At 45.1% G+C, this 120,000-nt stretch overlaps 2 protein-coding genes across 2 annotated transcripts; both read right to left on the minus strand.

The window, feature by feature from the left end:
- Positions 1 to 8,727: 8,727 nt before the first annotated feature.
- LOC127003101 (sialidase-like) lies at positions 8,728 to 17,131 on the minus strand. Its single transcript, XM_050869514.1, has 2 exons — positions 16,492 to 17,131; positions 8,728 to 8,744 (listed from the first exon to the last, which is right to left on the minus strand). Exons 1-2 carry the CDS (start codon positions 17,129 to 17,131, stop codon positions 8,728 to 8,730), a joined length of 657 nt encoding a protein of 218 aa, XP_050725471.1.
- Positions 17,132 to 50,505: 33,374 nt separating this feature from the next.
- On the minus strand, positions 50,506 to 113,024 carry LOC127003103 (uncharacterized). The gene is made up of 4 exons (XM_050869515.1): positions 112,970 to 113,024; positions 61,878 to 62,002; positions 52,699 to 52,792; positions 50,506 to 52,237 (listed from the first exon to the last, which is right to left on the minus strand). Exons 1-4 carry the CDS (start codon positions 113,022 to 113,024, stop codon positions 51,432 to 51,434), a joined length of 1,080 nt encoding a protein of 359 aa, XP_050725472.1. The 3' UTR covers positions 50,506 to 51,431.
- Positions 113,025 to 120,000: the final 6,976 nt, after the last annotated feature.

The following is a 120,000-nucleotide window of genomic DNA, read 5'->3' on the forward strand; positions in this document are numbered from 1 at the left end:
GTTTATGTATAGGTGTTTTCGACATACATAGCTAAGCTAGGGCACTTGGTTTTAATGTTGTGTATCATAGTCTTTCTATTTATTGTGTTGAAGGCATTTTTGGCGTCAACAAGAACCACTGCTTCGCACTCCACGTGGTCAAATATCTCCCGCATGGCATGGACTGCTGCTTCTTCTCCTGCTTGCTGCCCCGCACAAACTTGGAGGTTCCCTGCTGCCATTCTCACATCTTCTTTGACGACAGCCATGATGCATTTGCCTACGATGCGAAGCAAGACTTCTCCGACTCCTATAGGCCTGCATCCCGGCCTCTTGTCCAGGGGAATGAGGCGGCATGCAGTCAGGCCGTCCACATAGTGGCAGCTGGAGGAGGCGAGTTTTCTTGCCAGTGCTGCAATGGTGTTGCGCAAGTCACCAGCTGCATTGCCAAAGTTGGCGCTGCTCAGCAAGCTTCGCCATCCCCGTGCATCAAGTCCTGAGGGCCCCGCGCTGCCACGAGTCTGGAGGGCCTTCTTCCACACCATCTCTCCTGTTATCCTTTCCTATATAACCGGATTCGGTGGTTGGTGACATCCTGCCAGTCTCAGTCCCTTCAGGTCACTCGGTGGAGGATGTTTTTCCTTGAGTTCATTGATCGTGTCCCTGGTGAGTGGAAGCACACCCGTGTGGAATTTTCTGACAAGGTTCGTGTTGCAGACGCAACGTTACCTTGTCGCATTTTATCTGCAAACTTCCAGGCCCTGTCTTCTGTGGAGGTGTTGTCTTGTTGGGGTCCGGGGAGCCTCTCCTGTATGGCCCTGGCTTCTCCAAGGAGGGCATCTAACTCGTTAGTTTGCCACAAGGCAACTCGCCTTCTTAATGCCTCGATATTTTAGGCTTGTTTGGTTTTTGGGTGTCCTTTTTGGAGGAAGAGATGGGGGAGAGTGAATACAATTTTCAGGGATAGGGGCGCCAGTTGTGTGTTCTGGATGTGGTTATTTAACAGGGTGACAATTTCTTTGATGATAAATGTCGTGGCTCCACATCTGGGTGGTTCAAAAAGATTGCTAGCAGACCACCCAACAACTTCAAGGTATGTGTCATCCACCCACCTCGTTGTTTCCCCCTCCGCTAGCCCCTTCCAAGCAAAGCTTCCCCCAACCTCCGTCGCGCCCTGTCCAGTCGAAGAGGAAGAGTGATGAGGGGGTGGTGGTAGTGGTGGTGGTAGTGGCAGCATTGGAGATGCCAATGGAAGGGGTGGTACCGATTGAGGGGGATATGGAGGTGGCGGTTGTGCAGCAGCTCCCTCCGACACCCCCTCTCCCCGCTCACTCCTCCCATGGCGGCCCTCATTGTCCCCGCGGTGTCGCGCTTCATCGTTATCCTCCCTGCTCTGATCCCTGCCCAGGGGATTTTGGCACCTGTCGGTCTTCTTACAGTTCGTACAGCGTCTTTTCTCCTTAACACATGCACAATTTATACATCTGTGATCTTCTTTTGTACAAACGCAGCATCTTTTTTGGTTTGGAGGGTCAGGCATTTATAAAATTATAGATATTGATATTAATGACAGCATGAATAATGGTAGTACATGTAGTAATAATGACTGATTATTGATTATGATTGAAAGTATTAATGATATATACTATGGAATGACATTATTATTAATATTCCTATTAATTTAGCGATATTGACAGATATATAGATAGGTTTATAGTCAATACAATAGGCTGACACATTGTTTTTAAAGGGAGAGAGAGAGAGTGATAATAATAACATTAATAATAATTGTAATAACAAAATTAATTGTAATGATAATAATAATTGTAATAAAAAAAATTAAAACAACAATAATAATATCAGAAAGATCTTTCTTATTAATTTAGTATCAACATTCTTGTTGTTCTTTCTGATAATATAATCAACATATTTACATATCTGAATACATTAATATCGTGGATATTTTTATCATTAACACTAATATACAATTGTTATTATTTTTTACTATTATTGCTATTTTTACTCTTAGTATTATTAACATTATTAATATTATAATTATATCATTATTATTATTATTATTATTATGATTATTATTATTATTATTATTATTATTATTATTATTATTATTATTAGTAGTAGTAGTAGTATTGTTAATATTATTGTTATTATTATTATTGTTATTAACATTATTAATGTGATTAATATTATTACCTCCGTCAACGAAGTTGGAGGAGGTTATATTTTCGGTGCGGTCAGTATGTTTATTTGTTTGTTTGTTTGTTTGTTTATTCGTTAACAGAGTCATGTGCACAATTTTGCGGATATCTCAACCAATTTTCCAGGGAAGCTTCGAATCCATCCAGAATAGGACCCATTAACTGTTTTATGTCAAAGGTCAAAGGTCAAGGTCAAGGTCGCACAAAACGTCAGATTGGCCATAACTTCGGTTTTCGCCATCGTAGAGACTTCAGACTTTGTTCATATATTAGCTCGTGGAAATACACGCCTTGCATGGCCTTGACCTTAACCTTTGACCTTGACCTCGAAAAGTTCGCCCGAGGTCAAAGTTTACCAAAAAATAGAATTTCATCAAATTTCGAAACAAATGCTTCCATATGATGCACCTTGCATGGCCTTGACCTTGACATTTGACCTTGACCTCGAAAAGTTCGCCCAAGGTCAAAGTTTCCCCCAAAATTGAATTCTATCAAATTTCGAAACATAAGAACACAAGAACCTAAGAACGTAGGAGTCTGCAAGAGGCCGGTAGGCCTATACAAGGCAGTTCCTTTGAACCTAAGCTCCCGTGTATCTAACCCCACCTAATATCGCTGTCCATGAATTTATCTAAACTATTTTTGAATGCGACAATTGTATTGGCACTCACCACATGACTGCTAAGCCTATTCCACTCATCCATCGCTCTGTTAGTAAACCTATTTTTGCCTATGTCCCCGTTGAATCTGAATTTATCCAGTTTAAACCCATTACTTCATGTCCTACCCGGTTCTCTTATCAACAAAACCTTATGAGTATCCTCCCTTAATAAAGCCCTTCATCCATTTATAAACCTCGATCATGTCTCCACGCACCCTTCGCCTTTCTAGAGAATGCAATTTTAACTGTTTAAGTCTTTCCTCGTATGGCAAGTTTCTCAACCCCTGAATCATCTTAGTCATCCTCCTCTGCACCGATTCTAACATTTTGATATCCATTCTTTAGTAAGGTGACCAGAACTGAACCGTATAGTCAAGATGAGGTCTAACTAATGTTAAATATAGTTTGAGGAAGACTTCGGAGCTTCTGTTGCTTACGCTCCTTGAAATAAATCCCAGTACCCTATTTGCTCGATTTCTAGCTTGAATGCATTGTGCCCTTGGACGGAGATCAGAGCTCACTAAGACCCCTAAATCCCTCTCGCACCCAGACCTGCTTATGAGAGTGTCATTTAAGTAATAGTTATGTGAGGGGTTGTTCCTACCTACACTCAGAATATTGCACTTCCCTACATTGAACTCCATCTGCCATTTATCCGCCCAGTCATACACTCTGTTTAGTTAATCCTGGAGAATACTAGCGTCCTGATCCGACTCAATTACTCTACCGATCTTGGTATCATCTGCAAACTTACTGACATCACTACGAATTCCTGTATCTAATTCATTGATATAAATAATAAACAAAAGTGGACCTAATACCGAACCTTGTGGGACCCCACTCGTAACACATCCCCAGTCAGATCTTTTACCATTGATTTGCACTATTTGCTTCCTATTGCTAAGCCACGCCTTGACTCAGTTCAAAACTGTACCCGCTACTCCATGAGCCTGTAATTTAAGCAAAAATCGTTGGTGAGGAACTTTGTCAAACGCTTTACTAAAATCAAGCTAGATTACATCATAATTTTCATCTTTGTCTACCGCATCAAATACTTTATTGTCGAAGAACAAGAGATTGGTGAGGCATGACCTACCTTTCGTGAATCCATGCTGCGAGTCGTGAATTAAGCTATGTTTCTCTAGATGCTTCCGAATGTTTCTGGCTATTATGAACTCCAGCATCTTGCCGATAACCGCTAATTGGGCGATAGTTTGAAGCTGGTGACCTGTCCTCCTTTTTGAAAATAATAAAACAAATGCTTCCATATGATGCACCTTGCATGGCCTTGACCTGGACCTTTGACCTTAACCTCGAAAAGTTCGCCCAAGGTCAAAGTTTCCAAACAAAAAAAAAATCATCAGATTTCGAAATAAATGCTTCCATAGGATGCATAGGATCACAGTTGGTGCCCATACCAATTTTCAGGACGATCTTTGGCGGAGGTGTGCACTCTCTGAGTTCAATACGTCTACTTACTATTATTATTATTATTATTATTATTATTATTATTATTATTATTATTATTATTATTATTATTATTATTATTATTATTATTGTTATTATTAATAATAATAATATCATCATTGTATTAAAATCAATATAATTATCTTTTTTTTATTATTATTACTGCTGTTTCGTCTATTACTTATCTGCAATGTTACCATTATCATTTTTTATTGTTATTTTTAATTATACTATCAATTTTTATTATTTCTTTACAACTCTCTCTCTCTCTCTCTCTCTCTCTCTCTCTCTCTCTCTCTCTCTCTCTCTCTCTCTCTCTCTCTCTCTCTCTCTCTCTCTCTCTCTCTCTCTCTCTCAACAGCAAAAGCAACATTAACACCTCCATAATCAGAGCTATCACCACCACAACCACAACCACAATTACCACCACCGCTACTACCATCACCACCGCTACCATCATCAGCACCACCACAATCACCACCACCACCACTACCATCATCACCACCACCACCACCACCACCACAGACACCACCTCCGTTCCATGCTCTTCTGACTAGCATAAATCATATTAAATATGTATACCAACTAGGCATGCCAATAATGCAAAAGAGTTGTATCCATAACTACGTTGAAAACAATGCAGGAAAGAGAGAGAGAGAGAGAGAGAGAGAGAGAGAGAGAGAGAGAGAGAGAGAGAGAGAGAATGTTGTCTATCTGTTCCAACTTGTCTGTCTGTCTGTTCGTACATGTGTCAACCTGTCTGTCTGTCTTTGCCTGTTCGTACCTGTGTCAACCTGCCTGTCTGTCTTCCTTTTCTGTCTGTTCATACCAGTGTCACCCTGCCAGTCTGCCTTCTTGTCTGTCTGTCTGTCTGTTCGTACCTGTGCCAACCTGTCTGTCTCTCTTCTTGTATGTCTGCCTGCTGTTCCCACCTCTTACAACCGGTTTGTCTGTTTGTGCATCTGTCTGCCATTCTGTTAGTATCTCTTTCAACCTGATTGTCCGTCTGTCTGTTCCAATATCTGCATCAACCTCCTTTTTGTCTGTCTGTCTATCTATCTGTCTGCCTTTTTGTATCTGTTTCAACTATGTTTCTTTCTATTTGTTTTTCTATCTACCTGTGTTCGCATCTGTGTAAACCTACCTGCATGTCTGTCTGTCAGTCTGTTTGTATACCTGTTTTAACGTCTTCGTCTGTCAGTCTGTTTCTATATCTGTGTCAGACTGTCTGTTTGTTCGTCTGCCTGCCACTCTGCCGCCTGTTCGTACCAGTGTCGACCTCTCTTTCTATCGCTCCTCCAAAGGTAACTCCCCAGCCATAATCTTACCTTTCTTGCAACTGAAAATTACCTCTCTTCCGACTGTTCTCTGCCACACGCCTTGCCATCCAACCTATTAATACCCCCCCCCCCCCTTTTGAGAGTCCGCTGTTACCCATCTTGCCATTAACCACCCTTCGTGGAAACTGAAAATAAAGGAAGGGTGCGCTAAAGTCTCAAAATTTTGTTGAATAATGTACAAGTTTCGGTACAATCTCACATTTCATTTTTTTACAGTAAAGGAAACAGCTCAAGGGAAAAAAATTAAACAGAAAAAAATCCGCAAATCACTGCTCCTATAGAAAGGAGATAAGAGGTGACCAAATGAGAGGTCAATTTCGAGAGGCATTCTGATACTCTTCTCTTGAAAGAGTTCATATCGGAAGCAGGAATAAATACAGATGAAGGAAAATTGTTCCAGAGTTTACCAGAGGGTTTTTCATCACTGTTTTATTTTTTTCCTTGAGCTGTTTCCTTTACTGTAAAAAAATGAAATATGAGATTGTACTGAATCTTGTACATTATGCAACAAAGAGTATAGGGTGAGCCTGAGTAGAAAGTCGTGTACAGCGGGCCCGCGTTAGTCGGTAGGCATGCGGTTAGCAAGTTCAGAAAGAGTCAGCATGAAAATATCGAGTGAAGATAGAAAGAGATGCAACATGGAGGCGGAATTTAAGAGGTGAAGACTGTCAGTATGAGGAGTTGAGGTGATGACGCGAAAGCCTTACACTCTGTCCCCACACGTGAATTGCATACTCCATCCAAGAGCGGACAAGGCCTCTGTACATGGATATCAACTGAGGGAAAAGAAGACGATACAGAACGCCTAACCTCGAGGAAACTGATTTAGTAAGAGGAGAGAGGTGAAGTTTTCAATATTTTGAGTTAAGGATAGACCGAGGATGTTTAGTGTAGTGTAGTGTTCGTACCAGTGTCGACCTCTCTTTCTATCGCTCCTCCAAAGGTAACTCCCCAGCCATAATCTTACCTTTCTTGCAACTGAAAATTACCTCTCTTCCGACTGTTCCCTGCCACACGCCTTGCCATCCAACCTATTAATACCCCCCCCCCCCCCCTTTTGAGAGTCCGCTGTTACCCATCTTGCCATTAACCACCCTTCGTGGAAACTGAAAATAAAGGAAGGGTGCGCTAAAGTCTCAAAATTTTGTTGAATAATGTACAAGTTTCGGTACAATCTCACATTTCATTTTTTTACAGTAAAGGAAACAGCTCAAGGGAAAAAAATTAAACAGTAATGAAAAAAGTCCGCAAATCACTGCTCCTATAGAAAGGAGATAAGAGGAGTGACCAAATGAGAGGTCAATTTCGGGAGAGGCATTCTGATACTCTTCTCTTGAAAGAGTTCATATCGGAAGCAGGAATAAATACAGATGAAGGAAAATTGTTCCAGAGTTTACCAGAGTGGGTTTTTTTTCATCACTGTTTTATTTTTTTCCCTTGAGCTGTTTCCTTTACTGTAAAAAAAATGAAATATGAGATTGTACCGAATCTTGTACATTATGCAACAAAGAGTATAGGGGTGAGCCTGAGTAGAAAGTCGTGTACAGCGGGCCCGCGTTAGTCGGGTAGGCATGCGGTTAGCAAGTTCAGAAGAGCAGTCAGCATGAAAATATCGAGTGAAGATAGAAAGAGATGCAACATGGAGGCGGAATTTAAGAGGTAGAAGACTGTCAGTATGAGGAGTTGAGGTGATGACGCGAAAAGCCTTACACTCTGTCCCCCACACGTGAATTGCATACTCCATCCGAGAGCGGACAAGGCCTCTGTACATGGATATCAACTGAGGGAAAAGAAGACGATACAGAACGCCTAACCTCGAGGAAACTGATTTAGTAAGAGGAGAGAGGTGAAGTTTTCAATATTTTGAGTTAAGGATAGACCGAGGATGTTTAGTGTAGTGTAGTGTAGTAAGTGGATAGACCGATGATGTATAGTGTAGAAGGTGACGTCTGAGAGTTGTCAAAGAATAGGGGATAGGTGTCTGAAAGATTGTGTCGAGTTGATAGGTGGTGAAATGGAATTTTCGAAGCGTTAAAGAACAGGTTCCTTCTGTCCCAATCGAAAAAGGATAGCAAGGTCAGAGGTTAAGCGTTCTGCAGCCTCGAGTCTGGAGTCTTGTAATTTGTTTTGGGCGGGTCTTCTGTTGAAAGAAGTTGAATAATACAAAGTAGAGTTGTCGGCGTACGAGTGGATACGTCATTTTTTTTGTGGAAACAAAATCATTAATGATTATCAGAAAGAGAGCGTGAGACAGGGCACAGCTCTTCGGGACACCGCTGTTGATAGGTTCAGGGGAAGAATAGTGACTGTCTACCACAGCAGAGATAGAACGGCCGGGAAGGAAACTGGAGATAAAGGAACAGAGGGAAGGATAAAATCCATAGGAGGGTAATTTGGAAAGCAAAGAGTTGTGCCAGATTTTATCGATGGCTACGTCTAGCTCATCTGAGAAAGTTTCAGCGAAACGGTTAAGGGATGATGTCGAAGAGTAGGTTATGAAAACAAGATCACCAGTAGAACGCATCCTTGTGGAACCCATACTGGCGATCAGATAGAAGGTCAGAAAGAGATAGATGCTTATGAATCTTTCGGTTAAGGATTGATTCCAAAGCTTTAGAAAGACAGGAAAGTAAAGCTATAGGACGGTAGTTTGAGGGATTAGAATGGTTACCTTTCTTAGGCACAGGCTGCATGTTGGCGTACTTCTAGCAGACAGGAAAGGTAGATGTTGAAAAGAGTAGACGATTTTTTTTGACCAGGCAGGGTGTCAGCACGGAATCACGGTTTTTAAGAAAAATAGTGGGGCACTCCATCAGGTCCATAAGCCTTCTGAAGATTGAGGCCAAAGAGAGCATAGATAACATTCTTAACAATCTTAATAATAGGCATAGTGGAGTCAGAGGGGGGATGAGTAGGAGGAATATGCCCAGACTCGTCCAGAGTGGAGATTTAGAGAAAGTCTAAGCGAATAGTTCTGCCTTAGAGATAAATGTGACGGCGGTGCTGCCATCAGGATTAAGGAGAGGAGGGAAAGATGACATGAAACTGGAGAAGATATTTTCGGCTAGGTGCCATAGGTCTCTGGAGGAATTAAAAAAAAGTAATGTTTTGGCATTTTCTGCTGATAAAAGTGTTTTTGGTGAGTCGAAGATTATTTTTGGCACGATCCGGGCGGAAATGTAAATATCATGATTAGCTGGAATGCGAAGGCTCTGGTACCCTTTGTGGGCTATCTCTCTATTTTTGATAGCACGAGAACAAACGTGATTGAACCAAGGCTTTTTAGCATGAAGAGTAGAGAAAGTACGTGGTATGTGTGCCTCAATTCCAGAGACAGACTCCTCGGTGATGCGCTAGGCGCATCACCATCATGATAATTTCACAGGAAAATTGAAAAGTACATCCTCAGGTCGTCCCACCGAGCTGAAGAAATGCCAGAAACACAGCCTCTTCGGTGGGTCCAGAGGCATCCATAGGCCATCATTCCTGAACATGATTGCAATATTACAGATAAAAGTTGACAGGTGCATTTATTTCTTTGGTAAATTTGATTTTGTGTCTGATATTTTTTTTCTTTAATGGATATTTTGAAGTTTGATTCAGTACATAAATAATTTTCATTATTATTCAGTTAAAAAATGTTTACCAATGTTACAGAAAATTAAATATTTATATTTGTGGATAGTTTACACCAGACCAGAAACAATAGCGTGGATCTAATTTATCCACAATTCAGAACATCTTTTTTTTTTAAATAGTATATTACGCACTGGCCCTAAACTCTTACAGCTTGCCACTAAATATAATAAAATAATTAAAGACAAGCAGTCTCCCAAAATTTTATATTAATCAATCAATCAATGGGGGCATACGCCGAGGGGGGGTGGGGGGGGGGCGTTGCCTCGCCAACCCTACGACGCCAAGCCCGGGGGTCTCTCCGGGCGAGTCTCCATGCCGCCCCCTTCCCAACCCGAGTACCTCCCGGCAGGATCTATCGACTTGCTCAAGCCACGAACTCCGTGGGCATCCCCTTGGCCTCCTCCACTCAGTATTGTCTCTTACAGAGACAACCCGATGAGCAGGATCAGCTTCCGGAAAACGTGCCACTTGCCCGTATAGCCGGAGTTGGCGTTGATGGACTATGCAGGTAATATATGTCGAATCAGTCTCACGGAGTAGTCGCCGGTTGGACACAGTGTCATTCCAGCGATATCACATGATTCTGCGTAGACACTTATTACCAAAGGCATCAATCCGCCTCTCCAAGTCACCATTTAGTGTCCATGTCTCACAACCATAGAGTAAGACAGGGAGCACAAGGGACCTGAAGATCCGGATCTTTGTCCTTCTGCACAGGTATCGGCAATGCCATATACTCGTGTTGAGCGAGTCCATAACACCGTGGGCCAGACCAATCCGCCGTAAGACTTCCTGGCCAGACTCACCGTTGTTATGAATTACGCTTCCAAGATACGTGAAACTTTCTGAGATCTCAACATCCTCGCCACACGCATGAACAGACTGTACTGTTTCATCCAGCAAGCCTCCAAACACCTGTACCTTGGTCTTGGCCCAGGAAACCTGAGTCCCAAGGGCTTCGCCTCCTCGTGCAGTGCCTCTAGAGCTATCACCAAGACATCCAGCGACTACGCCAGGATTACTGCATCATCAGCAAAAACAAGGTCAGTGACCCTTGTATTGTCAATGGATGCTCCGCAATGACTCTGGTCTACAACTCTGCCCAGTACCCAGTCCATACAAGTGTTGAAAAGCGATGGGGCAAGGACACAGCCCTGCCTCACTCCCGCATTCACGGGAAAGATGCTGGACAAGCCCCCCCCCCCCCCCCACACACACACACACACACACACTTCACAGCACTCTCTGTCCCAGAATACAGGCCAGCAGCAGACCAATAGTCCTCGCAGGAATCCCAAGGAGTTGCAGAAGATCCCGGAGTGCCTCACGATGCACTGTATCAAACGCCTTCTTGAGATCGAAATAGGCTGCAGGCATCCCCTGTCGAAACTCACGTCGGCGCTCCACCAGTACGCAAAGCGCTAGGATACGGTCAGTTGTTGACTTGCCAGGCGTGAACCCAGACTGTTCAGGTCTCTGCAGCTTTAGCAGCTGGCTGCGAATTCGCATCAGCAATAGGTGGGCAAGCACCTTGCCTGGCACACTGAGCAGTGTAATACCACGGTAGGTGTTACAATCCTGGCGGTCCCCTTTCCCTTTCCAGATAGGGATGACCAACCCCTTCTTTCAGTCAGGAGGAATGGTACCGGACTGCCATACGACAGTCAAGACCACATGCAACCCGCGGATCATGGCTTCACCTCCAGCTTTGAGCAGCTCCACACTGATGTTACAGGTGCCAGGTGCCTTTCCACCCCTCAACTTGGCCACAGCTTCTCTGACATCGCCCAGAGAGGGTGGGCTTTCGTCAATGGGTGGGTCAGCATCCGCCACCTGCAACCCAGCAACTGGAAGCTGCCCACGTGGAGGGTCCGCCATGTACATCTGTTCAAAGTACTTAGTCCAACGAGCCCTCTGCCCATCCATGTCCGACACGAGGCAGCCGTCAGCTGTTTGGATAGCGTTCACCTGAGAGGGAGACTTAGAGCGGAGCTTTTTTTAGGCCCCGGTAAGCAGGTCGAAGGTCATTCGCATTTAAATGGCCCTCGACTCCCTCAGCGAGACCCCTGACATACCTCTCCTTGTCTCTCCTCAGGAGAGCCTTAGTCAGGATGTAATTTATGATATATCTTCTAAATTTTCCCTGAGGAGAGAAAATTCAACAGATATCATAAATTATCTACTGCAGAATGCATAGATTTAAAAGCTTTATTTTTTTATACTTTGAACTATTTATTATGGAATGTATATATTGTTATGTTATCTGTTATACTATGTCATAAATTCACTGCTTTGTGTTAAAGAAGGAGTAAAGCGTTTTTCTTTAAATTGACATCGGCCTTTCAGGGCATATTGGTTCGATAGTCAGTCGCTGAACTTTTATTAAACTTTGTAATTTTGTACATATGTATTTATTGTTTGAAATATATATTCACCTACAAATGTACCTACTTACCTACTTACCACCACCACCCCCATCACTACCAGCACCACCACAACCACCATCACTATCAACACCACTACCACAATCATCACCACCACCACCACCAGAATCACCACCACCACCACCAGCACTACCACCACCACCACCAGCACTACCACCACCGGCAACCACCCCATCACTACCATCACCACCACCTTCATCACCTTCACCACCACTACCATCATAAGCACCACCACCGCTACAACCACCACCACCACCACCAGCACTACCACCACCGAACCATCATCACCACCACATTCACTACCACCACCACTCATATCATAACCACCACCACCATCACCACAACCACCACCACCATAACCATCACCACCAACAACATCATCATTACCACCATCAACACAACCACCGCCACCGCCACCACCACCATCACCACCACCGTAACTTGCTCCATTGACCAGCGGAAAAGCAGATAAGATATGTATCCAAATTAGATATAAAACAACTGAAAGTGTTGTATCCATAACTACGTTAAAACAATGAAGGAAATGAAGGAAGAGAACGATGTCTGTCTGGTCTTACTTGTTTCAACCACTCTGTCTGTCTGTCTATATGTTCCTACCTATGTCATCCTGTCTGTCTGTCTGTTCATACCTGTATACACCTGTCTGTCTGCCTGTCTCTCTGTCTATTCATACCTGTGTCAACCTGTCTGTCTGTCATTCAGTTTGTATATCAATATCAGACTGTCTGTTTGTCTGTCAGCCTATCTTCCTATACCTGTGTCATCCTGTCTGTCTGTCAGTCTGTTTGTATACCAGTATCAGACTGTCTGTTTGTCTGTCTGTCTGTATGTTCCTTCCTGTGAGAACCTGTCTGTCTGTCGTTCTGTTTGCATGACTGTCAGACGGTCTCTTTGTCTGTCTGCCTGTCTATATGTTCGTACCTGTGTCAACTTTCTGTCTATCTGCCTGTCCGTTTGTATACTTGTGTTAACCTGTCTGTCTGCTAGTCTGTTTTTCTGTCTCTCTGTCTGTCTGTTCGTACCTGTTTCAACCTGTCTGTCTATCGGCTCTCTAAAGGGAACTTCCCAGCCATAATCTTCCCTTCTATCCAACTGAAAATTACCTCTTTTCTGACCGTTCCCTGCCACACTCCCTGACACCCTTCCCTGCCATCACCAACCCTTCCAAGCGCCACCTTCTATCCTCCTCTACAATCGCCTCCCACGCTGATCATCCCCTGCAACTTACTCTACCACCCTCCCCTGCAATAACCTCTCCGTCTGAGCGTTCTCTGCCACCCTTCCCTAACATCACCTCCCCTTCTGAGCGTTTTATACCACCCCCCTACCATTATCCCCCATTCTGAGAGCCCCCTAGCATCCCTTTCTATCATCCCCCCTTCTGAGCGCCCAATGCCACTCTCACCTGCCACCCGCCCCCCTTCCGAGCGCCCCCTGCCGCCACCCTTGCCACCCTCCTCACAGTGGCTTTTGGCGCCCTCAGTGTCAGTCGTTTGTGCCGGGATGTTGTCTCCGTCCTCTCGCCCCTCTCACTGCTCGCCTCGTTACATCCCCTTACCTGGGCAGGTGTGCAAACACTCGTGGCATCATCAGGGTCACCTCCGTGGTGAAGTAATGCAGACCTGACATAATCGAGTCTCTCACTTACCCATTATTTTATTGTTTTCCTTGTTATTCTTTTTTTTTTGTTATTCTTCTGCATATGAGCATTATTATTATTATTATTATTATTATTATTATTATTATTATTATTATTATTTTTTTTTTTTTTTTTTACAGCAAAGGAGCCAGTTCAAGGGCCCACCAAAACAAACATTCTTAAAAACTAAAGCCCGCTCCGCACTGCGCCTACAAAGAATACACAGAGGTGGCCGAAAGATAGGTCAGTTTCGGGAGGAGAGGTGTCCTGATACCCTCCTCTTGAAAGAGTTTAAGTCGTAGGCAGGAGGAAATACAGATGAAGGAAGAGTGTTCCAGAGTTTACCAGCGTGAGGGATGAAAGAGTGAAGATGCTGGTTAACTCTTGCATAAGGGGTTTGGACAGTATAGGGATGAGCATGAGTAGAAAGTCGAGTGCAGCGGGGCCGCGGGAGGGGGGGAGGCATGCAGTTAGCAAGTTCAGAAGAGCAGTCAGCGTGGAAATATCGATAGAAGATAGAAGGAGAGGCAACATTGCGGCGGAATTTAAGAGGTAGAAGACTATCAGTATGAGGAGGAGAGCTGATGAGACGAAGAGCCTTAGCCTCCACTCTGTCCAGAAGAGCTGTGTGAGTGGAGCCCCCCCACACATGAGATGCATACTCCATACGAGGGCGGACAAGGCCCCTGTATATGGACAGCAACTGTGCAGGGGAGAAGAACTGGCGGAGACGGTACAGAACGCCCAGCCTCGAGGAAGCTGATTTAGTAAGAGATGAGATATGAAGTTTCCAGTTGAGATTTTGAGTTAAGGATAGACCGAGAATGTTTAGTGTTGAGGAAGGTGATAGCTGGGTGTTGTCAAAGAATAGGGGATAGTTGTTTGGAAGATTGTGTCGAGTGGATAGGTGGAGAAACTGTGTTTTTGAGGCGTTGAAGGACACCAGGTTCTTCTTGCCCCAATCGGAAATAATAGTAAGGTCTGAGGCTAAGCGTTCTGCAGTCTCCAGCCTTGAGCCGTTAAGTTCCTGAAGGGTGGATCTTCTATTAAAAGAAGTTGAATAATGCAGAGTGGAATCATCGGCGTAGGAATGGATAGGACAGTTCGTTTTGGAAAGAAGATCATCAATGAACAACATAAAAAGAGTGGGAGATAGGACAGAACCCTGTGGGACACCACTGTTAATAGATTTAGGGGAAGAACAGTGACCGTCTACCACGGCAGAAATAGAACGGTCAGAGAGGAAACTGGAGATAAAGGTACAGAGAGAAGGATAGAAACCGTAGGAGGGTAGTTTAGAAAGCAAAGATTTGTGCCAGACCCTATCAAAAGCTTTTGATATGTCCAGCGCAATAGCAAAAGTTTCACCGAAACGGCTAAGAGAGGATGACCAAGAGTCAGTTAAGAAGGCTAGGAGATCACCAGTAGAACGCCCCTTGCGGAACCCATACTGGCGATCAGATAGAAGGTCAGAAGTGGAAAGGTGCTTTTGAATCTTCCGGTTAAGGATTGATTCAAAAGCTTTAGATAGACAAGAAAGTAAAGCAATAGGACGGTAGTTTGAGGGATTGGAGCGGTCACCCTTCTTAGGTACAGGCTAAATGAAGGCATACTTCCAGCAAGAAGGAAAGGTAGATGTTGACAGGCAGAGGCGAAAGAGTTTGACCAGGCAGGGTTATTATTATTATTATCATTATTATTATTATTATTATTATTCCTTATTTCTTCCTTCGCACACTCTCATGGTGTCTCAGGCAACAAGTAAACAAAAGAATGACCCCCAAAGGTGTTTTGCGTTCATAGAATACAAAGATATAATGATCATAACTTTCACTACTTAGGTTTTTATACCTTGCAATTTTTCAAATCACGAGGAAGTGCAAGTTGCCCGACGCTCACATGCGGAACACACTCACGAATCGACGCACCATGCAGCCATCTACTGAATATTTACCACACGCTAATTAATGCCGCGAAAAAAAAAAAAAAATCTTCTAAAAAGACAATCTATTTCGGGGTGCAGAAACCAGATTTTTTTTAGGTGCTGCCTCTAGTTACGGCAGCCCGTTAGTTGAGCTAGTAAATTTCATTTATAAGTGATTGCCGATATATATGATTCTTGCTTCTCATATGCTCCCCAAGTGACACACTTAATTAAAAGTGACAATGTAGACAGACAAAAAGATTGACAGAGGTACGAGCAGATAGACAGAGACAGATAGGTTGGCACAAGTACGAACAGAAGGATACAATTCACAGTCCCTTCCTTCCCTTCATTGTTTTAGCGTAGTTATGGATACAACACTTTTTCATCTCAAGTATACCTAATTTGTTTACATATTTCAAAAGTTTTTTTGGCTGGTTAAAGGAGCACGCGACGTGCGTGCGTGTGTGTGTGAATATATATGTGTGTGTGTGTGTGTTTGTGTGTGTGTGTGGGTTGGTGGGTGGGTAGATATATATATATATATATATATATATATATATATATATATATATATATATATATATATATATATATATATATATATATATATATATATATATATATATATATATATATATATATATATATATATATATATATATATATATATATATATATATATATATATATATATATATATATATATATATATATATATATATATATATATATATATATATATATATATATATATAGACATGCTGTCCAGTCAACCCGGACAGTAGAAGAAACTATGCAAGTGAATCAAGAATGAGTTCCGAGGGTTAGCGTAGCCAAGCATAACTGACGCCACTATAAAATAATTGCCTGCGCCATGACGAGCTTGAGCCGACAACCAGGCCCTGAAGAAACAGCCTACCGGCGCTACACGCCGATGTAAAAAAAAAAAATAAATAAATAAATAAATCTGCGTCCCTCTTGCCCCCCACGTGTGTGCTGCTCTCTGCGTCCCTCTTGCCCACCACGTGTGTGCTGCTCTCTGCGTCCCTCTTGCCCACCACGTGTGTGCTGCTCTCTGCGTTCCTCTTGCCCACCACGTGTGTGCTGCTATCTGCGTCTCTCTTGCCCACAACGTGTGTGCTGCGTCCCTTGCCCCACCACGTGTGCTGCTCTCTGCGTTCCTCTTGCCCACCACGTGTGTGCTGCTATCTGCGTCCCTCTTGCCCACCACGTGTGTGCTGCTCTCTGCGTCCCTCTTGCCCACCACGTGTGTGCTGCTATCTGCGTTCCTCTTGCCCACCACGTGTGTGCTGCTATCTGCGTTCCTCTTGCCCACCACGTGTGTGCTGCTATCTGCGTTCCTCTTGCCCACCACGTGTGTGCTGCTCTCTGCGTTCCTCTTGCCCACCACGTGTGTGCTGCTATCTGCGTTCCTCTTGCCCACCACGTGTGTGCTGCTCTCTGCGTTCCTCTTGCCCACCACGTGTGTGCTGCTATCTGCGTTCCTCTTGCCCACCACGTGTGTGCTGCTATTCTTGCACACCACGTGTGTGCTGCTATCTGCGTTCCTCTTGCCCACCACGTGTGTGCTGCTATCTGCGTTCCTCTTGCCCACCACGTGTGTGCTGCTATCTGCGTCCCTCTTGCCCACCACGTGTGTGCTGCTATCTGCGTCCCTCTTGCCCACCACGTGTGTGCTGCTCTCTGCGTCCCTCTTGCCCACCACGTGTGTGCTGCTCTCTGCGTTCCTCTTGCCCACCACGTGTGTTCTGCCCTCTGCGTCTCTCTTGCCCCCCATTACACTCCCTCCTGCCTCCCAAAAGGTGGGCTGCCCCCTACCTCCCTCCTGCCTCCCACGTGTGTGCTGCCCGCTGCGTCCCTCATACCCTCCACGTGTGTGCTGCCTCCTGCCTCCTTCCTGCCTCCCCCGTGTGTGCTGGCCAATACGTCCCTCCTGCCTCCCACGTGCGTGCTCCACTCTGCTTATATCTTGCCCCCCACGTGTGTGCTGCCCCTTGCATCCCTCCTGCCTCCCAAGTGTGTGCTGCCCCATGCCTCCCACCTGCCTCCCACTAGTGTGCTGCCCCCTGCCCCCCCACATGTGTGCTGCCCTCTGCTTCTCTCTTGCTCCCCACGTGTGTGCTGCCTTCTGCGTTCCTCTTGCCCCCCACGTGTGTGCTGCCCTCTGCGCCTCACTTTCCCCCAAGTGTGTGCTGCCCTCTGCACCGCTCTTGCCCCCCCCACGTGTGTACTGCCCTCTGCGTTCCTCTTGCCCCCTACATGTGAGCTGCCCTTTGTGCCCCTCTTTCCCCCCACGTGTGTGCTCCCCTCTGCATCCCTCTTGCCCCCTAGGTGTGTTCTGCCCTGTGTACCAATCTTGCCCCTCAGTGTGTGCTACCCTCTTCGCCCCTCTTGCTCCCCACGTGTGTACAGCTTTCTGCGCCCCTCTCTCCACCCACGTGTTTGCTGCCCTCTCCTCCCCTCTTGCCCCCCACGTGTGTGCTGCCCTCTGCTCCCCTTTCCCTCCTACGTGTGTGCTGCCCTCTTCGTTCATCTTGCCCCCAAAAGTGTGTCCTGACCTCTGCTCCCCTCTTGCCCCCCCCCGTGTGTGCTGCCCTCTGTGCCACTCTTGCCCCCCATGCATGTGCTGTCCTCTGCGCCCCTCCTGCCCCCCACGTGTGTGCTGCCCTCTGCTCCCCTTTTGCCCCCCAAGTGTGTGTTGCCCTCTGCGCCACTCTTGCCCCCCATGTATGTGCTGTCCTCTGCGTCCCTCTTGCCCCCACGTGTGTGCTGCCTGCTGCGCCCCTCCTCCCCCCCACGTGTGTGCTGCCTGCTGCGCCCCTCCTGCCCCCCACGTGTGTGCTGTCCTCTGCTTCCCTCTTGCCCCCACATGTCTTCTGCCCAGTGGGTGTGTTGCCATCTGCGTCCCTCTTGCCTCCAACGTGTGTGCTTCTTTCTCCGCCCCTCTTGCCGCCCACGGTTGTGCTGCCTTCTCCGCCCCTCTTGCCCCCCACGTGTGTGCTGCGCTCTGCGACCCTCTTGCTCCCACGTGTCTGCTGTCCTCTGCAGCCCTCTTGCTTCCAACGTGTGTGCAGCCCTCTGCGTCCCTCTTGTCCCTACGTGTGTGCTGCCCTCTGCGTCCCTCTTGTCCCTACGTGTGTGCTGCCCTCTGTGTCCCTCTTGTCCCTACGTGTGTGCTGCCCTCTGTGTCCCTCTTGTCCCTACGTGTGTGCTGCCCTCTGTGTCCCTCTTGTCCCTACGTGTGTGCTGCCCTCTGCGTCCCTCTTGTCCCTACGTGTGTGCTGCCCTCTGCGTCCCTCTTGTCCCTACGTGTGTGCTGCCCTCTGCGTCCCTCTTGTCCTTACGTGTGTGCTGCCCTCTGTGTCCCTCTTGTCCCTACGTGTGTGCTGCCCTCTGTGTCCCTCTTGTCCCTACGTGTGTGCTGCCCTCTGTGTCCCTCTTGTCCCTACGTGTGTGCTGCCCTCTGCGTCCCTCTTGTCCCTACGTGTGCTGCCCTCTGCGTCCCTCTTGTCCCTACGTGTGTGCTGCCCTCTGTGTCCCTCTTGTCCCTACGTGTGGTGCCCTCTGTGTCCCTCTTGTCCCTACGTGTGTGCTGCCCTCTGCGTCCCTCTTGTCCCTACGTGTGTGCTGCCCTCTGCGTCCCTCTTGTCCCTACGTGTGTGCTGCCCTCTGCGTCCCTCTTGTCCCTACGTGTGTGCTGCCCTTTACGCAGATTTTGCCCCCCACGTGTGTGCTGCCCTATGTATGTGTCCTTCTTGCCCCCTTCGTGTGTGCAGCCCTCTGCGCCCCTCATGCCCCCTACGTGTGTGCTGCGGTTTGTGCCTCTCCTGCCCCCACGTGTGTTCTGCCCTCTGCGCCCCTCTTGCCTCCACCGTGTGTGCTGCCTTCTACGCCCCTCTTTCCCCCCCATGTGTGTGCTGCCCTTTGCGCCCCTCTTGCCCCAACGTGTGTGCTGCCCTCTGCGTCCCTCTTGCACCCCCGTGTGTGCTGCCCTCTGTGTCCCTCTTGCCCCCCACGTGTGTGTTGCCCTCTGCGTCCCTCCTGCCTCCCATGGGTGTGCTGTCCTCTGCGTCCCTCTTGCCTCCCACGGGTGTGCTGCCCGCTGCGTCCATCTTACCCTCCACGTGTGTGCTGCCCCCTGCCTCCCTCCTGCCTCCCACGGGTGTGCTGTCCCCTGCCTCCCTCCTGCCTCCCACGGGTGTGCTGCCCACTGCGTCCATCTTACCCTCCACGTGTGTGCTGCCCCCTGCCTCCCTCCTGCCTCCCACGGGTATGCTGCCCGCTGCGTCCATCTTACCCTCCACGTGCGTGCTGCCCTCTGCTTCTCTCTTTCCCCCCACGTGTGTGCTACCCCCTGCATCCCTCCTGCCTCCCTCGTGTGTCCTGCCCCATGCCTCCCTCCTACCTTCCACGTGTGTGCTGCACCCTGCTTCTCTCCCCTCACGTTCGTGCTGTCCTCTGTTTCTCTCTTGTCCCTCACGTGTGAGCTGCCTTCTGCTTCTCTCTTGCTTCCCACATGTGTGCTGCCCTCTGCGTGCCTCTTCCCCCCACGTGTGTGCTGCCCTCTGCCCTTTGCACCCCTATTGCCCCCCCCCCCCGTGTGTGTTGCCCTCTGCGCCCCTCTTTCCCCCCACGTGTGTGCTTCCCTTTGCATCCCTCTTACCCCCTAGGTGTATTCTGCCCTGTGTACCAAGCTTGCCCCCCATTGTGTGCTGCCCTCTTCGCCCATCTTGCTCCCTACGTGTGTGCAGCTTTCTGTGCCCCTCTCTCCCCCCACGTTTGTGCTGCCCTCTGTTCCCCACTTGCCCACTACGTGTGTGCTATCCTCTTCGTTCATCTTGCCCCTAAAGTGTGTGCTGACCTCTCCTCCCCGCCTGCCCCCCACGTGTGTGCTGCCCTCTGCGTCCCTCATGCTCCCACGTGCGTGCTGCCCGCTGCGCCCCGCCTGCCCCCCACGTGTGTGCTGCCCTCTGCGTCCCTCATGCCCCCACGTGCGTGCTGCCCGCTGCGCCCCGCCTGCCCCCCACGTTTCTGCTGCCCTCTGCGCCCCTCTTGCCCCCCAGGTGTGTGCTGCCCTCTGCGCCCCTTTTGCCCCAACGTGTGTGGGGCCCTCTACGCCCCTTTTACCCCCACGTGTGTATTGCTTTCTGCGCCTCTCTTGGCCCCTACGTGTGTGTTGCCCTCTGCGCCCCTTTTGCCCTCCACGGTTGTGCTGAACTCTGCGTTCCTCTTGCACCCCATGTGTGTGCTGCGCTCTGCTGCCCCCACGTGTGTCCTGCGCTTTGCGCCCCTCTTGCCCCCACGTGTGTGCTGCCCTCTGCGCCCCTCTTGCACCCCACGTGTGTGCTGCCCTCTGCGCCCCTTTTGCCCTCCACGGTTGTGCTGAACTCTGCGTTCCTCTTGCACCCCATGTGTGTGCTGCGCTCTGCGCCCCTTTTGCCACAACGTGGTTCTGCCTTCTCCAGCCCTCTTGCCCCCAGGGTTGTTCTGCTTTCTGAGCCACTCTTGCCTCCCCCGTGTGTGCTGCCCTCTGCGCCCCTCTTGCCCCCATGTGTGTGATGCCCCTTGCGCCCCTCTTGCCCTCAACGTGTAAGCTGCCCCGTGCACACCTCCTTCCCCCAACGTGTGTGCTGCCCTTTTTGTCCCTCCTGCTCCCAATTTGTGTGCTGCGCTCTGCGCCCTTCTTGCCCCCCAACGTGTGTACTGCCATCTGCGCCCTTCTTTCCCCCAACGTGTGTGCTGCCTCCTGCCTCTTTCCTGTCCCTAAAGTGTGTACTGCCCTCTGCGCCCCTCTTGCTCCCATGTATGTGCTGGTTCCTGCGTTCCTCATGCCTTCCACGTGTGTGCGGCTCTCTCCGCCCCTCTTTCTCCCCACGTGTGTGGTGCTCTCTGCGCCTCTCCTGTCCCCTACTGGTCTGCTGCCCTCCATGCCCCTCTTGACCCCCACGTGTATGCTGGCCTTCTCGCCCCTTCTGCTTTCCACGTGTGTGCTGCCCCCCACGTGTGCTCTGCCCTCTGCGCCCCTTTTGCCCCCACGTGTGTGCTGCCCTTTGCGCCCCTCTTGCCCCCAACGTGTGTGCTTCCCTCTGCGCCACTCTTGACCCCCCCCCCCCCCCCGTGTGTGTTGCCCCCTGCGTCCATCTTGTCCATCTTCCCTCCAACTTGTGTCTCTCTCTGCGCCCCTCTTGCTCCCAACGTGTGTTCTGCCCTCTGCGCCCCTTTTGCCCTCCACGGTTGTGCTGAACTATGCTTCCCTCTTGGCCCCCACGTGTGTGCTGCGCTCTGCGCCCCTCTTGCCCCCGCGTGGCTCTGTCTTCTGCAGCCCTCTTGCATCCCACGTGTGTGCAGCCCTCTGCGCCCCTCCTGCCCCCCACGTGTGTGCAGCCCTCTGCGCCCCTCCTTCCCCCCACGTGTATGCTGCGCTCTGCGCCCCTCCTGCCCCCACGTATGTGCTGCTCTCTGCGCGCCTCCTGCCCCACACGTGTGTGCTGCCCTATGTGGTCCTCTTACCCGCCCCGTGTGTGCTGCCCTCTGCGCCCTTCTTGCCCCCCACGTGTGTGCTGCCCTCAGTGTCCCTCTGCCCGCTACGTGTGAGCTGCCCTCTGCGCCCCTCCTGCCCCCAACGTGTGTGTTGCCCTCTGCTCCCCTCTTGCCCCCACGTGTGTGCTGCCCTCTGCGCCCCTCTTGCTCCCCCATGTGAGTGCTGCCCTCTGCGTCCCTCTTCCCTTCAACATGTGTGTTTCTCTCTGCGCCCCTCTTGCTTCCAACGTGTGTTCTGCCCTTTGCGCCCCTTTTGCCCTCCACGGTTATGCTGAACTATGCGTCCCTCTTGCCCCCCACGTGTGTGCTGCGCTCTGCGCCCCTATTGCCCCCCCATGTGAGTGCTGCCCTCTGCGTCCCTCTTCCCTTCAACATGTGTGTTTCTCTCTGCGCCCCTCTTGCTCCCAACGTGTGTTCTGCCCTTTGCGCCCCTTTTGCTCTCCACGGTTGTGCTGAACTATGCGCCCCTCTTGCCCCCCACGTGTGTGCAGCCCTCCGCGCCCCTTCTGCCCCCCACGTGTGTGCAGCCCTTTGCGCCCCTCCCTCCCCCACGTGTGTGTTGCCCTCTGCGCCCCTCCTGCCCCCCACGTATGTGCAGCCCTCTGCGCCACTCCTGCCCCCCACGTGTGTGCAGCCCTCTGCGCCCCTCCTGCCCCTCACGTGTGTGCAGCCCTCTGCGCCCCTCCTGCCCCCACGTGTGTGCAGCCCTCTGCGCCCCTCCTGCCCCCCACGTGTGTGCTGCTCTCTGCGCCCCTCCTGCCACCCACGTGTGTGCTGCGCTCTGCGCGCCTCGTGCCCCCCATTTGTGTGCTGCGCTCTGCACGTCTCCTGCCCTCCACGTGTGTGCAGCCCTTTGCGCCACTCCTGCCCCCCACGTGTGTGCAGCCCTCTGCGTCCCTCTTGCACCTACGTGTGTGCTTCTCTCTGCGCCCCTCTTGCCCCCACGTGTGTGCTGTTCTCTGCGCCCCTCTTGCCCCCCAAGTGTTTGCTGCCCTCAGTGCCCCTTCTACCCCCCCCCCCCTCGGTGTGTACTGTGCTTTGCGCCCCTCTTGCCCCACACGTGTGTTCTACCCCCTTCGTCCCTCCTGCCTTCCACGTGTTTGCTGCCCTCTGCGCCCCTCTATTCCACAATGTGTTTGCTGCCCGCTGCGCCCCTCTTGCTCCCCACGTGTGTGTTGCCCTCTGCAGCCCTCTTGACCTCTACGTGTGTGCTGACCTCTGCGCCCCTATTTTCTTTTTTGTTTTGTTTTTACGTCTACGCCTAGAGCGACGGTAGACTTGCTTGAGGGGCTTGGATGGTGTTCGGCCTCAGCCCGTCATGGCACAGGCGAGCCCCTTTTGCCTCCCACGTGTGTGCTGCTTTCTACGCCCATCTTGCCCCCTACGTGTGTGCTGCCCTCTGCGCCCCTCTTGCCTCCCCCATGTGTGTTGCCCTCTGCGTCCCTCTTGCCCCCACGTGTGTGCTGCCTTTGTGCCCCTCCTGTCCCCCACGTGTGTGCTACGCTTTGCACCTGTCTTGCCCCCCCCCCCCCAGTGTGTTCTGCTCTCTGCGCCCCTCTTGACCCCACGTGTGTGCTACCCCCTGCCCCCCTCCTGCCCCACTCGTGTGTGCTGTCTTCTCGTCTCCCTTGCTCCACACGTGTGTGCTGCCCCCTGCGCCCCTCTTGCTCTCCACGTGTATGCCACCCCATGCGCTCCTCATGCCCCCTCACGTGTGTGCTGCCATTTTCGTCCATTATGCCCCCAACGTGTGTGCTTCTTTCTGCTCCCCTCTTGCCCCCACGTGTGTGCTGCCCTCTGCGCCCCTTTTTGCCCCCCACGTGAGTGCTGCCTTTTGCGTCCCTCTTACCTCCAACGTGTGTGCTTGCCTCTGCACCACTCTTGCTCCCCACCTGTGTGCTGCCCTCTGCGCCTCTTTTGCCCTCCACGGTTGTGCTGAACTCTGCGTCCTTCTTGCCCCCCACGTATGTGCTGCGCTCTGCGCCCCTTTTGCCCTCCACGGTTGTGCTGAACTCTGCGTCCCTCTTGCACCCCACGTGTGTGCTGCCCTCTGCGCCCCTTTTGCCCTCCACGGTTGTGCTGAACTCTGCGTCCCTTTTGCTCCCCACGTGTGTGCTGCGCTCTGCGCCCCTCTTGCCCCCACGTAGTTCTGCCTTCTCCAGCTCTCTTGCCTACAACGTGTGTGCTGCCCTCTTCGCACCTCCTGTTCCACACGTGTGTGCTACCCATTGCGTCCCTCTTGCACCTACGTGTGTGCTCCCCTCTGCGCCACTCATGCCCCCACGTGTGTTCTGTTCTCTGCGCCCCTCTTGCCCCTTTCTTGTGTGCTGCCCTCAGCGCCCCTCCTGTCTCCCCGCCCTCCTGTGTGTACTGCGCTTTGCGCCCCTCTTGCCTCACCTATGTGCTGTCCTTTGCACCTCTCTTGTCCCTCCCCGTGTGTTCTGCCCTCTGCGCCCTTCTTCCTCCCACGTATGTGCTGCCCCCTGCGCCCCTCCTGCCCCCTCGTGTGTGCTGCCTTCACCGTCACCCTTGCTCCACACGTGTGTGCTGCCCCCTGCGCACCTTTTGCGCACCACGTGTATGCTGCCCCTTACACCTCTCTTGTCCCCGCACGTGTGTCCTGCCTTTACGTCCCTCCTGCCCCCCACTTGTGTGTTGCCCTCAGCGCCCTTCTTGTCTCCTACGTGTGTGTTGTCCTCTGCGCCCCTCTTTCTCTCCACGTGTGTGCTGCCCCCTGCCTCACTCCTGCCCTTCACCTGAGTGCTGTCCTCTGCGCACCTTTTGCCCCACACGTGTGTTCTACCCCCTTCGTCGCTCCTGCCTTCCATGTGTTTGCTGCCCTCTGCGCCCATCATTCCCACCACCTGTGTGCTGCCCTCTACGTGCCTCCTGCCCCCCACGTGTGTTACGACCAATGCGACCCTCCTTACTCCCACGTGTGTGCTGCCATCTGCGCCCCGCTTGTCCCCCACGTTTGTGCTGCCCTCCGCGCCCCTCTCGCTCCCCACGTGTGTGGTGCCCTCTGCGTCCCTCTTACCTCCAACGTGTGTGTTTCCCTCTGCGCCCCTCTTGCCCAGCACGTGTGTGCTGCCTTCTGCGCCCCTTTTGCCCTCCACGGTTGTGCTGAACTCTTCGTTCTTCTTGCCCCCCACGTGTGTGCTGCGCTCTGCGCCCCTCTTGTCCCCACGTGTGTGCTGCCTTCTGCGGCCCTCTTGTCCCCACGTGTGTGCTGCCCTCTACGTCCCTCTTGCACCTAAGTGTGTTCTCCCCTCTGCGCCCCTCTTGCCCCGTACTTGTGTGCTGCCCTCTGCGCCCCTCCTGCCCTTCACCTGTGTGCTGCGCTTTGTGCCCCTCTTGCCTTACTTGCGTGCTGCCCTTTGCGCCTCTCTTGCCCCCCACCCGTGTGTTCTGCCCTGTGCGCCCCTCTTGCCCCCCACGTGTGTGCTGCTCCCTGCGCCCCTCCTGCCCCACACGTGTGTGCTGCCTTCTCCGCCCCCCTTGCTCTACACGTGTGTGCTACCTCCTGCGATCCTCTTGCTCTCCATGTGTATGGACAGTACAGCATATTTTCGTCAATCCCGCCCCCCACTTGTTTGTTGCCCTCTGCGCCCCTCTTGCCCCCCACTTGTGTGTTGGCCTCTACGTCGCTCTTACACTCACGTGTGTGCTGCCCTCTGCGTCCCTCTTGCCTTCCAAGTGTGTGCTGCCCTTTGCGCCTCTCTTGCCCCCTAAGTGTGTGGTGCGTTGTCCTCCCCTCTTGCCCTCTACGTGTGTGCTGCGCTCTGCGTCCCTCTTGCCTCCCACGTGTGTGCTTTGCTCTTAGTACGGTTATTACGAGCATCCTTCTCCTGTCATTGATGCGCTATTCGACAACACTTTTAAATTTCACGATAAAAAAAACATAAAATGTTAAGCATTTAGCTATTTTATATACAATCTATTGCTTAACATTCATGATTTAAGCCTCATGTATACATTTTGTCTCAATTCTACCAAAATTGTTTACCAATAAACCAATTTAAAGAAAACGTAGATAACGCAGAAAACGCATTTCAAGGCAAGACTCGTATCAAAAATCCTGCGATGTTGATAATTTTATAAACTCTGCTACTATTTACATGATACATATCTGCCGACGACACAAAGTCTGTCAGTGAGTAATAGCGGTATTTGCCATTATATGTGTGTGGTTAGCTAAGTCTTAAGTTTTTAATTTCATGCTTATTTTTTTTTTTACAGCAGTTTAAGAGGACATCATGTAGGCCTATCTGGCAACATACAGTACAGTAGGACCTTTCAATCCAAATCAATCAATCAAATAATCAATATATATATATATATATATATATATATATATATATATATATATATATATATATATATATGGAGTAGGAAGGAAGACACCTACCGAACGGGCGCAAGCCACTCCCGGTGAGGTATATATGGGAGGTGAGAAGGGAGCTGAAGCCCTCCAAAGACCCTTCCCATGTCCTCACTAACCGTTTCCCTATTGTCTCACCAACACAGGAGAGTAGTTCAGCATGCTCTCTAAAGACAGATCCTCTCTTTATCCACACCACACTCCATTCACACAACATATACACCTTTTCCCAAAAATTAAAATTTCAAAATGGCGCACATACACCAAGCCTCGGAGTCCCCGCCTGGGGGGGGGGGCACAAATTCCCCCAGGGAGGACTCCCCTTCTGGCTGCCGACCCGAGAGGTGTCTTGATAACTCCTCGAACCTCTTTTTTTCTCAATTTCTGCAACATTCGCGGTCTTCGCTCTAATTTTCATTCTGTGGAACATCATCTCTCCTCCTCTAAACTTCACCTTCTCTTCTTTACCGAAACACAGGTTTCTGAGGCTACTGACAGCAATCTCTACTCTGTTCCCTCTTACTATCTCTATCCTAAATTTCAATCCAAAGCTGGATGTTGCGCCTACGTGCGCAACGACATTACTTGCTCTCGTGCCCACGACCTTGACTCTTCTGAATTTTCCACCATCTAGTTAAGACTTCACTGTCATTATATTACTAAATACATCTGTGCTGTTTATCTCTCACCTAACTCTACCAACTATGTAAAATTCTTTGACTATTTGAATTCTAAAGTGGAGCACATCTTGACCCACTCTCCCTTCGCGGAAATCTCCATCCTAGGAGATTTCAATGTTCACCACCAGCTTTGGCTTTCATCCTCTTTCACTGACCATCCTGGTGAACAAGCCTACAACTTTGCTATCCTCAACGACCTAGAGCAGTTGGTCCAGCACCCTACACGTATTCCCGACCGTCTTGGAGATCGGCCCAACATTCTAGACCTCTTCCTTACCTCAAACCCTTCTGCTTATTCTGTCAAACTGTTCTCTCCGTTGGGCTCCTCCGATCACAATCTTATTTCTGCATCCTGTCCTATCTCTCCTGTACACACTCTGGACCCACCGAAGAGGCGATGCTTCTGGCATTTTGCTTCAGCTCGGTGGGACGACCTGAGGATGTACTTTTCCGATTTCCCGTGGAATGATTATTACTTCCAGGATAGAGACCCCTCTGTGTGTGCTCAGCGCATCACAGAGGTGATTGTCTCTGGACTGGAGGCATACATTCCTCGTTCTTTCTCTACTCCTCATGCTAAAAAGCCTTGGTTTAATCACGCTTGTTCTCGTGCTGTCAATGATAGAGAGATAGCTCACAAAAGGTACCAGAGCCTTCAAACTAATGCTAATTATGAACTTTACATTTCTGCCCGAAATCGTGCCAAATCTATTCTCCGACTAACCAAAAATTCTTTCATTAATAGAAAATGTCAAAACCTTGCTTTCTCTAACTCTTCCCGTGACTTCTGGCATCTAGCCAAAAACATCTCCTCAAACTTCACTTCTTCATATTTCCCTCCACTCCTCAGTCCTGACGGCAACACTGCCGTCTCATCTATCTCTAAGGCTGAACTCTTCTCTCAATTTTTTTCTAAAACTCCACTCTGGACGATTCTGGGCATATTCCTCCTACTCATCCCCCCTCTGACTCCTTTATGCCTGTTATAAAGATTCTTCAAAATGATGTTTTCTATGCCCTCTCTGGCCTCAATCCTCAGAAGGCTTATGGACCTGATGGAGTGCCTCCTATTGTCCTTAAAAACTGTCCCTCCGTGCTGTCACCCTGCCTGGTCAAACTCTTTCGCCTCTGCCTGTCAACATCTACCTTTCCTTCTTGCTGGAAGTATGCCTTCATACAGCCTGTACTTAAGAAGGGTGACCGCTCCAATCCCTCAAACTACCGTCCTATTGCTTTACTTTCTTGTCTAAAGCTTTTGAATCAATCCTTAACCGGAAGATTCAAAAGCACCTTTCCACTTCTGACCTTCTATCTGATCGCCAGTATGGGTTCCGCAAGGGGCGTTCTACTGGTGATCTCCTAGCCTTCTTAACTGACTCTTGGTCATCCTCTCTTAGCCGTTTCGGTGAAACTTTTGCTATTGCGCTGGACATATCAAAAGCTTTTGATAGGGTCTGGCACAAATCTTTGCTTTCTAAACTACCCTCCTACGGTTTCTATCCTTCTCTCTGTACCTTTATCTCCAGTTTCCTTTCTGACCGTTCTATTTCTGCCGTGGTAGACGGTCACTGTTCTTCCCTAAATCTATTAACAGTGGTGTCCCACAGGGTTCTGTCCTATCTCACTCTTTTCTGTTGTTCATTGATGATCTTCTTTCCAAAACGAACTGTCCTATCCATTCCTACGCCGATGATTCCACTCTGCATTATTCAACTTCTTCAGGAACTTAACGACTCAAGGCTGGAGGCTGCAGAACGCTTAGCCTCAGACCTTACTATTATTTCCGATTGGGGCAAGAAGAACCTGGTGTCCTTCAACGCCTCAAAACCACAGTTTCTCCACCTATCCACTCGACACAATCTTCCAAACAACTATCCCCTATTCTTTGACAACACCCAGCTTTCACCTTCCTCAACACTAAACATCCTCGGTCTATCCTTAACTCAAAATCTCAACTAGAAACTTCATATCTCATCTCTTACCAAATCAGCTTCCTCGAGGCTGGGCGTTCTGTACCGTCTCCGCCAGTTCTTCTCCCCTTCACAGTTGCTATCCATTTACAGGGGCCTTGTCCGCCCTCGTATGGAGTATGCATCTCATGTGGGGGGAGGGGCTCCACTCACACAGCTCTCCTTGACAGAGTGGAGTCAAAGGCTCTTCGTCTCACCAGCTCTCCTCCTCATACTGACAGTCTTCTACCTCTTAAATTCCGCCGCCATGTTGCCTCTCTTTCTATTTTATATCGATATTTTCGTACTGACTGCTATTCTGAGCTGGCTAACTGCATGCACCCCCCCCCCCTCCCTCCAACGGTCCCGCATGCACACGACTTTCTACTCATGCTCATCCCTATAGTGTCCAAACCCCTTATGCAAGAGTTAACCAGCATCTTCACTCTTTCATCCCTCACGCTGGTAAACTCTGGAACAATCTTCCTTCATCTGTATTTCCTCCTGCCTACGACTTGAACTCTTTCAAGAGGAGGGTATCAGGACACCTCTCCTCCCGAAACTGACCTATCTTTCGGCCACCTCTTTGGATTCTTTTTAGGAGCAGCGAGTAGCGGGCTTTTTTTATTAATGATTGCTTTGTGTGTGCCCTTAAACTGTCTCCTTAGCTGTAAAAAAAAAATATATATATATATATATTATATATATATATATATATATATATATATATATATATATATATATATATATATATATATATATATATATTAACATATGTTACGCTCAATGTGGATAATTGCTTAATGTACACATTAGGCAGAAAATTTCCTAATGTTGACATTAGGCAAGCTATTTGCTTAAGTCTACAAATTGTCAATATTAGGCAAAAAACTGCCCTATGTTCACATTAAGCAGCTCAATTGTACCCAATGTGAATTGCTTTAACAAAATTTGCGTAATGTTAACATTGTGCATATTGTTAGAGACTTACGTTAGCATATATTACGGTCAATAAAGAGACAGTTTCAAGAATTCCAATTTAATACAATAAACAAATAATTTCAATGAATGATCAATAAAAGAGATAAAAGTCAATGAAGGATATCTCAAGGTTGAGTGAAGGCGACTTAGTAATTTTTGCTTGATCTCCCCGGGTGACATCGCGAGTTACATTTAAGATTTTTTCTTAGACAACTGCATCGTCCTGATGTGCAATGAGTTGTACACTGACACTTTGTATATCCTTGTCCGCCAGTGGCTCTTGCTGTTGCTGTTCTAATTGATAGGCAGACATCAGGAACCTCTTCCGCTTTTATCAGAGGGTGTTCGATTGCACTCAGGTCTGCAGCTGTAAATTTTGGTCCTAGAATTCCCTCCCGGCAACCAACAGTGTATAGCCCATCTTGTTCCTTGATGACGACTACTAACAGATTTCTGGGATCTGTTGGACCACGATCCACACCCGGTACCCTCAGCGTAGCACACTGACCGATGGACAATGGTCTAAGCAGGTGTTTGCCGCGTCTTGTCATCCGTGCTGCTGCCTTAGATTGTCCTTGATCAGCCAAAGCACGGATCTTTTGGAAAGTTGAAACTACTGTTTCTGTCTTTGCCTGTGCCTCTGCCCCTACTTCTGCCTGTGCCTCCGCCTCTGTTTCTGCCTCTGCCCCTGTTTCTGCCTCTGCCCCTGTTTCTGCCTCTGCCCCTGTTTCTGCCTCCGCCCCTGTTTCTGCCTCTGCCCCTGTTTCTGCCTCTGCCCCTGTTTCTGCCTCTGCCCCTGTTTCTGCCTCTGCCCCTGTTTCTGCCTCTGCCCCTGTTTCTGCCTCTGCCCCTGTTTCTGCCCCTGCCTCTGTTTCTGCCTCTGCTTCTGCCTCTGTTTCTGCCTCTGCTTCTGCCTCTGTTTCTGCCTCTGCTTCTGCCTCTGCCCCTGCCTCTGCTTCTGCCTCTGCCCCTGCCTCTGCTTCTGCCTCTGCCCCTGCCTCTGCTTCTGCCTCTGTAGGAAGTTCAGTGTCAGCATTTTCAGGTTCTTTTGACTCCAGAAATGCCTCAAGGTCTTCCTCGGTAAATATCTCACGAAGAGCTGTACTTGGCAGGATAGATGATTCTAATCCAACCTGCGGATCTTGTCCAAACGTAACTTTGAATGGGCTGTGGCCAGTTGTTTCATGACGGCTGATATTAACTTGCCACTGAACAAACTTGAGGCCTACTGACCACTTCCTGCTGTTATTTTCCTTCATCCAAATGGTCAGTTTGTCCTGGATGACACCGTTTAGACGTTCAACAGCGCCCTGGCTTTGAGGATGACGTGGACGTCCAGTCACCAGCTTTAGCTGTGGCCACAGCACTGCAAGCTCAGCGATGATGGCATTAACAAACTCCCGTCCGTTGTCTGACTGCAAAATAGCAGGTGCTCCAAATGTCAAAAATATGTCTAGAAGATTCGCTGCAACCTCTTCTGCTCTTTTTGTTGTAAGTGGACGCAACACGCAGAATTTGGTAAAGTGATTTACAAATGTCATGATGTACTTGAAGTCTCCATCTGGCAATGTTTGAAAATTTATAAGATCGATCTGGCATCTTGAATAGATATGATGACTGCGTATTGGTTTCACTACCAGACCCTTCGGAACTTTTCTGTTTCTTTCTTGATGGCCATGCTCACAAAATGAAATGTGCTCCTCGCTTACCCTGTACACAGCGACTCTTAATGATAGATTCAAGGCTTCGAACAACATTCTTTGACTCTCCAATTCAGCGATCGTAGTTCTTCATTCTATTCACATCAGGCAAAATACCATTGCCTAATCTGAAAGTCTTGCTGAAAGTCAACATTATGCAGGTAATTTGCCTATTGTAAACATTGTGCAAATAGCTTGCCTAATGTCAACAATAGGCAATTTTCTGCCTAATGTTCACATTAGGTAATTATCCACATTGAGCGTAACATATATATATATATATATATATATATATATATATATATATATATATATATATATATATATATATGTGTATATATATATATATATATATATATATATATATATATATATATATATATATATATATATATATATATATATATATATATATATATATATATATACATATATATATATATATATATATATATATATATATATATATATATATATATATATATATCTATATATTTTTTATTATTGCTTCCAGGAGAGAGACCCCTCTGTGTGTTCTCAGCGCATCACAGAGGTGATTGTCTCTGGAATGGAGGCATACATTCCTCGTTCTTTCTCTACTCCTCACGCTAAAAAGCCTTGGTTTAATCACGCTTGTTCTCGTGCTGTCAATGATAGAGAGGCAGCTCACAAAAGGTATCAGAGCCTTCAAATTAATGCTAATTATGAACTTTACATTTCTGCCCGGAATCGTGCCAAATCTATTCTCCGACTAACCAAAAACTCTTTCATTAATAGAAAATGCCAAAACCTTGCTTTCTCTAACTCTTCCCTTGACTTCTGGCATCTAGCCAAAACATCTCCTCCAACTTCACTTCTTTCCCTCCACTCCTCAGTCCTGACGGCAACACTGCCGTCTCATCTATCTCTAAGGCTGAACTTTTCTCTCAAACCTTTTCTAAAAACTCCACTTTGGACGATTCTAGGCATACTCCTCTTACTCATCCCCACTCTGACTCCTTTATGCCTGTTATAAAGATTCTTCAAAATTATGTTTTCTATGCCCTCTCAGGCCTCAATAGCCAGTATGGGTTCCGCAAGGGACGTTCTACTGATGATCTCCTAGCCTTATTAACTGATTCCTGGTCATCCTCTCTTAACCGTTTCGGAGAAAATTTTGCTATTGCGCTGGACATATCAAAAGCTTTTGATAGGGTCTGGCACAAATCTTTGCTTTCCAAACTACCCTCCTACGGTTTATATCATTCTCTCTGTACCTTGATCTCCAGTTTCCTTTCTGACCGTTCTATTTTTGCTGTGGTAGACGGTCACTGTTCTTCCCCTAAACCTATTAACAGTGGTGTCCCACAGAGTTCTGTCCTATCTCCCACTCTTTTTCTGTTGTTCATTGATGATCTTTCCAAAACGAACTGTTCTATCCATTCCTACGCCGATGATTCCACTCTGCATTACTCAACTTCTTTAAATAGAAGACACACCTTACAGGAACTTAACGACTCAAGGCTGGAGGCTGCAGAACGCTTAGCCTCAGACCTTACTATTATTTCCGATTGGGGCAAGAGGAACCTGGTGTCCTTCAACGCCTCAAAAACACAGTTTTTTCACCTATCCACTCGACACAATCTTCCAAAGAACTATCCCCTATTCTTTGACAACACCCAGGTATCACCTTCCTCAACACTAAACATCCTCGGTCTATCATTAACTCAAAATCTCAACTGGAAACTTCATATCTCATCTCTTACTAAATCAGCTTCCTCTCGGCTGGGCGTTCTGTACCGTCTCAGCCAGTTCATCTCCCCCGCACAGTTGCTGTCCATTTACAGGGGCCTTGTCCGACCTCGTATGGAGCATGCATCTCATGTATAAGGGGGGGGGGGTCCACTCACACAGCTCTCCTTGACAGAGTGGAATCAAAGGCTCTTCGTCTCATCAGCTCTCCTCCTCATACTGATAGTCTTCTACCTCTCAAATTCCGCCGCCATGTTGCCTCTCTTTCTATCTTCTATCGATATTTTCATGCTGACTGCTCTTTTGAACTTGCTAAATGCATGCCTCCCCTCCTCCCGCGGCCCCGCTGCAAAAGACTTTCTACTCATGCTCATCCCTATACTGTCCAAACCCCTTATGCAAGAGTTAACCAGCATCTTCACTCTGTCATCTCTCACGCTGGTAAAGTCTGGAACAATCTTCCTTCATCTGTATTTCCTCCTGCCTATGACTTGAACTCTTTCAAGAGGAGGGTATCAGGACACCTCTCCTCCCGAAATTGACCTTTGATTTTGAACACTCCTTTAACCTCTGTTCTGGAGCAGTAAGTAGCGGGCCTTTTTTTTTTTTTTTCATTAAGCCCTTGCACTGTCTCCGTAGCTGTAAAAAAAAAAGCAATGGACGATTAATGAAACTAATGAAACAATTGAACAAATTAATATGATTGATGATAAAATGAAAATAGAAATGACAATAATAACACTAATAATAGCAAAGATAATAATAACAATAATAGTAATAATAATAATATTAATAATTTTAATAACAATAACAATAATAATAATAAGTGCTAATGATTTTTTTTAATAAAATATACAAATAGTGTTGTTTTCAGTTTGTATTATTTTGTATTACGTTTGTATTACGGGCACTGCGCTGTTCTTATAGCGGTCAGTCCGTGCCCGAATCGGAGCAAGAATGTTGTGGTGTCTCACTGAGTGCTGAGGGCGGTTCACTGCGGGTGGGAGGATGTGTCTGTGTCTGGGCTGGATGAGAAGTTTGGTTGCGAACTGGTATAGTAGGGTCTCGTGACGGTGTTGTAGGCTGGTGAGATGGAGGGAGTCGAGGGCGTCCTGGTAGCTGGTGTAGTGAGGGCCCAGGATGATTTTGCAGGCTCGCTTCTGGACTCGTTCAAGTTGGCGGCGCTGCGTGATGTTGATGGAGGCAGACCACGCTGGGGACGCGTATGTAAGTTTGGGGAGGATGAACGAGGAGTACACGCTCGCCAGCGCACTCTCATGGGTCCCCAGCGTTTTAAGTCTCCTCAGCAGGTACAACTTGTAGGTGGCAGATCTGGTGAGCTGGAAGACGTGCTCCTTCCATGTGAGCTTGTACTGGGTGACTCCAAGTAGTTTTGCAGATGTCACTACCTGGAGGGGAGTGTCGTTGATGGGCACCACAGGGGGAGCAACATGGGAAGAGGAGGTGTTGATGTGTAGGAGTGTAGTTTTGGTGTCGTTGATGGTGACCATGTTTTGTGTTGTCCATGTGTGTAGGTTGTGTAGTGTTACCTGGAGGTGGGAATAATCTGGGTTGCTGTTGTCGACTGTTACTCCAACTGTGGTGTCGTCCACGTTCTTCCAGCGGTGGGGTGTGTGGGTCAGTGTATCATTAATTAAAATAAGAAAGCACAAAAGGCCCATCTTGGACCCCTGAGGTACCCCGCAAGCAAGGTGTAGAGGAGGGGAGGCCACTCCCTGAAATCTCACCACTTGTCTGCGCTGGTGCAGGAAATCCGCCAGCCATGTTAAGGTGAAGCCCTAGGTTTATCGCTTTGTTAATGACTGTGGTATGATAAACGAGGACGAAAGCCTTTCTGAAATCAATAAAAGCAAGAGCAACTGATGTTTTGAGTTTTTTTCAGGTTTTTGAAAGCAAAGTCTAAGAGATTAATTAAGCAGTGTGTGGTGGAGGTTGACTTGATATTGTCGTACTGTTGTGGGTCTATGAGGGGAGCAAGGTGAGTGTAAGTCCACTTGAAGATGAAGGCCTCACACAGGAGACTGGGAATGGGAGTGATGGAAATAGGCCTTAGGTCACTTAGTGATTGAGGGGTGGTGGTCTTGGGAATCTGAGTGACATATGCTGTTTTCCAATCAGCAGGACATTGGCTTTGAAGGAAGGAAGCGTTAAATATAGAAGCGAGGGGGGTGGCCGGCTCGGGGGCAAACTCCTGGTACAGTTTGATGGGGAGATCAGTGGGCGCGGTGGACCGCTTATTCTTGAGTCGGCTTAGTGACCTGGCGACCTCATAGGCCTCAACCGTGGGGAGTGGTGATGGGGCGGGCAGGTAAGCTGGGAGTGAGGTTAGGTCCAGGCCGGGGAACGACTGACAGATGGCCGAGAAGTGGAGATTAATGGCCTCGGCTGCTTCAGGTGGCGGGAGGTGAGATACGCCCAGGATGGAGGGGACGTTGTTGTTGAGGCCACACAAGGCCTTAATCTGTGTGTGTGTGTGTGTGTGTGTGTGTGTGTGTGTGTGTGTGTGTGTGTGTGTGTGTGTGTGTGTGTGTGTGTGTTTGGCCGTTGACCTGCATCTCTTGCTGTAAAAAAAAGTTTAATTTAGATCTTTGAGTTTTGACTATACTTACCGTTTCACCATATCCACCAAAATCTTCATTTATTGTTAACTCACTCCATCAACCATCTCTTTCTAGGAAATTCATATGATTAGCCTTCCTCATTCCTTTCCTCGGATGAGTGTTCCAGTCTTCAGGTGAATCCGGATGTAGGTAAAAATGGCACAGGTAAAAATGGCACGGTAAAAATGGCACAGGTAAAAATGGCACAAGTGTTAAAGTAGGAAAAAATGGCACATTTAAAGCCTGTACTCATGGTCTTGGCTGTCATCACTCTCTTTATTCACTACTCACCTACATTTGTTGGTAACTATATAGGTGTTGAAAATACCCTCTCGTTCGAGCCTTCAAACCCAAACTGGTTTAGTGAATGGAAGAAAGTCTATTTATATTTGTTGGTATCGACAATAAATCTGAACACAATCCTAGCATTCATTTGAACCTTATGAACCACAAAAAGATTCATTGTGAACATTTGTTTATTGAAGACAGCTCAGTCAAGCCACTGTAGCAGTCAAGAACACACCATCATTATCAGCTAGTGGCATTACCAGAACACCACCATGGAAATCAAAATAAGTAATAAAGGAAAAGAGAAGATTTGTTTTCAAGGCTATATGTATACAAGGCAGATAACAAGATCTACTACTATTAGATGGAGATGTGTTAAGAGAACCTCGTATTGCAAAGGTACCATGACCACCAGCCTCGAGATGACTGATCCTGTACCAGCAACTGCTCATAACCACACCCCTGATAATGCTGCTGTAGCAGCCGCTAAATGCATCGTCAACATGAAGACAAAGGCGGCAGAAACTGAAGATAAACCTGGACAAATTTACAGCACCAGCCTGGAAAGCTTGCCATTTGAAGCAAAGGCATTACTTCAAAGAGAGGACGCCATAAAGAGAACTCTGCGTAACCAAAGATCAAAACTCTATCCACCAGTACCAGAAAGACTTGAGGATTTGAAACTTGCTGGAGAATGGACTACTACAGCAGGGCCCGAACCAAAGCCATTCCTGTTCTTCGATAACGGACCAGAAACTAACAAGTAACAACCGAATAATTGTTTTTGGATCTGACGAATCACTACAGTTGCTTGCTTCTGCTGAAACATGGCGCATGGATGGTAACTATGCAATGGCTCCACCTGGATTTCTACAGCTTTATGTAATACGCAACCCAATCGGCAATACTGCAGTTTCTACTGTTTATGCTTGTCTGCAGACTAAAACACAAGAAACATATGAAACCCTACTACAATCTCGCTGCCACGAGATTGAGCTCTAGCCAGACCCATCAACCATAATTGTTGACTTTGAGTAGACGGTTATCCAAGCCATCAACAATGTTTTTTGACCAGAGACTCCCACACAAGGTTGCTTCTACCACCTGACTCAAAGGACCTGGAGAAAAATACAAGAACTAGGCCTGACCAACCATTACAAAGAGAGAGAAGACTTTCGTCAAATCTGTGGAGAAATTGACTCACTTGCATTTCTACCCGTTGAAGATGTCCCAGCAGGAATGCAATTACTCAAGGCTTGATGTCCTGACGAGGCAGTCCCACTGCTAGAATACTTCGACCAAACCTATGTTACTGGTACATATGTTCAGAAAAGAAAACGCAACCCCCAGCCAGGCATTCCAGAACTAAACCTTCGGCGTATTCCAGCAAGATTTCCTCCAGAGCTTTGGAACGTACATCAAGCCACAATGAATGGCGGCCCAAGGACCAACAACTTGTGTGAAGCCTGGAACAACAATTTTTACCATCTTGTTGGATACCAGCACCCATCTATCTGGAAGCTGATCAGAACTTTGAAGCAAGAAGAGGCTGTCGTGAGTGCAGTGATTGCTTGAGACTCAGTTGGAGAAACACCTAGGAAGAGAACAAAGAGAGTTCACATCGATCTACAAATAAGACTAAAGAATTTATGCACTGACTATACGGAAGGAAGGAAGAACCTTGAACAGTTATTAAGTTATTAGGATAATTATATTTGGTATGCTGTTTCAATAATTACCATCTTATCTGTGCCATTTTTTCCTACTTTTCCACTTGTGCCATTTTCACCTTTTTTCTTTACAACAAAGGAGACAGTTCAAGGGCACACAAAAAAGGAAACAATAATATAAAAAAAGCCCGCTACTCGCTGCTTCCAAAAATAGAATCAAAAGAGGTGGCCGAAAGAAACGTCAATTTCGGGAGGAGAGGTGTCCTGATACCCTCCTCTTGAAAGAGTTCAAGTCGTAGGCAAGAGGAAATACGGATGGAGGAAGATTGTTCCAGAGTTTACCAGCGTGAGGGATGAAAGAGTGAAGATGCTGGTTAACTCTTGCATAAGGGGTTTGGACAGTATAGGGATGAGCATGAGTAGAACGTCGTGTGCAGCGGGGCCGCGGGAGGGGGGGGAGGCATGCAGTTAGCAAGTTCAGAAGAGCAGTCAGCGTGGAAATATCGATAGAAGATAGAAAGAGAGGCAACATCGCGACGGGATTTAAGAGATAGAAGACTATCAGTAGGAGCACAAAGAAGCACAAAGGAAGAACAAACAACAGCAGACCTGCTGGTCCTTACGAGGTTGTTTGTGACAAGCTACACTAACTATCTAATCAAAGGTGGAAGATGAAGGACAGCAAAGGCGAAGGCTCCTCCCCACCCCCCCATCCCTCCAGCCAAAGCTGGCAGGAAAGGAAAAAGATCCATGCAGCATGGAAAAACTGCATGGAAATTATGTAGGAAAGAGGAAAGAACTACCATTACTGCTACCACTAAGCGGGCGATAAAAGCGGACAAGGACACCAGTATTCGAAAGAACTTAACGTTATGAGTAATATCTTAGTTGCTGGTTGGATTCAAAACACTTGTCTAATCTATTCTTGAAGGCCGTAACTGTTGTACTATCAACGCCATCACAAGGTAGAGAGTTCCAAACATTAACAAATCGATTGAAGAAGAAGTGTTTAGCTTCGTGCGACGAGAATCTTTTACCACCTACCTTCAAATTGTGATTTTGTTATAGTAGGATATCAATGTATTATTATTATTATTTAATATCACCACGAATTAGGCATACAATTGTCAATGGAAAAAACCTACGACAGATAGATCACGCCACCTTATAGGAATGTCGTCCGTCAGTGTTTACCGTCTCAGTTTTGTATACTTCGCACTCCGATGGTGCGCAGAGGTCACCTTGACATACGTGACCAATTGAAACAATTATTTTCCAACCTGTAACTCGTGACTCCTTCACGAGAGTCCGACTGACACACAACGACAGTCGTTCTCGCTCCGACGCTTCTTGTACATAAAGGCTACGAATATAATTCGCCTTAAGGAAGCTGAAGTCTTAATCAACACCCTTTAAACGCCCCCCGACAAGCCCGTTACAATTTCTTCTTGTTCTATTTGATCGATCAATTGTAAAATAATCTTCCGCATTAATATCACTGAATCCTTTAAACATTTTAAACACTTCTATTAGATCGCCTCGCATTATTCGTTTTGATAGGCTGAATAAATTTACTTCTTTAAGCCTTTGTTCATATGACAAATTTCTCAACCTAGGAATTATCTTTGTTACTCTTCGTTGGACCCGTTCCAACTTTTCTATGTCTTTTCTGTAGTATGGAGACCAAAAATGTACACAGTACTCTAAACGGGGTCGAACCAACGAATTATACAGTTTTAATATTACTTTTTCCGATTTATTATTAAAGACTCGTCCGATGAAGCCAACCAATTTGTTTGCAGTTTTAGCTACCTCTGAACAATGCTGACCGGGCTTTAAATCGCTTGATAGAGTGATTCCAAGATCCTTTTCTTTACTTACTGCAGAAAGTTGTTGGCCATTTATTACGTACCGAACGCGATTGTTATTTTTTCCGATGTGCAACACTTTACATTTGTCAACGTTAAATTTCATTTGCCATTGATTGGCCCAACGTGCAAGTCGATCTAGATCTGATTGTAAAGCTTCTTCGTCGAGTGTCGCAGTTACTTTACTAGCAATTTTTGTGTCATCAGCAAATTTTGATACTTTGCAAGTGAGCCCATCATCGATATCATTAACATAAATTAAGAAGAGCATGGGGCCAAGCACTGATCCTTGAGGTACGCCGCTTTTGACATCGAGCCAGTTAGATGTAACACCGTTTAGAATTACTCTCTGTTTCCGCTCAGAGAGCCAGTCCGCAAGCCAATTGTGAATGTTACCCGAGATACCGTGCGCCAGTAGTTTGCTGAGCAATCGTTGGTGGGGGACCTTATCAAATGCCTTTTGAAAATCCAGATATATGATATCTACTGATCTGCTTTCATCGAACACCTCAAAAATATAGTGAAAAAAATCAAGTAAGTTAGTCAAACACGAACGTTTACTACGGAAGCCATGTTGCGAATTATTTATTATACTATTTTCTTCGAAGAATTTCACCATATTGTCGCGAATGATAGTCTCCATTAACTTACAAACAATAGATGTCAGGCTAATTGGTCGATAGTTTCCTGGATGAGACTTGTCCCCCTTTTTTGAAAATTGGTGTGACATTTGCAAGTTTCCAATCCGACGGAACTTTTCCAGCTGTTAAAGATTTATTGAATATGATGGAGAGCGGTTTACAAATTTGATGTTTGATTTCTTTTAAGACCCTAGGGGTAATTTTGTATGGACCAGGAGCTTTACTTACTTTAATCTTTTCAATTGTGCGTAAAATGTCACTTTCTACGATGAGCACGCCACTTAACATCTTTTCGGCCCTTCTAACCTCCGGCGGTTGAGGTGATAAACAATCTTTGTCGGTAAATACGGATGCGAAAAAAATTATTTAGGATTGTAGCCATTTCATTTTCATCGTTCGTGTGGTTACCATTTTCATTAGCAAGCGGTCCGATACCACAAGTGAGTGACTTTTTATTATTTACATAGCTAAAAAATTCTTTAGGATTAGATTTACTTGTTTCCGCTATATATTCTTCAAGATTTTTCTGGCTTCGTTTTATTAATTTCTTGGTTTCGCGGCGAATTCTGTCCAATTCTAGTTTGTCAGCCTCGCTCTGAGTTGATATGTATCTACTGTATACGCATTTTTTAAGAGATAGGCTATTTTGAATTTCGTTATTCCACCATTTGGGTTTCTTCTTAGAAGCTGAACGTCTGTTACGATAGGGTACGCATATGCTTATGGCATTGTTCAATATTGTGGTGAAGGCCCCTCAAGATTTATCAATATCTGTTTCCGCCGAGATTTCAGTCCAATCAGCAAGGCAAGAAGATCGCCAGCAGAACGCCCCTTGCGGATCAGATAGAAGGTTAGAGGTGGAAAGGTGCTTTTGAATCTTCCGGTTAAGGATTGATTCATAAGCTTTAAGCAGGAAAGTAAAGCTATAGGGCGGTAGTTTGAGGGATTGGAACGGCAGGAAGGAAAGGTAGATGTTGATAGGCAGAGACGAGTTTGACCAGGCAGGGTGTCAGCCATTTTTACCGTGCCATTTTTACCTGTGCCATTTTTACCGTGCACCGGTGAATCCATGTGATGGAGTTGCATATATAAGATATTTTATTTTCTATAAGAGACATTTTTCTCAACTCCATGGCACAATCATCATGAATTGTTTAGGCGGGCGCACTTGTGTGTCTGTGTTTAGGCGGAGGTGCTTGTGTGTGTGTGTGTGTGTGTGTGTTGTGTCTCACACAAAATTTTGCACTGTGGTCAGAGTTTAAGTGTGAACAATGACCTTGATCTTCCCTCGGACCACGTCCCCATAGCAGTTACTTTGTACTCCCCTGTGGTGGATAGCGTGTCACTTGGTGTGCGGGCGGATTCCCTGGATGATCACGCGGTTCTGTACTCAATGTGCAAGCAGAAATCTCACTTAAAATGTCCTATCAAGTTTTGCAATATCAATGTTGAAAAATTTACCTTGGAAAATTCTTGAGTTATTCCCCAGGTTGCTGATGTTGGTACGAACGTGAGCCAACTAACATATATTTTGTACACGTGTGCCAGTGCCAGTGTGTGTGCCCCAGTGACCCCGCCAGTAGATGTCACAGTGAGCAGGTGGGAAAGGCTTTTGGATGATGCGGATGGCAGGCGTATGTGGCAGGTAATAGACTGGCGGGGGAAGTATAAGGATGATGGTGTAGATTACAGCAGTAATGGCCCCACTGATGACTTTAAAATATTCTTTGAAGAGGTGTATAACCCGAATGGTGTAGAACATTTGCAACCCAGTGACTTTAACAAAGATGTAACTATACCAGTACTTGATGATGATACTGAGCTTAATGTAATTGTGTAGGAATTAAATAAACTGCAGCAAGACATATCTTGTGGTCCAGATGGGAATAGCCCAGGAATTATAAGATTCTGCCAGCCCAGTGGATATACACTTTGTTAGCATTGTTTAACACAGTCTTTTCCTCTGGCTTTTACCCTGCTTCTTGGCAGTTGGCGCATATGATTTAGGTATTTTAGAAAGGCAATATACTATTATCCAAGAATTACCGTGGTATTGATATAAAAAATAGTCTAGCAAAGTTGTATAATATAGTGCTGTCGACGTGGTTAAGTATATGGTTCAGTCTGTACCGGAAGGAAGCAGGAAGTCAACAGGGGCGGGGCTGCGTTGAACACAGTGTAACACTTCGTTGTTAATTGATCTTTCCCAGAGAAAGAAGCATAAATTGTTTGTTTGTCTCGTCGACTTTTCGATGGCGTACGATCGGGTCCCACGCGTCAAGTTGTTCCATACAAGATCAACAGACGCACGAAAACTGAAATGTTTCAATATCCCATGAAATATCTCTCGTTTTCCTTATTATTCTCCGCCTTCTCTCTATCATTCTACTGATGACGTCAAAACCTGCGCGTGGAAAGACCTGGTCTCTTCTCTTGATCTTGGTTCCATATGTTGCGTGAGCTGGGGTGCGGCGCACGTATGTTAGCAGCGCTGGTGGCGATGTACTCGGTGACAATGATTATTATTGGTACAACTGTATTACCGGTCACGATTGGTGTCAGGCAGGGCTCACCAACATCCTGCCTACTGTTTATATTTTTTTGTGAATTTCATGATAAGGTTGATTAAGTCCAACTGCAGTCCAGACGGTTCCTTACAGTGGCTTCATCTTCTCGTCCTTATGGATGATACCGCCCTCCTCTCGACAACACGCCACGGTATGGAGCGAAAGCTTGCATTACTAAATCAGTTTTGCGTCAATAATGGCATGCTTTTGAATAACATCAAGACCAAGTTCTTTGCAATTCATGTTTCTGTGGGGGATCGTGAACCGTTCCGTGTTGGCGAGATGGAGGGGCGGTGGTGTGATATTTATGTGTATCTGGGTAGTGTGTTTACGAGTAAGGGAACCCTGTCGTCTGCTATTGCCGCCCACGCCCAAGCAAATATGTGCCACATCTTGAAATTTGTGTCATTTTTAAGGAAAAATGTTGACATACCATTTTACGTTAGAAAAACAAAATGTTTGAGGCAGCTTTGATGTCATCCATCCTGTATGGCTGTGAGTCGTGGTTCAATGGAGACTAGAGACCCGTAGAAAAACTGTATAACTGGGGTATTAAGCAGTTGCTTGGGGTCCGCATGACGACGTGTAAGGACATCTGTTACTTGGAGCTCGGGTATCCGCCACTAAAATCCTTAGTAATAGCAAGACAGAGGAAATTCTTCCGCCGAGTGTGGGCGGAGAGACGAGGTATGCTCGATGACCCGTGGGCGCACGCCGTCAGGCTCACTTTGGCGACTAATACGTGCACAAGTAAACATATACAGAATTTGATTAATGTAGCTGTTGATGATATTGGAACAGGCATTCAAACTTTGAGACGATCAGTTGCTAATTCAACATCGTCTAGAAGACAAACGTACAATATAGTAAATCCCGCCCTAGCAGTTCATGACATTTATAAAAGCCGCGGTGAAACCAATGAGAAGCACAGACCATCATTTAGTCGTTTGCGGGTCGTCCGTCATAACCTTGCGATCGAGACGAGTCGCTGGAACCGGCGTTGGCGGGGACGTTTGGAAGTGGCGGAGCGGCTCTGTCCGTGCGGGGCCGTGCAAAAAGAGTTGCACGTATACTTGAGTCGTGTCCCCTGACACAGGACATACGCACCAGATATAATTTTACCTCCTGACTCACCTGATTGATGATAATGGCCAATTCCCTATTGCGGAAATAGTCTATAAGGTTCTTTCTTGTTTTCCTTAGGATGCAGCTCTTCCCCAGGTATTATACTTTTTTTTTTTTGGTTCTTATTGTTTTCGTATTAGTAAAGTTGTGTAAATATTTTGTATGAACTTCAAAGAAATGGAATTTGTGTTGTTGCCAGGTATTGTGTTGATTGGAACTATACGTAGTTAACGTATTATGGAGTGCACCCAATATGCCTTTAGTGATGGTTATTAAATATGGACCAGATTAATGTTTAATAATTAGTGATTTCCGAATGTATTATGTTAAAGATTTAACTGCTTGAAATCTTGTATATACATAATTGTAAATTGTGGTCAATAAATTTTTACTTACTTACTTACCTACTGTGTGTGTGAGAGTGTGTGTGTGTGTGTGTGTGTGTGTGTGTGTGTGTGTGCGCGCGCATGTATATATGTATGTATGCATTTTTTTTTTTTTTACAGCTAAGGAGACAGTTCAAGGGCGTAAAGAAAAAAAAAAAAGCCCGCTACTCACTGTGTCCAAAAAGAGAGGTCAATTTCGGGAGGAGAAGTGTCCTGATACCCTCCTCTTGAAAGAGTTCAAGTCGTAGGCAGGAGGAAATACAGATGAAGGAAGATTGTTCCAGAGTTTACCAGCGTGAGGGATGAAAGAGTGAAGATGCTGGTTGACTCTTGCATAAGTGGTTTGGACAGTATTGGGATGAGTATGAGTAGAAAGTCGTGTGCAGCGGGGCCGCGGGAGGAGGGGAGGCATGCAGTTAGCAAGTTCAGAAGAGCAGTTAGCATGAAAATATCGATAGAAGATAGAAAGAGAGGCAACATGGCGGCGGAATTTGAGAGGTAGAAGACTATCAGTATGAGGAGGAGAGTTGATGAGACGAAGAGCCTTTGACTCCACTCTGTCAAGGAGAGCTGTGTGAGTGTACCCCCCCCCCCCCCCACACACACACATGAGATGCATACTCCATACGAGGGCGGACAAGGCCCCTGTAAATGGATAGCAACTGGGGGCGGATTCTGAAACGAAGTTACGGCGTCGTAGCTGCTTAAGGCGCCGCAAGTCCGGCCGTAGCGCTTCCGCTGGTATACTCAAAACACCGGCGCGGTCATTTTGAGGAGAGTTACGGCGCTGCAGGTTAAGGCGGGTGTGGGCCGCCCTAAGTGAGTTACGGCCTCCTCTCCCTACACTCCTTCGCTGCTACGAGTGGAACATACAGCCTTCATACAGGTATGAAATGCATATAAACGATGTTTACGTAGTTATACTACTTATACAACTGTAAGAAGTGAATGAACTACCAGTAAGATGTTTAGTAATACAGTAACTAGGAAGTTTGGTGAAAACTTGTGTGGAGTAGATAGTTATGTTGCCATGTTCCTATGCACTCATACTTTATGGACAGCATCATAATTGAAGACGGAGTAAATATATATGCATGCAGTTTACGCGCACGACACCATTTTCCTCATATTTGCCTTCCTAAATCCTACAGACTTGGGGATACACCCCCCATCCTTCCCAACGTAGTATCTTGCACGCGTGGGTGAGCAGGGACATCACTGTGTTGCAAGTGTTGTATATATACCATAGTGCTGATAAATGTTAAAGGTAACTTTTCACAAAAATAGTGTTATAGCTTGCATATAGAATATAGCATAGTCTGAATGTCTGAGGTTATGAACAAAGGTAGGTTAGGTTTGTGTCAGTGCTATTAGCATTAGTAGCTCCTCTTCCGAAAAGTTCGGCCTCCTTTTCTTCGTAGGGGGCAAGGTAGGGGGTGAGGAGAGAGGCTCCATTGTCGTGAGAGGGTGGGCACCGCGGGAACGTTCGCACAACATCTAATTAGTGTTTACATCCCGCGATTGGTCGACGCTCCATATTTGCCGACTAGAACTTGCCTCTGATTGGCCACCGAGACGCGGCCGCCTTGCAGCGGCGCGCGCCCTAAGGTCCCCTTACGGCGGCCTTAAAAAGTTTTGAGTATGTGAAAGGAATGCAAAGATACGGCGCCGTAGCGCGGCCGTAGCCAACGGCGCCTTAGTGAAGTTAAGGCAGCGCGCGGGCCTTAACTTACGGCCCGTCTCAGAGTCCGCCCCCTGTGCGGGGGAGAAGAACTGGCGGAGACGGTACAGAACGCCCAGCCTCGAGGAAGCTGATTTAGTAAGAGATGAGATATGACGTTTCCAGTTGAGATTTTGAGTTAAGGATAGACCGAGGATGTTTAGTGTTGAAGAAGGTGATAGCTGAGTGTTGTCAAAGAATAGGGGATAGTTGTTTGGAAGATTGTGTCGAGTGGATAGGTGGAGGAACTGTGTTTTGAGGCGTTGAAGGACACCAGGTTCCTCTTGCCCCAATCGGAAATAATAGTAAGGTATGAGGCTAGGCGTTCTGTTGCCTCCAGCCTTGAATCGTTAAGTTCCTGTAGGGTGGGTCTTCTATTAAAAGAAGTTGAGTAATGCAGAGTGGAATCATCGGCGTAAGAATGGATAGGACAGTTCGTTTTGGAAAGAAGATCATCAATGAACAACAGAAAGAGAGTGGGAGATAGGACAGAACCCTGTGGGACACCACTGTTAATATAGGTTTAGGGGAAGAACAGTGACCGTCTACCACAGCAGAAGTAGATCGGTCAGAAAGGAAACTGGAGATAAAGGTACAGAGAGAAGGATAGAAACCGTAGGAGGGTAGTTTGGAAAGCAAAGATTTGTGCCAGACCCTATCAAAAGCTTTTGATATGTCCAGCGCAATAGCAAAGGTTTCACTGAAACGGCTAAGAGATGTATGTATGTATGTAAGTGTGTATGTGTAATAATAATAATAATAATAATAATAATAATAATAATAATAATAATAATAATAATAATAATAATAATAATAATAATAATAATAATAATAATAATAATAATAATAATAATCGGTTTACTTAGCTACGGCAGCCGTCAGGCTGAAAATTTACATATAGTAGGTACATTTTAACTTCGCTAATGGGGATTTGGTGTCTGATATGTGTGGGAAGGTTAGGGCGATTGAGCTTGGGGTCGGGGAGGTAGGGGGGTGGGGGAAGTGCAGTGTGGTGATGCCGAGAGGGCGGGCAAGGTGCGGTCTCTTCAGATGACGCTGAGGTCAGGTTACGTGTAAATCCTCAGGTCAGAGGCTGGGTTCAGGTGACAGTTGACGGTGGTGGTGCAGGTGGGCAGTTTATGGGAGGTCACTCACTTACCCAGGCTTAGTAAGGAGGTGCTAATCTCCTGGAGCGGCGAGAAACAGGTAGTGGTTTCTGCCCTGCTGGTTAATGTAGCCATTGGAACAAGCGCACAGCGTTGATGAAGTTGCCGTACATCGTGTTCCAGACCAGAATGACGAGGCTGCCACACTGCATGTTACCTGAACTGACCTTCCCTTGCTGCTGGGTGACCAAGATGGTATCCTTCGGAGCTCCAGGGTGTCGGCAGGGACGCAGTGGATGACGAGGCGTTGGCGACACAGCTCTCACTATCCTTCCACCACCACTAACACAATGCACTCACTGTATGTCTATATGTCACAACATTACACAAAAGTTCTTTGGAGTAATGAGTTCCTCGAATAAATTGGACTGGCCGGGGAATGGGGAGCGAAGGAAAAGGAAAAGAGTCAACAGGCTGACCCTGTGACTGCAATGGGGAGCGCCATGTGACACGTCTTGACCCCGTAAGGGTCAGGACCGGTGTGTGTGTGTGTGTGTGTGTGTGTGTGTGTGTGTGTGTGTGTGTGTGTGTGTGTAATAATAATAATAATAATAATAATAATAATCGGTTTATTAAGAGATAGCAGCTGTTAAGCTGAAAATTTACACGTTACAAATACAATATTGAAGTACAATAAAAAGGGGAAAAGAACAATATGAAAGAGGTATCGGGGGTCTGTGGTAGACATTGGGAAAGTTGTGATGAAAATGTTTAGGGCGGGGGGGGGAAGGGGGGAGGAGGTGCGGTGGTGGAATGCAGTGCGTTTGTGCGGTAGCCTTCCGGGTGGCGAGTCAGGTGTTAAGCCCCAGGTCAACCCCGGGTCAGAAAGGATCAGGTCGCAGCTGATGGGGGGCGGGGTGCAGGTAGAGGCGGTTTCGACCGTCACTCAGTTTATGGGCATAGCGTAGATCTTCTAATCTGCATCCAACCGGCGAGACAAGAAGGGAAGAGGATGACAAGCGAGAGAGTAGGTGTGGGAACGTCTGTCGTCATGCACCTGGTCTGCACTGCCTTTTATGTTGACGGGAGTGCTGATTGCCTCACCCATGCCTCCACCTGAGTGACGAGCCTCAACACTGCACTGCACCTGAACCGACTTAACCCAGCCGGATGATGGTCGGGCTGGTGTACCTGGGAGGATCTGGGGAGTCGGCCGGATGGTATGGCCGCGGCGGCGTCACACTCGCCATTACCTCTTCAGTGTCTTAACGGCACCACAAACGCACTGCATTCACTGTCTGTTACCGCGATGAAGCTTGATGGCACAAAAATTTCTTACGGAGTTGGGATTTTGATGAAATGGGAGAGGGAGACGTAGGGGATGGGGGAGGGGAGGGGCCAACAGGCTGGCCCCTGGCTGCTCCTTTTGGAGTGCCGTGGCCCACGTCTGACCTCGGTCAGATCTGGGCCAAGTGTGTGTGGGTGTGGGTGCGTGTGTGTGTGTGTGTGTGTGTGTGTGTGTGTGTGTGTGTGTGTGTGTGTGTGTGTGTGTGTGTGTGTGTGTGTGTGTGTGTGTGTGTGTGTGTGTGTGTGTGTGTGTGTGTGTGTGTGTGTGTGTGTGTGTGTTGGTGAGATCCTTTCTGTCCCCTCCACTACTACCTCCTAAATCCCCCTTTTCCAAACCTGTGGTCGCGACCCCAAGTGGGGTCGCCAAGCGTTTTTCCTGGGGTCTCCAAGAATTCAAAATATCAAATATGGTGTTATTATATTATAATAACACATATACAACTTAACTATTAGAGTCGCGGTGATGTCTAGAGGTGCATGATTGGGGTCGCCTGGAAAAAAGGTTGGGAACCACGGACCTAAACCATGACCTGGACCAGCATTGAGGGTCTGTATCCATTCTAGCACTAAATATTTTCAATCCAACTTATCTCCTTTCATTAACATCATAAAGCTTACATTATAACTAATGAGGAATAAACTGAAAGTTCAATGTATATTTTCATCTGTTCTTCTTGTACGTCACTCACAGTATTTTTTTATCCATGATAAATATGTTTGGTTCATATTGTTTGATAACATAGGGATGACCTAACATGATCGTTTTCTCGAAAAAAAAACTAGTCATGCATATTGTGGTATCCCGTCGTTGCTCTTTTTATAACCACTTGGATGAAAATTAAAAGTCAATGACATCGAAGCTGTTACGTTTATTATTGAAAAAAAAAGTCATCTTTTGGGGCCCACGTATTGGACACTACGCTCACATGCATCATCCACTGATAAACCACGCAAGTCGCCAATAAGTAAGCAAATGTCTATATAGAGCGTCATTTGAGCAAAATAAAGGACAAAGTTTACAACTGTTTTACACTTCGTATTTATGTTTTATGCACCCGCTCATCAGCTCCAAGTCTCTAAAGCCCCTTTTCAAATCCCTGGGGTCGCGACCCCAAGTGGGGTCGCCAAGCGCTTTTCCTGGGGTCACCAAAACCTCAAAATATCAAAAATGGTATTATTATATTATAATAACACATATACAATTAAACTAGTGGGGTCGCGGTCATGTCTAGAGGTGCATGATTGGGGTCGCCTGAAAAAAGGTTGGAAACCACTGCGAGTCTAAAGCTTTCAAAGATTTTCCTGCCTCGACCACTTTCTTGTTTTCACTCTTTATGGTTCCGGTGTCACAGGGGATTTGGCACCCCAGTGGATATGACCTCCCCGAGTGGAATTCTCCAGTGATTTTGGAACCCCCCTAGGGATTTCGGCACCCCTAGTTTTACTAGGGAATATGCCCCCTCCTATTTTATCACTTTAGATTATGAAAGTTATGATAAGGGCCATTTTTTTTTCAACTAAATTTGCTGGCCACAATAAAATTAGAATTTTTGTTAATTATATTGGTTCTCGTCTACAAGACGCTGAAGCCTGGTTTTAAGAGTTTGATTAAAACGCTCATCCAAACCATTTGGTTGAGGGTGATATGCGCTGGTCACTCGATGCTTGAAACCCGTGCAAGCTTCAAGCCGATCGATCACTTGGTTGCAAAATTCTCTTGATCAGACACAACAACAAGTATTGAGCCATTTAATTCGGGTTTATAATGTTTGATGTATATATATATATATATATATATATATATATATATATATATATATATATATATATATATATATATATATATATTTTTTTTTTTTTTTTACGTTGTTGCCTATTGCGCCGGTAGGCATCTTCCCGGTGGGGCCTGATGGTCGGCCCAAGGCTTCTTCCAGGTGGGGCCTGATGGTCGGCCCAGCCCGTTCTGGCGCAGGCGTGTGTTTATAGTGGCGCCATCTTGCATTGGCTCATGCTGCCCCCCGGAACTCGTTCTTGATTCCCTTGGACGGCTTCCTCTAGAGTCCGGGTTGATGGGTGGTCTTCAGGACAGCATGTGGGTAGTTTTAAGCCACTCGGCGGTGACTGAAAAATCCGAGTGGTAGCGTGAGGATTCGAACCCGCGTCGTCCATCACGCGGCGAATGTGGGTCCAGTACGCTATCACTTCGGCCACCGCCTACCCACCAATTTGATTTGAATATTTTTAAATCAATTTTTTTAAATCAATTTTAATAATAATAAGAATAATAATGAAATTATATGTTTCAGTAGGAAATAAAAGGGGTTCTAAATTCCCATAGAGATTTCGGTACAGGGATGAAAGATTCCCTAGAGTATATGGCTCGGGGGTGCCAAAAAATGGAGGGGGATACCAAGGGGGGGTCCAAGTAACCTCAGGGATTTTGGCTCGAGGAAGCTAAATTCACTAGGGTGAATGGTTCGGGGATGCCGCGATAGGGGGAAGTCAAATTCCCTATGACACCGGCATTGCTTAGTTTTGCGGACTTCTCCAAATACTACTGGGGACTCAATGAAGTCACGCCAAAGAAATTGTAACTGCTATATTTATTAACGATAAAAAATAAAAATAAATGCCCTAGCTCACTTGCACACACTGTTACCACACGCACGTCGCCCAGAAGTGAGGAAATGTCTATTAAGAGTATCAGTTGAGCAAAAGATGAGATGAGGTTAGCCACTCTCCTAGATTTTGCATTTCTGCACATTGCCGTCCTTCATCAGCACCATGTCTCCGCACCTTTCTGGTCATCACGCTTTTTATTTCCCGCAGAACTTAGGTTCGCTGATTTCTCTGAAAAGTTATGGGGGGTTTGGTTTCTATGATTTAAATGTCCATTCACGACGGGTTCATTTGTCGCTTTCACCTTGTTGTCCGTGGTGGTATCTGGTTCTCTAGTGGTCGTGGCGGAGCGGTGAGCTGGGTTTGTGTATAGATTTTTGATCGTGGTGACGGCGGCATCATCAGGATTCCACTTACTTTCAGGGAGCGTCTGTCCAGTTTGCTGCGCCTTGTAGAAAAGAGACGTAGAAGATGCGTTGGGTGTTTGTTTAATGGATACTGACGTTGCACCGGCCTTCTCACGAATAGACGTATGCAAGGAGTGGGAGAATGACGATTTTTTATGGTCTTCTGCAGGGTAGGAAGGCTTACGGACACTAATATTAGACTTGTTTTGCAGGACAGAAGCAATAGTCTTGCTAACGCTACTCCGGGTGATGGGCACGTGCGGCTGTTCGGGATGAGTCATACTAATATAGGAGGAGTTTCTCCCTGATCCTAATGAAGACGAAGGAGAGGAGGGTGCTGGGGAAGGAGGGGAACGGTGATCATCACTCTCATTTGTGTTACGGCTTGACTCATGTGGAAAGAATGATGGGATCTGGGATGACTTGTTTGGGTTGATCGGGGAGTCGTTCTCTAAATCGTCTTCATCTACCTCTCCGCGGTAGAGTCGAGCAAGCTTTTCAAACTTCTGACCACAATCCATTCGGATGTCGAAGATCATGTCGCCCCGTGATGACCCTGAGGTAATGAGAGATTATAAAACGACAAAACTTTGACGTTGATGGAAAAATAGCCCAAAATAGTAGTTAAATTTTATTTTTATTCTAAACCGTAATGCTTTAAACTTCGTGTAGTTTTGAGAATGAAAATGAATACCGATAGTGATATTGCGTTGGGCTACAATCAACTACTTAATAAAAAAACGTATAGCTGACAATGAAAAAATGAACAGCTGCCACATGTAGACGGAAGGATACACACACACACACACACACACACACACACACACAATCACACACGCACGCACGCACGCACGTAAGCACGCAAGCACACACACACACACACACACACACACACACACACACACACACACACACACACACACACGTACACACACACACACAAACACAAACTCTCTCTCTCTCTCTCTCTCTCTCTCTCTCTCTCTCTCTCTCTCTCTCTCTCTCAGCAGCACTTACCTGAGGTCAGGGAGGAAAGTGACGCGGCAGACATCTCGTCCCCTTCCACGCTGTAGTGCCGCACGTCCTCCAGGTCCTGATGCTGCTGGTCCATCTGTTGGAAAAAAAGTAAGAGAATTATGGTTTTGTAAAAAAGGTTCCTATGCTATAACGAGCTCGAAGGAAGGAATCTCCGAGAGCCTGTAAAATGTAAATTACGATTGAAAGTAAATGGTGATGAGCTATATTGTTTAGATTGTTTATGTGTTATAAAGCACACCTATATAAATGGATAATTAAAATGATATAAAAAGAACTATCGTTTAAAACATTATGAGACATGTATTGCACCGCTATGAAAAGGACAATAAACTAGGAACACAACTGCAAGTGACACATTATATCAATATGCAACTTTAATATTTTTTTTTAATTGGAAGAGGGCACAAAAATCCATAAATTAAAGCTTAAATATCTTCGCAAAGAAATGTATATACAATTTCCAAAATAGTTAAAGTATAAAAGGGGCGTTTGACGTGGCATATTGTGATTACGTTTGAATTTTATCGAAACTGAGTATGAAAAATATTAGCAGCACTATATGTTATAGAGGTTGTGAATGACATTTTTTCTCTGACATATTTAAATGCCCATGAGCGGTAGCATTAAATGCCTTGCTTATGGACGTGTCCTGCTGCCTATATTTCGAAGCATGTGAGTCGGTTTATTCGATTATATTCCCAGTCAATTCGATATAATTATTACATACAAATGTATCTGGTATGGTTCCTGACATCTTCGCCACACACTGAGTCAGATCGCTTTGCCGCTCAACTGCAGAATATACGGCTCAGTCACGGTCAGTAACGCCATGTGCATTGTAAGGAAAGGATTTGGTGACGCGCTCCTTTCATTCTCTCAGTTTCTTTCACTTTCCATAACTCGTGCTTCTAATTACCTTAAGGGACCCAGATACCATGCCTCGAGCGATTAGTTGTTATTTTTTTATTAGCAACGGTATTTTATACTCATTTTCCACTTAATTATTTATTCTTTTTTAGTTTACCTTTTACCTTTACGCCGTTAAGCTTCTCATGCTGTTGGTTGATCACAGCCTGAGGAAGCATATAATACGTAACTGTTGTATGGCATTATACATCCATTTTTTTATACAGCAAAGGAGACAGTTCAAGGGCATACAAAAAAGAAAACAACAATGAAAAAAAAAGCCCGCTACTTACTGCTCCTAAAAAGAGTGCAGAGGAGTGGCCGAAAGAGAGGTTAATTTCAGGAGGAGAGGTATCCTGCTACCCTCCTCTTGATAGAGTTCAAGTCGTAGGCAGGAGGAAATATAGATGAAGGAAGATTGTTCCAGAGTTTACCAGCACAAGGGATGAAAGAGTGAAGATGCTGGTTAACTCTTGCATAAGGAGTTTGGACAGTATGGGGTTGAGCATGAGTAGAAAGTCGTGTGTGGCGAGGCCGCGGGAGGGGGGGAGGCATGCAATTAGCAAGTTCAGAAGAACAGTCAGCGTGAAAATATCGACAGAAGATAGAAAGAGAGGCAACATGGCGGCGGAGTTAAGTGGTAGAAGACTATCAGTAAGAGGAGGAGAGCTGATGAAACGAAGTGCCTTGAGTGGATAGGCCAGTTTGTTATGGAAAGAAGATCATTGATGAATAACAGGAAGAGAGTGGGTGATAAGACAGAGCCCTGTGGAACACCACTGTTGATAGGTTTAGGGGAAGAACAGTGACCATCTACCAATGCAGAGATAGAACGGCCAAAATGGAAACTGGAGATAAATGAACAGAGAGAGGGACAGAATCCGAAAGAGGGCAGTTTAGAAAGCAACGACTTGTGCCAGACTCTATCGAAACCTTTCGATATGTCTAGCGCAACTGAGAAAGTTTCACCGAAACGGCTAAGAGAGGATGACCAAGAATCAGTTAAGAGAGTAAGAAGATCCCCAGTAGAACGCCTCTTGCGGAACCCATACAGGCGATCGAATAGAAGGTCATAAGTGGAAAAATGCTTTTGAATCTTCCGGTTAAAGATTGCTTCAAAAGCTTTAGATAGACAGGAAAGTAAAGCTATAAGGCGGTAGTTTGAGGGATTGGAACGGTCAACCTTCTTAGGCATAGGCTGTATGAAAGCATACTTCCAGCAGGAAGGAAAGGTAGATGTTGATAGGCAGAGGCGAAAGAGTTTGACCAGGCAGGGTGTCAGCATGGAGGCACAGTTTTTAAGGACAAGAGGAGGCACTCCATCAGGTCCATAAGTCTTCTGAGAGATGAGGCCAGAGAGGGCATGGAAAACATCATTCCGAAGAATCTTAATAACAGGCATAAATTAGTCAGAGGGGGGGATTTGTAGGAGGAATATGTCCATAATCGCCCAGAGTGGAGTTGTTACAGAAAGTTTGAGCGAAGAGTTCAGCCTTAGAGATAGATGAGACAGCAGAGCTGCCGTCAGGGTTAAGGAGAGGAGGGGAAGATGAAAAAGTGAAATTGGAGGAGATATTTTTGGCTAGGTGCCAGAAGTCCCGAGAAGAGTTAGAAAAAGCAAGGTTTTAACATTTGCTATGGATGAAAGAGGTTTTGGTATGTCGAAGAATAGATTTGGCACGATTCCGGGCGGAAATGTAAAGATCATGGTTAGCAGGAGTTCGAGGGCTCTGGTACCTTTTGTGAGCTGCCTCTCTATCTTTGACAGCACGAGAACAAGCATGATTAAACCGAGGCTTTTTAGCATGAGAAGTAGAGAAAGTACGTGGAATGTATGCCTCCATTCCAGAGACAATCACCTCTGTAATGCGCTCGGCACACATATAGGCGTCTCTCTCCTGAAAGCAGTAATCATTCCACGGGAAATCGGAAAAGTACATCCTCATGTCGTCGCACCATGCTGAAGCAAAAGCCACCCACCTCTGCGATGGGTCCAGAGGATGTACAGGAGCGATAGGACAAGATATATAAATAAGGTTGTGATCGAAGGAGCCCAACGGAGAGTACAGTTTGGCAGATTAAGCAGAAGGGTTAGAGGTAAGGAAGAGGTCTAGTATGTTGGGCCTGTCTCCAAGACGGTCGGGAATACGTGTTGGGTGCTGAACCAACTGTTCTAGGTCGTTGAGGATAATAAAGTTGTGGGCTTGTTTACCAGGCTGGTCAGTGGAAGAGGATGAAAGCCGAAGCTGGTGGTGAACATTGAAATCTCCCAAGATGGAGATTTCAGCGAAGGGAGAGTGGGTCGATGTGCTCCACTTTAGAGTTCAATTAGTCAAAGAATTTTACATAGTTAGTAAAGTAAGGTGAGAGATAAACAGCCCAGCTGTATTTAGTAATAGAATGACAATGAAGTCTTAGCCAAATGGTGGAAAATTCTGAAGAGTCAAGATCGTGGGCACGAGAGCAAGTGATGTCGTTGCGAACGTAGGCGCAACATCCATCTTTGGATTGACATTTAGGATAAAAGTAGAAGGAGGGAACAGAGTAGAGATTGCTGTTAGTAGCCTCAGAAACCTGTGTTTCGGTGAGGGGGAGAAGAGATGGTGTTCCACAAAATGTAAATTAGAAAGAAGACCGTGAATGCTGCAGAAATTGATAAGAAAGAGGTTCGAGAAGTTATCAAGACACCTCTCAAGTCGGCAGCCAGAAGGGGAGGCCTCCCTGGGGGAGTTTATTATCCCCCCCGAGGCGGGGACTCCGAGCCTCTCTGTTATTGTACGCCATTTTGAATTTTGAATTTTGGGAAAAGGTGTGTGCTGTGTGAATGAAGTGTGGTGTGGATAGAGAGAGAGGAACTGTCTTTAGAGGGCATGCTGAACTACTCTATGGTGTTGATGAAGCAATAGGGAAACGGAAAGTGAGGACATGGGAAGGGTCTTTGACGGGCTTCAACACCCTCCTCACTTCCCACATATACATCACTGGGAGTGGCTTGCGCCCGTTTCGGTAGGTGCCCTCCTACTTACTCCAGTTGTACTGAAACGAAAATCTAAAATAAAGAAAATCCAATCGCGTATTCTTTTTAGATAAATAAATAAATAAATAAATAAATAAATAAATAAATAAATAAATATATATATATATATATATATATATATATATAGAGAGAGAGAGAGAGAGAGAGAGAGAGAGAGAGAGAGAGAGAGAGAGATAGTGTATTGACCACAGTTTCTATTAAATTACATAAAAAAATACGTGAAGCCTATAAATTCTCGCAAAGTGCTGTACAAATATAGAACTGTAATCTTGTAAAAAATCACATAATACACATATAAAAGAAAACACATAAAAAACAAGATAAAATCAATTAATAGTAATAACACATTAAATTATCATTGACCAACTGTAGTCCAGCTATACACTTAATCACTACGCGCCTCCAAAATACGATATTACGCCTCCATATAATACTTAAACCGGTAGCAGCGGGGACCATGTTTCTTATTGGTCTCTCCAAGCGAGAAAATGAGAAAAAATCACCCCTCACCTAAACCATTGCATAATATAGATCAAAGCATTTGTGATTAGATTATGTTTCATCTATTTTGGGAGGTATATATCATGGCACAAATTTGGCCCGTCGCTGGTACACGGGAAAGCCACAGATTTGGCCCGTCGCTGAAGCCGGAAAACTTAAAAGTAAAGAAAAATTGGTAAAGGTAGTGAAAAGGCATATTATTCATACGTACATTTGTTTTGGTGTCGGCGGCTCTTGCTCTTGCAGTATTGGGAGGTGAGCAGTGCTGCCAGCGATCCGGTTAGCGATGGTACGCTAGGTTAGCGATGGTACGTTTAATTAGCGATTAGCCCATGCATGTGAGATCAGGTCCACCACGCGTTTTTTTTTGTTTTTTGTTTTAGAACACGCAACTTTACCTAATACTTTACCCAGCCCAAACCTTCACAAAACCCTTTGGGTAAAGGTGCGTGTTCTAAAAAAAAAAAAAAAAAAAAAAAAAAAAACACGCGTGGGGGACCTGGTCTCACATACGTTGGCTAATCGCTAACCAGGCGTTGGATCGTTGACAACACTGCTCAACTCCCAATGGCCGCAGCCGACACCAAAACAAATGTATGTATATGCCTTTTCACTACCTTTACCACTTTTTCTTTACTTTTAAGTTTTTCCGCCTTCATATTATGGTTAAGGGACATGTATTTCGTCCCTTAAGTATAATATGGAGGCGTAATATCGTACTTTGGTGGCGCGTAGTGATTCTCAATAATTAAAAAAAAAAAAAAAAAAATAAGCTCAAACCGACACCACTAAACAAGCAAACAACAAGAACAGGAAAAAAAAATTCAAACACTAGTAACGTTTCACGTAACGTAAAATACAAACACATCGACGTAATACTCGTACACTGACCTAAAACTTCAATACAAAACAAATTATATCGAGACCTCATAAGACACAAATCATATAATAGATCCATTCACACAAGCTAAAATTCACGTACACAAACATAAAAATTCGTATAATAACCAATAAAACCCGATACAAAACCTCGAAATACAAACCATTCACGTAGATTAAAATACAAACTAAGATATAAGTACACAGGCATAAAAATACAACATACAACCTCAGTGTACAAACCAATACCTCCCAAAACAATTAAAAGACTATATATAAAGCAAACCAAACACTAACCTTTGCCAATTAATGTAGGCTGGTGATATAAATAATTGATATCTTCATAAAGTGCGCTTTACACTATCGCTAGTTCACTCATATGTTCTCAAAATATTGTGGATTATTAATTAAAGATTTGTGGCGTGATTGTCTGAGAATAAGTCTTGAATAGTGTTGTAGCCATACAATTGCCTAAGGTGTTGTGTGTAGGGGCAGTGCTCCAACACGTGCACCTCCGTCTGCACAAGGCCACACCAAAACAGCCGCTCCTCAAGTCGCCAAGCTGTGGCCACTTACCCGGAAGCGAGTGAATGCTATTCTTTGGGTTTCGTTGATCGAGTGTTTAGTATCGCACACTGCATGGAGGGCAAAAGTTGGGTTAATTTCAACGTATGTTTTGCGCCTTGACGAGTCACTGTTCACGATATAATATATGAATTCTTGCCTATCGGCCTCAGCGTCTCTCACGTCGCTCGTTATATATTGACTGATGAGTCTGGAGATCGATGTATTGCTGTCAAGGGCTAGTTTTATTGCAAAAGTGAGAGGGTCATCGTTCATGCTAGATCTTTCTGCCCACATTTTTTTGAAAAATTTATGTTGTTGTTCATCTGGGAAAGAGATGGGTCGCCTGTCTCTAAGTAACAAGCATGTGGACCTTCTGACCCCCAGCAGCTCCTTGAGACACCAGTTGTACAGCTTAACCATACACTTAATAGCATTGGACATTCATGATTCACCGCCGAATAGTAAAGCGGACACCAGTGCTGCATCAAATACGCGTTTCATTACCATGAATGTGATGTCGATATTTTTCCTTATAAATTATACATATTTTAGCACGTGAGGAATCTTTGATGTCGCGTGTGCCTTGACAGCAGATGTTGTGGAGCCGTCTGCCGTGAACGGTGAGCCCAAATACGTATACTTGTCGCACCATTCAACTACTAAAGCCTCTGGGCCACGACAACCCAGCGACTTTTCCATTTGACAAGTTAGTTCCCACGCTCCAAGAAGGGGGGGAAGGTTTTATTGGCGTCTTGGTGTCTTGCCGACTGACTGGGACATTCGGCCAACTAGTTGCCAGCTTGTTGTGCTAACTCTCACGACTCCAGACTCCCGTCATGACGTCGGCGCCGCATTCGGCAACAGTCTCAGGACCTCTTTCAAGACATGTCCGACCCTTTCACATCAACACCCAAGACCTCGTGTACCCTAGAGTCGTGGGTAGTCGGGCTTAGAGTCGGCACAGTGTGAACGGGGCTTAAGTCAGTCACGTATAGCGGTTTCTTATCACCCTGTTCGCAATTAATGACACAAAATTTCGTTTTAGCCAGGTTCATTTTAATTCCGTACTCGTCGCAGTATTTCTTCACAATGCTAATTTTCTGTATCATGTTGGGTCGTGTGGTAGCCACTAAAACCGTCGTCCATAAGGACCAGGACGTGAAGCCAGGACAAGAATCCTTCTATTCCTGCACCGTCCTTTATCATTTTGATGAGGTCGTTGACAAAAATAATGAATAGCTGATATGATGTGGGTGACCCCTGACGAACCATGGCTGCCAGAGCCGCCAGCATCGCTGCCAGCATTCAGTTTTTGCTAAGCATACCACTGGATATTTTGACCGCAACTTTTGGCTACTCATCCATACTTTCTTCTATAGGAGCAGTGATTAGCGGGCTTTTTTTCCTTATTTATTTTGCCCTTGAGCTTCTTCCTGTACTCTAAAAGAAAACACTCCTTCATCGCAGAACATCAATCTTGGTAAAGGTTTTCTTTTGCGTTATGTAGGGTGCTTGCGCCAGCAAATGGATATCAGTACGGCTTTCTCATCCGTACAGTGTTCAGTGAGAGTTAGTTCTTACCTATGTGAGTTGCGTTCGTTCGACTTCGTTCGTCACCGTCTATATTTACGGCTAAAGTACAACAAATTTTCTTGTTTTCAAATTTTCAAATTTCTGTCCATTGGGTGGGCGGTGGCTGAGTGGAGAGCATGACGGCGCCGCATCTAGGACGATGCGGGTGTGCGCCCCGCCCTGTGGTATACAAGCCGGAATTTTTCAGTCACTTCAGAATGTCCTAAGACTACCCACATGCTGTCCAGAAGACCACCTATCAACCCACACTCTAGATTATCTCTCACAAAGAGAGGGTCACCTTTGAGCTCCGGGGGGCAGCATGAGCCAGCAAGATGGCGCCACTATAAACACTTGCCTGCGCCACAACGTGCTGGGGCCGACCATCAGGCACCCACCAAGAAAGCCTACCTGCGCCAAAGACGGACACGTTAAAAAAAATAGTTTTTTGGTTAGAAATGATAAGATTAAGATTTATTCAATCTATTTAGATTTATTCAATTCCTAAATGCGGGGCAGTTGTGACCACAGATTTTCGCCTAGGACGGGTGATTTGAGCCAAAAATATCTGTTTTTCAAACATTTTCAATCCATAAAGAATATATATATATATATATATATATATATATATATATATATATATATATATATATATATATATATATATATATATATATATATATATATATATATATATATATTTGCCGTACCATAATGTGAAGCATACATTTAAATGTATCACGCAGTTCTATTGGGTACTCAAGGGTGCTGAGCGCATTGAACTGTTTGGAGACTGTCATGCGCACATGCTATGTCTTTCGATCTCTCAAGATGAAATACAGATTGGTTACATCTTGTAATTTTTTTTTTATCTGTTTATCTGACATGAATCTTGAATGTTGGAACAACAGGCTACCAAGAACTCGGCACTCCGGAAAACCATACAGCCATGAAAGATCCTCCAAGGAGTGATTATAAGGATGTGCTCGATATCCTTAGCTACTCCTTCAAGATTGCTATACTAAGTCCAGTGAACAAGCTCTGTTATCTGGTACAAAAATTCTGCAATTCTCAACCTCATGGACCTTGCAAAATTCAGAAGAGATCTCTAGGTGCTCACGGTACCAGAACCATGGGTGCCAACGCACAATTGATAGGCTACATAAGATAAACTGGAATAACCCAAAGAAAAATAAATCCGTAATGCAACACCATTGATCGAATTCGGGCATCTAGGGGAGTCAGGGTAATAAAATACTCAGCCACTTTTGCGCGAAATGCCTACTTCTGAGCCACTATACCTGACGCACCAGGCGTGTACTGTAGACATGATGGTAAAGGTGACCCTCTCATAATCGCGATAGCTGGATACTCTTTAATAATCCACAATGGCACACAAGGTATGTATATACATTAGAGAAACTTAAATAGGTCACCGAAAAAGTCCCGTAAAGTAACACGAATGAGTGCCACAACTGGCCTTTTAGCTCATCAGTGGCTCAGTTGGTTTGCTGCCCAGACTTTCCCTTAGATGGCCCGTGTTCGATCCCCGACACTCAGTGGGGCTATTTTATTGGATTTTATATATGCGTTATTGCAGTTTCTATAACTTAGTCTGAGTGTTAAATTTTCTTTATCGGTTAGAGCCCTATAATTTCTTGAAAATATATTCTTCCTCTCTCTCTCTCTCTCTCACCTTTACAATATTCTCCTTAATGAAGTCCTTGATGCTGAGGCCTGCAGGCATCTGGGTGGGCGGCTCGTCATTGTCCTTCTGGCAGGCGTCCTGGGCTACGTCAGGAATAGTTCCCTCGTTCTCGTCTGTGCGGATGAATTAAGATATAGGAACGCTTGACAATAATTGCCATTTTCCTTTTCGAGGAACAAAAGATTTAGCAAAGTTACATAAAAAGGTAAGTAAATATCAAAGAAATAATGCCTCATTCGAGAGCAAAAGTAGATAAAAAAAAAAAAATAGAACAGGAAGAAACTGAATGTTATTCGCTTTCTTCTTTCCACAGTAAAGGAAGCAGCTCAAGGGCAAAAATATATATAAAAAAAAGTCCACTTATCTGTGGTCCGATATAGAAAAAGGGAAAAAAAGTGAACAAAAGAGAGATCAATATTGGATGGAGAGGTGTTTTGATACTCCTCTCTTGAAAGTGGTCAAGTGGTACGGAGGAGGAAATACAGACAAAGGAAAACTATATCAGAGTTCACCAGTAGAAGAGATGAAAGAATAAAGATGCTGGTTAACTCTTGCATAGGGGATTCAGACAGTATAGGGATGATCTACGGTAGAAATATACTATACGCCTCCGTGGTCTAGTGGTCAGCGTGCCACTCCGCGGGCCCGGGCTCGAATCCCGGCTCGGACAGTCGGTGTGCAGCTCAACCAACTGTTCATCCTCCCTCTTGGGATGGTCGATAAATGGGTACCTGGGGAAACCTCGGGAAGGTAAACTGTGATAACCCGGATGTCACACTGACCCTGTTGTCCCGTGGTAATGGGCTCCCTCCCGCCACAGGCTCAAGGGCCAATGTTAAGGAGATGAGCACCGAGGCCACGCGCTGCTACAGCGTATGCTTCCAACTTTACTTTTACCTTAGAGTAAAAAATCGAGTGGAGGAAGAGGTGGCAGGAGGGGTGAGAGCATACAATTACCAAGTTCAGAGGAGCAGACAGCAAGAAAATATCAATAGAAGATAAAAAGAGAGGCAACACTGCGGCAGAATATAAGAGATAGACGACTGTCAGCATACTGATCAGTCGCTCATGATGTGCTTCATTTCTTCCTCACACGATTTAGAGGCTGAGACTGAGTGCCTGAGTGGATACCTCGGTGATATGAATAATCTCTCTCTCTCTCTCTCTCTCTCTCCCTTGAATGATGTGAATAGTTATTTTTTCGAAAAAAAATAGCATATATAGTTATTATGGATGGAATCAGTCTAATAACATTAACAGTATTAGCAAATCTTATAAAAAGATAATCGGACATGAAGAGTTATCTAATAGATAAGTTAATAAAATAATGGAGTCGGGAGAGAGGATCGAAGTAACCACGTAGGGCAACACAGCGGATGGCAGGAAGACGGGCAGCGACTCAGCACATCAAGGCCTCGCTCGTCTCCACACTCCACAGCCGGCCAGCCAGGCAGGGCTGGCGAGCGTGTCACTAAGCGCTCTTGGAATCCAACCGGTACTAGTATTGGTAATGGGTACCGTTAGGGTTCCGGTAAGCGTCTCACTCCATTGAACCACATTATAACGTATAAGTCTACTACTTCTCCGTATGGAACAAAAGGCAGTTCCACTGTACTTAGCTTTAAAATTCAACCTTTTTTTATAATTTCCTTGCTCCAGAATTTGAGATTTTTAGTTTTTTTTTATATATATATATATATATATATATATATATATATATATATATATATATATATATATATATATATATATATATATATATATATATATATATATATATATATATATATATATATATATATATATATATATATATATATATATATATATATATATATATAATTTCAGTGGAGAGGTGTCTTGTCTTAGAAAGAAGTCAAGTTATAGGCAGGAGGAAATACAGACAGAGAAGGCTGTTTCAGGATTTACCAGTCTGGGGTGAAAGAGGTAAGATGTTGGTGCTCTTGCAGGGGTTGGACAGTGTAGGGATGAGCTAAGTGGACAGTCAAGATTCTGCCAGGGCCGCAGGAAGAGATTGGGCAATACAGTTAGCAGTTCAGAAGAGCAATCCAGCGTGAAAAATTCGTGAAGAAAGAGTCCATTTGAATATGAACATCAATAAGGAGGGGACAGCTGATGATGAGACGAAGGCATGAACTCCCTCTGTCCACAGGAGGCGCTATTGTGGTGGGGCCCCACGTGAATGCATAATATTCCATACGAGGGCCGGACAACCAAGGCCCTATAAATGACATCTGTGAGGGGGGAGTAAGACTGGCGGAGACGATACAGAACGCCAACCTCGAGGAAGCTGATTCAGTAAGAGAAATGTGAAGTTTCAGTTAGTTTCGACTAAGGATGAATTTGAGGATGTCCCCAATGTTGAAAGGTGACAGCTGAAAAGGGGTTGACGAGAGTGGGGACAGGTGTTTAAAAGATTGTGTCGGTAGATGGGCAGTGGGCACAGGTTGTTGAAGGACTGGGTTCCTCTTACCCCAATGAAAATATTCTTGGTCTAGGGTTAATCGTTGGCACCAATCTAGATGTATAATTCCTGTTGAGAGGGTCTTCTGACGAAGGATTGAATAATTGCAAGTGAGTCTCGTCAACATGCGAATGGATAGGACAGTTTGTTAAAGAATGATCATTAATGAATAACAGGAAGAAGTGGGAGATAGATGAGCCCTGTGAAACACTCTGTTGATAGGTTTTGGGGAAAACGGTGACCGTCCACCGCCATGAGATAGAACAGCCGAAAAGAGCTGGGTAAAAGAAACAGAGAGAAGATAGAAACCGTTATGGGGAGCAGTTTAGAAAGCAAAAGACTTGTGCCTTGAACTCTATCAGAAGGCTTTTCCGATAGGCTGGAGTGGGTGGGAAGACACCTACCGAGGTGGGCACAAGTCCTCCCAGTGAGGTATATAAAGGGAAGCGAGGAGGGTGCCTCCAAACCGCCAAAGACCCTTCCCATGTCCTGCACTAACCGTTTCCCTATTGTCTTATCAATACCAGAGAGTAGGTCAGCATGCTCTCTAAAGACAGATCCTCTCTCTATCCACAACACACTACAATTCACACAACATACACACCTTTTCCCAAAATTCTAAATTCTAAATTGCAGACCATTACTGTGCCTCAGAGTCCCCGCCTGGGAGGACCAGAAACCTCCCCAAGGAGGGACTACCCTTCTGGCTGCCGACTTGAGAGGTGTGCTTGTTAACTCCTCGAACCTCTTTCTTATCAATTTCTGCAACATTCGCGCTCTTCGTTCTAAAATTTTCATTCTGTGGCCAGACACCACCTCTCCTCCTCTAAACCTCACCTTCTCTTCCTCACCAGAAACACAGGCCTCTGAGGCTACTGACAGAAAATATCTACTTTGTTCCTCCTACTATCTCTATCCTAGAATTTCAATCCAAAGCTGGATGTTGCGCCTACGTGCTGTAACGACATCACTTTCTCTCATGCCCATGACCTTGACTCTTCAAATTTTCCACCATCTGGCTGAGACTTCATTGTCATTCTATTGCCTAAATACATCTGTGCTGTTTATCTCTCACCTAACTCTACTAACTATGTAAAATTCTTTGACTATTTGAACTCTAAAGTGGAGCAAATCTTGACCCTCTTTCCCTTCCTTGAGAAATCTTCATCATGGGAGATTTTAATGTTCACCACCAGCTTTGGCTTTCATCCTCTTTCACTGACCAGCCTGGTGAACAAGCCTACAACTTTGCTGCTCAACGATCTAGACCAGTTGGTTCAGCACCCTACGTATTCCCGACCGTCTTGGAGACCCATTAACTTGCCCAACATACTAGACCTCTTCCTTACCTCTAACCCTTCTGTTTATTCTGTCAAACTATTTCTCTCCGTTGGGCTCCTCCGATCACAATCTTATTTCTGTTTCCTGTCCTATCGCTCCTGTACATCCTCTGGACCCAGAGGCGATGCTTTTGGCATTTGCTTTAGCTCGGTGGGACGACCTGAGGATGTGCTTTCCATTCCGTGGAATGATTACTGCTTCCAGGATAGAGACCCTCTGTGTGCCCAGCGCATCAGAGGTGATTGTCTCTCGGAATGGAGGCATACATTCCACATCACTCTCTACTCCCCATGCTAAAAACCTTGGTTTAATCACGCTTGTTCTCGATGCTGTCAAAGATAGAGGCAGCTCACAAAGGTACCAGAGCTAACGATGATCTTTACATTTCCGCCGGAATCGTACCAAATATTCTTCGACTTATCAAAAACTCCTTTATCCATGCAAATGTCAACACCTTGCTTTCTCTAATTCTCCCAGAGACTGCAACTTAAAAATATCTCCTCCAATTTCACTTCTTCCTCATTCCCGCCTCTTCTTAACCCTGATGCAACACTGCCGTCTCATCTATCTTCTAAGGCTGAACTCTTCCTCAAACTTTCTGTAACAACTCTGGACGATTCTGGGCATATTCCTCCTACTTATCCCCCCTCTCCTTCATGCCTGTTATTAAGATTCTTCCTAATGATATTTTCTATGCCCTCTCTGCACTCAACTCTCAGAAGGCTTATGGACCTGATGGAGTGCCTCCTACTGTCCTTAAAAACTGTGCTTCCGTGCTACCACCCTGCCTGGTCAAACTCTTTCGCCTCCGCCTATATCAGCAACATCTACCTTTCCTTCCTGCTGGAAGTACCTTGCCTTCATGCAACCTGTACGTAAGAAGGTGACCGTTCAATCCCTCAAACTACCGCCCTATAGCTTTACTTTCCTGTCTGTCTAAAGCTTTTGAATCAATCATTAACCGGAAGATTCAAAAGCACGTTTCCACACAACCTTCTATCTGATCGCCAGTATGGGTTCCTGAGTCGTTCAACTGGCGATCTTCTTCTCTTTTAACTGATTCTGGGTCATCCTCTCTTACCCGTTTCGGTGAAACTTTCTCTTTTGCACTTGACATATCAAAGCCTTCGCGCTAGACATATCGAAAGCCTTCGATAGAGTCTGGTACAAGTCATTGCTTTCTAAACTGCCCTCTTTCGGATTATATCCTTCTCTCTGTTCCTTTATCTCCAGCCGTTCTATCTCTGCTGTGGTAGACGGTCACTGTTCTTCCCTAAAGCTATCAACAGTGGTGTTCCACAGGGCTCTGTCCTATCACCCACTCTCTTCCTGTTATTCATCAATGATCTTTCCATAACAAACTGTCTTATCCACTCATACGCTGATGACTTTACTCTGCATTATTGAACTTCTTTCAACAGAAGACCCTCTCAACAGGAATTACAAGACACCAAACTGGAGATTGCAAAACGCTTAACTTCAGACCTTGCTATCATTTCCGACTAGGGTAAGAGGAACCTCGTGTTCTTCAACGCCTCAAAAACTCAATTTCTCCACTTATCAACCCTACTCAATCTTCCAGACTCTTATCCCCTATTCTTCGACAATATTCAACAGTCATCTTCAACACTAAACATCCTCGGTCAATCCTTAACTTCACATCTCTTCTCCTACTAAATCAGCTTCCTCGAGGTTGGGTTTTCTGTATCGTCTCTGCCAGTTCTTCTCCCCCGCACATATGCTATCCATATACAGGGGCCTTGTCCGCCCTCGTATGCGATATTCCTCTCACGTGTGTGTGTGTGTGGGGGGGCTCCATTTACACAGCTCTTTAGATGGTATGCACTGACGTCATTAAGCCCTCCCCGAACACGTGGGCCGGACGCTCTGGCCGTGTCGAGAGGTAAACAAACCCTATATCTTTGGCCGTGGACGCTGTACATACCACACCTTACCCTCATTTGCGATGGCGGAGAAGCTGCTGGTGATGTTTCGTTAGCAGACTATGTCCTTATGACATTAAACTCAAATTCTGTGGCACAATACCGTGAAAAGTGTAAAGGGAATATAGACACTTTAATATACACAAGCCCAAGGGGAAAGACATTACGACTCTGCTAGGTGGCGATCTTCCAGACTTACGCCACAGTGATATATATCAGTATTTGATAAACTTCAAAAGTAGATATAATCACAAGACTTTAAGAGCCTATAGAAGTCTGGAAGCTTACAACCTACAACTGTAGCGTACTAAGTGTAGGAATTAGCGTACTAGGTGTAGGAACTAGCCCACTAAGGGTTGGCAGGAGTAGGTAGGAAGACACCTACCGAACGGGCGTGAGCTACTCCCGGTGAGGATATATGGGAAGCGAGGAGGGTGCTGAAGCCCTTCAAAGACCCTTCCCATGTCCTCACTAACCGTTTCCCTTTTGTCTCATCAACACCAGAGAGCAGTTCAGCATGCTCTCTAAAGACAGTTCCTCTCTCTTTCTACACCACACTACATTCACAAAACACACACACCTTTTCCCAAAATTCAAAATTCAACATGGCGAAAAAAAAAATAACTGCCTCGGAGTCCCCGCCTGGGGGGGGGGGGACCATGAATTCCCCCAGGGAGGACTCCCCTTCTGGCTGCCGACTTGAGAGGTGTCCTGATAACTCCTCGAACCTCTTCCTTATCAATTTCTGCAACATTCGCGGTCTCCGTTCTAATTTTCATTCTGTGGAACACCATCTCTCCTCCTCTAAACCTCACCTTCTCTTCCTCACCGAAACAAAGGTTTCTGAGGCTACGGGCAGCAATCTCTACTCTGTTCCCTCCTACTATCTCTATCCTAAATTTCAATCCAAAGCTGGATGTTGCGCCTACGTGCGCAACGACATCACTTGCTCTCGTGCCCACGACCTTGACTCTTCTGAATTCTCCACCATCTGGCTAAGACTTCATTGTCATTCTATTACTAAATACATCTGTGCTGTTTCCCTCTCACCTAACTCTACTAACTATGTAAAACTCTTTGACTATTTGAACTCTAAAGTGGAGCGCATCTTGACCCACTCTCCCTTCGCTGAAATATCCATCTTGGGAGATTTCAATGTTCACCACCAGCTTTGGCTTTCATCCTCTTTCACTGACCAGCCTGGTGAACAAGCCTACAACTTTGCTCTCCTCAACGACCTAGAGCAGCTGGTTCAGCACCCTACTCGTATTCTCGACCGTCTTGGAGACAGGCCCAACATTCTAGACCTCTTCCTTACCTCTAATCCTTCTGCTTACTCTGTCAAACTGTTCTCTCCGTTGGCCTCCTCCGATCATAACCTTATTTCTGTATCCTGTCCTATCGCTCCTGTGCATCCTCTGGACCCACCAAGGAGGCGATGCTTCTGGCATTTTGCTTCAGCTCGGTGGGACGACCTGAGGATGTACTTTTCCGATTTCCCGTGGAATGATTACTGCTTCCAGGAGAGAGACCCCTCTGTGTGTGCTCAGCGCATCACAGAGGTGATTGTCTCTGGAATGGAGGCATACATTCCACGTACTTTCTCTACTCCTCATGCTAAAAAGCCTTGGTTAAATCATGCTTGTTCTCGTGCTATTAAAGATAGAGAGGCAGCTCACAAAAGGTTCCAGAACCTTCGAAGTCCAACTAACTTTGATCTATACATTTCAGCCCGGAATCGTGCCAAATCTACTCTCCGACTTACAAAAACTTCTTTCATAAATAAAAAATGTCAACACCTTGCTTCTTCTAATTCTTCCCGTGACTTCTGGCATCTAGCCAAAAATATCTCCTCCAATTTCACTTCTTCCTCTTTCCCTCCTCTCCTTAACCCTGACGGCAGCACTGCCGTCTCATCTGTCTCTAAGGCTGAACTCTTCGCTCAAACTTTCTGTAAGAACTCCACTTTGGACGATTCTGGGCATATTCCTCCTACTCATCCCCCCTCTGACTCCTTTATGCCTGTTATTAAGATTCTTCCTAATGATGTTTTCTATGCCATCTCTGGCCTCAACTCTCAGAAGGCTTATGGACCTGATGGAGTGCCTCCTATTGTCCTTAAAAACTGTGCCTGGTCAAACTCTTTCGTCTCTGCCTATCAACATCTATCTTTCTTTCCTGCTGGAAGTATGCCTTTGCACAGCCTGTGCCCAAGAAGGGTGACCGTTCCAATCCCTCAAACTACCGCCCAATAGCTTTACTTTCATATCTATCTAAAGCTTTTGAATCAATCCTTAACCGGAAGATTCAAAAGCACCTTTCCACTTCTAATCTTCTTTCTGATCGCCAGTATGGATTCCGCAAGGGGCGTTCTACTGGCGATCTTCTTGCTCTCTTAACTGACTCTTGGTCATCCTCTCTTAGCCGTTTCGGTGAAACTTTCTCTGTTGCGCTAGACATATCGAAAGCCTTCGATAGAGTCTGGCACCAGTCTTTGCTTTCTAAACTGCCCTCTTTCGGATTCTATCCCTCTCTCTGTTCCTTTATCTCCAGTTTCCTTTCTGGCCGTTCTATCTCTGCGGTGGTAGACGGTCACTGCTCTTCCCCTAAACCTATCAACAGTGGCGTTCCACAGGGCTCTGTCCTATCACCCACTCTCTTCCTGTTATTCATCAATGATCTTCTTTCCATAACAAACTGTCCTGTCCACTCATACGCCGACGACTCCACTCTGCATTATTCAACCTCTTTCAATAGAAGACCATCAACACAGGAAGTACACGACTCCAGACTGGTGGCTGCAGAACGCTTAACCTCAGACCTTGTTATCATTTCCGATTGGGGCAGAAGGAACCTTGTGTCCTTCAATGCTCTAAAAACTCAATTTCTCTACCTATCAACTCGACACAATCTTCCAAACACCTATCCCCTATTCTTCGACAACACTCATCTGTCACCTTCTTCAACACTAAACATCCCCGGTCTATCCTTAACTCAAAATCTCAACTGGAAACTTCACATCTCCTCTCTCGCTAAATCAGCTTCCTCGAGGTTGGGCGTTCTGTATTGTCTCCGCCAGTTCTTCTCCCCCGTGCAGTTGCTATCCATATACAGGGGCCTTGTCCGCCCTCGTATGGAGTATGCATCTCACGTGTGGGGGGGCTCCACCCACACAGCTCTTCTAGACAGAATGGAGGCTAAGGCTCTTCGTCTCATCAGCTCTCCTCCTCCTACTCATAGTCTTCTACCTCTTAAATTCCGCCGCGATGTTGCCTCTCTTTCTTTCTTCTATCGATATTTCCACTCTGACTGCTCTTCTGAACTTGCTAACTGCATGCCTCCCCCCCTCCCACGGCCCCGCTGCACACGACTTTCTACTCATGCTCATCCCTATACTGTCCAAACCCCTTATGCAAGAGTTAACCAGCATCTTCACTCTTTCATCCCTCACACTGGTAAACTCTTGAACAATCTTCCTTCATCTGTATTTCCTCCTGCTTACGACTTGAACTCTTTCAAGAGGAGGGTATCAGGACACCTCTCCTCCCGAATTTGACCTTGCTTTTGGCCACTTCTTCTGGTTCTTTTATGTGAGCAGCGATTAGCGGGCTTTTTTTATTGTTTTTTTTTCTCTGACCTTCAGCTGCCTCCTTTGCTGTAAAAAAAAAAAAAACTAAGTGTAGGAATGATAGCGTACTAAGTGTAGGAACTAGCGTATTAAGTGAACATAAGAACATAAGAACGCAGGAGTCTACAAGAGGCCGGTAGGCCTGTACAAGGCAGCTCCTTAAGTGTAGGAATGATAGCGTACTAAATGTAGGAACTAGTGTATTAGGTGTAAGAATGATAGCGTACTAAGTGTAGGAACTAGCATATTAAGTGTAGGAATGATAGTGTACTAAGTGTAGGAATGATAGCGTACTAAGTGTAGGAGCTAGCATATTAAGTGTAGGAATGATAGTGTACTAAGTGTAGGAATGATAGCGTACTAAGTGTAGGAGCTAGCATATTAAGTGTAGGAATGATAGTGTACTAAGTGTAGGAATGATAGCGTACTAAGTGCAGGAATGATAGTGTACTAAGTGTAGGAATGATAGCGTTCTAAGTGTAGGAATGATAGTGTACTAAGTGTAGGAATGATAGCGTACTAAGTGCAAGAATGATAGTGTACTAAGTGTAGGAATGATAGCGTTCTAAGTGTAGGAATGATAGTGTACTAAGTGTAGGAATGATAGTGTACTAAGTGTAGGAATGATAGTGTACTAAGTGTAGGAATGATAGTGTACTAAGTGTAGGAATGATAGTGTACTAAGTGTAGGAATGATAGTGTACTAAGTGTAGGAATGATAGCGTTCTAAGTGTAGGAATGATAGTGTACTAAGTGTAGGAATGATAGTGTACTAAGTGTAGGAATGATAGTGTACTAAGTGTAGGAATGATAGCGTTCTAAGTGTAGGAATGATAGTGTACTAAGTGTAGGAATGATAGTGTACTAAGTGTAGGAATGATAGCGTTCTAAGTGTAGGAATGATAGCGTTCTAAGTGTAGGAATGATAGCGTTCTAAGTGTAGGAATGATAGCGTTCTAAGTGTAGGAATGATAGTGTACTAAGTGTAGGAATGATAGCGTTCTAAGTGTAGGAATGATAGCGTTCTAAGTGTAGGAATGATAGTGTACTAAGTGTAGGAATGATAGCGTACTAAGTGCAAGAATGATAGTGTACTAAGTGTAGGAATGATAGCGTTCTAAGTGTAGGAATGATAGTGTACTAAGTGTAGGAATGATAGTGTACTAAGTGTAGGAATGATAGTGTACTAAGTGTAGGAACTAGCATATTAAGTGTAGGAATGATAGCGTACTAAGTGTAGGAACTAGCATATTAAGTGTAGGAATGATAGCGTACTAAGTGTAGGAACTCGCAACCCATTACACGGGTATAGTAATACTCCACAGCGATAGGTAGAGCAGAGTGTGAAAGGATTTGAGAGTGTTAGTGAACTAAGGAAACAATGTATTAGTGCGAGGAATAGGGCTAACAGGGGATTAGACTATATTAACAGGACAGTAACCAACAAAAGTGCAGAGGTAATCCTCAGACTCTATATTGCGTTAGTTAGGCCACACTTAGATTATGCTGTCCTGTTTTGGTGCCCACACTACAGAATGGACATCAGCCTGCTAGAATCAGTTCAGAGGAGGATGACCAAGATGATTCAGGGGCTGAGGAACCCCCCATATCAAGATAGGCTAAAACATCTCAACTTACATTCACTAGAAAGACGAAGAGTGCAGAGAGATCTGATAGAAGTATTCAAATGGGTCAAGGGTTTCAACAAAGGCGATATAAGTAAAATACTGAGAATTAGCCAGAGGGATAGAACACGCAGTAATGGATTTAAATTAGAAAAGTATAGATTTAGGAGGGAAATAGGCAAGCATTGCAAGGTTTAGTAATAGGGTGGTGGGGGAATGGAATAGACTCGGCAATCACATATAGTGAGTGCAGGGACGATATCTTGGTTTAAGAGTAGACTGGATAGTTACATGGACGAGGATGACAGGTGGTAGTTGGGGGAAATCTGGAGCTGCCTCGTGTAGGCCATTAGGCCTCTTGCAGTCTCCCTATGTTCTTATGTTCTTAAGTGTTGCTGGATGGGTCAGTGAGCTACTCATCACAGACATCAATCAAGGGAATGCTTCCACGGTGTGCGTCATCACAGCTAAGGTAAAATATTTTATATGTAGTGTGGTTGTTTAATGTACGTAGTATCTATATCAGTGGATCTTAAATTTTTTTATACTGTTACCCCAACAGTTATATACCTCTGTGGTGACCCCAGGTAGTGTTTTGATAAATCACCTTGATGTGGGTACAACTTGAATAATTTTGACAAATATTACGGTAGTATACCTACCTCTGTAGTCTATTAGATTTTTATTTTATCGGTAGGTCGGTCATTTATCCACAGTTCTCTGCGATTTATGGCCGCTTCAAGCTCACTTTTCTTCGATGTGAACTTTTTAGGAAATCTGTAGAATGAGACATTGTCTCTACCTTCCTTATTTGAACAGCCAAAAGCACAACACCGCTTATAACCATCGTTGCGGCGTTCGCGGTTGCCACGGCCACCCAGCAGTTTATTATTGTTTACTTGGGATCATGACGTCACGTGCATACCATCTATTGGACAGAGTGGAGTCTAAGGCTCTTCGTCTCATCAGCTCTCCTCCTCTTACTGATAGTCTTCTACCTCTTAAATTCCGCCGCCATGTTGCCTCTCTTTCTATCTTCTATCGTTATTTTTACGCTGACAACTCTCCTGAACTTGCAAATTGCATGCCTCCCCCCCCTCCCGCTGGCCCGCTGCATACGACTTTCTACTCATGCTCATCCCTATACTATCCAAATCCCTTACGCACGAGTTAATCAGCATCTTCATTCTTTCATCCCTCACGCTGGTAAGCTCTGGAACAATCTTCCTTCATCTGTATTTCCTCCTGCCTACGACTTGAACTCTTTCAAAAGGAGGGTATCAGGACACCTCTTCTCCCGAAATTGACCCCTCTTTCGGCCACCTCTTTGGATTGTTTTTAGGACCCGCGAGTAGCGGGCTTTTTTATTATTGTTTCCTGTTTTTGCGCCCTTGAGTTGTCTCCTTTGTTGTAAAAGAAAAAGAAAAAAATAGCGCAACTGCGAAAGTTTCAGCGAAACGGATAAGAGGGGATGACCAAGAGTCAGTTAAGAGAGCAAGAAGATCGCCAGCAGAACTCCACTTGCGGAACCCATACTGGCGGTCAGATTGAAGGTCAGAAGTGGAAAGGTGCTTTTGAATCCTCCGGTTAAGGAGTGATTCAAAAGCTTTAGATAGACAGGAAAGTAATGCTGTAGGGGGCTATTTAGAAGGATTGGAGCGGTCACCCTTCATAGGCACAGGCTGTATGAACGCGTACTTCCAGCAGAAAGGAAAGGTAGATGTTGATAGGCAGAGACGAGAGAGTTTCACCATGCAGGGTGTCAGCACGGAGGCACAGTTTTTAAGGACAATAGGAGGCACTCCATCAGGTCCATAAGCCTTCTCAGAGTTGACGCCAGAGAGGGCATAGAAAACATCGTTCTTAAGAATCTTAATAACAGGCATAAAGGTGTCAGAGGGAGTATGAGTAGGAGGAATATGCCTAGAATCGTCCAGAGTGGATTTTTTACAGAAAGTTTGAGAGAGGAGTTCAGCCTTAGAGATAGATGAGACGGCGGTGCTGCCGTCAGGGTTAAGAAGAGGAGGGAAAGATGAAGAAGTAAAATTGAAGGAGATACTATTGGTTAAGTGCCAGAAGTACCGGGAAGAATTAGAAAAAAGCAAGTTTTTTGACATTTTCTATTTATGAAAGAGGTTTTTGTAAGTCGAAGAATATATGTGACGCGATTCCGGGCAGAAATATAAAGATCATGGTTGGCAGGAGTGCGAAGGTTCTGGTACCTCTTGTGAGCTGCCTCTCTATCTTTGACAGCACGAGAACAAGCGTGATTAAACCAAGGCTTTTTAGCATGAGGAGTAGAGAAAGTACGTGGAATGTATGCCTCCATTCCAGAGACAATCACCTCTGTGATGCGGTGGGCACACGCTGAGGGGTCTCTATCCTGGAAGCAGTAATCATTCCATAAGATTATCCAGTATGCCTATGGCATACAGCCCGCGAGGGTACAAGCCCCTCAAAACCAAACGAACGAACACCCACTTTCATTCCACTCCGAACTTCTCCTGAAGAGGGTCTTCCTATAGACCGAAAGACGTCTAGATAACATGAATCTTGGATGCCAGTTGACAAATCTGAACAGCCGTCAACGATCTCTTGTTAGAGAAATAGAGAAAACAACCAAGAAGTTGAAAAACGCCTGAACCGCTACACACACACACACACACACACACACACACACACACACCACAGATATATATATATATATATATATATATATATATATATATATATATATATATATATATATATATATATATATATATATATATATATACATATATATATATATATATATATATATATATATATATATATATATATATATATATATATATATATATATATATATATATATATATATATATATATATATATATATATATATATATATATATATATATATATATATATATATATATATATATATATATATGTATATATGTATATATATATATATATATATATATATATATATATATATATATATATATATATATATATATATATATATATATATATATATATTTTTTTTTTTTTTTATACTCAAGCTCATCCCTAAATTGTCCAAACCCCTTATGCAAGAGTTGACCAGCATCGTCACTCTTTCATCCTTTACGCTGGTAAACTTTGGAACAATCTTCCTTCATCTGTATTTCCTTCTGCCTACGACTTGAACTCTTTCAAGAGGATGGTATCAGGACACCTCTCCTCCCGAAATTGACTTCTCTTTCGGGCGCTCCTCTCTAATCTTTTTAAGGGCAGTAAGTAGCGGGCTTTTTTTTTTTCATTATTTTCTTTTTTTAAGCCCTTGAGCTGTCTCCTTTGCTGTATATATATATATATATATATATATATATATATATATATATATATATATATATTCATATATATTAATATATATATATATATATATATATATATATATATATATATATATATATATATATATATATATATATATATATATATATATATATATATATATATATATATATATATATATATATATATATATATATATATATATATATATATATATATATATATATATATATATATATATATATATATATATATATATATATATATATATATATATATATATATATATATATATATATATATATATATATATATATATATATATATATATATATATATATAGCTCATCCCGGCTTTATATATATATATATCGCATATATATGACGGGCAAAAACGGAGGGAAAAGAAAAAATCCGCCCAGTCGCCCACGAGATACCTCCTGCCTCTGACCTTTCCCAGAAGCAGTACTTCGTTGTGGTGGGAGAAGTCCGTGAATGATCGGTGAGAACTAATTAATGGAGTGGCGTAAAACAATCCAGGAGACAGAAAAATGATGATAAAAGTCCCCCTTCTTTTTACCTCGAGCCTCTGACCTTCTCCAGGAACAGTACTTTATTGCGATGAGAAAAACAAAAAACGAAAATAATATGTGAGGATGAAGTAAAGAAGAAAGAAGTGGCGTAAGGTAATTCAGAAGACATAGCAAGAAGGAGAAAAAAGACCATCCTCTATATATACCTCGAGCTCCTGACCTCCAGAAACAGTACTTCGTTGTGGGGGAAGAGTCCGTGAATGATCGGTGAGGATGAAGTACTCTAGTGGCATAAGGCGATTCAGGTGACAGGAAACAGAGAAAAGAAGAAAATAGTCCGCCCTCTCTATACCTCGAGCCTCTGACGTTTTCCAGGAACAGTACTTCGTTGCGGGGGTAGAAGTCTATGAGTGATCGGTGAGGATGGAGTAAAGATGTGGCATAAGGCGATTCAGGTGACAGGAAACAGAGAAAAAAGGAAAAAGTCCGTCCTCTCCATATCTCGAACCTCTAACGTTTTCCAGGAACAGTACTTCGTTGTGGGGAGAAAAGAGTGTGAATGATCGGTGAAGATGGAGTAAAAATGTGGCGTAAGGCGATTCAGGTGACAGGAAACAGAGAAAAAAGGAAAAAGTCCGTCCTCTCCATATCTCGAACCTCTAACGTTTTCCAGGAACAGTACTTCGTTGTGGGGAGAAAAGAGTGTGAATGATCGGTGAAGATGGAGTAAAAATGTGGCATAAGGCGATTCAGGTGACAGGAAACAGAGAAAAAAGGAAAAAGTCCGTCCTCTCTATATCTCGAACCTCTAACGTTTTCCAGGAACAGTACTTCGTTGTGGGGAGAAAAGAGTGTGAATGATCGGTGAAGATGGAGTAAAAATGTGGCGTAAGGCGATTCAGGTGACAGGAAACAGAGAAAAGAGCAAAAAGTCCGCCGTCTCTATAATCTCGAGCCCCTGACGTTTTCCAGGAATAGTACTTCGTTGTGGGGAGAAAAAAACGTACAAAACCTGTGAGGATGAGGTAGAAGTGGCGTAAGGCAATCGAGGAGCCAGGAAACAGAGAAAAGACAGATGTGGGTTTTCCATCCTAGCCAGGCGAAGAAGGTTGGTCATATGTGGCACCCAGAAGCATCAAACTTGTACGGGAAAAAACACTGAAGTAATTTTTAAGATGCTATACTAGGACAAAAATGAGGTTAATGCTTCCTCATGAGCGGCTCTTTACGTTCATGGTACTGAAACTTTGTCATACTACCACCAGGGTCATAAAACTACCCCTGGAAATGTCCACAAAGTCTACGAAAGCCTTGTTAGATGTGTGTGTTTGGGCGGAAGAAAGTTAAAGAATATGTTAAGTCTTCCACCCCTCACACCAACTATTTCCAAAGGCCAAAAAGGAGATCGGTCGGGTTGTAATGCCTGTTTTTTTAGGTTGACGGTACAGAAGAAGGGTCAGAGTACCACCAGGGTCATAAAACTACCCCTGGAAATGCCCAAAACGCCTATGAAAGCCTTGCCAAATATGTGTACTTGAGCGCGGAAATGTTTATGAATATGGCCCATAGTCACACAGCAGTTTTTATGGACATCTAAATTTCCTCCAGCCTGTGAGCGAATAAAAGAGAGCAAAGGATAAAGAACCGCTCATTAGAATCCATTTGCCGCTGCGAATGGGGAGAAATCTCAATTAGTGGCCCAGTGTCATTAAGGAAATTCACCTCACATATTTGATTAATTACTAATTGAAATTGAGATTTATCCTCCATGGGTGGCTCGGCATTCAGGTCACGCCAAGGCCACGGTCGTTACAGGCACGCGCTGAGCGACTGATTGATGGTGTAAGGCAGCGGACCAATCAGGGCCATTGTTAATCTCGAGAGGCAAACGCGGAGAGCCGATTCTGGAAAGGTTGTGAGTTTCTGGTTGTTGAAAAGTGAAAGTGCGTTGTATGGTACCTTATATGAAGAGAGAGAGAGAGAGAGAGAGAGAGAGAGAGAGAGAGAGAGAGAGAGAGAGAGAGAGAGAGAGAGAGAGAGAGAGAGAGAGAGAGAGAGAGAGAGAGAGAGAGAGTATTTTAAGTTGCTGGGTGTTAAAAAGCGTGAAATCCTACTTCGTACCATTCCTTTTTTGAAGAGAGAGAGAGAGAGAGAGAGAGAGAGAGAGAGAGAGAGAGAGAGAGAGAGAGAGAGAGAGAGAGAGAGAGAGAGAGAGAGAGAGAGAGAGAGAGAGAGAGAGAGAGAGAGAGAGAGTATTTTAAGTTGCTGGGTGTTAAAAAGCGTGAAATCCTACTTCGTACCATTCCTTTTTGAAGAGAGAGAGAGAGTGAGAGAGAGAGAGAGAGAGAGAGAGAGAGAGAGAGAGACTATAATCTTATCCTTGGAAATTTGAGTATTTTACAGAATCAAATTATGGGAGAGGCAATAACTGGGAGACTCGCTGCTGCCACTTAGCACATTCTCATCTCCTCACGTATGTTGGACGATGCTGTGGCGTGTCAGGTTATTGATAAAACACATAGTGAAAGACACGTGTTGCCGCCTACATACAAGCTGATATTCTCTCCTGCTCGCCGAAGAGAGTATTGGGGGAACAGCAGGTTAGGTTAGGTTAGGTTAGATTATAATTAGGTTAGGTTAGGTTAAATTAGGTTAGGTTATGGTATGGTTAGGCTATGGTATAGTTAGGTTTAGGTTAGGTTAGGTTAGGCTAGGCTAGGTTAGGTTAGGTTATGGTTAAATTAGGTTAGGTTAGGTTAGGTTATGGTTAGGTTAGGTTAGGTTAGGTTAGGTTTAATTTGGGTCATCCAGGCTAATTTTCAGTGGGAATCACGATGAGAGTAGTTTGCAGAGCGCCCCGTGGTTATTTTCGAAGCTACAGACCAGCGTCCTCACTCAGGGACCACATGCCCGTTGAGAGACTGGAATATGCTATCGGGACACCTCGCCACCCGAAGCTGACCTCTCTTTTGGCCTTCCGTTCTGGTTTCTTTTATTGGAGCAGCGTATAGCGGGCCTTTTTTTCCTGTTTTAGTTTCTTGGGCCTTAGCTGCCTCCCGTGTCGAGAAAAGAGTGAGCAGTGTGACATGTTAAACTACAGGTAAAACAAAAGGTAAAAGATAAATCCTTGCCGCCCATCCGCTAGTTCATCATCGTGTTTGGTGGCCATGACAAACCAAATTACTGATAAAGCAACATGGAAGGTGCCGCCACTAATACCGCAATGTCCACCTCGCAAAGCCTTTGAGCCACGACATCCAGGCGCCAAAGTTGGGGTTGATATTCGGGTTTCCACATCGCACTAGATTTTCCGGCGCTGGTAACTTGAGCACTGGACGCATCCCCGGCCCGAGATAAGATGTACCTGGGGCTTAGGGAAGGGCAGGTTGGGGCTTTAGATTCTCTCACTGTCTTTCCTTTGCGATGAGACTGCTTGGAGCGACAAGAGGAGAGCCTTGAGTCCGTATTTGCAGATTCTTTCGACTCGCAACATATATTTCCCAAGACCACAAAGGAAATTAGTCTGGCGTCACTTTTCCCATAAAACTACCCATGGGAATACTAACACAACCTCTACGAAAGCCTTATTAAATGTGGCTGTGTTTAACTCCGTATTTTGAAATGCTTTCGGCTCACAATAAAGTTTCCAAAGGTCACAAAGGATATTAGTCTGGTTCATCGTCCGTTCATCATATTTTCCCGCCTAAACAACATCCTTTCCCCTTTCCCTCATTTCTTTTCTCTCTGAAATGATAATCTCGTCTATATATTTATGGGTTCATGCATCCGGGTTCCGTACATGACTATTTGTCCTTTGAAGCAAGACTCAGAGTGGACATCATTTTTACTTCTGTTCATCATATTCTGTAGCCTAAACAACATATTTTCATCTGTCCCTCATTTCTTTTACTTCTCAAATGATATCGGTGCATGCATTGGAGCTCCGAGCATGACTATTTGTCCCTTAGAAGCAAGACTCAGAGTGGGGAGCGTGGCTGTGACGGAGGGAGAGAAGCAAAACCCGTAAGGAGGCTCAACGTGAAGGAGAACAGAAGCACAGGATTAAGAGGGGAGACAGGAAGTAATTGCTGAGGGATCAATAGAAGGCGCGCGGCTTTGAAAGTTGGTGAAGAGGTGGCTTGAACTGGGAGTGAGAAAGTTTCCTCTGAACGTGTAAAAAATGTAATTATGGAGAAAGGTTTACCTCGGCCCCTCCTCCCTGTTGATACTTTACATCTCGCTGAGTGTGCTGGATGCTGGCGGGACCAATCGATACTGCTTAAAGTCATACCTTTTATCGGAGTTACGTGGTTAGTGTTCGCTCGAGGCAGTTTTTGAGAGGCTTGGAGTTCCCTTACCGCGGAGTTAACGAATACAGGGAATGACAAGCACGCTGATAGATCTGTCGCTTGTGGAGTTCAGTCATCTGATTATTATAATGGTGTGAGTAATGGAAACACACACACACACACACACACACACACACACACACACACACACACACACACACACACACACACACACACACACACACACACACACACACACACACACACACACACACACACACACACACACACACACACACACACACACACACACACACACACACACACACACACACACCTTCATTCAAAATTGACCTCTCTTTTGGCCATTCATCTATACCCTCTTTTATACGGTCAGTGATTAAGTTGCTTTTTTCTCTCTCAATTATTTTTCCTTGACCTTGAGCTGCTTCCCCTACTATAAACACACACACACACACACACACACACACACACACACACACACACACACACACACTCACAACCCCCTTGGTGCAGTGAACTAAGCCTCTTTCCTAAAAGCCCACCGCTTAGGCCCATAGGTTTTTTCCGCTGCGAAGGAGCGGCAACATCTCCCTGGCCTGATCAAGGGGGACGGTGTGAGTGACGTGTGAAGTCCCTGCAGTACATGTAGATCGATGAAACGACTATCAAACCTCTCCGGAAGGTACTGGCTGGCGATCACGAGTCCAGAGTCACCGGCGAGTGGCCTAACACTACCCACATGTTTTCCTGAATACCACCTATCATCCCGGACTCTAGATTAACACTGTAAAGATCAAGAATGTTCCCCGGGGCCAGTATGAGACAAGCAAGATGGCACCACTGTAAACACTTGCCTGCGCCATAACGGACTGGGCCGACCAACAAGCCCCACTAAGAAAGCCTACCGACGCCATTGACTAAAACGTAAAACACACACACACACACACACACACACACACACACACACACACACACACACTCCACTCCGAGGCGCAACTGGTTAGAGCGCTGCTGACAGGCTTCAGGGTCTGACAGGGCGTCGGTTCGAGCCCGCTCAGGCCGGAATCTTTCCGTTGACTAGGAGTGGTTACTGTCCCCTCTTGAGCAAGGGGGATGGGGTGTGTGGTGTGTGAGGTCCTGGCAGTACCCAGAGATCGACGATAAAGAGCACTTGCTCAAGTCTGGAGGGTACCTGCTGGCGATTACGAGTCCAACTCGTGATCAGGCCGTGGTGAATTACACACACACACACACACACACACACACACACACACACACACACACACACACACACACACACACACACACATCAACTAATTCAACTTCAAACGACTCGAGTGGACGAAGTGAACAACCAAGATCAAACAAAATAAACTCTCCATCTGTCGTTGACAAAGCTATTAACACATTTGCGCCATTGTACCATCACGGAAGTGCATACGGACGGTCGTCAACGTATGAAGTATTGGCAACGTTTTCAGAAAAGGTCGCATGGAATATTATATCAAGTAAAAAAAAGGTATAGAACAATCAGCTTACGGTCAACAAAATAATCTAAAATCGCGGCCGCCACCACTTTGAATTTTGAATTGGTTTTCATCTTTACAATTTGAGAGAGAGAGAGAGAGAGAGAGAGAGAGAGAGAGAGAGAGAGAGAGAGAGAGAGAGAGAGAGAGAGAGAGAGAGAGAAGAGGAAAAAGAGAGTATAGGAGAGGAAAAGAGAGAGAAGGACGGAAGGAAGGAAAGAAGCAGAGAAGAGGAAAAGAGAGAGAAGTAGAGGAAACGAGAGGAAATGAAGAGAGAGGGAAGGAGAGGAGAGGAGCGAAAAAGGAAGATAAGGGGGAAACGATAAGAGAAAGCGATATGGAAGGGAGGGAAGGAGACTAGAGGAGAAGATTGAGAGGAAGAATGAAGCTTGAGGCGGGAGGGGAGAGCTGGGGGGTAGCGGAGAGCGGAGAGACGGGGAAATCGACGTGTCATTGCAGTGGGAATTGACGTATACTCAAGCTCAGGTACGTCCCTGTTTGCTCGGCGAGACTGTGGGTCGTATTAAAAGACGTATCACCCCCTAAGAACATTTAATTGTAGAGGCTTTCGTAGGAGTTGTGAGCATTTCCAGGGGTAGTTTTATGACCCTGGTGGTAGTTTGACCCTTCTTCTGTACCCTGAGCCTAAAAAAAAAACTAAATTGATCCCCCCTTTGACCTTTAGAAAAAGCTGATGTGAGAAGCGAAAGTGTCTTGTGATACCAGCCACAATGTCCCAAACACACACTCGGCGTCTCCTGGCCAACCTTAAGGAGAGGAAACGGGCCGATGCTCTCTCAAACGGTATACTCATTGCTGATTTTGTTACCAGTCTTTCGTTCTTGTTGTTTTAGTTCTTACTCTTCTCTAGTCATATCTTTTTCTTCTTCTTTGTCTATCCCTGCCCTTGCCCCAGTGACCCAAATATCATCCATCGCCGAGTTGCCTTGCAGAATCGAGTCTCGTAGGATCCCCGAACTGAACCGCCACTAATCCTGGGCTTAAACCATCGCCTGACATCTTAGGGAAAGTTATGAGAGCGGAAAATGGATGGAAAACAAATTGGCACTCTTAAGCAGAATATAGATAGATAGATAAATAGACAGATAGACAGATAGGTATATGATATTTTCCCCTGATGAGGGGGAGATTGGAGACGGAGAAGCATTTTATCGACCCTGTCTTTGTTGAAGTTATTGGAAGATGAAATTCATGATAACTTCAACCTTGACCTTTATGAGACAGATATCAAAATGTACAAGGATCAATATTTTATGTTTTTGATAGAAATGACAGAAACGAGTCTTTGGGGGGGTAATGAATAATGTGAAAATTCCATCAAATATGAACGTGTAGTATGACAGAGTAAGACAGGGAGTACACGGAGGCGGTGGCTGAGTGATTATCGTGCCGGCCCCGCATTCAGGGGGTTGTCCATGATGCGGGCTCGAATCCGCCGCTAACCACCTGGGATTTTTCAGTCACCGCTGAGTGGCCTAAGACTACCCACATGCTGTCCTAAAGACCACCTATCAACCCGGACTCTAGGAGAAGCTTTGCAAGTGAAATCAAGAATGAGCTCTGGGGGGCAGCTTGAGCCAATAATAATGGCGTTACTATAAACAATTGCCTGTGCCATGATGGGCTCGGGCCGACCATCAGGCCCCTATATAATAGCCTACCGGCGCTATAGGCCACATGAAAAAAAAATTAAGGAAGAAGAAAGAAAGGTTGTTGATATGGAAAAATAGGATAGAAAGTTGTCATGAAGCGTCAATATAAACTTCCCGAAAAGGTAAATAAGGCGAACACAACCAACACAGAGAGAGAGAGAGAGAGAGAGAGAGAGAGAGAGAGAGAGAGAGAGAGAGAGAGAGAGAGAGAGAGAGAGAGAGAGAGATAGTACTTCGCCACGGCCTGATCACGTGTTGGACTCGTAATCGCCAGCAGGTACCCTCCCGACTTGAGCAAGTGCTCTTTAACGTCGATCTCTGGGTACTGCCAGGACCTCACACACCACACACCCCATCCCCCTTGCTCAAGGGGGGACAGTAACCACTCCTAGTCAACGGAAAGAATCCGGCCTGAGCGGGCTCGAACCGCCGCCCTGTCAGACCGCTAAGCATGAGAGCGCAGCGCTCTAACCAGTTGCGCCACGGGAGAGATGTGTGTGGGGGTGTGGGGGTGGGGGTGTCCTTTTCAACAGAAGAAAGCGATCTTGTGTGTGTCAACGTCAGCGACACTGGCCGGCTGAAAAAGGAGAAAAGAGGAGGAAGAGGAGGAGGAAACATGAAAGAGCAGGCAACAGAAAGCCGTTTGGGTTATTACGAAGCTTTCTGTTTAGTGATTTCATTAAAGGAAAGAAAGAGGAGAGGGAAGGGGAGGAGAGGAGAGGAGAGGAGAGGAGACAATAACATTACACTATGGGAAGGAGGAGAAGGAGGAGGAAGATGATAAGGAGGAAGAGAAGGAGGAGGAAGTGGAGGAGAAGAAGGAAGAAAACCAAAAAGCAAGGACAAGAACAAGAACAAGAAGAAGAGGAGGACGAGAATGAAGAAGAAGAAGGAGAAGAAGAAGAATGAGGAGAAAAAAAAGAAAATGAGAAGTAGGAGGAGGTGGTGGAGTTTGAGGAGAGTAACTTTTCAGAGGTAGAGAAGAAGAAGAAAGAGAGGAAAATAAAAATACATAATAAGAAGGAAAAATAGGATGATGGGTGGCAGGAGGGAGACATAGGAAGAAGCGAGGAAAAAATTATAAAAGAAGGAAGGAAGGAGGAGCGTAAGAAGGTGTCGAAGAAGAAAAGAGAGAAGGGAGGGGAAAGGGAGGGAAGGGAAGGAAAGAAAGGGAATGGAAAAGAAGTGAAAGGAGGGTAAGGGAAGAGAAGAGAAGGGAAGGGAAGGGAAGGGAAGGGAAAGGGAGTCAATGGGACGTATGGAAAAAGAAATGAGGTAATGGGAAGGGAAGGGAAGTGATGGAATGGAAGGGAAAGAGAAGGGAAAGGGAAGGGAGGGGAAAGGATGGGAGGAGAAAAAAAGTTAGAGAAAAAGAAGAGACGGAAAGGGAAAGGAAGGGAAGGCAAGGAAGGGGATGTGAAGGGAAGGCAGGGAAAAAGAGATGATATGGGTAGGGAAGGGAGGGGAAAGGAAGGGAAGGAAAGGGGAGGGAAGAGAATAGAAGGGGGATTAAAGTAGGTGATTTAGATGTGAGTAGAAGGGAAAGGAAAGTAGGGGAAGGGGAGGGAAAGAGAAGGAAAGGAAAGAGAAGGGAAGGGAAGAATATAAGGAAAAGAGAGTTGAGGAGAATAGAAAGGAGAGGAGGAGAAGGGAAGGGAAAAAGAAGGGAAGAGGAAGAGAAGGAAAGGAATGTAAGGAAAAAAAAAGGTAAGGAGAAGAAAGGGAAGGAAAGGAGTGGAAGTGAAGGGAAGAGAGGATAAGAGAAGGTAGAGGAAGGTAAGGGAAAAAGAGGTGAGGAGACGGAAAGGAGAGGGGAAGGGAAGGGAAGGGAAGGGAAGGGAAGGAGCGGAAAGGAAGGGAAGGGAAGGAGCGGAAAGGAAGGGAAGGGAAGGGAAGGAGCGGAAAGGAAGGGAAGGGAAGGAGTGGAAGGGAAGGGAAGAGAAGGAGCGGAAAGGAAGGGAAGGGAAGGAGCGGAAAGGAAGGGAAGGAAAGGAGTGGAAGGGAAGGGAAGAGAAGGAGCGGAAAGGAAGGGAAGGGAAGGAGCGGAAAGGAAGGGAAGGGAAGGAGTGGAAGGGAAGGGAAGGGAAGGGAAGGAGCGGAAAGGAAGGGAAGGGAAGGAGTGGAAGGGAAGGGAAGGGAAGGGATGGAAAGGAGCGGAAAGAAAGGGAAAGGAAGGAGCGGAAAGGAAAGGAAGGGAAGGGAAGAAGTGGAAGGGAAGGGAAGGGAAGAAGTGGAAGGGAAGGGAAGGGAGGGAGTGGAAGGGAAGGGAAGGGAAGGGATGGAAAGGAGCGGAAAGAAAGGGAAAGGAAGGAGCGGAAAGGAAAGGAAGGGAAGGGAAGAAGTGGAAGGGAAGGGAAGAGAAGGAAGGGAAGGGTACGATGTCAAATCCGTAATCAAAAGTTCGACCAGCGGGAAAATTAAAGAATCAAGTTCAGTCATCTCACATTTTCCTTTTGCTCCGTCAAGCGACCTAAAAAGGAAAGGAGACGAAGGGAAACGTAATGAGACAGAATGCTCCTCCTCCTGCTATTGGAAATTCAAAACCAAATCTAAATCCAATCCGTCAGCGCCTGGCTGGGAAGAATATATGAGACTGTGTTACGTTTTGCTACCTCGTATCAACGCCCCGGGATGAATGTAACGCTGGGAATGAGAGAAAAGAGAATGATGTGTGACCTTGCTGGCTTATCTCTCTGTCTGTCTGTCTGTGTCTTTGTCTGTCTCTCTCTGTCTCTCTCTCTCTCTCTCTCTCTCTCTCTCTCTCTCTCTCTCTCTCCTGTGTTCCTTTTCCATTTTCTTTTTCTCCTTTCCCTTCCGTTCCCTTTTGTTTTGTTCGCTTTCCTTTCCTTTCATTGTAATTCCTTTCCACTTCTATCCTCCCTTTATCTTCCTTTCTTTTTCTTTTCTTCGGTGTATTTTCTCTTTTCAGCAGTCCATGGCATCACTATACCGTACCTACCTACGTTGTGCAGTTGTATGCGTCCTTAACTACGAAACTGCGGGCCTGGGTTCGAATCCCGGCACGGACAGTCGGCATGCAATCCACCCGACTCTCCATCCTTTTGGGCTGGTCGATAAATGGGTACCTGGGGAAACCTGGGGATGGTAAACTGTGGTAACCCGGAAGCTGCACTGGCCCTGTGTCGGGTTAAGGGTTCTCTCCCACCACAGGCTCAAAGGGGCAACGTGACGGAGATGAGCACAGCCGCCACGCGTAGCTATAGCGTGTGCTCCCTACTTTATATCCCACCATCTATCTATTCCACCACGCAGCACCGAGCCCAGGAAACTGTGGTTCAAAAGAATATCAGAAACCGCTGTCGTGTCAGTATCAGAATGAAGAATCTCCCCCGAGCGTTGGACATTCACTGCCGAAACTTTGGACACCGAACTTCGAGGAATCTTTTGCCTCGCGTGAGAAAGTTGGTTGTGTCTTCCGGATCTGCAAACGCTCGCGAGAAAGAGAGATGTATTACCCGCGAGAAGGTGAAGGACGGGGATGTGGGTTCATGTAAGACAAACGAGAGGTCATGTCGTAAATAGTAACGAGCAATTCTTAGCCGAACTTTTGCTTTGACGTTCAGTCTCTCGGTGGCCTTGAGGGAGGAAAGAGAGAGTATTGCGTGTATTGGTCAGCAAACAGGAGGTCGTCTCGTAAATATTAACGGCGCATTCTTCGGGGAGGGTTTGGGGGAAGGCCTCTAGACGAAATGGCCTTTTATGGGGCCCTCAAAGACCCAGGGAGGAATGTTGTGGCCATAAGGGAAGACAGATCGAGTGTTTTCTTTCTTGAACGCTAACAGGAAGCAATCTCGTAAAGAGTAACGACCATTTTCTGGAGTGGTAGGAGGAATATGTATCTAAAAGCTTTCGTTTTGGTGTTCAAGGTATTACAGAGATATTCAGCGGCTGTTTGAGGGTTAAATGAAGTACCTATTGTGAGTTTCCATTGCAAGTTAAATGAATATCTCCGTTTTGGTGGGGGGAATATATATTTGGAAGCTTTCTCTTTTGAGTTCAAGATTCTACGAAGACTCACAATGTCTGCTAGAGAGTTAGATAGGAATACATATTGTGAGTTCCCATTGCAGATCAAAGTTCTCCGGATTGGTGGGTGAAATATATATCTGGAGGCTTTCTTTTTTTAATTCAAGGTTCTACGAAGACACACAACCAGGATCTTTATTTTGCCCCGAGGCTTAAATAACAGTGTTTCTTGTTTCTGCTTCAGTTAAAAGATAAAAGAAGGAAATTAAAAGAAGAAAATTAAGCCGTAAGCAGCAAACAATAGTATAGTAGTCTCTCAGGAGTAAATTTATGACTCCCCTCGCCAGGATCTTTATTTTGCCCCGATGCTTAAAGAGTAATGTTATTTGTTTCCGATACAGTTAAAAGATAAAAGAAAGAAATTAAGCCGTAAGCAACAAACAATAGTAGTCTCTCAGGAGGAAATAGATGACTCCCCTCGCCAGGATATTTATTTTGCCCCGATGCTTAAAGAGTAATGTTATTTGTTTCCGATACAGTTAAAAGATAAAAGAAAGAAATTAAGCCGTAAGCAACAAACAATAGTAGTCTCTCAGGAGGAAATAGATGACTCCCCTCGCCAGGATATTTATTTTGCCCAGAGGCTTAAAGAGTAGTGCTGCTTGTTTCCGCTACAGTTAAAAGGTAAAAGGTGGAAAGTTAAACCCTAAACAGCAACAGTAGGCTAGTCTCTTCGAGGAAATGGATGACCAACTCTCCAGGATCTTTATTTTCCCAGGAAGTTTAAATAGTAGTGCTGCTTGTTTCCACTTCAGTTAAAAGGTAAAAGGTGGAAAGTCGTCTCGTAAACTTTGATGCATTATATTAAGCGGTAAGCAACAATAGCAGTCTCTCGTGAGGAAATGGATGACCGCCCTCGCCACGATCTTTATTTTGCCCCGAGGCTTAAAGAGAAGTGCTGCTTGTTTCCGCTACAGTTAAAAGGTAGAAGGTGAAAAGTTAAGCCGTAAGGAGCAATTGTATAGCAGTGTCTCAGGAGGAAATAAATGACCGCCCTCGCCAGGAACTTTATTTTGCCCAGAGGCGTAAAGAGTAGTGTTGTTTGTTTCCGCTACAGTTAAAAGGTAAAAGGTGGAAAGTCATCTCGTAAACCCTTGATGCGCTGCTCTCTCGGGAGGCGGAGGACAATTGACGAGGGAGCGAGTCCTGTTTATGTCGAGACGTAAACGAGGCGTGCACTGTGGTGGCGGCATGAAAGATGGAGAGCTGAGCGTCAACGTTGCAGTAAAATCGAAAGAAATCATCCCGTGAACGCTGAAGCCCTGCTCTTGGAGGGGGGGTGGGGGGTGGGGGTGGGGGGGAGTAATAGCATTGTCGACGGGGCCTCTTTTCCGCATCTGAAGCCTTTTAGAGAAATGAAAGGGAGGGGGAAGAGTTTTGCGTTTCCAGAGCAGTTAGAAATAAGGAAGTCGTCCATTAAACAAAGAAAAAAGGAAAGAGAAAGGTGACAGCAGCCTAAAAGATATTGAACAAGAGGCATCAAAATTAGAGTTATTGTTCTCTTTTTATTTTGTTGAAAAGAATTAGGGAAGTCGTCATCCTGTAAAAACAAAAAATAAAAAAGGGAAGGGAGAGGTGATAGCAGCTGGAAAGATATTGAAGAAGAGGCATCAAAATTATATATCGTTTCTTTTATTATTTAGTAGAAACGAATATATTTTTTGGTATTATGATGTGCGAAAAACTTCAATAAAACAAGTTAAATAAATGGAAGTCATGATTGCAACGGAAATGGTCTGTATCATCACAATATTAGTGTTCTGCAGACCACTTCTAAGTAAAGTAATATAATCAACTCATTAAAACAAACAGTAGCTCGCTTATCCATGGCTGGAGGGGGGGAGAGAAAGAGGGTGGGAGGGATGGAGAGAAAGAGGGCGGGAGGATGGAGAGCAAGAGGGCGGGAGGGGGGAGAGAAAGAGGGCGGGAGGGATGGAGAGAAAGAGCGCGGGAGGAATGGAGAGAAAGAGGGCGGGAGGAATGGAGAGAAAGAGGGCGGGAGGAATGGAGAGAAAGATGGCGGGAGGAATGGAGAGAAAGAGGGCGGGAGGAATGGAGAGAAAGAGGGCGGGAGGAATGGAGAGAAAGAGGGCGGGAGGGACGAAGAGATAGAGGACGGGAGGGATGGAGAGAAAGAAGGCGGGAGGGATGGAGAGAAAGAGGGCGGAAGGGATGGAGAGAAAGAGCGCGGGAGGGACGAAGAGATAGAGGACGGGAGGGATGGAGAGAAAGAAGGCGGGAGGGATGGAGAGAAAGAAGGCGGGAGGGATGGAGAGAAAGAAGGCGGGAGGGATGGAGAGAAAGAAGGCGGGAGGAGTGGGAAGATAGAGGGCGGGAGGGGTGGGGAAAGGCTCCAGGAAACTCCCTCACCCCCACAAGTGCCACAACGGGCCCACAAAAGGTGCCGTAAGTGGACGCGGCGTGTCGTTACGGAGACATTATGGGGTGAACTTGCGCGCCGAGTGGCAATGAATGAACCGCCAGCACCATAATCAGCTTCATGGCCGCCGCTCGAGTGGAAACAGATTTTAGTCTTACTTTAAAATGGTATATGTGGTTCTTGATACTCTCCTCTTGATAAAGTTTTACGTCGTAGGCAGGAAGATATACAGACGAGGGAAGGATGTTCTGAGTTTACCAGCGGGAGGGATGAAAGAATGTATATGCTGGTTAACTCGTGCATCAGGGATCTGGACGGAATAGGGACGAGCAAAAGTGGAAAATCATGAGCAGCGGGGCTCTCCTTTTGATGAAGCTTAAGTCGTAGGCAGGAGAATATACAGACGAGGGAAGGCTGTTCTGAGTTTACCAGCGGAAGGGATGAAAGAATATATATGCTGGTTAACTCTTGCATCAGGGATTTGGACAGAATAGGGATGAGCAAGGGTGGAAAGTCGTGTGCAGCAGGTCTTTTATCTTGATGAAGTTTAAGTCGTAGGCAGGAGGAAATACAGACGAGGGAAGGCTGTTCATGAGTTTACCAGCGGGAAGGATGAAAGAATGCAGATGCTGGTTAACTCTTGCATCAGGGATTTGGACAGAATAGGGATGAGCAAGGGTGGAAAGTCGTGTGCAGCAGGTCTTTTATCTTGACATAGTTTAAGTCGTAGGCAGGAAGAAATACAGACGAGTGAAGGCTGTTCTGAGTTTACCAGCGGGAAGGATGAAAGAATGCAGATGCTGGTTAACTCGTGCATCAGGTATTTGGACGGAATAGGGATGATAAAGGGTGGAAAGTGGTGTGCAGCGGGGCTCTCATCTTGACATAGTTTAAGTCGTAGGCAGGAAGAAATACAGACGAGTGAAGGCTGTTCTGAGTTTACCAGCGGGAAGGATGAAAGAATGCAGATGCTGGTTAACTCGTGCATCAGGTATTTGGACGGTATAGGGACGAGCAAAAGTGGAAAATCGTGTGCAGCGGGGCTCTCCTCTTGATAAAGTTTAAGTCGTAGGCTGGAAGAAATACAGAAGAGGGAGTGCTGTTCATGAGTTGACCAGCGGGAGGGATGAAAGAATGAAGATGCTGGTTAACTCGTGCATAAGGGATTTGGACAGAATAGGGATGAGCAAGGGTGGAAAGTCGTGTGCAGCGGGGCATTCTACAGCCGAGTCTCTCTCCTCTCTTTCCATTTCAAGACCTTTATCAACTTAAATATCTCAGCGAGTGTATAGTGAAAGGAAATATGATTTTAAATTCGAAAGACCTTGGTTCACTCCCCCTATGGATTTTCTGCCACATTTCTCCTACGAAAAATCTGGCTTTTCTGCTGTATGTTATGAGAGCATTCTTTATCCCCTCATTTACACAAGATAGAGGAGGAGGAGGAGAAGGAGGAGAGGAAGGAGGAAAAAGAAGAAGAAGAAGAAGAAGAAGAAGAAGAAGAAGAAGAAGAAGAAAAAGAAGAAAAAGAAAAAGTTGAAAAGAAGAGCAAGAAAAAGAAAAAGAACATGAACAAAACAAGAAGAAGAAAGAAGAAGAAATAACAAGAAGAAAAAAGTAGAAAAATAAAAAAAGAAGAAAGGAGAAAACGAGGCGGGAGAGTATTTTCAAGTGACTTTTTGGGTGGAACGTTTCGTCCGCGGATCACCAAGGACACCAATCCCACGGCTGCATTGTTTCGGAGGCGAGTTATTGAGCACCGCACGGCCATTGCGGCGCCACTCTTTCGAGCTCGGCCGGGCTAAGTCAAGCGCTTTGTGTGTGCGGAGGAAGCTTTTTAACCAGCGGTGGCTCGGGAAGGGAGGAGAGGGCCAAGCGTTTAGGTGAGTATTGGATTGACTGGCGAGAGAGAGGCACGGGTGGTTTAATTTACAGCAAGGGAGGCAGCTCGAGGGAAAACCAATAAAACAAAAATAAAAGCTCGTTCGGTGCCGCTCCGGTAAAAGAAAAAGAATGGGAGGCTGGTAGAGAGTTCAATTTCTGGAGGAGAGGTGTCTTGATACTCTCCTCCTGAAAGAGCTCAATTCGTAGTTATTAGGAAATACGGACAGAGGAAGGCTGGTCCAGAGCTTACCAGCGGAAGGGATGAAAGAATGAAGATGCTGGTAAACTCTTGCATAAGGGATTTGGATAGAATGGGGATAAGCAAGAGTAGAAAGTTATGTGCTGAGGGGCCGCGGGAGGACGTTCAGAGGAGAAGTTAGCGTGAAAATATCGACAGAAGAGAGAGATTTATTGTTAAAATGAAAGGCAATGTAGAAAAAGTTGCTGGCACGCGCGCGTGTGGCTGAATGCAGACCTTAGGCCGATAAAAAAAGCTGTACAATTGGTCACTAAAAAATCTACTTGACGTAAGGTTAACTACGTGCAATGATGTATGCAATGTTGAGTCTGGCTATCCTCCTTTACACTCCTTAGTTAGAAGTAGGCAGAGAAGCTTCTTCTCTAAGATGTGGCGTGAAAGGCAAAGAATGACCCATTAATTTTATCAGTAAATACCGTCATGGAGAATAATTATCAGACTTGGATATACATCGATGAACAGGGTAACTGACGACATTGTTTAGAGAGCTAAAAGCTAATATTATTAACTCAACCTCCTCTAAGCGTGTAACACATAAAAAAATGAATCCAAGTTTATCTGTCCCTTCTGTGTACGAGGCCAAGACTCACATTAGCGAGCACCACCCAATTGCGTGCACGCGGCTCCGTGTGTCCGCACACTCGCTGGCTGTGGAGGTAGGAAGATGGAACGGAAGGGGACGAGGAAAGTTGCCACTGGGCTGTGTGTCTGAGGTCAGATCCAGACAGAGATGCATGTAGTACAGGACTGCACATTAACACACACACAACTTTGCTAATATATCCTTGACTTGACCAATATGATGACGCCCAAAGATGCCATATAATATACAGGATCCTGGATGTTTACAAAACCTAGTCCTTTAAATTAGTCACGCTTAATCTTACGTTGCTCGTTTGGAGATGTTTTAATGTATTTTAGTTTGAGTATGTTTCCATAGCCCGCATTATTTCTTAATTTTGTTTCAGATCAAATATATTTTATTATTTTTTTTTTTTTAGATGCAATTGTTTTAGTTTTTTTTAATATCGTTTTGTCTTTAAAAAAATTCACAAGTAGTATATTTACTGGGTACTGGAGTTCATTAGAGTTTGGGTAGGGTTCAACTTTTAGAGAGTCGTTTTATTTTCGTGCTTTTTTGTGGCTTTTGCCTGATTGTATTTGTTTTAGTGTTTGGTTTTACTGGAGCTCATTAAACTTTGGGTAGTATTCAATTTTTAGAGAGAGTCGTTTTATTTTCGTGGTTCTTGTGGCTTTCGCCTGATTGTATATGTTTTAGTGTCTGGTTTGTTTTAGTTTATAGGTATTTATTTGTATTTTTGGGCGTTTCTTATTTATAGTCCTTATAAATGTCTGCTAATGCGGCTAGAAAAGGTTTTTTTTTTTTTTAATGTAAGATATTTTTATTGTTCAGAGACGTAACTCATGAAAATCATTTGTGTTGGACCTTTCATTGTAACGTTTCTTATAAGACAGTTTTTGTGGTCAATAAAACTAATTAACTAACTATGTGTGTGTGTGTGTGTGTGTGTGTTTGTGTGTTTGTGTGTGTGTGTGTGTGTGTGTGTGTGTGTGTGTGTGTGTGTGTGTGTGTGTGTGTGTGTGCGCGCGCTCCCCTAATTGTATTCACCTGCTTGTATCTTCCATGAGTGAGTAAGGCCGGGGTCTGAAAGCTTTAGGTTTTCACGATTAGGTTACTTGCTTTTGGCGCTGGCAGAGCTGGAAGCGGAGCAACCCTCGACTTACGTGGTTAAGTTGGCGCTTTTGATATGGACGTGTTGGCATAATAGTGTTGTTAAGGAAGAAAAACATCTATTCACTGCAGGGTGGGCAGGGTCACGGATTAAAGGATACTGCCTGCCCACCCGTCTCCACCACGTCCGAGAATAGGAGCCGAGCCGAACCGAACACTCTAAGCACTGCACTGCTAGTGTGTGTGTGTGTGTGTGTGTGTGTAATAATAATAATAATAATAATAATAATAATAATAATAATGATAATCGGTTTATTAAGAGATTGCAGCCGTTAAGCTGAAAATATACACGTTAAAAAAACAATATTGAAATAGAATAAACAAAAAGGGGAAAAGTACAATAAGCAAGGGGTATAGGGTGTTTGTGGTTTACATTGTGGGAAAGTTGTGATGAAATAGTTGAGGGCGGGAGGAGTGGAGGTGAGGTGGAATGCAGTGCGTTTGTGCGGGAGGAGGCGGTGGTCTTTCGGGTGGCGGGTCTGGTGTTTAGCCCCAGGTCAACCCCAGGTCAGAAAGGGGCAGGTCGCAGTGATGGTAGGGTAGAGGTAGAGGCGGTTTCGACCGTCACTCAGCTTATGGGCTTAGCGTTGATCTGCCAAGAGGCTGACCGCGAGCGGCAGCCCGCAGTAGGCGTGGGAACGCTATCGTCTCTGCACCTGGCCTACACTGCCTTCTATGTTGAGCGGAGTGCTGATTGCCCCACCCATGCCTCCACCTGAGTGACGGGCCTCAACACTGCACTGCGCCTGAACATAATTTTTCCAGCCGCACGATGGACGGGGTAGTGTATCTGGGAGGACCTGGGGGGTCGGCCGAATGGTAAGGCCGCGTCGGCGTCACACTGGACATTTGAACTCTTCAGTATCTTCATGGCACCACAAACGCACTGCACTCACTGTCTGTCACCATGATAAGGCTTCATGTCACAAATGTTTCTTACGGTGTTGGGGTTTTGATGAAATGGGAGAGGGGGAAAGTAGGGGAAGGGAGGAGGCCAACAGGCTGGCCCCGGTCTGCTCTTTCCGGAGCGCCGTGACCCACGTCCGACCTCTGTCAGGGGTGAGCGGCGAGTCACAAGTGTGTGTGTGTGTGTGTGTGTGTGTGTGTGTGTGTGTGTGTGTGTGCGTAATTCACCATGGCCTGATCACGAGTTGGACTCGCTTTCGCCAACAAGTACCCTCCCGACGTGAGCAAGTGCTCATTATCGTCGATCTCTGGGTACTGCCAGGACCTCACGCACCACACACCCCATTCCCCTTGCTCAAGGGGGGACAGTAACTACTCGTAATCAACGGAAATAATCAGTGTGTGTGTGTGTGTGTGTGTGTGTGTGTGTGTGTGTGTGTGTGTGTGTGTGTGTGTGTGTGCGTGTGTGTGCGTGCGCGCGCGCGCGTAGCAAGGTTATCCAGGTGTGAAAGTGTTGGCATGATTAAGACTATATAAAAAAAATATAACACATCGTCGTATTTCCTATCGCTGACGCCCAAAAATCAATTAACATCAGAACAAATGTGATATTACAGTGAAAATTCTCTAAGTATACACCACCGAGTGCCGGTAATCGAACCTGGACCTTCAGAATGAAGTCACGGCACCATACCAACTGAGCCAGTGAGGAGATGAGAGGTCACCGCGCCAGGGGCCACTTTGGCGGCACTTCCCTGACGCCTCAGCCCCTCTCTGTGGTTATGAAGGCAGAGTGACCCGCTCTGAAGGGTTTGCCATATTATTCAGCCTTTTCCCTCACTGTAAGAATGTTGAAGTGTTTCAAATTCAATATTTTTTCTCTCTTCTTAGATTCAGAATTTCTCCACATTTTCCCAAACGTTAGTCATCGGATATGAATTTGTTTAATACTGTTGCATCCTCAAGTCATTTTCATTTTCTGTCAGTCCGTCTCGAGAAAAACACGGTATCCAACGCCCCGTCATAAACCTGACACATATGTCTTAAGGAAAACGAAAAAAATTTTACGCTAACATCGCATTTAATTAAAATTGTCATTTAGATTTTGCAAAAAAAAATATCCTGAGCAATATTTTCATCTTTCTTGCTCCATGTGGGTGGTCTTTTATTTCCGCATGATGAGCTGTCAGAATATTCATCTGACACGAAAAAATGAAAAGTCCGCGATGATTTTGTCGTATATTTTCAAGGCTGACTTCTCGTGTCACCTCCGCGGTGCAGTGGTTAGCGTCCCTGACTACGGATCTGCGGTAGTGGTTTCAAATCCCGGCCTGGGCAGTCGGTGTGCAGCTCCCCCAGCTTTTCATCCTTCCTTTCGGGCTGGTCGATAAATGGATACCTAAAGAAACCTGGGGAAGTTATCTGTGGTAACCCGGATGTTGCTCTGACCTTGTGTGGCTCAAAGGGATCCGCCGCCACGCGCAGCTAAACGTATGCTTCCATTTTTTTTTTTTTAAATAGCATAGCACCCCATCGATCGTTTACGTGATGTGATGTTTTAAATATTTTCCTTTGTTGTTCTCCCTCAGTCTGAGTCTACTTCTATCACAGTTTTATGACAGTACTCTGGTCTACACAGGGGAGAGGAAGACGAGAAGGATAACTGACTCCAAGCCTGAAAATGAGCCGTACCTGCACCGTCTCGTTATTAAAAGTTCACTGGAAGTCTTTCTTTCTGATATTCTTTTCCCATTTCATCTTTTTCAATAGTTTTCAATCTCCTTTTCTGTGTACTTTATTTATTTATTTATTTTTTACGTCTTCGCCTGTGGCGACAGTAGTCTTGCGTAGTAGGGCCTGATGGTCGGCCCCAGCCCGTTGTGGCACAGGCAAGTGTTTATAGTGGCGTCATCTTGCATTGGCTCATGCTGTCCCCCGGAGCCCATCTTTGATCCTAGAATCTAGAGTCCGGGGTGATAGGTGGTCTTCTGGACAGCATGTGTCCTAGGCCACTCGGCGGTAATTGGAAAATCCCAGCTTGGTGTCACCGGGCGGGGCGTGAACCCGCGTCGTTCTGGATGCGGCGTCGTCACACTATCCACTCGGCCACCGCCTATGAGGGAAATACGTTGTAAATGTCATGTAAGTTGACTTTTACTGTGACACTCAACAAAGGCCAGTGGAAGTAATGTTTCTCATATTCATTTACCGTTTTACTTGGTCCAGACCACTCTTTCTAAACCTTGAAGCTTCATCACTTTTTTTTCTTTCCTTCCGTTTCCTTTCCCACTCTGTTAAGTGTCTGTAAAATAATCAACGTACAGGAACATTCACAACGCATTATCGTCGTTGGGTGAAGCTTAGTGGTGAGTACAGACAAAAATAGAGACACAGGAAACTAAAACACATTAAAAAAAGATAAAACGGGAAATAAATACCAGAAAAAATACTTGTCACGGTAGAGAAATCAACGTACAGGAACATTTACAACGCATTATCGTCGTTGGGTGAAGCTTTGTGGACAGACAAGAAATAGACATGAAAAATGATTTCTGGCCTTTGTTGAGTGTGGCACTCAACAAAGGCCAGAGGAAGTATTTTTTTTTCTAGTCTTCATTTCCCGTTTTATTCTTTTTCATGTTTCTAGTTCCCTGTGTCTCTATTTTTGTCGAAGAGTCAAGAGTCAAGAGTCAAGAGTCAAGAGTCAACGGACAGAAACATTCACAACGCATTATGGTCGGTACGTGAAGCTTAGTTGCGGGTACAAAGAAATATAGATAAAGACACTGAAAACTAACTCATAAAAACGATGAAACAAATTGTCGTTGGCTTGAAAAGAGAAAAAAGTGCAATTGTTTTATTTCATTTATTATAATACGTGAACGATGAACACACGAACAAGAACGGAAAATGAGTTAGAAAATACTGATAATTTTATTAAGAGTGATCTTGATTAAACTTTCATCCGCTTGAAGAAGAGAAAAAACGTAATTGTTCTATTTAATTGGTTATGATACGTGAACGATGACCACAAACCAGAACGTAAAATGAGCTTATAAATACGAATTATGATAAAATAAATAAAAATACAGAATAAAGTGATTTTGGTTCAGCTCGTTCGTTTGAAGAAGAAAAAAAAGGGCAACTGTCTTATTTAATTTATTTTTGTACTTCAACGAGGAGCACAAGCCAGAAAGCAAAATGAGATGAAAAATACTGATAATGCCGCTTCAAGGTTGGGAGTGAGGTGGGAAGGGAAAAGTTACGTCGCTTCAATAAAGGCTGGTTTACACGGACGACAGTTTTGCCACGATATGCCACGACAAACTGTCGTGCCACCTCGTGTCCGTGTAAATACAACTGTCGTGGCAGCCCGTGGACTCCTCGTGACTTTGTTGTGCCACCCCGCGGCCTTGTCGCGACAACCCGAAAAATTTTGAACATGCTCAATATTTGGTCACGACAGTGCCACGAGAAAAATGTTAAATCTGTCGTGCCCATTCTGTCGTGCCACCTCGTAGCCCCTTCACGACAAGGGCACGACACCTCGTGGCGCCCCGTGGCCCGTCGTGGCAGCCTCGTGCCACCTGAAACGCCCCTCGTGCCCCTTGTCGTGGCCCGTTTTCGTGTGTGTAAAAGCAATTGTCGCGACCTGCACGGGGCGTGCACGACAAGGGCACGATAGATGCGCGACAACTTTTCTCGTGGCCTTCTCGTGCCCAGCTTGTGTCACGACATTTGTCGTGGCATGTCGTGGCAAAACTGTCGTCCGTGTAAACCAGCCTTAAGAGGGACTGTAAAAGGCGGGATGAGTGACCGCGGCGGACTAGTCGATACGCGCGGGAAAGACAGAGAAGTGAAACGGGTTCAGTTTGAGTTCTGGGAAAAAAAGGGAACAACAACGATCTACAACGGACTACAAGCATCCAAGAAAAGACGAGCGGAAGCAAGGGCTATCTCCATGACCCTCAACTGAACTGAACTGAACTGCTTTGCTACGCCGAGGAAGAGAACGAAAACATAACCGATCGAGTAGCAAAAAAGAGGGGAACAGCAACGGACTACAGCAGACTACAAGCATCCAAGAATAGACGAGAGGAGGCAAAGGGGAGGTCGTTGCAAAGACTTATCTCCCCGACCTTCAACTGAACAGCCTGGGAGGGGGACGAAGACCTAACCTACCGAGTAGCAAAAAGTGGGCAGAGCAAATCAGCGGACTCTAGCGGACTACAGCCACCCAAGAATAGACAAGGGGAGGCAGAAGGGAGGCCGTTGCAAAGGCTATCTCCCCGACCTTCAAATGAACTCGACTGAACTGTTTTGGTACGCCGAGGAAGGGAACGAAAACCTAACCGACCGAGTAGCAAAAAAAAACACAAGAATAGACACGACGAGGCGAAGGTGAGTCCCTTGCAAAGGCTGTCTCCCTGAACTTCAACTGAACTGAACTGAACTGCTTTGCTACGCCGAGGAGGGGAACGAAAACCTACCGACCGAGTAGCAACGAAAAGGAAAATCAGCGGACTACAACACTGACTACAAGCATCCAAGAATAGACAAGAGGAGGAGGCACAGGGGAGGCCGTGGCAAAGGCTGTCTCCCCGACCTTCAACTGAACTGAACTGAACTGATTTGGTACACCGAGGAAGGGAACGAAAACCTAACCGATCGAGTCGCAAAAAGAGGGAAAACCAGTGGACTACAAGCATCAAAGAATATACAAAGGAAGGCCGTGGCAAAAGCTGTCTCCCCGACCTTCAACTGGACTGATACTCACGCTTTAGTACGCCGAGGAAGGGAACGAAAACCTAACCGATCGAGTAGCAAAAAAAGGGAACAGCATCAGACTACAGCGGACTAAACCCTGCCAAGAATAGTCAAGGGGAGGCCGTGGCAAAGGCTGTCTCCCCGACCTTCAACTGAACTGATACACACGTTTTGGTACACCGAGGAAGGGGACGAAATCCTAACTGATCGAGTAGCAAATAATTGTCCCTAAGTTAATAATGGAAAATTGAGCGACTTCATCAAATATTTTATGACTGACGGGAACGAAACACACACACACACACACACACACACACACACACACACACACACACACACACACACACACACACACACACACACACACACACACACCAACAACAACGCAAATCTTCAAACTCTATGAATTTTAAGTATTGTCGAAACCCTTCATACTTCGCAACGACTCCCCTCCCATCCCCCCCGCCCCCCACGCACATCAAACAGCTTAAAACTATACGTATTCTAAGTGCGCGGAATTCCAAACTCTCAACCTACCGAGAATCTGGAGAAACTGGCGGAGTGATTTTCGTAAGTTGATCTGACTGGCCCCACGCTGTTAGGATGGAAGACTGAAGAATGGAAGGGAAGATGAGGAAAGGAACATGAGTAGGATGGGGGGGTTCTTTCTTATGGACTAGAGCGCTGGAAAACAGAGAAGAGAACGAGAAGAGGCGGGCAGGGTCTAGAGGGACTTGATGCAGAAAAAGAACTGGAAGACTTTAGAACGAGGAGGACGGGAAGAGCAGAGGATAAGGGACATGAGTAGGGTGGGTAGACTCTTTCTAATGGACTAGAGCGCTGAAAAACTATGGGAAGGAGAGAACGAGAAGAGGTGGCAAGGTATAGACTTGCAGTGGTTCCCAACCTTTTTTTTCAGGCGACCCCAATCATGCACCTCTATAGACATGACCGTGACCCCTCTAGTTAAGTTGTATATGTGTTATTTTAATAAATAAAAAAAGGTTGATAGTTTGAGGCCTTGGCGACGCCAGGAATAACCCTTGGCGACCCCACTTGCGGTCGCGATCCCAGGTTTGGGAAAGGGGGTATAGAGGGACTTGATGCAGAGAAAGAGCTTGAAGACTTTAAGACGAGGAGGACGAGGAGAGCAGAGGAAAAGGGATGGGGTGGGGAGACTCTAATGGACTAGAGCAGTGGTTCTTAAACCTTTCAGAGGCGTCGAACCCTAACAACACAGGAGGCGAACCCCTCGAGCATGAAGACAAAAAAAAAAATCTTACTAAAATTAATAAGAAATGGCTTTAAAATTCGAGTATATTTAGATAATACAAAAAAATAAATCTCATTTTAATTAATACAAAAATGAAAGAAAACTGGCTTCAAATTCAACTGCAAAATTGCAGTGTGTTCCGGAGAGTTTTCGCCGAATCCCTGATACTGGCGCACCGAACCCCTGGGGTTCGGTCGAACCCAGGTTAAGAACCACAGGACTAGAGCGATAGAATACTATGAAAAGAAGAGAACGAGAAGAGGGGGGCAGTGTATATAGTTACTTGATGCAGGAAAAGACCTGAAAGGTTTTAGAGCGAGGAGGACGAGGAGAGCTGAGGGAGAAAGGGATGGTCTTGCTGGAGCCCCTGAGGGACTTGAGGACTGAACAAAGAGAGTGAGGAGGAGAGGGAAACGAGGAGGAAGGGAGGAGAGGGTCTCACTTCGAGGAATGAGTGAAGGATTGGAATACAGGAAGAAGAGGTAGGCGATGCAAAGGAGAGGAGAAGGTAAGGAATTACAAGACTGGAGAAAGAGAAAAAAAGGAAAGGGAAACGAGAAGGAAGGGGAGGGTCTCACTTCGGGAAATGAGTAAAGGATTGGAACACAGGAAGAGGAGGAGGGCGTTCTAAAGGAGAGGAAGAGAGAGTAGGTTGTAGCAAGACTGGAGAACGAGAAAAGACCGAGCAAAATAATGGTTTGACTGCTGGAATTGGAAGACTAGAAGACGATGATTAAGATGAAAGGAGAGGGAAGGGATTGATATTAGTACTAGGCCTGGTAGACGAGAGGAATTTAAGTCTAGAGGAATTTTCTTATTGGCATTAGGGTTTCAGTCATCAATGCATATGTTGTCAAACGCTATTAAACCACTGAAAACCTTAACTGTCTCGCATAAAAAGATTGGGGGGATTGCAGAAGCGTTTCGCATGCTCATATCAGAAATGCGGGAAAGAAAAAAAATTATTGACATTTATCCTTATCCATCCCACAAGAGAGAGAAAAAAAAATCCGATGTCAAACACATTCAGATCACTTTTCCAGGCCATTACGTGTGTCAGTGTAGGGGACCGTTGCTCGCCGCCCTCCCCCTAGCAGCTAAACTATGCACGAGTCAGTGAGCGGAAAGTGAGCACCTGAGTAGCACAGCGGCCCTCCGACTGCCTTTGAACGGCCCTGGATGTGTCGGCCTGTCCGTTCATCTGCCCGTGGCCAGGACTTGGGGTGCTCTGAAAGACACTGGCACCAAATGACTCAATAAGCTGCGGGGACTCTTAGAAGATTGATGTCCCAAATAAACACAACGAGAGTGGAGAAAGCCAATCCAACCCCTATTCATCTGTTTATTGAGCTCAAGTATTTCCAATTTACGTATCGCTATATTTTACAGTAAAGGAAGCAGCTCAAGGGCAAAAACATAATATTGAGAAAAAAAGGCCGCTAAGCATTGCCCCTATACAAAAGATTATAATAGAAGAGTGGCCAAATGAGAGGTCAATTTCGGGAGGAGAGGAGTCTCTATACTCTCCTCATGAAAGAGTTCAAGTCGTAGACTGAGTTAAACCTTCCTCCTTTGTATACTCCTGTATATACTTTTAATCGACAAAATGAACACCTTACTCCACAATGCTGCAATTTTTATAAGCTAGGGTTGCCAAAATTACAGTTTCTTGCATGTTACTAAAAGTTATAAGTATTTTCATCCTTTCCCCACAAATTATCTTGTTCAAACAAATGAGAGTATAGATTTTCAATAAATTTAAGTTATTCAACCCTTTTGTAACCTACGTATCGCTATTTTAAATCTCCCTCTCGAATATTCAAGTATTTAATTTTAATCGACAAAAGGAATAATTTACTTCACAGTGCTGTAATCTTCATAAACTAGCGTTGCCATAATTGCAGTTTCTCACATATTACCCAAAGTTATTGGGGAAGTATCTACTATGATTATACTTCAGATTCTTTCGGTAAACGGTACAGAGCACTTATCGTACCGCTACTCGGCCGAAGTTTGCCACAAGTTGTTTATCTCAGCGAGTGGCTGAGCATGGGTAGGAGGAGGAGGAGGCTTCATCAAGGAACAGGAAGCTTGCCCTGCTCACGAACAATCATAATCTTGAGAAAAACGACGTCAGCCTGAAACTTCTCGTAACAAATATTCGGGTAAAGTTTAGGTGCGAGAGCCGACTTGCGGGAAATTAGAGGATGGTTGCTCGTTACCCATTACTGAGGATCGCAGCATCTCTCCTCTCTCTTGGTTATGCTGCATCTAATATTGTTTTCCCTGCTCGCTTCTTACTACGGCCACGATGCTCGCCTTTCCCGCCCTATCGTCGAGTTCTTGCGGGAAATTAGAGGTTGGTTGCTCTTCACGTGTTACTGAGGATCGCGGCATTTCTATTCTCTCTCATACTTTGATAACTGAAGCCCAAGTGACAGTAAGTAAACAAAATTTGAAGCCCATAGTCTTTAAACGTCTCGGTGCCTCAGTTCTGTTTGAAAAGCCTTTCGTAGAAGTTGCTGGGATTTTCACGGACTGTTTTGTGATTCTCGTGACTTTTTACACGACTTCTGCCTCTTGAACGGGAAAAATACACACACACACACACACACACACACACACACACACACACACACACACACACACACACGCACCATAGTATTAATCAACATTCCACACGTTCACATCGTCCGTCTGAGGCATTCCGTACCCCCGCCAGGCACAGCAATCCTAGCCAAGCCCTTGCTGGGACCCTTTACCCGTTTCTAGGAAGCGGTTAAGATTAGGGTGTGAATGCCTCGTCGGACCCTTAACTTAATATGGGTTTTATATGAAGCAACCGAATATGCTTAGAAGGTTGGTATTGCCTATAATGCTATAATGATATCTACAGTCACTACCTCTGATGCTACTACTGCTGCTGCTATAACTACTTTTCTACTACTATTACTATTACTACTACTACTACTACGACTACTACTACTACTTCTATCACTACTACTACTACCACCCCCACCCCCACCACCACCACTACTATTACTACCTTACTACTACGGGCACACGAAAAAGAGAAAAAGAAGAAAAATAAATAATGCAACAAATATTTTCTGACTCACCGAATCTACTCAATGTTGAAAGGAAGTTAAAAAGAAAATTCAAATCGCATTTCCTTTCACTTTCCTTCCTTGCTAGTTTTTTTTTTTATTTGTTTATATGTGAAGTCTCGGAGAAAAAAGCCTTGTAACATCTTTGCCGTATTGAGTCCATATTGTAAAACGTATCGGCGCCCAAATACACACATATTTGACACGGCTTTCGTAGGAGTTTTGAACATTTCCATTGGGTAGTTTAATGACCCTAGTGGTAGTGTGACCCTTCTTCTGAAACACGAACTTAAAAACAACACTCCTGAGAATCCGATTGATCTCTATTTTGGCCTTTGGAGTTGATGTGAGAGGCGTTGGAGTTTTAGGCATTTCCAGGGGTAGTTTAATGACCCTGGTGGTAGTTTGACCCTTCTTCTGCAACGCGAACTTAAAAGCAACACTCCTGAGAATCCGATTGATCTCCATTTTGGACTTTGGAAATAGATGATGTGAGAGGCGTTGGAGTTTTAGGCATTTCCAGGGGTAGTTTAATGACCCTGGTGGTAGTTTGACCCTTCTTCTGCAACGCGAACTTAAAAACAACACTCCTGAGAATCCGATTGATCTCCATTTTGGCCTTTGGAGTTGATGTGAGAGGCGTTGAAGTTTTGGTCATTTCCAGGGGTAGTTTAATGACCCTGGTGGTAGTTTGACCCTTCTTCTGCAACACGAACTTAAAGAACACTCCTGAGAATCCGATTGATCTCCATTTTGGCGTTTGGAGTTGATGTGAGAGGCGTTGGAGTTTTGACCATTTCCAGGGGTAGTTTAGTGACCCTGGTGGTAGTGTGACCCTTCTTCTGCAACACAAACATAAAAAAACACTCCTGAGAACTCAATTGATCTCCTTTTTTGCCTTTATAAATAGTTGATGTGAGAGGAGGAAGGGTCCGAGAATACTAACCCAGAGCGGAAGGCGTTCACTGCTCTGTTTGATGGAACGTAAAATGGGCTAAAACGTGTGTGTGTCCCAGGTGGAAAGAGCCGAAGTAGTATTTCTTTTCCCGTTCATTTTTCAAAGTTTACCTCGCTGTCGACCAGGTTATGGGGTCGTTCAAGGGTTTTAAGGAGTCGAGGTTATATTTTATGGGGTTTTGCTCCAGTCCGCTGCACACACCCACAACTCGTCAGGCCAGTTCGATAGTTCAACACAGGGTTATTGTAAGCGCCCAAACGAAGTGGTGGCCGAGTGGTCAGCGTGGTGAGTCTGTGGACCTAGGTTCGAGTTCCACCAAAACACAGATTTTTCAAGCCATCGCCGGGTGTCGGAAGGTTACCCACATGCTGCCCAGATCTTCAGCCAACCCTAACTTCAATGACTTCGTTCAAGTGGAGCACCGGGGGGCAGCATGGGCCAAGCAAAGTCATACATCACGGCAGCCACTATAAATAAAATTCGCCTGCACCACTAATGGAATGGGACCGACCAAAAGGCCATCCTAGAAAGCCTACCGGCGTTACAGGCAGCACATAAAAAAATAGATACTTCTTAAGATATTTCCTGTGTGGTTTCCTAAGATTTCCTACTTTTTATATCTACTCCCAACACTATATACAAGGAATGTTCGTAGTCTCTTATTTTTTTGGTTGGGGAGCTTATAAACTTGCTGTAGTGGAGTGTAAAAGTAGCCCTACGTACGTGAAGCGTGTTTTGGGCTGCTGGAGTCGTGTATATAAAGATGATTAAGTAACACCTGTTGTACGCCTAGTTAACAAGGTGTGTGAGGGGAACGTGAGCCTCAGGGGAAATGTTAAGCCTCGTGTGTGACTAACAGCTTGTAAACAGCGAAGTCACACAATACTAGAAGGCAAGGGGGTAAAGCACACACACATACATACATACCTACCTACCTACAAACACACACACACACACACGCACACACACACACACACACACACACACACACACACACACACACACACACACACACACACACACACACACACACTAAACACAGACTTAACTAAACTATACCGTAATAAAAGTATCTCGCTAGGTTTTGTTTTGTGTCTAGACATATTATAAGACTAACATAATAAAGTAATAAGTAAGTAATAAAGAGAAAAGCAGAAAAAAGCATTACATTACATACCATTTCCTGTACATTCTATAAGTTTCTCTTCACACACTCCCCACGTTTAAAACACCAACACCACAAAAACTCCCTTCCCTCCTCCCTCGTGGTGTTGGATTCCGTGCTCACTTTACGATGCTTTGGACAGGTAAACTCCCTCAGGTATTATCTTATGGACACTGTCTCTGCAGGTGGAGGTCGTTCCTGACGCCGATGTACAGTACACTATCGCTCACTGTTCCATGTTTTGTCTGTTCTGTATTATAACTAGTAAAATTCACTAAATCAACGTGGGGTGGTGTGCTATAGGCGCGACAAAACCTTTTTCTGGCTTTCCTTTAGTTTCTCGCGCTCTCACTCAATCTTTACGCTTTCCCTTCCTCCCCCCTTTCCCCGCGACACTCCTGTTCCTCCCTTCCATTCCGCTTACCTCGACACCACTCAACTCGGCGTGGTCGCGGCGGCTCGCCTCTTATATAGCAGCCTCAGCCAGCCTCGCGCACGTTGGCTGCCAGGCTGCCACCGCTTGCTCTCTCCGCCAGCGCCACCTCCACCACAGCCACAGCTCACTCGCCCCCTCACACCTCACAGCAAACACACGGCAGCCAAGAAATTATGTTTGAGGCAGGTATTCTGATGATACTCAAGAGGTAATTAGTAGTAAACCGCCTATTATGTCATTTTTTAACTTAACCTGGTAGCAGCGACGGGCCAAATTTGTGGCTTTACCGTGTAGCAGCAACGGGCCAAATTTGTGCCATGATATAAATCTCCCAAAATAGATGATGCATAAATTGATCACAAATGCTTTGATATACATTATGAAATGTTTTGTGTGAATGATGATTTTTTTCTCATTTTTCTCGCATAGAGGGACCATTAAGAAACATGATTCCCGCTGCTACCGGGTTAATGGTATCTCTCAGCGTGCAAGTGTTGCTGCTCTGACCCCTGACTCTGCCCTGTTCTGGACGGCCGTGTCTCGGCGCCCCGAGCCAGGCTAACGAAGACTGCAACGATCAGGACACCTCTCCTCCCGAATTTGACCTTGCTTTTGGCCACCTCTTCTGATTCTTTTATGGGAGCAGCGATTAGCGGGCTTTTTTTTTATTATTGGTTTCTTTTTTTGTGTGCCCTTGAGCTGCCACCTTTGTTGTAATGCTCCAGGAAATGCATTTTGATCATATGTATTTCATATTTAGTGTAAGAAATGAACACTTTATAACGCAGCGATCTTTGTGTTTTATTTAGAAAAGAAAATGTATGCAAGAAAGGGAATTTTCAGTGTATAACTCATATCGAGGAATTAATGAGTCGTAAAAACTCTCTTTTAATAATCAATGATAATGCACCTATATGCTATGAAACGGATGCAGAACAGGCAAAATAAGTTAATATTGTTTCTCATTTCCGTTTCTCTTGTTTAATTTTGTTCCTCGTTTCTTATATGCCTCAGCAAAGACACTGTGGCGAAGACACTGAGAGCTTGGAGAAGTTCACGCCCCTCGGCAGAGTAGTGCAGAAGACTGGTGAGCCATGTCCAGAGGTGTTTCGGGGGACCGGCTTGACTCTTGACGTCATGGTGTCACTTCTTAATACGTATTTTTGTGGAATCACGGGGCACCGCTGCAGTAACTGTCAGATCGACGATTGCTCCGTGAGACTGGATCGATACCTGTTATCTGCAGAGTCCGTGAACAACATCTCTGGTTATATGGGCATGTGGCACCCTACCCAGGCGACCCTGCTCAACGGGATGTACCTTAAATATACCACCCTTAGTAGAAGACACCAAATGAGCTTTCATGAAAACAGTAGCTGGAGCAAGTTGATGGGTCCTGCCGGGAGGTACTTGGTATGGGTGAGGTGCCCCCATATATGCATATTCGGGAAACTCAAGTAATGGCGTCGTAGGGTGGGCGGTTCAACGTACCCCTCCCCGCCGTTTACTCTTAATGTTTGAATTTAATTTTCGCCATCGGCTGTCTCCTCCGTAGTAGAAAATAGCATCGTTAGATTGGAACATGCCAACCGGGTGTGTCAGGACCTCGCTAACTAATAAATATTGCTATAGAAATAACAACTTATTAGTGAGCCATCAGCCAAATGGTACTCAAACAGCCAGCCTAAAAATGTATGTTCTGTGTGTGTATTTACCTATTTGTATTTACCTAAATGAAATCTACAAGGCCCGAGCTAAGCTCTAATAGTCCCGTCTCCATGTCTACATTCATCCATCCTTTCCTTCATTTGTTGGACTTTGCTCGCCTCCACCGCCTCTTCCCCTAAGCTGTTCTATGTGTTAACACTTCTGTGTGGAAGACTGTACTTTTTCAAGTCACTCAAACAGGTTCCTTTATTAAGTTTCTTTCCATGTCCTCTCAACCTCTGCATTCTCGCAGTTGAGAAGAGATCATCTCTATCCACCTCATCAAACTTATTTACCAACTTATACAGTGTGATCAGATCTCCTCTCTCCCTTCTTTGTTCCAGTGTCGTCAAGTCCATCAAGTCCATCTCCTTCATTCTGTCTTCATACGTCATATTCGAGAGTTCTGGGACCATTTTAGTTGCAATTCTCTGTATCCTTTCCAACTTTTTGATGTCCTTCTTTTTGCGAGGCGACCATACAACTGCAGCATATTCAAGTTTTGGTCTTATCAGTGTTATTTTCTTCATCATTTCTTTGTCCATAAAAGTGACCCTTATATTTTGCATCATCTTGTAGGTTTCTCCAAATAGTTTGTTTATGTGCTTTTCTGTGGATAGTGTGTCTTGCACCGTTACTCCCAAATCTTTTTCTTCATGTACCACCTTAAAAGTTTTCTTCTCCCATCCTGTATGTTTTCCTCGGTATTTTTTTTTTTTTTTTTTTTTTTTTTTTTACTTTTCCCCATTTCCATAACATGTCATTTGTTTGCATTAAATTCCATCTCCCATAACTGGCTCCATCTATACACTCTATCCAGGTCTTTTTGCAGTTCTTCACAGTCTTCCTCCGTCCTCACTTTTCTTATTAACTTTGCATCGTCTGCAAAAAGGCTCTTATAACTTTTTATACCCTTCAGCATATCATTTATATATATTATGAACATTATTGGTGCCAGAACTGAGCCTTGAGAAACTCCACTCTCTACTCTCCTCCAATTTGATTTCTCTTCCCTAATCACCGTCCTCATTTCCTGTTAAGTAATCATTCATCTACTCGATAACCTTTCCACCCATTCCTCCCCACTGCTGTAGTTTCCAGATTAACCTTTTGTGCGGAACCTTGTCAAAACCTTTTTTTCAAATTGAGATATACACAATCAGCTCATCCTTCTCTCTCTTGCACCACGTTTGTTGCTCTTGAGTAGAAACATAGTAAGTTGGTGACACACGATTTCCCTTTTATAAATCCAAACTGTCCCTTGTTTATCAGGTTTTCCTTTTCTAAATGTTCGACCTATTGTTTTTTTTTATTATACCTTCACAAATCTTGCACATTACACTTATCAAAGAGGCTGGTCTATAATTTAGTGGTTCAGTTTTATCTCCACTTTTATAAATTGGTACAATGTTCGCTCTCTTCCACTCTAAGGGCACTTTTCCTGTATTTATAGAGCATGCTATTATGTCATAAAGTGGCTCCAATAATTCATTTCTACAGTAATTTAGCACTTGTCACGAGATTCCATCCGGTCCCATTGCTTTCCTTCCATCCAAGGTTTTCATCAGCTGTATCAGTTCCCCTTTCTCAACCTTTACCTGATGAAAAAAATTATTTAATATTTCTGCAATTTCTTCGTCCTTTTTGTAGAATACATTTTTTCTTTTAGCCTTTCCACTCATTCATATCTTTTTAACTTCCCGTTTACGAATTTGTAAAATATTTTCGGTTCTTCTTTACATTTAAAAACTATTCTTCTTTCAAATTTAGCTTCCTCCTCTCTCCTTATTTTCACATATTAATTTCTTGCTTTTTTTTCTTATATATGTCCGTGTTATTTTTATTTGGTCTTTTCTTTGAATTTCTCCATGCCTTATTTCTATTTCTTCTTGCTGTTTCACACCTCCATCCAAACCATATTTTCTCTCCTTTAGTTTTTACTGTGTAGTATGGAACATATATCTCTATTCCTCTGTTGTAAATATTCATAAAAAAAAGTCATATTTCTCTTGCATACTAGTACTCCTCTTCATACCAGTCCAGTCTACCCCACCGAAGAAAGTCTTGAGCTCATCGTAATTTGCCTTAGTGTAGTTTTTCCTTTTTTGCTTATAAGCCTCATTTCGATATTCACATCCTTCCAAAGTTCTCATCTCCAATAGTTCATGGTCGCTCTTTCCTAAGGGGCACTCATGACTGACTCCTTTATCTAACTCCACGTTTTTTGTGAAAATTTGGTCAAGTCTTGATGGTTCAGCATCCCCTCTCAGCCTTGTTTCTCCTTGCACCCACTGCATCACCAGGTTATCTGTTACCAGCTTCAGTAGTTTACTTCCCCAGGTATTTTCGCCACCCTCCGTTGCATAATCTTCCCATTTCACTTTGCAATTGAAGGCTCCTGTTGTTATTACCTTGTTATTATTTTTTATTTTGTTTGTCAGTGCCTGTATTGTATCTTCCAGCATAACGTTATATCTTACTTCATTCCAACTTTTGGTTTTAGGGGGGACATAGGCTGTTATTATGTTATTCTTCTCTCCACCGTTTACCAGTATCTGCACAGCCATCACCTCCAAACTGTCCTTTCCATATCTCACTTCAGTCACTTTCAAGTGTTGTTTCGTCATTATCATCACTCCTCCTCCCTTTCCTTCTTTCCTATCTTTTCTCCAAATATTGTACTTTTTCTTTCCCTCCAGCACGTTTCAATTCTTTTACAAGTTTTGTTTCAACTATACATATAATATCCGGACGCTCTCCTTTAAATAATTAGTTCAGTTTTCTTTGATACAAGACCATCTATGTTAGTGTACGCAATCTTTAAACCTTTCTTCCCTTCTCCCTTTTTTTCCCCTTCTTCTATCAACACCCTTACCCTCTCTTTTCTCCTCTTATCCACCACTTCATCAGTTTTTCGTTCTTCATTCTCCAAAAAAAATCTTCTTTTGATCTTTCATCATTCCTTTTTTTCGCTTCATTTATCATTTCTTTTACTTTCATTCATTCTCTGACATATTTTTCATCACATATGTTTGCTTGTATTCTTCAGACTCGTTTAGTTTCCATGACCTATTTAGTATGGTTTCGGTTGTCATTTGGGGCATTAGCTTAATCTTGAATGGCCCGTTTTTTTCCTTCCTCGTATCTTCCCAATCTAATTGTAGAGCGGCTAATCACACTGATGTGATTTCTTGATGTACAAATAAAAACCCACACTGGCAGACGATAGAGTTATATTTTTAACCAAACAGTTTCGGTGGACACTGCCACCATCTTCAGTGGTGTAAAGGAAGAGTAGAGGTGACTTCTACTCTTCTACTCTTCCTTTACACCACTAAAGATGGTGGCAGTGTCCACCGAAACTGTTTGGTTAAAAATATAACTCTGTCGTCTGCCAGTGTGGGTTTTTATTTCCCAATCTAATTATTTCATCTACTTCTTCCTCAAGCTTTTCTTCCTCTTCAGTATTCATATTTCTCAATCTACTTTCCACCTTACTCCTCTCACAACACTCCCTTTGGATCTTCACTGTTTTTTTTTACCTCTTTTACACCAAACACTATGACACATTTTTTTCTTCTTTTCTGCCACGTCCCTCACCAATCTTTTTATATTTTTTAGTACATTCACAACTTCTTTTCTATGTCTTGTCTCTGTTCTTGTTGTTGTTGTTCTAGGATTTCCCTAAAGCTCGTTTTTTCCTTTTCCTTTTCACTTCTCCACTCCTTCAATTCATCATTGACTACATGCTTAATCTGTTCCTCTACCCTTTCACCCACACTTTGCTGATCATATCCCATCTTCTCTGCTACCTCTCTCTTTATCATTTACTTCATCTTCTTCTCCATGTCTTCCCTTGTCCCCATCACACTCCTCTCTTTTTCCATTTTCATAATTTGTATCTCATGGTCTTTTTCTATTTTTTTCATCTTCAGTTGCGCTATTTCTTTCTGGTTTTCCAGCTGTTCCTTAGTCAATTCTTTTATTTCCTCCCTCAAGTTCTCTATCATTTTCTTCGTCTCTTCATCCCTTCCCCTTGCCTCTTCACCTCTCTTTTTAACCTCGTCCAGTGCCTGGATCACTTCTTCAAACTCCTCTCTCATCTTCCTCATTTCTACTACCATCCTGTCACAGTCCTTCTCTACTTTGCTTATTCTCTTCCACTGTACTGGCTACATCATTGATTTTGACGTGAAGATCTCAAAACCCTCCAAGGATTCTTCATCCTTTCGTTTAAGCCCCAAGGACTCCGACAGATAGTCCGCCATCTTGGATGTTTGTTTATTATCCATTCAAGCTTTTTATTGTTCATTCAAGTTTGTGTGTGTGTGTGTGTGTGTGTGTGTGTGTGTGTGTGTGTGTGTGTGTGTGTGTGTGTGTGTGTGTGTGTGTGTGTGTGTGTGCGCGCGCGGGTGCACGTTCTTGGTCTTGGTTATTCTATGTTTGTTGATACATTCATTCGTCCATCCCTTACCTTTCTCGTCTTTAGTACAGTGTGTGTGTGTGTGTGTGTGTGTGTGTGTGTGTGTGTGTGTGTGTGGTGTGTGTGTGTGTGTGTGTGTGTGTGTGTGTGTGTGTGTGTGTGTGTGTGTGTGTGTGTGTGTGTGTGTGTGTGTGTGTGTGTGTGTGTGTGTGTGTGTGTGTGTGTGTGTGTGTGTGTGTGTGTGTGTGTGTGTGTGTGAGTCTATGTGTGTGTGTGTGTGTGTGTGTGTGTGTGTGTGTGTGTGTGTGTGTGTGTAATTCACCACGGCCTGATCACGAGTTGGACTCGCTTTCGCCAGCAGGTACCCTCCAGACGTGAGCAAGTACTCATTATTGTCGATCTCTGGGTACTGCCAGGACCTCACACACCACACACCCCATCCCCCTTGCTCAAGGGGGGACAGTAACCACTCCTAGTCAACGGAAAGAATCCGGCCTGAGCGGGGCTCGAACCGCCGCCTGTTTGGCCGTTAAGCCTAGCAGCGCGGTGCTCTGAGTGTGTGTGTGTGTGTGTGTGTGTGTGTGTGTGTGTGTGTGTGTGTGTGTGTGTGTGTGTGTGTGTGTGTGTGTGTGTGTGTAAACACACACACACACACACACACACACCGGGAAAGTGAGCCGACACACACACACACACACGAGAGAGAGAGAAAATATCCCCTGACATAAAATATCAGTCTACGGGAAATTATTGTCACATTTCAGTTACTCTCTCTCTCTCTCTCTCTCTCTCTCTCTCTCTCTCTCTCTCTCTCTCTCTCTCTCTCTCTCTCTCTCTCTCTCTCTCTCTCTCTCTCTCTCGATCGATCGATCTATCTCTCTATCTATCTATCTATCTATCTCCCTCATTATTCGTCAGTCTGAGATTCTTGTTTGCCCTCTCATCAAGACACTTCTTCGTCCATTCACTCTTCTTTTAAATCCTTAATTATTTCTCTTCTGTCTCTCCGTCGTCCTCTTCCTGACATCTTAATGCTCTTCTTTCACCTCTTCTTCCTGCTTCTTCTTCGCTCGCCGTCCGTTTCTCTCTTCCATCTTTTATCTTCCCTTTCCCCTCTTATGAAATTCTTCCCCTCCTCCTTTTCCTTCTTTTCTGTTCTTTATTTCTCCTTTTTCTTCCGTTTTCTTTTCCCTTCCTCCGTCGCTTTCCTTCCTTTCCCTCTCCTTAAACTCCTCCTCTCTTCCTCTTTTTTCATCCCTTCCTTCTCGTGTTTTTATTTATCCTTTTCTTCCTGTTTTTTTCCCTCTTCTCCTTCCATCGTTTCCCTTCCCTTCCCTCTCCTGAAATTCTTCCTCTCTTCATTTTCCTTTATCTTTTTCTCTTTTTTGTATTTTCCCTCTTTTCCCATTCTTTCCACTTCCTCCGTCGCTTCCCTTCTCTTTCCTTTCTTTATCTTCTCCGTATTTGCCTATTCCATTCGCTTTCCTTTCTATATTTTCTCCTTTTCATCTTTCCATCTCCTCACTCTGGTCTTTCTATTCCATTCCCTTACGTCTCTCTATTTTCCCTCTCCTCTTCATCTTTCCATATCTTCTCTCTGGCCTCCTCCTGGGTCATCAATATCTCCCTGTCGTCCACGCCTCGCCGCTCCCCGGTGATGGAGCAACCCGAAGTGGCACTGTTATTACCAGGGCGTGTTCGCCGTAAACCACCAACTTTATAGATTTATCATGGAGCCTGGAGGGGATACGCCTGATGTTTCTTTTCTCCCACCTTTTCTTCCTTTGCCCCGCCTCTGGTACTGGAAGGTGTGGTGGGGAGCTTAGTTTTGAGAGGAAAGGGCACGACAAAAGAGGAAACAAAAAAAAAGTCTTCTGTACTTACTTTTGTGTGTACAAAACCAGCAGCCACAAAGACATGTACGGGTAAGGGCGGGGTTAAGTCCAGCCCTCTCGCGGCCGCCCTCTTTCAGCCGCGTCAAGTCTAGTGAGCGAGGACGAGGAGGAGAGTAAAGCGAGGAAGGCAACAAAGAATGAAAAGTCGGCTCACGTGAGGAAAAATAACACAGCTGTAGGGGAAAAAAGTCTAAACCTGTCCGCATCCCTCTCCCGACCACTCATCCCCCGGTGCGTTTTTTTCACTCATATTGCTGTAGAAAGTGGATTAGGAAGCATAATTAATTTAGTATCTCCGCCTCCCTCGTGTAGGCGACCTGGCAGCGGCGGGAAAGGGGTGAGGGGAGCAGAGGGTGAGGGGAAGAAAGGAACTCTAGGCTAATTGAACTAAAGAAGGAGTGAAAGACGAGAGAAATAAGGTGATGAAGGCATTATGGAAGGTTAGGGTAGGAGGGCAGAGAGGTTGATAGGTAAGGAAGAGGAGAATAGAGAATTTAAAAGGGTGAATAATAGGGGAGAGATGGATTGGAGAGATAGAGTAGAGAAGAAAGAGCATGAGAGAAGTGTTAGGTAATTATTGAGATGGTGGAGAGAGAGAGAGAGAGAGAGAGAGAGAGAGAGAGAGAGAAAGGTATGAACAAACAGACAAACAAACAGACTCTGATATGACAAAGACCTCAACACAATTTACGTTTACAAAGACTCATTTTCCCTTATAATTCTGAACATTCTTTGTCTCCGTCCCTCCCCTCCTTCCTCCCCTCTCTCCCTCCCTTCCCTCCTCCCTCCTCCCTTCCTCCCTCCCTCCCACCTTCTCCCTCCTCCACTCACCTTGGGAACAGTTAATGAGATGAAGGTCCGCGTACTTAACTTCCATTAAAAAAGAAGGAATATTGTATTAGCTCGATGTTTCCGCGGCGCCGTGTTTTTGTGAGCTTCAATTTTCTTTCGCGGACATTCTGGCTCAGATTTTATGATCCAAGGAATATTGTTTTTTTAGTTTTTTTAAAGGGAAAGGCTCTACATTTTGTTCCTGGCTTATTAATTTGAAATATATGTGGAAAGAGAGAGAGAGAGAGAGAGAGAGAGAGATTTACCTAGATATTCAGCCCACACAGACCCTATGATCTAAACTATATTATAGGTGGTCTGTCTTCAAAACTAAGCGATATTACAACAAATCAAATGGCCAAATTACTACATATTTTCCTTACTCCGGCTAAGCAGCAAACAAACAAAGTCATGATGATCAAAGGTAAAATGGGAGAGGGTCAAACAATACTCATCGAAATTAAATGTTTTTCGCTTTTTCTTCAGTTTCCGGTCGAGCGAGTCCGTCACGGCGATGCTGACTCCCGAACAATCAATAGCCCCGCCAAGACGTCCTTATTGATCTAAGGGGCGCTGCCACGGCGGCGGACGACTTCCACCTATATCTCTGCCCCCACGAGGTCACTGACACCCCCTCTCAGGTAAGGTAGACTTGGGAACATACGCTCTTAGCTGCGCGTGACCGCGGTGCTCATCTCCGACCCATTGACCCTTGAGACTGTTGGGGGCTCAAACCCATCACCCCGGAACACAGGGTCAATGTAACATTCGGGTTACCAAAGTTTACCTTCCCCAGATTTCTCTAGGTACCCGTTTATCGACCGGCCCGAAAGGAAGAATGAACAGCTGGGTGGTCTCCTCGCCGACTGCCCAGGCCGGAATTCGAACCCTGGCCCGCGGCTTCGTAGTTAGGCGGGCGCTAAACACTGCACCGCGGAGTACTTACTACAAAATCTGGCTGGTCTGAATCTAATGTTGCACTTGCTCTGTTTTTACGATGTCATTTATAAGTTTGTGGGATATAAGAAAAAGACAAGTTGGTCAGCTCATGTTGACTTTTATATAAATTGATAAAATGGCGGCGTTTTGCAGGGAGCATCGTTTAATCTTTCCTTGCCAGTCCCCGGTGGCATCTAATTATGAGTGAAGCTCGCCAAGTGGCTTCGGCACGCCCCGATCTTTTCAGGGCCGTGCCCTTTTAACTTCCTTGTCGACCACATACTGAAAAGATGCCGAGGAGGAGGTGCCTCGCTCCGGGCTGCTGGGGACGGAGCCAAGGACGATATCCGAGGCCCGGGCAGGGATCAGGAGGGGCTGGGTGGCAGTGCAAACTCCTCCCATTGATTGCTGATGAATAGGGCGAAGAGAGTACGAGAAAACGTGTCACCGGTATATAGCTTACAGTTGTACTTATGGAACATTCCCTCCAATATATATCCGTTATATACTTGCTAAAATTCTGACTGATATGAACTACTTTTCAAGAATCGTTAAGAAAGTCGAGTTACACAAAGGAAAATGTATTGCAAGGACTGCATATGTGGGTGAAGGAACTGCTGGCACTGAGTGTGAAGGGAAGAAGAGAAGGACCAAAAGGGAGATGCACTAGCGTATACATTGAGGAAAGATGATGAAAGGCGAAATGGGATTGCCAGAAGCCAGCGTCGTTAATGGTAAACTGGGACAGAAGAGTTTTGTCATGTTGAAAGGATGTCACGAGGAAAACATTCCATAATCCCCCCCCCCACACACACCTTCAACCTCGCTCTGTCCCAAGCAGGGCTAAATGAGCGAACCAAGACGCTCAGTGCATAACGGTGATGGACATGAGAGAGAGACATTAAATGCAAATCTCCAGGCTGTGTTCCCCGGGTGTGGAGAGCGCGTGGTGAAGGCCGAGCAATGGGCTGCATCTGAGGGTTTCGCTTTTCATAATATTACCCGGCGGTGCTGCTTAAATCTTTACCAGAATGCAAGAGAATGTTATCAGCTCACGTGTGTGTGTGTGTGTGTGTGTGTGTGTGTGTGTGTGTGTGTGTGTGTGTGTGTGTGTGTGTGTGTGTGTGTGTGTGTGTGTGTGTGTGTGTGTGTGTGTGTGTGTGTGTGTGTATGTATTAATGCATGTTTGTAAAAACCACGCTCCTCATCATGTATTTATGTATATTTCATGCATACTGTGTGACGTGAATGCATGTAAATGTCCGTCTGTGTGCAGGCATGTATGTGTGCCTGTGTTTCTCCATCCTAGCATCAACATCCCAATATGCATAAGTGACTTGACATTTTTTTTGCGACCTCTGAACGGCCGAGAACTCAAAGCAATAGAGAAGCAGTTAACTCTGCGACCTTGAGAGGCCAGGAGACTTTTCCTTTATTTGGGCCAACGCTTTGCTGGCAGTTAATGGAAATGGAGTATGTTGCGAAAAACGTTCACTCGAAACAAAAGTCAAATACGCCGAGCCGAGTCAAAGCGGACGGTGCGTGCTTGCAGTGCAGTGGAGGGAAAGTCACCGAGGAAGTAAACATAATACTACTTCAATTTGTTCGACACGGGAAAACTTAAGAAGTTAATTTATAATATAACGCAAGTTTTGTTCTTGACAGGTAATGTTTCAATTGAAGAATTTGAAGAAAAAAAACCGTTGAAGAAATGGTGTGTGTGTGTGTGTGTGTGTGTGTGTGTGTGTGTGTGTGTGTGTGTGTGTGTGTGTGTGTGTGTGTGTGTGTGTGTGTGTGTGTGTGTGTGTGTCCGTCTGTTTGTGTGTTCACTTTTTCTTGTATAAACTACACACACACACACATTCTTCATCAAAGGAGTTTTCCATTCGTCAGTGATCCGCTTCCCCGTGCCAGTAATGCTGCTAATGAGGGGCTGCACTTGTCTCGCTCTCTTTTCCTCGACCTCTCTCTGTCGCGTGCCTCAATATATGCTTGAACGTCATATACAGAATATGCAGAATACTGGGCTGGAATGTTATACAGGTACGTCCCAGGCTGAATTGTTCTCAATTTTCTCAGTGAATTGTGTTGTGCATCATCATGTATTTCGTTTTCAGGGTGAGCTTGAAGCATTACTGACCTTGGCATGCATTACCACTTGATATACATTACATTGTGCGCCCGCCGCTACCGACGTACCAACTAAAGCCTTGTATTTCATGTTCAACGGCTCCTGCGCCATTTCATTCGGTGCTCATTGAGGGAAGCAACTACTCTGTTGAAGTGAAACATGTAAAATGAAACTTCATAATCAGGGTTATTATAGAAACTAAATTCAATAACTGATCATGAATTTAGAAAAAAAATAGTGAAAAACTCTTGGGCCACGAAGTCTCAGTCTTCAATATATCTGCCAGTTTATATTACAAGAGACAACATCCACCTCATTAGATATTGTTCATTTACTTTTTAATAGTTCCACATAGACAGTATATGCACCAAGTTCGAGGCACTGAGGAGAGATGGCGTTCATTATAATCATTTTATGTTACCGAGAGGCGACAAACGGGGTAGCATTGTGTGAATACGACGCAAAAGAAGAGAGCGAAGCGAGATTGAGGAGTAGTAACCTTTGATTATAACTTCATTTAATTCGGGGACTTTTTGAATGCATCTCCCTCGCTCTTGTTGTCCGTGTGTCCGAAGGGTAACTTCTTTTCTCTGCACTTTTTACGTTTCATTCCGCTGAACGTGTGATCTGGAGCACGTCAAAAAACAAATAGGGTGTTGATGAAACCAGTATTAGGGGAAAATTAACAGAGAGAGAGATAGCAAAAAAAAATCGTCCCAACTGATGTCCTCAAATCTTTACACTATGCCCAGATTTTTCCACATCTCAACTATTGTAGTCCCATTTGGTCCAATGCTTATCAATGTCACCTAAACAGCCTAAATGTGCTACACAAGAAAACTATCAGAATAATGACCAAT

The sequence above is a fragment of the Eriocheir sinensis genome, chromosome 24, assembly GCF_024679095.1.
Source record: "Eriocheir sinensis breed Jianghai 21 chromosome 24, ASM2467909v1, whole genome shotgun sequence".
Classification (NCBI taxonomy): domain Eukaryota; kingdom Metazoa; phylum Arthropoda; class Malacostraca; order Decapoda; family Varunidae; genus Eriocheir; species Eriocheir sinensis.

Excerpts from the sequence above, each read along its gene's own strand:
- LOC127003103 (XM_050869515.1), bottom strand. The coding sequence starts at position 113,024 with ATGAGAGAGGAGTTTGAAGAAGTGATCCAGGCACTGGACGAGGTTAAA. Across the intron at positions 62,003-112,969 it reads GGACGAGGTTAAAAAGAGAG|ACGAGAACGAGGGAACTATT; the intron begins GTGAAGAGGCAA and ends TCATCCGCACAG. Across the intron at positions 52,238-52,698 it reads ACTTTCCTCCCTGACCTCAG|GGTCATCACGGGGCGACATG; the intron begins GTAAGTGCTGCT and ends TCATTACCTCAG.
- LOC127003101 (XM_050869514.1), bottom strand. The coding sequence starts at position 17,131 with ATGGGGGGCAAGAGAGACGCAGAGGGCAGAACACACGTGGTGGGCAAG.